The sequence below is a fragment of the Saccopteryx bilineata genome, chromosome 1 (assembly GCF_036850765.1).
Source record: "Saccopteryx bilineata isolate mSacBil1 chromosome 1, mSacBil1_pri_phased_curated, whole genome shotgun sequence".
NCBI classification, from domain to species: Eukaryota; Metazoa; Chordata; class Mammalia; order Chiroptera; family Emballonuridae; genus Saccopteryx; species Saccopteryx bilineata.
This window is the reverse complement of record NC_089490.1, coordinates 26441235-26585413: the sequence shown is the minus strand read 5'-3', so window position 1 is coordinate 26585413 and position 144179 is coordinate 26441235. Positions and strand designations below refer to the sequence as shown.

Below are 144179 nucleotides of genomic sequence, written 5' to 3'. Positions count from 1 at the left end.
GGAAAAAGGAGGTAGTAGTTTGAACTTCAAAGGGGGAGAGAGCAATTCACGTGGAGACAGAGAAGCAAATATTTGGTGAAAACAAATGTTTGCCGGGCCATTTTTAACAATAGGATACAGAAAGGATTCGACCAAAGGGGCTTTGCTGGGTTTCTCCCTCGCACACCTGGTTCATATTCCACTACAGTTGTGTATGATCCTAGTTTCCTTCCTGGAGCGGAGGCAATGCCTAAATTCTTCAGGTAGTTAAAGGGAAAGTTAAAGGTTTTTTCTGAGCCTTTCCTTTCTTAAACTGAGTCAACTAATATAATAAAAATTCCCCCAGAAAGCAAACTTTGAGGTAGCTAGCTGCTCCTTCTCACACCCGTGGAAGTTTCGCTCAGTGACACTAATAGTTACTCAGATGAGTGGGTCATTTCTGTATCTCTGCTGAGCGGCCAGAACAACTCACAACACTGCAGTCCTTCAAGAACACTTTGGAGATAACATTATTCATCCCTTTCTTCACCTAATTTGTACTCTGGCAGATTAAATGGTATTATTAAGAAATTTACAGTCTAGTAGGGAATACAATCATGCAAAAACATCAATGATCTGAGGTATTTTAAAAAAAAATAATAATAAAGCTGTCTTCAAGTTCTTAGAAAATCTGAAACAGATTTTCAAGATGACAAGAGTTGAAAAAGAGAGTGGAGAATGAGCGTTGATTCAATTTTCCTCACTGCAGATATTCCTCTCAAAGAAATACCAATTAAATGCAATGTGGAATGCCAGATAAAATTCCAGTAAAGGTAAAGGACATCAGAGGTGTTGGGCAAATAAGTTTACAAAATTTGTGTTATTTGATTTTGCTCACTTTTACTGTGAAAAATGGCCACTGCCCAGGTGAAACTGCTAATTACCTTCCTGCTTGGGAAGGGCCATTGTTATGCTAATTTTTGCTGGAGGAGGGGTTTTCACACCAAGAAAAGTTTGTGAAGAAGCAGGAGGAAAAAAGGAGGCCATATTTTTTTTGCAGAGAAGGCAGCAAAGATGGCAGGGTGCTGAAGGAGAAGCCAGTTTGTGCGGAGTTGGTGCAGAGAGAAGGAGATGGGGAAGCAGAGGGGACTGAGACTGGTGGAGGGCCTTTGATTCCAGGAAAAACTGGAAAAGACTCTCCTGGTTGTGGAACTGAAGAAGGTGTGAGTGGGTTTTGGAACCCTCTGTGTGTTTGTGTTTACTTGCCCTCTGGTCGCGAGGCTAGAATAAAGGTATGGCCCACCAGTTTTTGCCTTGGCAGTTTCTTTACCATCTGACCAAATCTAATGGGAACCTGCATGTGCCTGGCTGTGATGGTGGCGACTCCTGGCCTTACAAGAGGGAAAACTAGTGAAATTCAAATACGGTTGTTAAGAGTATGATATCATTGCTAATTTGCTAGTGCTATGATTACATAAGATTTAATATTGAGGGAAACTTGGTGAAGGATATATGAAAACTCTCTGCAGTATTTTTTGCTTTTTTACATAGTCTAAAATTATTTCAAAATAAAACATGATTTTAAAAAAGCTCCACATGGTCCTTTCGGTCTCTACCCAAAAGCTAGGGAAATGGCGGCGAAGGAGCACTCTTCCAGCCCAAGGAGGGAAAGCATATTGTCACTTGACCAAGCAGAGCAAAGAAGCTGTACTGTATTTCCATTTCCTACAAATTGTTACATGAGGGAGAATTTAAAAAAATGTACAAAGGGGAAAAGGAAAACAAAACAAAACAAATCACTTACAATTCAGTGATTCTCTTTTAAAACACGGACAACTTTTTCCTCCTCTGCCAGAGCAGCTAGAATAAGAGTTTTCTGAGAAGTTCTGGCAAACAAAAATGAGTGATTCTCCTCCATCCTCAAATGGTCTCAATAGAGTGACACTTGTGACAGCTGTTGTCTTTCGTGTCATGGGTGTCACTGTCTCTACATTCCTTCTTTGAGTATTGGAGTATCATAGAGTCCACAAAGCACACAGCAGCCATGGGCTCCTGTTGGCTCACGACAACCGCAAATGTGTTCCCCAGCAAAACGCTGCTAGGATAACTGCACTACCCACCCCCAGCCTTCCGCTACTACTTTTTTTATATCTTTATATTAGCCACCCCCGCCCAATAGTCTCACTATCTGATCGCTCATACACTACCAGAAACTCTGGCATGAAAGATATTGTATATCAACTGCTTGGAAGAAAAGCTCTCTGTGATTACAAATAACACTCTTTTAAAAAATAATTAGCAGTCTTTTCAACTGAAGAATGTGTCATAGTGTCCAAGAATCCTGGATCCTTTCAGTCCTTTGGAACTCTGCCTGTTCAGCTCATGTCACTCATGTTTCTGTGCCCCACCCAGGTTCACATTCAGAATGCAACCCTTGCTGGAGGGGTCGCCATGGGCACCTGTGCGGACACGGCAATCCCGCCGTACATTTCCTTGATCATTGGGAGCGTTGCCGGAATGGTCTCGGTACTTGGATACAAGTTCCTGACCGTAAGTACGAGAGATGCTGAGTCCACCTTTGAATCTGCACTATCATCTTCTCACATCCCCTGAGCAGGGAAAAGCTGTGAAAATTCCTTTCCTAAGCACCTCTCTTTGTTTGGGGTCATCTGCCCTGGCAATCGTACTATCCCATCGCAATGTGCGTGCAACGTTTCTGCTCTTTCCTGACTTCTTTTAAGAGCAGGAAAGATTCCAATATCAGTTATTTATAACGTAGTATGATTGAATGTTAAATTCTGTGTTCTTTGCAGCAAGGCATTTCCACTAAAGTTTTTGTTGTTGGTAATGTTTTTTGTTTCTCATCACTAAAAACTTTGTGCCCTTTTAAGGGGATTTAGGATAACATTAGTAGTTAAGAAGGAGTAGCATTTGAAATCACATATCTTCAAATACATCTTTGAAATACTGAAAGGAACAGTTTCACCACAATGCATTCAGATTCTTTGACTTCAGTGAGTTTTAGATGTGGATGGAGACGTGACTGCGGACGAACGGCTCCTGGTGTGCTCCTTTACTTCAATGATACAGTCTTGTATATCTAACAAAATAACAGACCTCCCACTTTTTTCAATTTTAGCCTCTTTTAGCTACTAAACTGAGGATCCAAGATACATGCGGCGTCCATAACCTGCATGGCTTACCTGGTGTGCTAGGAGGCCTCGCAGGCATTGGGGCAGTGGCCTTGAGAGCATCTGACAGGTGAGTAAACGAATGAGTTGTCCTGCCTCCCCTCCCCCCACCATCCAGTAATGCCTCCCCTCACTTGGTGAAATCCAGAGATGAGAGAGCTTTTTCTCTAGCAGTCCAGGCCAAAGCGTGTAAGTATTGTCCTTATTGAAGAGAATAGAATTGATTGAAAGATGTGTCTTAACTAGTATTACTGTCTTGTTTTTGAATAGTAACAGTGTGAGTTCATTTTCTCTACCATAGGCAACTGTCTCCTAGCAGATAAGGTAATTTGATAATCACAATTAGATTAGAGTAGGCTTACTCTTTTACTTGACCCTCACAAAATAAGGCATGTTGGGCAAATGCAATAAGCTGAGCGGTCACTTTCATCCAATTCACGCAAAGAAAAATGAGTTAGCATAACATGGAAAGCAGTTGGATCTGGAGAATCAGGGAGGCTGGCATATGGCTCCAACTTGCCTACTAACTAGTTAATACCAACTAGTTATGTGGCCTCTGACAAGTTACTCAGCCTCTTTGGTTCCGTTTCCTCTTCTGTAAGATGAGAGAAGTGTACCATTTTTTATTCCTTAAAATTACTCACAGAGTATATAATTTTTATATAGTAGAAAATAGTTAAACCCTTCAAATAAAGAGAAAAAAGAAATCTGACTTTAGTGCATCCTTTCCCTTGAATGATGAGACGGAAACATCATCACACTCATCTTCCGATTGTTTGCTTTCTTGTAATCACTCCTTCAATCTTTCCACACTGTTTATTAATTGCCTGTTAAGAGTGAGGCATTGTACAAGGGAGACTCCTACATTCCCAGTGCATTCATCACTCATGTAACACCCTTAGGCATTTCAATGGCTTATTGTTACATTCTTCCAATCCCAAAATTGAAGAATTCTTGACTCATTTAATTTTAAGGTAACTATTTCTATGATGACATATAGAGGTATACTTTACTATACGAAGTGAGTGACAATAAGTTGTCGCTACTAAATACTAAAATGAGCTTTTCTGTCATTATTAATTTTGTATTTCATTATAATTTTTCCTCTTGGGATGGGGTGAGGAGAGACAGAAGCCTGTTCTTGTCTTGTATATATTACTCTCTCCTGGGTGACTAGAAGAGAACCTAGCACCAGTTTGTGCTCAATACATGTTTGTTGAATGAATCAGATCGCAGATCAAAACTGCATTTTTAGAAACATACCAAATTTTTTAAGGAAAATCTTTTTTATAAATATGAAGAAAAGGATGGTTCAATTTTAAGTGCTTATAAGAATATTTTTTTACATTGTTCAAGAGTGTCAAAGAAAATGAATGTATGAAATATAAGAAAGTGTGACAAATGTGTTTGATGGTTTGTAATGCTGCACTCTGGCCTGTAGATGGCAGGCATCCATGCCCCGAGGAGAGATCACTCAGCTGGCGTCAGCAGCAAAAACAAGATTCTTTTCTCTTGTCTTCCTAGCTCCACCCCGGCAATGCAAGCAGCTGCTCTGGGTTCTTCCATCGGAACAGCAGTTGTTGGAGGACTGATTACAGGTCAGCATAACAGTCCCTCATATGCTCTCAGCACAACAGGTTATTAATAAGCGTATTGATTGGTAAACTTGAAAATGGGCTAAAAGTATGACACTAATCATGTATGCTCAAGGGGATGATTTTATAACAGTAATTACTTTAAAGTATTTTTATTTAATTACTCTACAAGTAAGTTTTTCTCTTCAGCATCATAACGTGACTTATTTTTCTCCCCACCTTCACAGGTTTAATTCTAAAGGTACCTTTCTTGGACCAGCCATCCGACGAGAACTGCTATGATGATTCTGTGTATTGGGAGGTACTGTGCTGTGTTTTAAATAAGGATGTGAATGGTGACTCCACTAGTGAAAGTGTTGCTCTCATCCAACCTAGATGTGTGTGTGTGTGTGTGTGTGTGCATCCGCATGATGAAATTGAATGAAATCCCTATTTATAGAGAGAAATAAAGACAATGTGTCCAGACAGATAAAATCAGAAGTTATGGTATATTTCCAAAACATATATTAGATGAAGAAAATAGTTGAAGTAAGTGCCCTTTCACTCCTCTGGGAGTAACTTTTAAAGAATCTAGTCATAAAAATAATAAGAATCCTAGGCATGAAGAAAAATAGGCAAAAGCTGGTGGAACATGGAGGTTGAAGAATCTCAATGAATACACAAGAGGCTCTGTGAATAACAGAACATCAGCCTCTGTCAACCCTCCAGGTTCTACCTCTTTAGTTCATTGACACTTTCTCCCAAGTTATTAAGAGGGAGAGATGCTTGGGTGTGATCAACAAGATCTTCAGGGAGAACAGGTTTGGGAGAAGGGAATGTAGCCAGTGTGGGTCCAGTAAGTATTTTTGTTCTTTTCTTTTTTCCTAAACTCAAACAATTTTTATATGAGTTCTTTCTAAGCGTGGATAATAATGAAGAAAATACCTTTGTTTCAGTACTAATTTCTGACAGGCCCAATGAAAGAAACTACTTAAAGTGACCGACCAAATCTTGTTTTCTTCCAAGGTTCCGAAGTGGAGAGAACATGACTATCATCTCTATGAACATGACATCCCCAACCAGTTGAAAGCAGAAATGTAAATACCATTCCTCTGCCTCAGTTTCCTTCCCCTTTTATCAAGAACCAAGCTTGAATAAATGAAAAGCATCCAATGAGAATATGGACCAGAATGGAAGATCCAGAGCCCCAAATGTTTCCGTGTAAAACGTCTTGACATAATCGAGTGTTGTGTCTTGATATTCACTCTTAGTTTAGATGAGGGAATATGACTCATAAAAACAGGTGGTCAAGACTACGTTTGACCGTTGAGTAGGTACAGGGTGAACATTCAATGTATGTATTTTCATTAATTTTTTTCCCCCATGGAGGTGGATTTGCATAGGATCAACACTTTCTAATCATATCAGTTTCTTAAATGTAGTTGTTATATTTTCATTCCCAATGATTATAAAACTAAATCAAATGACACAATAATGTATATAAGAAATATGTGGCCCTGGCCTGTTAGCTCAGTCAGTCAAGAACATCCTCCTGAAACAACGAAGTTGCAGGTTTGATCCCCACTCAGGGCACACATGGGAAGCTACCAAAAAATGCACAACTGAATGGAACAGCAAATGCTTTCCTTCCCCTCCCCTCTCTCTCTCTTTCTCTCTCCATCTTTCTGAAAATTGATAAAAATTAACTCCTGGCCAGCTAGCTCAGTTGGTTTGAATGTTGTCCTAGAGCCCAGAGGTTGCCAGTTCAATATCTGGGTCAGGGCACATACAGGAGCAGCTCACTGTTCCCGTCTCTCTCTCTCTCTCCCCCTGCCTCTCAAAAAAAAAAACAAAAACAAAAACCCCAAAAAACAAAAACACGTATTAAGAGCTTAACCTTAGTTGCCAATGTTTTTATCTCATCAAGAAACGGCAGGAAAAAATTACCTATTATCATGATTTCATCTTTTAAAATAGGATAAGCTGGATATCACATAAATGGGAAGAACATAGATTCAGAATAAAAGACAATCATTTAAATTAAATAAAAGTTAGCCTTCGTAAAAATAAAATAAAACTAATAATATATCAACACTTTTACTTAAAATAAAAGACTACTACTTTACTTTCTGAGTTGAGATTTACATACCTACCTAATTCTCTCTCAGGCCTTAGGCCTTTTCTTCCTCAAATCTTCAGAGAAACATGTCCATACACACAAACACATGCAAAGTATTGATTATTGTGCCTGTACGTAGTACAGGGTAAAATAAATATATGAAAAATGTATGTATGTAAAGCAGTAATATGATTGTTTTTGGTAATGTTTTCTTGATTTTAAAAATGGTCAAGTTAGTCATGTTATGTCTTTGATTAAGTATTCTTATAGTTAATTTCTTTTGTATGTTTACTATTTGCAAAAAGAGCTCAAATGCTGTCTGACCATATTCTGTTTTGTATAAAATTTCAATGAATTAAATATTATTACAAAGTAAAACATTAGTCTTTGGCTCTCCTTTCTTCGGTGGCTGAAATTCATTTTAATAACAACCACACATACACTCCTCACATTTAGTTCATACTTAATCAAAATAAATTGTTACATCATTATATATTCACTGTAAAAATTAAGTTAATGTTGCATAAGTTCTAAAGAACTGAGTTATAGAAAAGGTAACTGACATAGTCATATAAAACCATTTCTAGGGAAATCAAATAAATTTTTCTCCTTTCTGAAAGCTTTTAATATTATTCTTCTATTTCTGGCATCCTGAAATTGTCCCAGCATTTGCCTAAGTATCAATAAGGAAAACAGCCCTTCCATAATTAAAAGAACTTCAATTCCTGAATGCTAGAAATTCAAAAACTGCTATAGTGGATTACTAAATATTTTATTCCTCTGGACAAGTTATTTATAGATCTCAAATATTTTACTAGACAAATATATGACATTTTCAAGTGTATCTTTGTTTCTCTTTCCTATGGGTTTTTTAAAGTGTGCTCATACTAATAGGATGCCCACTGTTCCCTCCTTTGCTGAGCATCACAAAGGATCATCTTTGCTGCCAGGACATACCAAGACACTCTCCTTTTGTGCTAATGATAATGTAAACCTCAGAGGGTCTTGAGTTTATTCAGGTATTTTTTAAAAGCCTATGGATTGCCCTGGCCGGTTGGCTCAGCGGTACAGCGTCGGCCTGGCGTGCGGGGGACCCAGGTTCGATTCCCGGCCAGGGCACATAGGAGAAGCGCCCATTTGCTTCTCCACCCCCACCCCCTCCTTCCTCTCTGTCTCTCTCTTCCGCTCCCGCAGCCAAGGCTCCATTGGAGCAAAGATGGCCCGGGCGCTGGGGATGGCTCCTTGGCCTCTGCCCCAGGCGCTAGAGTGGCTCTGGTCAGGACAGAGCGACGCCCCGGAGGGGCAGAGCATCGCCCCTTGATGGGCAGAGCGTCGCCCCTGGTGGGCGTGCCGGGTGGATCCCGGTCGGGCGCATGCGGGAGTCTGTCTGACTGTCTCTCCCCGTTTCCAGCTTCAGAAAAATACAAAAAATAAAAATAAAATTAAAATTAAAAAAAATAAAAAGCCTATGGATTTTAATGTGCTAAGGAACTAGGTTGTGAGGATCATCAGCTCTGACTCGAGAACAGTCTTTCCAGCCTTTCTGCAAATGCAATTCTTATAAAAAATAAAGTTTTATTTTTTTAAACTCTGACTTAGTGGTCATAATAGTACACATCCTTTTTTTTATCTTTCTTGGCTGGAATTTAGTGAAGCATTTTGATCTGAAGATTCATGTGTTTCTGCACAGATAAACTTTCTTCTACTAGTTAATAACTTTCTCTTCTTCATCTCTTCACTTTTCTTCCTTTAGCACCCAAGTTACTCATATAGAAGGTCAACTGGATCTGTTATCCCAGTCTGTCATCTTTCCCATCTTTATTTCATTGGCTTTACCAGAGATTCTCTGTTCCTTCTATTCATTTATTGATATTTTCTTTTTCGAATTATGGTCCATGTTTATAGGCCCAGTAAAGCTTTATCCTTTTTTTTTTCCTTTCCGTCTGTGTATGTGCATGCACTCATGTGTGCTATGCTCGAATCTCCTTAATTGCTTTTTTGATTTTGAATATTGAGGAGCAGGGTCTTCTTCCTGTTCAAGATTAAAATCTAACCAAGCTCTGTCAACACTTAAATAATGTTATTTATACTTTATCTGTTCAAAAAGAATCATTTAAGGTGTCAAATAATACTCTTTATAGTAATTGGTTAATTTAAAAAATCTAATTAGAAGATCAATTTTAGGAAGTATTTGTTATTTTTTGTTCTATTTGAAATCTGTAAGATTGGCCTGTAATTATTAGAGCAATTTCATATGGTTTGGCAAAAGATGAGATATTTTCAGGCTCCCTTTGCTCTTGTTTCCGTAACTGTTTATTGAATAAGAGAGCTGCACTGTTCTGGAAAAAGACTTCACCAACAAATGTATCTTGTTTAAAGCCTTTTATTTTGTGTATTCTCTTGATTCTCTTCACTCTGGGTGCTGGAATCCCTTAGGTGGGTTGTCAACTTATTTATTTACTGGTGGTAGTGGTGGAGGGGCGCTAGGTTTCACATACTGTGGTGCCTGAGGAGGCAACGATCTTAAGAATGAAAGGAGGTAGAGCAGCCTCTGAATGAATGGATCAAATATTTGCCAGATGTCAAAATATTATTTTAGGCCCTGGCCGGATGGCTCAGCAGTAGAGCGTCGGCCTAGCGTGCGGAGGACCCGGGTTCAATTCCTGGCCAGGGCACACAGGAGAAGCGCCCATTTGCTTCTCCACCCCTCCGCCGCGCCTTCCTCTCTGTCTCTCTCTTCCCCTTCCGCAGCCAAGGCTCCATTGGAGCAAAGATGGCCCGGGCACTGGGGATGGCTCTGTGGCCTCTGCCTCAGGCGCTAGAGTGGCTCTGGTCGCAACATGGTGATGCCCAGGATGGGCAGAGCATCGCCCCCTGGTGGGCAGAGCGTGCTGGGTGGATCCCGGTCGGGCGCATGCGGGAGTCTGTCTGACTGTCTTTCCCTGTTTCCAGCTTCAGAAAAATGCAAAAAAAAAATATATATATATATGATTTTACTAGCTTGGTGCTTGAATGAAGTCTCTCTGTTCAGTCTTTATCTTTTTTATTTCTTTTTATTTTTGGTATTTTTTTGAAGTGAGAAACAGGGAGGCAGAGGGACAGACTCGCACATGCACCCGACCAGGAACCACCCAGCATGCCCACTAGGAGGTGATGCTCTGCCCATCTGGGCGTTGCTCCATTTGCAACAGGAGCCATTCTAACACCTGAGACAGAGGCCATGGAGCCATCCTCAGTGTCCGGGCCAATTTTGCTCCCATGGAGCCTTGGCTGCAGGAGGGGAAGAGAGAGATAGAGAGAAAGGAGCGGGGGAGGGATGGAGAAGCAGATGGGTGCTTTTCCTGTGTGCCCTGTCCAGGAATCAAACCCGGGACTTCCATTCACCAGGCCAACACTCTACCACTGAGCCAACCAGCCAGGGCTGTTCAATCTCTTAAGCAGGTAAAGCTTGGTGTTATTCTAGAATCAGGGAAAGGAAGAACTCAATGCATCTGCTCAGCACTTCTGATGTTCCTGAGGAGCAAGAGAGACCCATTGGCATTCCAGGAATACTCAACTGAGAAAATACGTCACCATTCCCTGGGAATTCAGAAATCTCTGTAAACCAGTAATACTCAGAGCCTTACCCTCTGGGTCTCTGCCAACTGGCTCCAAGCTTTCCCCAATACAGAGGAGGGAAGGTCTTTATCAGCTTTTTCCTCCACCCACAGCATTGAAAGGTCTTACATCCTTCAGGCCTGGTCACTGTTCAGCTCAGGACAGTTCTTATAGTTTGTTTAGAGTTGTGGGATGAAGTCAGATGAGACATATTTAAGTCCCATCTACCCCATTTAAATAAAGTATAAAGAGGTTATTCCTTGTACTTTACAACTTGATATGTTATCTTTTTCCTTCTGAAGATGAAAAAGTAAATTTCTTAAGAGCCGAGACTTCCCATTTTTCTTTGTAACTCTCCCATCTTGAATAAAGCACATACTTTAAGGATGTTTGTTCAGTGAGTGAATGGCTAACTAATGTCATGAATGAACAAACAAAAATCGTCAAAGAAGAAAATAAATTTTATTATTTATTTAATTATGTGTTGATTCAATAATGATTCATTGTGCATCTGATATCTGCTAGAGTCCGTAAATACAAAGCTGCATAAAACAAAGGTCTTGACCTCAAACATAGATGACAGTGTGAAGAGGGCTGGAGTGGTACATACACAGAGTGTTACAGGTAAGAGGAGAGGAGGACCTAAATAAAATTCAGCCATTCAAGGAAAACTTGCCAGAAAAGAAAGAAAAAATGACATAAAGAAAGCATACAACTAGACAGAGACTGAGTTAAGACTCAACTCTTGTGAAAATAAAGCCCAAACTCTTTCACCTAGAGACATGAAATGAAAGAGTGGAAGTCTGTTCAATCAACTCTTCTTCTTTATGAAGGAAAAGTTACTTATGTGTGATGGTTTCTACATCTGTAGGTGGTGGGATAGGTCAGTTAGGGACAGTAACAAGTGGAAGGGTTGGTTCACAAACCTACAGCTGTCTGATCTGTCCACTCTATACTTTGTTCCCTAAAATCATTCACCTCTACACATGTCCACCCCTAGACTTCGGTTCTGTCCTTTTGGTTTTGGGAAGTATAAAATTCAGGGTTTTTTCCAACGAATAACCCAATTTGTAATTCTGGCCTTATTTTGATGGGTGTTTCTTTGCAAATCTCTCAAAACAGTAGCTATCCCAGGTTTATCCAACCTAACTGACAGCAGCTAGGGTAGCTTCCAACCAGCACCCCTGGTCTTGGTCACCAGACATAGACACTTCCTAGACTGAATTTGACGCTAAGTAAGTGGACACCCCAAAGGTCTCCCTTTGGACAAAGGACCTCTTCCTTCTTTGGGTGCACATTGATGTACCAAGTCTTAAATGTAATTCCTGCTTAGGCTTTTACTATTTGTGTCTTTAAAGGAAATGCTTTATCTCTCCGAGTCTCTTTATTCACCCCTGAAAGGAGATAATACCTACTTTGTGGAGTTATTATTTTAGACACTTAGGGTCCCTTAAATGTTAGAAAACTATTAAATTCTCTTAAATTCAAAATTTTAAAGTATTTACATTAATTAGGATATTTCCATAAATTATCCAGTTTAATCGTTGCGGTGGCCTGTGAGTTAGATATTATCACCAAAGAAGCTGCGCTTCTGATGAAAGAAATTATACTAATTTAAAGGGTTATTGAATGACAGACGTAGAATTCAAACATAGAACTTTTTACTTCAAAATTTGTTTTATAATGAAAAACTCCGAATGTTTTTTTTCTAAAAATTAAGCCATAAAAGCACAGAAAAATAAATCTCTATGGGTATACTTTCAGGTATTTGTGAAAAGATAGTGAAAGAGAGACCTCAGGGCTACATCACCAGCAGCCTACTCCAGCCTCCAATGAATTTTTTCAGACTGAAGGGAGAGGTCTTAGACTTGGGCATTCTGTCACTACTGACTGAGTCACGAGTAGTGTGGGGATATTTTAATGAGTACATTATACAATTCAAACGTAATGTATGAGCTGTGTCACAGAGTTAATGGCTTTGTTTCGTTACAGCAATAAAATGACTAAGTGCAATGACTTGTCTTAATAAAATCATCTTTTATAAGTTGCTGCTATGAATAGTTTTAGCCAGAATATTTTACCCTTGCTTTTGCCTAACTTGCTTTCAGTAACTATTATGAAATGCAGTTCATGTTGTGGTATGCTAACATTCCAGGGTGGATGGGAAGAATATAAACATCAGAAACTCAGAACTCACTGACTTATTTACAGGTGCTGTAAAAAAGCATGCTTCTCCTTCAACAACAAAAATTTATAATAAAAAATGCAATTGTCACTATTGCCAGTCCTCTCAGTCTCCATGGTTATTTTTTATTAACTTTAGCATATGCTTATTGCAAAGTACATTGAAAATTGGTTTATATTACTATTGGTTTTCAAAATAAAAAGTGTAAATAGCAAGATGAAAGCAATAGTAGTTACTAAACGTTTGAAAGTCTGAACTTCTCATTTTGAACTGTGAGATAATACTTTCTACACCACAGGATGATTGGGGAGAATTTACAATGAATTATATAAAGTATCTATAGGGAGCTTGACATGGAATAGATTTTTTTTTAATGCAAGCTGACCTTTTTCTCTTCTCAAAAGCATTTTACAGTGATGTATATGACTAAAAGAAAGAAGGCCTAATACTTCCTTTCTCTGGGGGAGAAACCACTTTTATTTGTATTATATTCACAATGGAGCCACCTAGTGACTGGCAGAAGGGAGAGTATCTTCAAGACTGAGATTTTAAAGTTTTGAAACACAAAAAGCTATTCTCAGCATGGGAGCTCTCCACAGTTCTATTATTCTATCATCTGGAAAAAAAAAAAAGCTGATTTGAAAAAACAAACTTAATAAAGTATAAAGAGATAAAAGCAATCCATAAGGATTTGAAAACTGACTACACATCAGTCCTGAGCCCCAGCTACCCATCCATTGCTTGGTTCCTTAAGCATAAATACACTCATAACTTCTTGGATTTCTGAACTTAAAACTGAAGTCCCAGTAAATACAAAAACAAAACCAAACAAACAAAAATAAAAACAAAAAACAAGAGAGTCAGGAAGACATCAAGGTCTATGTACTCATTGAAAATATTCTACAGGCGCTGACTGTTTGGCTCAGTGGTAGAGCAGCACCCAGTGTGTGGAAGTCCTGGTTTTGATTCCCAGTCAGGGCACACAAGAGAATTGACCATCTGCTTCTTTACCCCTTCCTCTCCCTTCTCTTTCTCTCTCCCTCTTTTCATCTCCTGCAGCCATGGCTCCATTGATTTGAGGGAGTTGGCCCCAGTGTTGAGGATGGCTTCCTGGTGCCTCTCCCTCAGGTACCAAAAATAGCTCAGTTGTGGAGTAACAACCCTAGATGGGCAGAGCATGGCCAGTAAGGGGCTTGCTGGGTGGACCCTGGTGGAAGTGCATGTGGGAGTCTGTCTCTCTGTCTCCACTCCTCTCACTTAAAAAATAAAGAAAGAAAATAAATAGAATGTTCTACATACATGACTCCAATCCTTTTAGAAATCCAAGACCTGAATCACAGAAGAGGAGTAAGAGACCACTGTCATGCTCTTCAACATTGTTGTAATACAGTTCATGTCAGTGTGGGGGAAAAAAATTAAGTTCCACTGATTGAACAAGCTGGAAGGGGTGCTGCTGAGATACCATCGGGGGCACCCGTAGGTGGCACCTGTCTCCTCTTCTATTGCCAGCCTGTGCCAGAGTGCCTCTACCTGTGGTATTTGCTGCCAGTCACCTTTTGGAAGCACTTCATGTCCCTGAAGGTGCACTTCAGCATCTGGACAGAGCCCGTGTCCTACATACACTGTCAAGGCACCATGTGCATCTGGGTGGTCTTCCTGTCCCAAATCGTCATGAAAGAGAAGCAGACACCAAGTTGTACTTGTCACTCACAGGCCTCAGCAGCAGCTTCCTGCTGGCCACCACCTTTGGGCTGCAGTTTAATGTGTGGGGGCTCCTTAAACTCTGCAGCCATGCTGTGCTTCCTGCTTCAGAATATTTTCTCCATAAAGCTATTAGGAGAGTTGCGGATCTACCATCTCCCGCCACTGAACATCTTGGGCTGCCACGCCATCTTCTTTAGGATGGACCTCCCAGCTTTCCTGGTCAGCAGTGACCTGACCTATGTGTCCCGGGAGCCCCGGACAATCTTGCTTCTGGCTGGCAGCACCTCCTCCCCATCAGGACAGAGACATGAGCAGTAAGGAGCACCATCAGAGCCCCCTGGAAAAGCCTCCCACAGCATCCTCTTCCCTCAGCAGGGGGACTATCCAAATGGCCATAGCATCTTAACAGACCCCTTCTAGTATAGTCAGCAGAGCTCCCCAAACTCACACAATGTGAACCGCTCTGACTTCTGGAGCCTAGAGAATAAGGTAGGCCATCCAGAGACTCCTTCCCCTGCAGCAGGAGCAGAAACTTCTGACAACGAATGACTGTGAACCCAGTCTAGGAGGTCTAGGAGTCAGTGCGCAACCATCAGAGGGCCCTGGAGTTCCTTGCCCCAGGCAGCAGGAGGCGCCCCTGCAGTGAGCACACCCCCCAACCCCCATCCCTGCCCTGGAGCTCCTGTATTTCCTGTCCTTTCTTCCTGCGGTCTGTCATCTGAGGGCGGTGGCTCCGTGGAGAGCTTGGTCAGGTATTACCCTTCTGTGAGGACTTATTCCCCAAGTGTGTATATATTTTAGAGTTCTGGTTCTGCTTCCCAAATCTCGTTTCCAAATAAGTCTTTGGAAAGGCAGAATTACTAAGGTTACAGACCTTCGACTGGGCAAAACGGACTCAGTTTCCCCATCAGCCTCACGGCCATTTGCAGTTTCTGGCAAGTGCGCTCAGGTGGAGAGCTTTTGCATTCGTGGAGGCTGAACCCATGACTTGCAGTCCAGAGTCCTGTGTGTCAGGATCCGGTGGGCAGGGCAGAGTTGGCCATGCTCCCCTGTGGGCAGCGTGGAGGAGGCAGCTGCAGGGTGGGAGACGGATCATTCAGAAATCACGTTCAGTGTTTCAAGCTCTATTTCTGTCTTGGTTTAGCAGGATGATGGGGAGTTGTTGATTTTATGAGGACCTCTCATTTTTCTAGGGAATATGTTGGGGTTGGGTGTATTTATTTATTTATGCCTTGGTCCCCAGAAGGGGATGCATGAGGAATGGCTTATAGATTAAACTTCCTTTTGCTTTTACATGTTTCAAAACAAGAAAAGTTCTGATTGGCAATGCCTGTCCTGACACATTCAGGATTGGGTAGGAAGCAATGGGGGGCTGAGAAGCACCTCCTCAATGACCAGCATCGCTGAAAGCAGGGTGAGTCAGGGTATCCTCTCTATGGTTTGTGTGACAGACAGGGGCACAGTGCTTTGATCCCACGGCCTGTTCTTGTGGTGTTTATCCGCCTTGATGAAGAAGAGAAGGGAAAAGCACCAAGCTAGGATCTGGTCAGGATACGAAACCAGCAGGTACCCTTGCCTGCTGTGAGGTCCAGGTTAGGGTTTCCATCATTCCCACCACAGAGAGCTCTGTCCTCCCTCCCAGAGGAGGCCACTGGCTGGGCTGGAGGCGTCTATGGTGATGGTTGCCTTCTTCCTTTAGCACCGTCCTTAACAGATGGATGGAATCACCAGTTACCTCCTGGTGAGTGAGACATTACCTTGTCCAGAGAAAAAGTGACATCGCTTATACTTGGTTCCTAATTGGTTTGTTTTTGATCATTGAAGTCGTTCCGTTTTGTCCGTGCTCATGCATGTTCCGCCCCTGAGAGGTCTCAGATGCCCTCTGGCCAGTCAACTCATGAACCTTCAGCCTTGGGACTCCCATTGGTTCGGTGTCCGCTGTTCTTTTGCTTTATGATTACCGTATTTCCCCATATATAAGATGCACCTTAATTTGGGGGCCCAAAATTTGGAAAAAAAATGTATTACACAAAGTTATTGAATTCAAGTTTTATTCATCATAAAATTCATACAAGTCCTCATCACTGTCAAAATCCCCATCCATCAGCTTGTCCTCATCTGTCTGATGACGACTCACTGTCTTCAACAATGAGCTCAAAAATAAGCGCGAAAAAGCAGGAAATGCGAGTTTAAAAATCTGCAACCACTGTATAAGGTGCACCCAGTTTTTAGACCCCAAATTTTTCGAAAAAGGATGCGTCTTATACATGGGGAAATATGGTACTTTGGCCCCACCTTCCAACAGCTGCTGCACAAACCCTGAAAAGGCAATCCTGGAGGGCGGCCTTGGTGACAAGAGCACAGACAGCTGAGTTTTCAGTGAATTTTTTCCACAGATGAATAACAAACAGGAATAATGCTGTACTGCAAAAGATATTATGGCGGTTGTCTTTATGGTTAGAGTAGCTGACTCCTTGAACATATAATTGAACTTCAGAATGAATTATGCTTCCATTCGGCTTCAATGAAATTTGCAATGTGGCTGAAAGTTGTACATTAGTTTGCTTTCCTTTTCTAACGCAAGATCTGCAGGCGAGGAGAAATGACTGGTTAAAGTCACGGCTCTGCCCAGACCCACGCTCACCAAGGGGAAGGCCATGGTCAGTCCAGCGCCAACATCCTGAGGACCAAGGGCGAGAAGCCGGCTGAGTCGAGCCGGCATCTCCCAAGCTCTGAGCAAGTTCCCGACGAACTCGGACCGCAAGGCCCAGCCACGGGAGCTGAACATCATGACAGCCAAGGAAATTGAAGTTGGAGGCAGTCGGAAACTATTGTCATCTTTGTTCTGGTTCCTCAACTGAAATTTTTCCAGAAAATCCCGGTCTGGCGGAGACACGAGTGGGAGAAAAAGTTTGGTGTCTTTAGCACTTGGAGGAGAATTCTACTTAAACCAACTTGAAAAAGCTGTGCAAGAATAAGCAGAAGCGTCCCAGGGGTCGCACTCTGATGGCGGCGGTGCACGACCCAATCCGGGGACGGCTTGGTTTTTCCAAGTGAAACTGTGGGCAAGAGAATCGGCCTGAAAATGGATGGCGGGCGGCTCAGGAAGGTGCGTTCCCATACAGCCCAGCAGAACGCCTGGAGCACAGGGCTGCAACCTTTCCTGGCGCCTGTAAGAATTTCCAGAGTTTTAATTGTAAACAAATATGACTAAATTAAATGTCATTCTCGGTGTTCAAAGACATTAATAAATGTGATATTTAATTCTATAAAAAATAAAATCAAGATCTATGCGTTTAAGATTCTCTTGCTTAAGGTCATTTATTGTTGGAGGTAGTAAACAAATGCCTTTCCATCTGCGGCACTCTATACCACGTAGATATTGACTTGAGAGCTAGGGCGGGCTCTGTTGAATTTCGTATTTAGTGTGCTTACCAAAAAGGAAACGATACTGATCGCGAACGTTCCACAAAGAACATTTTGATATTCATAATATATCATGCCAGTTTGAACCTAAAGATAATCTTGACCTCTTAAGAAGTAGTAAACAATATTCTTCATTTGCACCCACACCTGAAACAAGACCAAATGTTAAACAGTCAATAACATAAAATCAATCAGTATGTATGTACAAGGCTTTTCCTAGTTATTAGGGATATTAATATTTTTTCATTTTGCAAAATTGTATTTTGACAGTTGCCAGTTGAATAGTTGATATGCATAATAATGAGGTTCTATTATGCAGAGATTTAGAAAATGAATAGAACTGATTGGCTCAAAAAGAGAAAGGTGATTCCACAGAAAGAGTATATGGAAAAAAGGAGAGAAAGCATAGCATATTCAGGAAATGGCTACAGGCACCTAGGAGGAGTTTTGAGAAACTAAGCAAAAAAGGTAGCTTGTTACAGTTGTTTTCAGTCCTGGTGGCATATTAGAATTGCCTGAGTGTCCAAAAATTATATTGATGCCCAGTCTTACTTCCGGGTAGGACTCAAGCGTAAATATTTATAAAGCCTTCCACATGATTCTAATCTGAAGACACAATTAAGCACCACTTGTGTGTTCATGAAAAACCTTTCAATGGTATGGGAAGGAGTATATATTTAACTATTCATTCATATGTTTCCTTGCTCCAGAAAGTATTTAAAGTACTGATAAGAGTTTCAGAATTTACACTCCAGAAATAGAGTGTATGCATATGTATTTCCTATGAATATGTATATGTCATATACAACACATCAACTTAATGTGCTTGAAAGTTTCCTATTGCAATTGTGGAAAAAATCCAGCTTACAGTATTTTCTTCTCGAAAGCAGACGTTCTTGATTACGTTAGCCTCAGCTTAGCCTTGCAGGTTTTGAGTGATCTGGCTTCTGTTGACTTTTCTGATATGTCTCATTCTTCTCTTCTCTTTTCTTGCTCCCTGTATGCAGTGCAGAACTCCACTATATCAGGTTCGTAGAATATCCGTCTTACCTGGCCAGATAGCTCAGTTGGTTGGGCATCATCCTGAAGCTCGGAGGATGCCAGTTTGATCCCTGGTTAAGGCACATACAGGAACAGATTGATGTTCCTCTCTCTCTTTTCTCTAAAATTGATAAAATAAACATTAAAAAATACCAATTTTTCTTCTTCATAGTCATATGCTATAGCATCCTTCCCCTGAATTCTATCTCTCTGGTACTCCTTTCAGAAACTTTTAATGGCTAATTCCTTTTCATTTTTTAGGTTTCAATTATAATATCCAGCTCCATGTCATCTCCTTGAATTAGTTTTTTAAAATTATGCTATCTAAATGTAGATATTGCACGTTACTGTATGTCACACACTAGTTTAGTTTTTGTGTTTTTCTCATGTGTGTATATATGAATCTTTCTTAACATTGGTTCTGTTGTCCCTGGCACAGTAGGTATATAATGTATATACTGCATGGGGATACTCCGTACAATATTTACTATGTAATGTAAACACTGATATGATGTGTTCAGATTTGATTTTCTGAAACTTTGTTCTCATGCTGTTTTGGTAGATGTAGTGGTGATGTGGATAAAAGAAATTCGGGATGTTTTAAGAGCAAGGAACACAGAGTCCTTCAAAGTGACCTAACCAATGGGGAAACAGTCTGACATGATTGCAAGGTGAGACACAGGAGTCACATAACTCCCTACAACCCCCTGCCCAATAATTTAATTTCAGACCTGGATTATATCTGTCTCTCCATTCTGCAATACTTGGTGTCTACTTTATCTTAACATTGCTTCCTCTTGTGGTAACAACATTGTTGACAGTGACGATCAGGGCCACTTGAATTTTTTGTCTGTTTGAATGAAAAAAGAGGAAAACCTGTCCACTACCATGGAATGTCAGTCTTTTTCAGTTTTTTTGACCAAATTTTGGCACATGTCAGCACCCAGACCTTGTAAAAAAAATGCTTTGAGTGGTTTCATGTAATCACATAAAAACAGGATAGATGTGAGTGACTCAAGTACATTATCTGTCAAGATATTGACACTTATTAGACTTCACTGTAAGGGAAGTGGTTTAGGTTCTGCATTCGCTCATCTTGTTGACTGATTGAAAACCAAAAGTGTGAGGATGAGGAAATGAGATGGGTGTGAAACAGACGCAGTTCCTGGGGGGAAATGTGCATGAGTTCAGCTTTTGACAGAAAATTTGATATGAATATAGGAAATAGAAGATGAACCTTTGCTAAGAGTCTGTATTAATCATTTATGTAAAAAGTACTATCTTGGAAGTCAGCTATTAAATTTATGGATATGGGTCAGGTTGTCCAAGAACATTGTCAAGAGTGAGAACGGGAAAGGAGCTTAGCATAGAGTCTTAGAATATGAATACTTAAGAAGATGGTCAATGAACTGGAACTCTTGCAGAAGACTTGTGGGGAGTGGGGGTGGGCATAGCATCAGGCAGAGAATGAGCAGAGAGTGGTGTCATAAAAGGAAGGCAATGAATATAAGTAAAAGTTGAAGCAAAAGATTCACTGGTCATGACAAATGAGGACCAAATCTATTGTTGAGAACAATTAGAAGGGATGTGTGAAATAGCTACAGATGCCCCCTGATTTCACTGGGAACAAAATTTTTGTTGCATCCACAAAAACACTTGTTCTTACTTAATTCAAGTGTGCTGATTTCAAATCTAATATTAGTTTTTCTCTGTAAGCTACAGGTTTTTTGCAACTCAAGAGTTTGGGTTTTCATCTTATTGTAAAATTTTCAACATTTAATTTAACATAATGAAGTAGAATGTCTTCTTGGGCATCAACTTTGTGAAAATATAATAATTTATATAATGCAGTAAATACACTAAAAGATATGATTGCATCAGAATTTGTCTACAATTTTAAAATAGAACATATTAAAACACTTATTTTAATCATAAAATTTGTGCAAAACTTATTTAAATTCTATTCAGGCAAAGATTTGCATTTGTAGCTCCTCTTGTGTTTGTGTACTTGTCGAGGACTATCTCGTTTGATGCTCCAGCAATAGTCTGATCATCATTAACAGCTCCAAGATTTTTGGGAAACTTATGAAGGTGATTGTTCAGAAAGTGAATCTTAATGCTAATGTTACATCCAATGTCGCGGAAAGCCAACAGCATCTTTTGTCCCAGAAGTTCATAGTTTTCTGCTTTTTTGTTGCCAAGGAATTTCTTTGTAACTGCTACAAAAGACTGCCATGCTGCTTTCTCCTCCTTATTCATCTTCCTAACAAATTCTTTGTCATGTATAAGGGTTTGAATTTGAGGTCCATCAAATACACCTGCTTTTATCTTCTCGAAAGACAAGGCAGGAAAAATAGAAATAATATGTTGAAAGCATTCACTTTCTCTATTCAAAGCCTGAACAAACTGCTTCATTAAGCCAAGTTTGATGGGAAGTGGGGGAAAAATGATCCTGTCTCAATTAACTACAGGTTTATTCACAATATTTTGCATCCCTACTTCCAGAGCTTCACGTTTTGACCACTCCTTCTGTGTCCAGTGTTTCTCCTGAGCTCAGCTGTCCCACAAACACAGAAAGCAAGGATACTTTGTGAAACCTCTCTGTTGTCCTAGCAGGAAATTTACCATTTTAAGATCCACACAAATGATCCAGTTATGCTCATCATACTTCAGAAAGTCGAGGAGAATTTTTATGTCATTCTTATTAAGTCATTCAATTTGGGTTGGCTAAACTGCTGAAGGGTTAATGACTGCTTGGCATCAAAAGAAGACCCTTCAGATTCTATTTCCTCATGCATCTTATCAAAATACACTTGATCACCATGTTCACTTTCTTCGTCCTTAGAAAAATAAAACCATTGAAAACTGGAACCGGGAGTGTCTCAGAGTGTGGGATAGGTCATATTGCTGAAGGAATATTAGGATATGCGATCATATGCCATTTTTTCTTGCTGATGCCCTTTGTATGAATCAGACAGAAATAACAGTCACTGCTATGGTCCTTAGGTTCATGCCAAACCATGGGAATACCAAAAGGCATTCCTTTGCATTTTCCTTTTGTCCAGTCACGAAGCATTTCCTCACAATTATGACACACAATATGAGGAGCCCAATTCTTGTCTTGATCGCCAAGGGGAACTTGAAAATAGGCAATATTTGCATGTGTCACAAATGATAAAATATTGCGCCTTTGACGTTGAAGTGTGTAACAGCCACATATATAACAAAAGGTGTCAGGACTATTCTTATATTTATGCCTACTCGAAGAAGCCATGATTCGATCTTAAAACAAAATAAGAGGGTGTTTTTATCAGATAATAATTTTTTACATTTAAAAACAACTACAATTATGTAAAAGTGATTATTGTAAAGCATTAATTGCCTTGTGGTTATGTTCAATCCAAGAGTCGTTGCCCTTTAACTCCAGTTTAAAAACCAATTCATGCCATTAACTGTAACCAAAATAAAATAAAGTTGCATAAAAACTAGAGCATGCACCAAAAAACGGATTTCAGATTTGGAATCAGTGATGCAGAAATATATAGAAACAGTTCTAAAACCTCATGCAACAGAAAATGAAAAAAAAGATTGTTCCCCAGTGTAATATATAAGAAAGAAGGAACCTAGAATGGGACATATTTTTAAACTTAGTTCTTTTTTTTATTCTTGTAAACTTTTATACTATCCCCGGGTTTCAAAATTTTTCATTGAAAAGGGAGTTTGACTAAATAATCTACAAAGTTCTTTTTAGTAATCTCAGAGTCTGTTTATATTTATCTTTGTGATATAATTGTACATGCAGGAAGATATTTTAAAATGTTTTTTTGTTTCCTTGTGTATATCTATTTGAAAACAAATGATTTTCCTGGATTTTCAGCCAAGACCTGAGAAGCAAAAAACCCTATTTAGCGTCCATAAAGAAAATGACCACTAGATGGCAGTCAAATAAAGCACAGCTTCTGTTGTGTGTTAGGTAAATCCCAGCTACATGAAGAAATTGCAAATAAAATCATAGAGGGTTTCAACTCATTAAATTCACTCAGAAGACGCAACTACTACACTGCCATAGCCAAGCCAGCCACCTCCCACCTAATGTCTGTATAGTAGAATGAAAGACCTGAGGCTTGGAACTCTGTTTTGGCTTTGAAAATTGTCTTTAATAATTAGTATTTTGAGAACTTGGCAAATCTCTCTTATCTTGTGAATTTATCTATAACAATATATATATATAGTAAAAATTATATTGCTACAATTAAAGGCCTTCCCTCTTCTCATATACTCAGCGCCGAGAGAGAAGAGAGGCCTGAGTGCTCCATATTTGTTTTTCCCCTGGGGGAACAGTTAGGTCACAACAGCAGCAATGAAATCAACTTGCTCTTTCCTGACCAGGAGGTAGTGCTGCGGATGGAGTGTCGAACTTGGGCGCAGAGGACCCATGTTTGAAACCCCAAATCGACAACTTGAGCGCAGGCTCATCTGGCTTGAACATGGGTTTACCCGCTTGAGTGAGAGGCTGCTAGCTTGACAGTGGGATCGTAGACATGACCCCATTATCGCTGGCTTCAGGTCTCTGGCTTGAAGCCCAAAGACCCTGGCTTGAGCTCAAGGTCACTGGTTTGAACAAGGGGTCACTCACTCTGCTTTAGCCCCCTCGGTCAAGGCACATATGAGAAAACAATGAACAACTAAGGTGCCACAATGAAGAATTGATGCTTCTATCTCCCTCCCTTCCTGTTTTTTCCTATCTGTCCCTCTCTCTATCTCTCTCTTTGTCTCTGTCACAGAATAAAGAAGAAGAAGAAGCCGACTTGTTCCTGTCTGTCATTCCTGTTGGAGGTTGATGCCATGAGGGCTCCTTTGACCCAGGTCCCTGGATCTTCTTCCCATCCTCACCCATGTGACTTGCCATTTCCTGTCCTTCCTCTGAGAACGGCTCCTGTTTCTCCATTGTCCTGCTTGTGTTTGTCCCTAGAACAACCAGGGCAAAGAGTCCCTCCGTGGTCATTTATGTGACAAGCTCACTATTTGGGGAATTCTTACAGAAATTCTGGTGGAACATGTCCCATTTTGCAACTTCTGTCTTCTCCCCAAGGGCCCAGGATGATTCACTGAGAGTTGAAGTCTGGCCCGACAGCCCAGAGGGGTGGTCAGTGGAGAGTCCATGGTGCCATGAACATGCCTGGAAAAGCAAAGCCATGTTCAGCTCAGATTCCAAGCTGACAATGATGTTTCTCTCCCAAAGGGAGTGGAAATGTTCATCTCATGGTGGTGACATGAATATAGGGTCAGAGAAGCCGAGAACAATTCTACCCGAGAAAGGACACAGTCATATGCATGATTTCAGACACGGCACAGGCAATGGAGGATGACAGAGGGAGACAGCAGCACACAGTTCTTTCCACTAACCAGTGAAATCCCAGCCAGCCACCTGCAGGGCCCTCTGGGCAGAAGGAGGTCCTCCCATGGATATCGGTTGGTAAGGTTTAGGGCTCAGACAGTCATTTTGAGCAAGTGATGAAACTAATGATTATCTGTGTCTCTTAATGGTGATAAAGGTCCTGGAGTATGAGAAAAACATCAGGGGACGCAGAAAAGTGTTTACATGTAAAAGGGACCATTTCCTTGCTTATCACCTGTCCCACAGGGAGAGGGAAGGAAATGGAGAATGAAATAATAATGTATATTCACCTTAGTCCACTGCTTATAAATGTAGTTGTACTGAAAAATGCTTTGTGCTTATTGATTTCATCTTGACTTAAAGCTCTTGTTCCCACTGATGGCAAGAATAAAAGACAAAATTTCTTATTTAAAATTTGGCAATAATCTCCTCTGGTGTAAATTATTATTACGTATACAGCAATTAACAAAACAAACTGCTCTCTAACTGTCTCCGCACTCAAACACCTTTGTTTTGCATGTGCACCTGTGGTGGGGAGTTGAATACATCCTCTCAGCAGGAAAAGGTGAGCATTCCTTCAGGTCTGCATGCTGTCCCTTCAGCCTTCACTGGCCCCAGGGCAGTATCTTCACTGATCAGCTCCTAGCCTCCTGTCCTGTGTCCACTGAGGTGCTCCTGGTCCTGAGTCGTTCTCCATGCCATCCCACTCAGAATTCACTTGGTTCCTCACAAAATATCCAATAAGGGGTCTCTGAATGCAGTGCCCCCTCATCCCATTCCAATTCTTCCTGCTGGTCTGAAAGATTCTCTAACTAAGGCATCAAGAGATGTGTGGTCCAGTTATGACTAGGCAGGATCAGAGAGATTGTGATTTAATCATTTTTAATTTCACTCTTTCTTTTACTTGGTCAACATTAAACAACATGTTGGCTCCTCATGAGTTCATTCCAAGAAGTGTAAAATCCCGCATGACCTGTCCCGGGAAATGGAGCATTAGCTTCTTGTTCTTAGATTTCCTCTGCCATGGATGTGTGTTTGTCAGCCCTTGTTCTCTCCACCTTTTCTCTCCCCTGGTGACCATCCACCTGAGAAGACACTTGTCTCTCTTCTCCTGTCCCGGCCTTGCTCTTGCTCTCTCTGCCAGCCCTCCTGTCCCAGAACCAGAAGGGCCCCATACTAGTTTGCTATTGCTGCTGTAATCACCACTCTCTGAGTGGCAGAAAACAATAGAAATGTATTATCTCACACGCTGGACACAGAAGTCTGCTATGGGTCTCACTGCATTAAATCAAGGAATTGGCAGGATGGGTTCCTTTCTGGAGGCTCCAGGAATGAATTTATTTTCTTTTTTTTTTTTCCAATTTCTAGAGGCTGCCCACATATCTTGGTTCAAGGCTCCCTTTCTCCAAATCAATAACACAATTTGGGCAAGTACTCTCTCTTCTGCCAATCACTGCTGGCTGGCCCGGAAGATAGAATCTGTAAGACAGTAGCAGCTCCATTGTGGATATAAAACACATAAAAGGGTGTCTCCCCCAAAGCAAGGAGGTACTAAACCTCCACTTTCTTAATCATATCCATCACTGTAACATGCTTTTGAGAGGAGGAAAAGAGCAAATTCCATCGTAGAAACTCTATTCCGTGCCAGGCACTCTACAAAGTACTTTATATAATTTCTAATTCTTTCAATAATCCTGTGATGTAAAAAATATCTCACAGTTCCAGATGAAAGAACAGACTCACAAATGTATAGTAATCATCACATAAGCCTAGAAGTTTTAATGTTTTCATTTCACCAATTTCATTGGTTCTTTTATTTAGAAAACTGATAGAAATAAAAAATAACTTTTTTCTTTTTGTGTATGTGTGGGTTTTTTTGCTGAAATTAGAAGTGGGGAGGCAGTCAGACAGGCTCCCGCATGTGCCAGACCGGGATCCACCCGGCATGCCCACCAGGGGGCGATGCTCTGCCCCTCTGGGGCATTGCTCTGTTGCAACCAGAGCCATTCTAGTGCCTGAGGCAGAGGCCATGAAGCCATCCTCAGCACCCAGACCAACTTTGCTCTAATGGAGCCTTGGCTGTGGGAGGGGAAGAGATAGAAAGGAAGGAGAGAGGGAAGGGTGGAGAAGCAGATGGACGCTTCTCCTGTGTGCTCTGACCGGGAACCGAACCCGAGACTTCCACACGCTAGGCTGAAGCTCTACCATTGAGCCAACAGGTCAGGGCCAAAATATAAAATAATTTTTATTGTACTCTGCAATAAGCATATACTAAAGTGAATAAATAAATAACCAATAGAGATTCACATTACTGGCAATAGTTTTGTTGTTGTTTTTTATTAAGTGAGAGGAGGGAAGGCAGAGAGACAGACTCCTGCATGTGGCCCAACAGGGATCAACCAGGCAAGCCCCCTATGGGGTGATGCTCTGTCTGGGGCTGCTGCTCCATTGCTCAGCAACAGAGCTACTTTAGCCCCTTCAGGAAGAGGCTGTGGAACCATCCTCAAAACCCGGGGCCAACTCACTCAAACCATTCAAGTCATGGCTGCGGGAGTGGAAGAGAGAGAGAGAGAGAGAAGGAGAAGAGGTGGAGAATCAGACGGTCACGCTGCTGTGTGCTCTGACCCGCTGACACTCTACCACTGAGCCAACCCTCCAGAGCCAATAGTATTCCTTATTATTAATTTTTCTTGTAGGAGAAACATGCTTTTTTATAGCACTTATAAATAAGTCCATGAGTTTTGAGTTTGAGTTGATATATATTGATATATACCTGTCCCCCCCACCCCCCAATGGCAAGTCAGGCAAAAACAAGACCGTGCCAGAGCGTAAGTAGCAGAAGCTGCAATCAGCCACCCAGCCAGGGAGCTGTGGACCCAACCTGGATACAATACATCCAGGAAGAACTGTTAAAAGTGCAACAAACACTATCTGATGCTGAAAATAAAATAATGAGACGGAGCAGCTTAAACCAAGATAACAAGCTCGTTCGCGACAATCGAAGTTCAGAGAGGGAATCAGCTCCAGTTCAGCTCAGCGCAGGGCAGCGCGGCCATGTCTGGGATGCTCTTTTAGGTCAGCGTGAGCTTATTTCCCAACAGCGCTGCGCCAGATCAATGGCCTCAGAATGCACAGTCTCTCTGAAGGCCATTAAATCTGACGAACTCAGCGAGTCTTCTAAATGGCTCCAAGAAAAACTCCGAGAGCTGAGAAAATCAATGCAGGAACAAGAAGCAACAATTAGAACCCTCGACTAAGATCACCAGATTGTCAGATTCAATTGCAGCCACCTCTGAACCAGAAAGAAAGCAACACGAACAAACTGATTCAGAAATTAAGCAGCTAGAGGAGAAACAGGATATTTTACAGAACATTCTTAAGAGAAAGAGCTCTCGGTCGAAGCAAAAAGTGTTGAATTTCTTTCTTTAAGTGAAAGTATCATTAATAAAGTGAGTGAAAATAAACTTTTGAACTAAGCAATAACCAAACTGAAGGAGAGACTTGAATTTTGAAGTCAACATGTGGAAAATCAAACAGGAAAATGGGGGGAAAATAAACACTTCTTGGAAAATGGAAATGAAAAATCAAGCACTGCAAGAGACAAATGTCTAACTTCCTGTGATCAGGAAAGAGAATTGGAATATGTTGCAGTGATAAAGAAGGCTCTTGCTTTGCAACAACTATTGAAAGAAAAAGAACCAGGCAAGATGGAGAATTAAATCAGCTTTAAAGGCAATTACATCGTTCCAAGAAACAGTTATGTTTCAACAGGAGAGAAATTAAGTCACGCTGGCACCGAAACAGACACAAATGGAACACTGCCTCAGAGAAGGAGGTTTGATATTTACGGGACAGAGAATTATGTTTATATCAGGAACTGGAGAGACCCCTTAACCACGCTTTAGGACCATAAGATGCTCCATTGCCAGAGCTTGGGCTGCAGAAGATAGAGCAACTACTCTAAGAAGGAAAGTCACAGCAATGGAGAGAAAGCTAGGTTTATCTTCTAATGTAACGAAAAAGGAAAGCCATGGAGCCAGTCTGCAGATAGAGTCATTGCAGAAGCAACTGAATGGTGTCATCAAAGAGAGAGCTCAAAGTACATGATAGCTGTCCGTCTCTCGGGAACAAGAAAACAGTCCACTCATGCACTAACTAACTTGAAACTGGTACTAACTGAATGGATGGAGAAGGCAGACTATCTACACGGAAAACTGGGTGTGTTCCAAGGGTGTCTGGATAAAGCAAATGCTGACTTGGAGCAGAAGGAAGAACAAATTAAAGAATTTAATAAATAAAATGAGGTCTAGCTGGAAGTTCTGGACAACATACAAAATAAATTAATGCTCTTACTATGTAACATAGAAGGAAAAGTCAACAGAGTCCAAAGGAGAAATCTCTTTAGAATATATTTTTGCCTGACCAGGTGGTGGTGCAGTGGATAGAGCATCAGCCTAGGACACTGTGGACCCAGATTCGAAACCCCGAAGTCACCACTGACTTGAGCGCGGGCTCATCTGGCTTGAGCGCAAGGTCACTGGCTTGAGCCTGGGATCATAGGCATGACTCTATGGTTGCTGGCTTGAGCGCAAAGGTCCCTGGCTGGAAGCCCAGGGTCGCTTGCTTGAGGCCAAAGTCACTGGTTTGAGCAAGGGTTCACTGGCTTGGCTGGAGCCCCCTGGTCAAGGCACTTATGAGAAAGCAATAAGGGAGCCGCAACAAAGAATTGATGCTTCTTATCTCTTTCCCTTCTTGTCTGTCTGTGCCCCCCACCCTGCTAAATGCGTGTGTGTGTGTGTGAATGTGTGTGTGTGTGTGTATTCCAAACACCAAAACATGAATGTCACACAGTAGTACAATCAATGAGAAGCTCTCTGGGTATCAAAAGTGAAGAAATGGAGCAATTGTTCAATGAAGATCAAGGTGGTGTTACCAGGTAGACAGCCAGGTAGATTGGATCAAAAGTGTCCTGAATTCAGCAGTCTGTGTATAGGAGTTCTTGTTCACTACCTTTATTAACTATCTAGAAGCAGAATCTGATTCATTTCTTCCAGCAGCAAACACTGCTTATGACATGAAGCCTCAGGATTCACCAGGAAAGACGAAACGAGCTCAAAACATGCCACCAAGTGTTCAAATTTCCCAAGAATCCACAGCCACATACAGATGTGAATCTCTGTTTCACAGCCGTGTCCCTTATGATCCCATCCATGCAGATGACACAGGGGTCGATGGTACAAGGCCAGCTCCAGAGGTTCCCGAGTGGCTGACTGCAGCTTCTGTAACTCACTCTTCAGCTCGGCCCGCCTTTCAGAAGTTTGACTTCTAAGTCTCTCTGCTGTAGTCCCTGTCGGAGGCGGCAGTGAGCTGCTCCTTTTTTTTTTTTAATTCATTTCAGAGAGGAGAGAGAGAGAGAGAGAGAGAGAGAGAGAGAGAGAGAGAGAGAGAGAGATGGGGAGAAGCAGGAAGCTTCAGCTCCCATATGTGCCTTAGACCAGACAAGTGCAGGGTTTTGAACTGGCGACCTCAGCATTTCAGGTCGATGCTTTATCCACGGCGCCTCCACAGGTCAGGCTCTGAGCTGCTCCTTTTGAGGCTCTGACGTTTGTTTCTACTGTTCTCGATCACTACAAAGGGTTTCCAGTCCCTCATTCTCCACTGTGAAAACTGCCTGAGGGGCTTCAGCCTGCTTCCTCTTCGAGTCCCGTGCCTCTTCCTCTTTTCCTATTCTTTCATCAACACCTCTTCCCTGAGGTCAGCTTGGAGTGCAGTGAAGGGAGCCACACTCCGCCCATAGCCCCAGAGACTAGCCTTGCCAGGGCCAAGGCCACCAGACCAGGAGGTGATCGCAGGGGCCATAGGACTGACCTGGTCCTCTCTGCCAACTGTCCAGGAATTGCTGCATGGGCGGGGCTAGTGATCCAACTGTCAGACAGTTGCTGGGCAACGCCTGAGTGAAGGGGTGACGGGGGGTGGGGGTGGGGGGATGCTTCTCGGTAGAGGCACCTGGGACGGAGGAGGTCTGGCCTGGGTGCACAAGGGGCCCTTCTCCAGTGACAGGTCCCTTCTAGGCCTCCTCTGTTTCCTCTGTCTTGGAAAATACACAGCACCTTTGACTTTCTTGTCTTGCAGTTCGTGTTGTCCTGAAGCTTGTGATTTCCACACCACCATTTATTTTACATTTGAGGTCGAATTCACCCAGTGGCACGCGTCCATCTTAAGAGCACAAGGCACACGTTTGGGCAGATGTCCACGCCTGTGCCTGACGCCCGCACTAGTAATCTTTCAACTGTCTCTTATAATGCCTACTGCTCCAGGGTTGTCATTAGTGAGAGTTGTCTCAGGGTCATCCTACGTGATGGCTTTGTGAAGCTTGCCTTGAACCCTGATCTGGGGATTGCTAAGGTAGGGAATACATTTGCTATGCTTGCAGGCGATGCCAGATTGGAAGATATAGTGGTTAGAATTGGGAGAAATTAAAGTGAATATCTTAAAAGTGAAACAGAACACACAGTGACAGGTCAGTTAGCATTATGTTAAGATTCTTAACTGACCATAGAAAATCATCTACTGTAGTTATAGGTATAGGTAATGCCATTTTCTAAATGTTTCCATCTAAGAGCAGCAGTAAGGTATCAAGACTTTCTTTTCTCTCTTATTGTAAGGAAGTTAAGTGATATTGTTTAAGAGTTTACTTTCAGGAGTGTTATATATATTTTCTAGATTTGAATCTGGGTTCTGCTCCTAAATTGCTATTATCCTGGGCAGGTATAGAACTGTTTTCTAATCTGTAAATGAGTAAATGATAGTGCCTACCTTATTCAGGCTGTTCTGCAGGCTAAGTTAAGAACGTCAAGTTCTTAGCTCAAGTATTGCTCCATAGTAAGTTTAAAATACTATTATTATTCATTTTATAGGTTCTAAAATGATAGTACAGTAATGCCTCGGTTTTCGTCCGTTTTGATTTCGCTGATTGTTTTCAAATGGATTATTGATGAAAACCGAGGTATCACAGTACTGTATCATGAGTATCAGAATATATTTTATTCTTTAATTGGAGAGTTTTACAAGTTGGAAGTTCTGAGCTATCATTTCAGTAGCTTTTGAGATCTTTCTCTTTTTCGTACCAGTCCTAACCTGGCTCTAAGGACCATTAGGGAAAGCTGGATAACTGTAAAAGGAAATTCCGTTTGATGGCATTATCTTTATTCTAACTTAAAATAGTTGACCTCATCCCTCTCTGTTCTAGCCCTTAATCATACAGTCACTGGGAGCCAGAGCTCAGAGCACAGAGATAGCAAAACAGACACTGAAGGTAAAATTAAAGGTAAGTGTTTGAATAAAAATTTTATACTAAGAATGTGACATGCTCAAATATATTAAATTTGTTGAAGACATTTGTCAACACTGTATTACTGGATCAAAGTATTAAATCCTGCCTGATATATGCGCTGTGAGGTCGAGCATTTATTACACTTTGTTCAGTGATGTTCTACATACACACACCCCAGTTAGAATTGTGCCTAAAGCATAATAGGAACTTAGTAAGTAGTTCAATGAATGATAATGAAATTGTTATTTAATTCCATATATACTATTGGCTGAAATTATTAATTCTTGAAAGTTTTGTTCATTTTTTTTTAATAATGAATATCCTTCCTGCCATCATGGTTTCAGCCGTGCATTTGCTTACTAATCCCAAAGAAAGGAAAACCACAAGATAAAAGTAATTTTTATAGAACATGGTGTTGAATGCTTTTTAGCTACTAGTTTGATGCGGCTTTTAAGCTTAATTAAAATTAAATAAGAGAGCGTTTTTGGCATTGGACAATGCCCCAAGCTGAGCTGAAATTGTGCTACTTTCTTCTTAAGTTTTTAACTCTGGAAAGTTCCTTTTTATTTTTTTAAACATGTTCTTTCTGCTGGATGTTTAAATTATATTTTTGTGACCGATTTAGCAGTTCTTCTAAACCTTCTGTTTTATCCTCAAGCTCCTGCTTGGTTAAATACAAATCATTAATAGTCAACACACTTTGAATTAACTTTGCTTTCTACATGTCTGACTCTCCAATGGTTCATATTTTATGATCTGCAAGTCGATGAACTCTCTTATTTTTCATCATCTAGAGCCTGTTTGAGTTTATTGATGATGCCATCTCCATTTTATTGTTTTGAGAGCTAACTTTCCTATAAAACCATGTGTTTTGCAGATTCTTGTTTCTGTTGGGCCACCTTTCTTAACTCAGCTACTTCTGATTGAGTTTTTGGTCCTTGGCTTCCAAGTCACCTCTTAAATGATTTCCTTCTGCTCTGCATGCATGTCTCTTATAGTTGTACTTTGCACTCATTCATGCCTATTGTTCAATTTTAAAAGTGAGAGTTGAAGTTCTTCCTTCTCTTGACTTAATAATAAATTTTATTTTTCTAAAACTTGAACACATTTTTCTTTATTTTTAAAATTTATTGATTAATTTTAGAAAGAGAGGAAGAAGGAAGAGAGAGAGAGAGAGAGAAAGAAACACTGATTTGTTGTTCCACTTACTTATGCACTCATTGGTTGATTCTTGTATGTGCCTTGTCAGAGGATTAAACCCAAAATCTTGGCATATTGGAACGATTCTCTAAACAATTGAGGTACCCTGCTATGGCTTGAACTCTTCCTTTTTTAATATATATATTTTAATTTTTTTTATTGATTTGAGAGAGAAAGGAAGGAGGAGGGAGAAAGAGAAAAAGAAGCATAAACTCGTTGTTTCACTTAGTTGTTCAATTTAGTTGTATACTCATTGATTGCTGCTTCTCATATGTGCCTTGACAGATGGAGGTTGGGTTGGGGGGGTTGAAACAAGACTTCTGCTGCTCCTGGGATGGCTCTTTATCCAATGAACCACCCTGCCAGGGAGAACTCATTCTTTAAGGTTTAGGTTGTCATCAATGAGATTGTTATTCTGGTTTAAGTTACTCCATCTCATTATTTCCTGTTCAGCATCAGACAGCACTTGCCGCCCTCCAAACACGTCTTCTATGAGTGTCCTTGTGGTGTAACTCTGTCCTTTCAACAGTTTCACTTGGATTTTTTTTTTTTAACATAGGCAGGAAGAGAGAAACAGGAACATCAAGCTGCTCTTGTATGTGCCCTGACTGGGGATAGAACTGCCGACCCTGCCACTTTGGGATGGTCCTCTCAACTGACTGAGCTAACTGGCCAGGACCTCATTTTGCTTTTTAATATAAGGCTTCAATTCTCATTTTTCAATTTTTTCTTGCTTTTTGTCATTTATTTGACCTTTTTTTTTCTTTTTAAACCTTTCGCATTTTCTGCAGGAGATAATTTTTTTTTAGGAGATAATTTTTTTATTAATGAATTTAATTCTAACCTCAAGTTCTTCGATCTTCTTGGTAGACCTTCTTTTTCAGTCTGTAAAACTTAAATCATTTTTTGTTTATCGTGGGTGTTTGAGCTCTCAGTTACTCAGATTCCTGGGCCACCTTGCTGTAAGAGAGTTTCCAGTTCTTTAATTCTTTCTTCATAGGCACTATTTTTTCTTGATACCTGTGACTTATTTCTGCCAGTTTCTGTTGATGGGCCATCTGCGATACTGCCATTATAAGTTGATAGTAATCTTTTTTATTATTATTATTTTGATTCTCTTGAAGTTTCTTCATGGTATCCTGCAGCTTTTAGATTTCTTGGTGATAAAAGCTGTTTGCTCCTCATGCTGTGGAAATCTGAGCAAAGTACCTTGATTCGGGGGGATATACCTCAGTTCTACTCACTATTGTACTACCCACCAGTGCAAATGTCATTATTAAAACTAAAAAATAACACCCTAGTATTATTATGAAAGAAATTTTGACCTCAAAGACCACATTTTCAAACGGTTGACCTAAAGTAACCTTGTATTGGCCCTAAGATAATGTAGACAACCAGTAAGTGATAAGTGGATGAAAAATCAATCAGTGAAATAAAAAGCTGTGGTATCCTTGTTCTGTACCCTTTGTCTGTTCCCTCTCCTGTTTTTCCTTTCTACTTCATTCAAAGATTTAAGATGAAATAGCTTTCAAGGCTAACCATTATTATGCCATTGTTATAAACCAGCCATGCCTCCAGGGAGTCTGCACTAGGGTTTTAAAATGGATTTAACACATTTGCTATACTGAGTTTTCAGTAGTGAGTGTAATTACCCTCTAAGGTTTATGGTAAACTTTATTTTACTCTAAAAATATGCACCACGTCAAATACTAACAGCTAATACTTGTATGGTGCCTACTATATACTAACTGTTGCAAGTAATCTCTATTTATCTAACTATCATTTATCTATCTATCTATTTACTAGTTATCTGAATTTTTTGTGACTGGTACTCTTTTCTTTCACATAGGAAGAAACAAGCTAAGAGTGTTTAAGCAACTTGGCTGGGGTCACCAAGCTAATAAGGGATACAGCTAATCTCAGACAAGCTGGTGTTGAAGCCTGTGTTCTTGAGCATATGTTGTCTCCTCGTAGATCATGTATAAGAGAGAAGAAACCTGAATGGGAAAGTTTTTAAAAACTTTGTTGTTTTATTCTTATAAATCTTTATATTATCTCTGGGTGCCATTTTTTTTTTCATTGGTAAAAAAGTTAAATAACTTGTGAAGTCCTTTTCCATGATCTCATAGTCTGTTTAGATTTTTCTGTGTAACATAATTGTACATACATCAAGATTTTAGAAAACATTCTTTGTTTCTTAGTGTATATCTATTTGCAAACAAATGATTTTCACCAAAGTCTATAAAACAAAAACCCTACTTAGCATCCATAAAGGAAATGACCACTAGGTGGCAGTCAAACAAAGCAGGACTCTGTGTGTCTTGGGTACACCCCAAATACACAGAGAAGCTGCAAATAAAATCCTAGAGGGCTCCAAATTACTAACTTCACCAGAACTGGGACACAGTGACTGCCCTCTCCTTGCCCAGCCACTTGCCTGCTGACCTCTGTATAGTAAAGTGAAAGACCTGAGGCCTTGCAATCTAATTGATTTGGTTTTGAAAACTGTCTCTAAAAATAGTAGCTGTGTAATAGGCAAATCACCCTAATCTTGTCACCGTAACTATAAGAGATCTAAAAAAACAAAAATGGTGCTACAGTTAAAAGTCTTTCCCTCTTGTGCCCTGGCCAGTTGGCTCAGCGGTAGAGCGTCGGCCTGGCGTGCGGGGGACCCGGGTTCGATTCCCGGCCAGGGCACATAGGAGAAGCGCCCATTTGTTCCCCCCCCCCTCCTTCCTCTCTGTCTCTCTCTTCCCCTCCCGCAACCAAGGCTCCATTGGAGCAAAGATGGCCCGGGCGCTGGGGATGGCTCCTTGGCCTCTGCCCCAGGCGCTAGAGTGGCTCTGGTCGCGGCAGAGTGACCCCCCGGAGGGGCAGAGCATCGCCCCCTGGTGGGCAGAGCGTCGCCCCTGGTGGGCGTGCCGGGTGGATCCTGGTCGGGCGCATGCGGGAGTCTGTCTGACTGTCTCTCCCCGTTTCCAGCTTCAGAAAACACACACACACACACACAAGTCTTTCCCTCTTCTCATCTACTCAGAGAGAAGGGAGGCCTGACTGCTTCATATTTGTTTTGCCCCTTTGGTAACATTAACGGTAGGTCACAACAGCAGCAGTAAAAGCAACTTGCTCCTGTCTGTCATTCCTGTTGGAAGTCGATGCCACGAAGGCTCCTTTGACCCAGGTCCCTGGATCTTCTACCCGTCCTCACCCATGTGACTTGCCATTTCCTGTCCTTCCCCTGGGAACGGCTCCTGTTTCTCCATTTGTCCTGCTTGTTTTCATTCCTAGAGCAACCAGGGCAAAAACCCCTCCATGGTCATTTATGGGACAAGCTCACTATTTGGGAAATTCTTACAGAAATTCTGGTGGAACATGTCCCATTTTGCAACTTCTGTCTTCTCCCCAAGGGCCCAGGATGATTCCCTGAGAGTTGAAGTCTGGCCCGACAGCCCAGAGGGGTGGTCAGTGGAGAGTCCATGGTGCCATGAACATGCCTGGAAAAGCAAAGCCATGTTCAGCTCAGATTCCAAGCTGACAATAACGTTTCTCTCCCAAAGGGAGTGGAAATGTTCATCTCATGGTGGTGACATGAATATAGGATCAGAGAAGCCGAGAACAATTCTACCCGAGAAAGGACACAGTCATATGCATGATTTCAGACACGGCACAGGCAATGGAGGATGACAGAGGGAGACAGCAGCACACAGCTCTTTCCACTAACCAGTGAAATCCCAGCCAGCCACCCGCAGGGCCCTCTGGGCAGAAGGAGGTCCTCCCATGGATATCAGTTGGTAAGGATCAGGGCTCAGACAGTCATTTTGAGCAAGTGATGAAACTAATAATTATCTGTGTCTCTTAATGGTGATAAAGGTCCTGGAGTATGAGAAAAACATCAGGGGATGCAGAAAAGTATTTAGATGTAAAAAGGACCATTTCCTTGCTTATCACCTGTCCCACAGGGAGAGGGAAGGAAATGGAAAATGAAATAATAATGTATATTCACTTTAGTCTATTGCTTATAATGTAGTTGTACTGAAAAATGCTTTGTGCTATTGATTTCATCTTGACCTAAAGCCCTTCTTCCCACTTCTGACAGAAAAAAAAGCAAAATTTCTTATTCAACATTTGGCAATCTTATCTCAAGTAAATTGTTATTAGGTATAAGTAATTATTAAAACAAATTGCTTCTCAGGCTATGTCTCTGCACTCAAACACCTTTGTTTTGCATGTGCACCTGTGGTGGGGAGTTGAATACATCCTCTCAGCAGGAAAAGGTGAGCATTCCTTCAGGTCTGCATGCTGTCCCTTCAGCCTTCACTGGCCCCAGGGCAGTATCTTCACTGATCAGCTCCCAGCCTCCTGTCCTGTGTCCACTGAGGTGCTCCCGGTCCTGAGTCGTCCTCCATGCCATCACGCTCAGAATACACTGGTTCCCCCTGCAACCCCCAGTGAAGGGTCTCTGAATGCAGTGCCTCTCCTCCCATCCCAATTCTTCCCACTGGTCCTGAAGTTTTCTCTAAGTCATCCAGGGATGTGAGGTCTGGTTATGCCCAGCCAGGATCAGAGAGATTGTGATTTAATGCATTTTTAATTTCACTCTTTCTTTTGCTTGGTTCAACATTAAACAACATGTTGGCTCCTCATGAGTTCATTCCAAGAAGTGTAAAATCCCGCATGACCTGTCCGGGGAAATGGAGCATTAGCCTCTTGTTCTTGGATTTCCTCTGCCATGGATGTGTGTTTGTGAGCCCTTGTTCTCTCCACCTTTTCTCTCCCCTTGTGACCATCCACCTGAGAAGACACTTGTCTCTCTTCTCTTGTCCCGGCCTTGCTCTTGCTCTCTCTGCCAGACCTCCTGTCCCAGAACCAGAAGGGCCCCATACTTGTTTGCTATTAATCACCACTTGCTGAGTGGCAGAAAACAACAGAAATGTATTATCTCACATGCTGGACACAGAAGTCTGCTATGGGTCTCACTGCATTAAATCAAGAAATTATCAGGATGGGTTCCCTTCTGGAGACTCCAGGAATGAATTTGTTTTCTTGCTTTTTCCAATTTCTGGAGGCTTCCCACAGTTCTTGGCTCAAGGCTCCCTTTCTCCGTCTTCAAACCAGCAATGGTGGTTTGAGTCCTTGTCACATTGCATCCTCCACTCTCTGACTCTGACATTTCTTCTGCCTCCTTATTCATTTTATGAGTTTTATGGAACATACAGGCCTGGAAAAATCCCTTGTAATCTTCATAACGCACAGGGGTGAAAAGAGAATAGAACAAAACAAAACCCTTTACATCGTGTTTCCTGTGCAGTAAATAGCTGGACTGTCCAGACGCAACCTTCCTAGAGATCCTTAGTAGTCCCCCAGTATGACGCTGAGACTGGGGCGCCCCAGATGGGGAGATATAGGCCAACAGAGACTTTCATAGATTATTATATCTGAAATTGCACTGTCTACGTAGCGTTACCACCACTGCAGCTGTGGGTAAATGGAGGGATGGACCACAGACATAGAGGTGACAGCAACGGTCAGGGACCTTGGGACACCTATCCACACCAGCTGGGCTGGGGCTGCTTCAAGAGAAACGATTGCTTCACAATGGTCCTTTGTCTCCCTCCACGGCAGCTGTGTCTTCTGAAACCCTTAGCTTTCCTCCCGCCCCTTTCCTCCCTGAGGTGTCCTGACCGTCAGCACGGCTTCCTGTCGGTTCCGTGATTTCTAGCGAGCTCCTGGCGGCCACCTGTGTGGAGCTGCAGGCTGAGATTTTTGGTAGCAATCTCCTGTTGCTCCCCAGCCCTTCCCACTGACGTGCAAGCCCTTAATCCCCCGGACTGAAACCCTTCCCACTAGGAATACAGAGTGACTTCTCCTTTCTGAACTGCATCCGACTGAGGAAGATTCTTATTTTGTTTTGCAGGGGTTTTTTTTTATTTAAAAAATAGATTCACTGTAAAAACTTGGAAACTTTCAGAGTATAAAAATTTCCAACAAGCCCAGTAACCAGAGATTACTGCTACAAATATTTTAATTTGCTTTTAAAATTTTTCCAAGTTACATGTATATATATTAGATATTTCATTACTTGACATTTTGTTATTTTTGTCATAAAGTTAAAAAAAATCCTCAAAACATAAATTTACATGCTGTCTAATATTCCATTGCATGGTTATACTATAATATATTGAACCAATTTTATTATTGTTTGCTTGTTGGCCACTTCCAAGAATTTCAGGTTTTTAATATTTTTGCATTCTTTCACATGAATATCTGGGTACATCTGCTATTCTTAAGATAAAGACGTAGAAGTGGCTGAGTTAAGGGCATAAAGATTTTTAATGCTTTTGAGACATTTGGCCTTGACAGAAGTTGTAGTGATCTGTTAACCTCTCACCTCTCCTAACCAGACTTAGGCCAGTCTGCACGGGCTGCTGTGCTGACCCTACATCCCAGGTGACTGAACAGTGGGTTTACCCTGGATGCTAAATTCTGTGGGAACTCTAGCTACAGATGGCACTGATTAAGAGCCATGGTTAGACAGGGAGGAGAAGGTGAGACAAAGGCCACTTTCCTAAGCTAATTCCCTCCTCTGCTCAAAAATTGCTTTGGACTCTGCTGCATTGCCTCTGATTAAAAGTGTCCATCTCCTCCAATTTTGTCCCATTAGGATCTGTCCTTCATGAGGCCCTGGGTTCCTAGAGATAATAGTCTGCCAGAAATCGTACCTCATTGGTCTTAAGACAGTTAGGATCACAAGCCACTACACAGCACTTTGATGCCTGATGTGTAAAGCACATCTCAGTGTAATCCATACCTACTTTTCCAGTTCTTTTTTTTTTTCATTCTCTCATCCCCATCCCCCACAAGGAACCCAAGCTCCTCACATGTCTACCTGTGCGTACACCCACTCCTTTAAAGGCAGTGGGGCCAGTACGCCTAGGCCTGCGCCTGAGACCAAGAGCTGCAGGGCCCAGGACAGAGCAGCAGCATCCACACTGACTAAAGAAGGGCGCTGGGCGGTGCCTCTGGGAGTCCAATCCAGTTGGAGTGGTCAGTAAATATTACACAACACAGGGAATCAGCTGAAAGGACAAGTCCTTTAGAAAAGAAATCAGGGAGGAGGCTTGAGGTGAATTGATGAATACCATAAAAAAAAAAAAAGCATCTCACTTCTGGTAATAACTCACCCTCACAGTCTCTTTGAACACTGGACCAATTTTGTGGTAGATAATATCACTCACTCTAAGAGGAAGATAATAAAATCCTCGGTGGATCCTGTTTGAGCCTAAAAGAGGTTATTGACTTCTTAAACAGTAGAATCAAGGAAACGTGAGCGTTGGGCAAAGAAGAGGGAATGGCAGTGAAAATTGTGAGGGTGAGCTATAGAACTTGACAAAGAAGTTTTCCCAGTGGCTGAGAATGAAACCCTGGTTAAACAGTATAGGAACTGAGTGTCCCTTTCTGTCCCAATGTGACATTAGACAAAAGCTACACAGCAGCAAGCTTGGGTACTCGCTCTCCAGGAAACACTGAGTCCTGGGAGATAAGCCCCGAACCATAGGAAGCAGCTCATTACCAAGAGTAACAGCTTGCTCATCAAGACTTCTGAAGGACTTTGTGGTGTTGTGGTCGCCTACCCAAGACATCATGCCAGAAACTCTGCCCAGTCCCAACCAGTTTTCCCATTTCTGAGGCCTGAAAACCCTATAAGCATCACCCACCCCTGCCTTGATTACCCTCCTCTGAAATTTACTAAGACTATCAAGGTGTAGGTCTAATATACCTGGCTTTGCTTGATCAATAGATTTCTCTGTTTTGTTTTCTGTTTTCTGGGGGTGGGGGGGCAGTTGACATGTCACGAGTGAAGTGTTGCTCTTACATATGAAACAAAAGCTTTATTGTATTTTGTCAGAAATGAGGTCACTGCATCTTATCAAACTGCCTTTACATTTTGAATATTGGATTAAATGTCAAGATTTCTTTGCCCCCTTTGAAGAATCTGGAATCTAGTAATCCCTGAAATTTTTTCACCCTTGGGATTGAAAAGCTTCTAAATACTTTGTTTCCCTCATGAGTCCTGCAGCATCCCTTACTCTCCTACATTTCCCCCTCCCACTCTCAGAAAGTAGAAGAAGGTAACCAAAAACTGATAGAATCTGAAGCCATGTTCTTTCCAGAACAGGTGAAGGAACTGTGGTTGTTAAATGCATTTAAACCCAAACATTCATTGTGTGTGTCCAGCTCTGGTGTTCCTGGCGCTGCAGGAATAAACAGAAAACCTCCCAATCTATAAATATGTAGATAAATATAAGTTGGAATAGATGAACTGAGAGAAACAAAGAAGGTGAGTAATCTAGAATTATGGGGTGGGTGGGGAGAACGATGGGGGAACAATTTAGAAACAGTGGACAAAAAACAGCTCCTGAGAGGGATGTTGGAGCTAAGAACCAAGACAGAAACCAAGCAGGACTAGGAGGAGCAGGAGGGAGCCCAGGACATAAAATTTAAAGGGATACTCATTCTCCGGGTCATGTAAGTGTTGGTTTGGGATTTTCTTTTTTCCTTGACTCTGACAGTAAGGGTCTCCTGAGTTTGCTTCCAGGTTCGTCTCTTTCCTTAGTCTTCTTGGCATGAAGATGAGAAAGAGACAGAGGAGAAGGCGGCATGGTGCAGTGATCCTATGTCGAAGAAACAGGATACCCAAGGCTCAGAGGTGGAAAAGAGCTTGGTATGTTTCCAGAGGCCTGCATCTGAGTGGACAGAGGACGAGAGGCCCAAAGTGAGGCTGAAGAATGGGAGACCCCTGGTCCTTAATGACACCACTAAATTACTGAACTCATCGTAAGAGCAATAACCGCTGGAACTTCAATTAAAAAAAATTAATGCTCTTAAGACTTGTGCCACTGGGCCTTCTAAGCCATATGAGGCATGTAGACCTTATTCTAAACGCAATGATAATAGGTTTTACTTTGGGAAATGATACAATGGAATATTTTATATGTTTGAGCTTTCTGAAAAACAGATTGGAAGGGCGGGCATGTGTGAAATCAGCAAGACAATAAGCAAATGTTTGTGTCAGGGCAGGCAAGAAACGATGACAATCTAGATTAGATAGATGGGCATAGAAAGAAAGGGGCAGGTCTGAGATAGGACTTGATGACTTGATGTGGAGCTTAGAGAAATGTGGCCTGGAGATCTAAGCCCTGCATGAGGATGAGCTATTCCTGGAAGAGAGAGGGGGAATGAGAAGACAGGACAGTGAAGCAGAGAGGTAAGGAGAGAGCCTGGGCAACTCCACACACAGCAGTCTACCAGAGAAGACACCAGGGAGGAAATCAGAGCTTGAGGAACACGTGCATTCAGAAAGGAAGCGGTTGAGACACGCCAATGTCCACTAACATGTGAATAGACAAGCGCGATATATACACACAAAGGAATATTATTCCGCGCTGAGAGGGAAGAAAATTCCATCATGCCACGTAACTCACAAGGAAATTTTGCTGAGTGAAATAAGCCAGTCACAAAAAGACAAATACTGTACGGTTCCAATTCTATGTGTTATCTAAAGAAATCAAACTTGTAGAAACAGAAAGTGGAATGGTTGATAGCAGTATTTGGTAGGGTTAATGGAGTATTATCAATGTTTGGGTAGAGAGTTCCAGTTTTGCCAGAAGAAAAAAACGGTAAAGATCTGGTGCAGAAAAATGTGAATATACTTAATAATATTGAATGTTAAAACTGTAAAAGTTACGTCTGTCATCACAAGTAAAAAAAAATAAAAATAATAATTAAAAAAAGTTATTTCTTAAAAGGAGAAGTGGCCAGCAACAACAAAAGTGAGTGCTGCTAAGGGACCAAGCAAGAAGACACAGAAAGTTAATATACAAATTTATTTTTTATTTTATTTATTTTTTAGGTGAACAGGAGGGGAGATAGACTCCCACATGTGCCCCAACCGGGATCCACTCAGCAGCCTCTTTCTTGGGCAAATGTTCAAATCTAATGAGCTATTTTTAGCACCTGAGGCCAATGCTTGGACCAGTTGAGCTATCCTCAGTGCCAAGAGAAATGCTTGAACCAATTGAGTCATTGGCTGTAGGAGGGAAAGAGGGAGTAAAGGAAAAGAGGGATGAGGGAGAGGCAGATGGTCACTTCTTCTGTGTGCCCTGACTGGTAATCGAACTCAGGACATCTATACGCTGGACCAATGCTCTATCCACTGAGTTATTGGGAGGGCCTATACAGATTTGTCATGATGGCAACCATCAGACCTTTACAAATTTAGTTACAATGATATGAAGAACACCAGACTGGGGCAGAACTAGAAGTTTAGGAGACAGCCTGTGTGGACAGTTCTCAGAAGATTAGCAAGGAAGAAGACTTGAGGCAGAGTCAGTAGGAACTCATGGGAGACTTTTTGGTGTGGTTTTGTTTGAGGAGGGATGCTATTGGAATATATTTGCATGTTAATGGAATGATGCATTGTAGAGGGAGAAACTGATGAGTCAGGCGATAGAACATCTTAAAACATCTGTCCTTGAAGAAGTCTGAGGAGAAGGGGAAGGAGCTCTTGGGAAGGACTAGTTTTGACAGAAAGACAGACACTTCCTCTAAGGTGACAGGAAGGAAGGAGCAGGTGAGAGTGCATGCAGGTGGGATTTTGGGGTTTGGGGGTGAGCAGTGGATAGAGCTCCCATCTGATGGTTTCTATTTTCTCTGCAAAACACCAGGTGACATTGATAGTGTGAAGGGCGGGGAGAAGTATTATCAGTGTTTGAAGAGAGAGAATGTATGTCCTTAGTCATCCACGTTCCTGGGAGAATAAACCTGCCAGTGAGTCACAGCAGGTCTGACAGCTGCATGGAGGGCTGTGGAATTCTGTATTCATTATTTTAGAGAGAAACTACCACGTTTTATATTGGTCCAATCTAGACACACCTCTGAAACTGGGATGCATTCTCCTATTGTTCCATAGTTTCCTAGCATTGTTTTATTTTTTTTCTTAGTGGTCCATAAAACAGTGGGCATTTTGTAATCAGTGGCATCTTAGAGTCAGTGAAGTGTGGTGGTTTTACCCCTGCCAGGTTCAGCGGCTTGTGCGATGACATGGAGAAGACATTTCTTTCAAAGGTCAGGTTTCAAAAATGAATAGAAAACAGCTTGACAATAGCTGTCAATCACAGAAGCTATTTGAGCCCACTTACATGCAAGTAATTCCAACCTTATTGTGAGCGCTGTCTCCTGATGTGATCAGCTCTGTATTACTGAAGATGTTTCCTCTGGAGGTTTGGTCTTGCAAGGCCCATATTTATGATCTTCTGCCAGTTTAAGATTCTATCATAAAATTTTCTTGCAAACTCAACTCTAATGAAACAACAGTTCAGTATTTCTCTGCCAAGGTGCTCAATGTTGGACACTCAGAAGTTGTGTCTTATGTAGAAAGGTGGTTATTGAAGAAAGAATCCAGAGAGCATGTATATCTATCCATCAAATATTAATACTTATTAATTATCTATACTAAGCAGTCTATTGGTTTGGGGGGAAAGAAAAAGAAATAAAATCTGGGTCTCTGACCTATTGGAGCTCACACAGACTAAAACACAGAGTTGTCACCAGAGGTATTCATTCCTCTAAGCACGTGTGTGGCACATATTTATTAAGCTCCTGTGAAGTGTCAGGCACCGTTTTAGGTCCTAGAAATACAAAAATAATAAAAGTGACAAGATTTCTGCCCCTCTAACCTTTGAGGAATAAAATTAACCAGTATTATTCCCAAGCATGATGAATTATATAGATAAAAATATAAGTGGACTAAAGGTGAGAATGATTGGGGTGCTGCCTTAGGCAGGGTGTCAGGAAAATCAATTAAATGACTTTGGTCACAAGTAATAGAAGACCCAACAGTGGCACAAGTCTTAAGAGCATTAATTTTTTTTAATTGAAGTTCCAGCGGTTATTGCTCTTACGATGAGTTCAGTAATTTAGTGGTGTCATTAAGGACCAGGGGTCTCCCATTCTTCTATTCCCATATCGTCAACAAATTATCATTTTCCTCAGGTTTGTTGCTTCATGGTTGCAAGATGGTTGCCACAGCTGCAGACATTGCACTCTCTTACAGGTTTGGAAGACAGAAAGGAGAAAGAGGTAGGGGAAGAGGGGCAAGATAACTTTTTTTTTCCCCAAATGTAGCTTCCTCATTTTATCAGGAAAAAAAATCCTGCCTAGAAGCTTTCTCCTCCCTCCAGCTGACTTCCCTAAAAGGTTATTGAACACGAATAGTCACCTGTCTACATCTAATTCAGAACTAGAAAAGAAAGGACTTATATTGGCACAGTTGGTTCAAAATCATTGTGAGTTACCTAATCTAGATTTTTGCAAGAAAGGAGATAGAATGGCCTTGAGTAGAAAAATGATGGCTGCCAACCCCGGGAACGCTTCACCCAGGAGCTGACATTTACACTGAAACCTAAACAATGAGGTGGCGCTAGTCTCATGTGCCATGTACAACGGTGGTACCGGGCCAGGTGGCTGATCATGGAAGGTGACACATTGGAGGAGACACTTGAGGACAAGGGTGAGTCAGCCAGGTGAAGCTCAGGGTAGAGATGGGTGGAGGCCTTTCAGGCTGCTGTAAGAGGCCAATGGAAGAGAAAAGGGATGCGAACCAATTTCACGTTAGACTAGAAAAAGATAAACAAGATAGGGTAGATCTCAGCCCTGGTGAAGGTGACTTCAGAGGGAAATATTCAGATTCTAACATTACAAAAGCAGCGACGGGGTAAATGCATGCAAAAGGAGGCATAGCTCAGTTTCACCGTAAGTTTTGGAGGAGACTTTCTCAAGAGATAGCTGAGTTGAATCACGATTGAGGACAAGAAGTTTGCCAGCAAACAGGTGCGAAGGATGTCATAGATACAGGGCACAGCATGCACAGAGGCCTGGAGGCTTGAAACAACACAGTGAAAACAGTAAAGAATTATCAATCTCGTGTTAGTCAGAAAGCCTCTGGTGACCACGCAGAAGCTATGCTCCAGAGCTCTGCTTTATTTATATAGTTGATGCCAGCACCTCCCTTTTAGAAGGTTGAGAGTCCCAGATGAGAAAAGCCAAGTTGATTTTCTGATTAATGCAATATGAGGTTAGGCTTGGGTGATCTCCAAGAACATTTCCACCTTTTGTATTTCTGGTCTCTAGTAGATACTCAATAAAAGTTTATTAAACATCTAAAGTAGGGACAATCTTTCTGGCTGCCAAACTTTACTCATCAATACGAATTGGATGTGACCTTCAAAGCCTGACTTACCTCTGCCAGCTCCAGGGAGTGGCCCTGGGCTATCAACCTCCATCACCCTTTCCCTGCCTCAGACTTACTGCTCCAGCTTTGAACAGAGAAGACCTTAGCATTTTTCACATCTGTATTTCTTCTCTTCCCAGTTATATTGTCACCTCTTAGTGCTTGTGGGTCCTATTTTATGTAAATCAATACAAACACAAATATGTATATGGCACATTAGGTATAGGAATTCAATGAAAATATTGAATTTTCACACCTGCTAGACAGACATGACTGGATTTCAGCCCCAAAGGTGATTCTCAAATCTCTGGTCCCTCCCTCAAAGATCCCGAGCAATCCATGAAGCAAAATGAAGATGAGGGAACACTGTGATTATAGATCGGGGTGCCTCTCCCTATGTTGCAAGAACATCTTAGTGAAGGGTTTGAAAAATGCCACACCTTTGATAAACCTAAGTGTGGTTTTTGAATTATGGGCTTGGGAGGGCTAGTAAGTACATGATTGCTTAAGAAAAAAAAAGAAGGAAAGAAAGAAAAACAATTTTTAGTGTTCAAAGTGAAAAAGGAACGTCACTGTCCACATTGCCTTCTGAGAACCTTTCTCTTTGTGTCAATAAGGCTAGGTTATGCTGAGGTAAAGAATAGCTCCCAAATTTCAGCCACAAAGAACAATAGAGTCGAAAGGGCTTATGCCCAACTCAGGTGAGCAGGACTTTTGGCTTCTCAGTCACTCAGTGACCCAGGCTGATGGAGTAGCTACCATTTTGAATTGCTGATTACCATGGCAGAACAACTCGCATGACCTCATTAAGCACAAGGAGGTTAGGAATTACAGTGCTACCTTGTGCCTGGAACCAGGGACAACCAGAAGTGATTCGAGAAAACACTACCATTATCCTAATGACCAGAAGACCAGACAAGGACAGAGCTCTGGGCATCAGCACTGCTCTTTTCCATTTTCAGTTGTAGGCGGATTCACCGGGACGTTTGTAGCCATGACCAAGTACCACGGATCCCGTGCTGCCTCCATAGTCCTGGATCCCTTCCCAAAAAGGGAAGCCTTTGCTCTTTGTAAGAGTCTGTGTGTCACCCAGCATCTGACTCACCTCTTCTCCCGCACGCTGCCCCGCCCATTGCTGGAGCTTGTCCCATGCAGGACTGGTCTGTCAGGCTGCAGGGCCCTCGCAGCTGGGGTTGGCTGCCTGTGCCAGGGCAGGACCCAGCCTGACTGCCTGGGCCTAGGAATCGGCCATTCGGGGCTAAGTTGACGGCTCAGTGATACAGGAACCCAGCCTGCTGATTTGTGGCAAGATATGTCAATGGAAAGCTACTGACGCCCTTGTCTCCAGCTGCCGGGGGTCGGGGCAAAGTTGCTGGTGACTTGTTGGCTAGCCACAGTGAGTAGTCCCATGTCCTCCTTCTCCTCCCAATGACTTTTTTTTTGGTGAGAAATTTTAGAAACGAGTTGCCAATTACGATTCTACAGGTACGAGGCTTTGTAGTTTGGGGTCTACTGAATAACATACAAAGTAAATACTAAAAAAGGAATTAAGTAACTTGGACTTATATAATTCAATAAGAGCATTAGTCTGGTATAAAAATATTTTTGTTTTTATTTATTAATCTCTACTCCTCTGACCTCATTCAAATATCAGTGCCCCAGAAATGGAAATCTTTGAAGAAATTTTCTTTTTCTAATAATCTAAAAGTGATGTGCAAATATACAGACTAATTATCTATTTTTTAAATAATTTCCTCTCTCACCCAACTTTGTAATATCTTATCTACAATTTGGACTTATTATCAAGGCACAACCAGATTTAAAATCTCCTTGTACACACAGGAATCTTTTTACACCTTCACAAGATAAATAAATAAAAAGATCCTGCATTTTCAGTTACTAACCTACAGCATTAAGAATTCTTGACCTTAGACATTATTTTTCACAAATCAGTATTTCTCAAGAGAAATGTAAACTTTGGGAAGATTTCTCTTGGTTTGTAAGCCGGTCTGTATGATGTCATTCTTTGTACTGGAGGAGGTGATGCCCAAGTATCTACATTTCCATTGATTTTCATTATCATTCCTTAAAACATGGTTATAACTGATACTTAATTCTGTTCCTTCCCTTTTCTGAAGATTTCTTTGTCAGTATTTGTTGAATGTGAATTTCAAAAGTTTAGTTTGCTTAGAAAATTTTTATCCTTTGAATTCTGACACATGGGTTTTCCCTCTAAAAGGAACTTACAGATAAAATAATGAGGCTTGAATTAATTTCACATTATTTTTAGTTTATTGAATTTCCTCCATTAAAGCTCATTCAGATTCTTATACTTTGGGGAAACCGACTTATTTGTAGCTCAGAGAAATTATTTCAAGTACATTTCTGGGCAAATGATTAGCCTTAAAAGAATACAAAACTTGTCTTTAGAGATTGGCTCTAGAGATCATACAGCCCCAAAACCCCTTTTTGACTGTATTTGCATAGTATAGGGTTACAGCATCATTGTGTTTTTGCCAAATGAATGGAAATTTGTAAACAGAAGCCATGACTCTTATTCAAAGACATGAGAACAGCAGACAGCTCCAAGCCCGGTGACAGCCTGGTCTTTCTAAAGCTGGACTTTGGAGCAGGAGAACAGGGGTTGAGGGGTAGAATTCTTTGGCCCTGGGCCCAGGCGATAATGGGGTACAGGGTCAATGGAGAATATTTCTAAATATGGCTGAAAAAATATCAGAAGCAACTAATCATCAGTCTGCCTCCTGTTATCAGCATGTACAGATTCTAAACCACATCACCAGGAAAATCGCTGCTTGCTGCTGGAGCAGACCCCAGCCAGGCCCCCTCCCTGTTCTCCTGGGGTACTGAGTCTGCCGTTGTAGAGGATTTGATTTAACCCACCGGTGGGAAAACGGCCTATTTTAGAACACCGTTTCTGTTTCCACAGAACCCATCGCTTAGCATGCTGTCTCGTTATCTTTAATCCTGTTATCTTGGGAACGCATGCATTTAAAAAAAAAAAAAAAGTGTATGTCTTTTAACATAATCTTCATCTCTCAAGCCAATACATCCCCTGATTTCAATTTTATTTAAGGGTTAGGCTGTAGAATCTTTATTGTTTCTGCATATCATTCCTGGATCATTTGATTTCAATGAACAAGTTTCTAAGTCACCGGGATTTTGTTATAATGATATCAGGGTATGAAACACAGGGTCCTGCGTGTCGCCAGGACTCTATGTTGGCCTTTGTCCTCGGCGGGTGACGTATCTGCTTCATTGGGCGCTAGCTGTCCTTTCTGTACTTGGGCTGTCCTCCCTGTCATATTGTTATCACCCGGGGCTGTTTGCAGTTCTGCATGGTAATATCACCACGGGAGATGTTTTAAGAGCCCATTCATCTCAAAATGTTAACAACGACTGCAGTCTGGGTGAAGGGGGTGTAGGTGTCTGCTGTGCTATTCTTTCAACTTCTCATAGTAATGATATTATTCCAAATATGAAGTTTTGGGAAAGAAATCTTGATGTTGAAGGCTTACCGCCCGAAAATCTGATTCAATGGGCCTGAGGAGGATCCAGACTGGTAATTTTATTTTTAAAAGCCCCTCTGGGAATCCTAATGTGTAATCAAAGCTGGAAATTGCTACTGCTCTAGAAGCGAATGGGTCCCTTTTCTTTCTTCCTGTCAAAGTACGAAAATTCCTGTGGTGAGGACCGGTGGGCCAGCTTGGCTCGGCTGCTGTCCCCTGACCCGGTCAGCAGTGTGAAGCACATCATTCAGAACAGCTGCATGCACAGTATACAAGGTAGATAACATAGGTGAGGCGAGGGAACAGCTAAGCAAAATAATTAATAATATGATGATAATGATAATAGGTGGCCAGTGTATTCCTCCATCAGAAATGCAAATTGAGTCCTGAACTGATAAACCGGAGAACATCTGGCTATTGAGAAGCCAAAGATATTTCATTATATCATTGTTTTGAAGAAAATGGAGTGATGGAGAATTATTCTTTGTCAGCTTAAATGTTTCGTATTGAAAAATAAAAATGAAATATCTGCTCACAAAACTTAGGGGACATTTTATCACTTCATATTCATTTTGAAACATCTCCTAATTTTTGTGAGCCACATATAATTAATAACAAAAATAGAAAACTTTGTCCCTATCAAAGTGGGCCTTACAAATTGCTATGTGTTAAATAACAATAGAAATACCATTAAAGAAGGTGATGTCTAGGCCTAATGTTCTAGTGAAAGCAGGTATACATTGTATTCCATGACTCGTTTGATCTTTAAAATTTCCCATGGCCATAAAGAAATTCTCCAGATCAGTAGGTTCCGAGTGACCCCACCCCTACCCTGTATGTCTTGCCGTAGATTCTGTTCATTTTCTCTTTGATGGGGCTGCCTTTTGCCAAGGGTCTGGCCAAATTCTGAGAGTCTTAAGCAGTGTCAAATTGTCTTGTTGCCCGAAGTGAGTGGCACTGTCACTTCTGTGTAAGTTTGGACATGGAGACCTTTTGTGATGGTCCTCAATGTCATGGACCTCATATTGTACCCCAGGTCACCCACAGAAGGTCCTGTCACCTCTCGGGGCATTGGGTCGCCAATGACCCTGGTGTCTCTGTGCTTTGGGAGGACTGGTATGCAGAAGATGCATAACAACGATGGAAATGGCTGAATGGTGACATGTCTCCAGCTTATTCTGAAAAGAGAAGTGGGCTCCCTGTATCAAGAACAGGACTTTAGGCATGATAGAGACTGTGATTTCTGAAGGAATCAGAGCAGGAAGAGATAGGAAGAAAAGACATGAAGATGGATGAGGAGTTTCACAGTCTCTGCTCAGACAGTCTCTGCTGATGAGAAAATGAAGAATTGGTGTGACCTCTGTGGACCCGGTTAGTGGAGGGGAGAGTGGAGAACAGATGTATCTGTGTGGGCGAAGCGGGCCCAGTACAGAGGCCCAAAGCCCAGCAATGATTGTGCATTTAGCAGAAGCTAGCACAGAGAAGGCTTATCTTTGCATGTCTCTCCTAATGCTGAAGTCAGAATGTCATCATTCTGGAGAAAAGAAAAAGGTAAAGAAAAGAAGAAATTCTGAATTGATCAGAAAAGACCTAATTTAACCTGACAGTCAATGAGCTCACCTTGCATGTAGGAAAAATTTTTTTATCATTGGCACAAATGAGGACTCGAGTGCAAATTTCATTTGATTATAGTGCAAAAAACAAAACAAAACAAAAAAAAAAAAAAACCAACCCTGCAAAACAAAACAATTACATCTTTTTCATGATTGCTACATGTGTACTGCTCCACATAGACTTTGTGTACTTGTTCTCACTGTAGACTTTAAGTATTGATTCTTCCTCCAGCTATTGATCCAAAAGGCTAGCTTTTCTCCAAAGTGCTGAATGTGTATGAGACTTTCCGGCCTTTCCCCAAACCCCGTGTGTCTTAGTACTCCCTGGACATTGCCCTCCATCTGGATCCCCTGTCCTGAAGTGTTTCAAAACTTACTTGTTGCAAAACTCTCTTCCCGCCCAAGAACCAGATTGTAAACAAGTTGCCCTTTGAATAGAAACATGGATGCCTTGGCCATTCTCTCCTTCATTGAACATGGAGAATGAGAGTAAATTAACAATATTTTTAGACATTCGAAGATTAAGAGAGTCTACCACCCAAAACTCATTAAAAGAAGCTTGAACTGATACAGTCTAGCAAGAAGTAAAATGAATATAGAAAAAAAGGAATGAAATACAAGAAAGAATATGAAGAGTAAGGGACCGAAGAAAGATGGAAGATTTCTTTTTCAATTAAACTAGATAGAAATATCCTTTCACGTTTAAGAGTCAGATGGTTCCTTGTTTTTATATTGTTTTTTGTTTTTGATGATCAACTTGGGGAGCATTTTCTCTTTCTACTTATAGTGGAAAATAGGTAGCCATGGCTTTTTCACATATATATTAGTTGTGAATATTTTCATATATATATATAATTATATATATAATATAAATAAGAGAGAATATCAAATGTCAAATGAGACAAAGTTCACAAAAATATCATAAAACTATTTCAAAAGTGATCTAAAACTCCAATTTATGATATAATTAAAAGTATCTCTGGTTGAATACATACACATATTTCAGTGTGATCACCATGGTGTTGAGTCAGGAAGTCCACGTTTTTAATCCTTTTACTGCCATGCTGATCAAAGGAAGAATGCCACTTAAAATTTCTCACTTTAATATTCTCATTTTGTGACAAGGAAATAAAATGATTACTAATCATTGAGCATACTTGCAAGGATTTATATATATAAATATTCAAATTTAATGATTTTATGAACATCCACGGATCAGAAATCATTATGTGATAAGCTGTCATATATTTCTATCTTACAACAGTTACCTTATAACTATTTTATACATACATATATATGTGTGTGTGTGTGTGTGTGTGTGTGTGTGTGTGTGTATTATGCTGGGCTCTTTCACTTCTGGGTCTTTACTCTGGTGAACAATACAGTTCTGGGATGCTTTTGCAGCCTGTTATGTTTCACAGTTATCAGCAATGGATAACAAGATGGCTTTAATAGTTTTAAAAAATTGCTTAATTCTATTGAAATGTGAACAATGGTAGAAGTGCTTGGGGAAAAATGCTTGGGAGAAAATTTGTGTTAATGGAAATTCATTATTCTTGAAATAAATTTTTCTGCCTAAAAGCAACTTACATATCAGCTCGACTATCTCATTTATCTTCAAGACTTACTTCTCCTTCTCTATATTTTCTCATGATTAATGTTATCCAACTTCACCCAGCTGCTTAGCCTAGAGACATTAACATCATCTTTTTCTGTGCTACCTTTCCACATATGCTTTTCTTACTAACTTCTGCTTAGTTTTCTAAACACAAATTTTTAATAGTATTCGCCTCTTCGCTCCTTTCTCTACTCCTTTAGTCATGAGATCACCTGAATCCATCCCACCGCTACTGTGGTTCCAGCCCTCATTGTTCTTCTCCCGGACTGAGGAACGGCCTCTTCGCCGGCCTCCTGGATCTTGTGTCTGCCTTCTAACCTCCCTTGGCACTGTCGGCAGAATGATCTTTCCAAAATAAAACCTTGCCTGACCTGTGGTGGCACAGTGGATAAAGCGTCGACCTGGAAATGCTGAGGTTGCCGGTTCGAAACCCTGGGCTTGCCTGGTCAAGGCACATATGGGAGTTGATGCTTCCAGCTCCTCCCCCCTTCTCTCTCTCTGTCTCTCTCTCTCTGCCTCTCTCTCTCCTCTCTAAAAATGAATAAATAAAAAAAAAATAAAATAAAAAAAAATAAATAAAAAAAAACAAATAAAACCTTATGCTGGCATCTGATGGGTATTTATCTTCCAGGGAAGAACCCCACTGCTTTACCGCGGCACGGAACTGCCTCATGCTGGCATCAGCATACAGTTAGCTGATGAGTTCACCTGTGACTCCCTTTCCCTTCACATCCTTGATGCTCCACCTTTCTGACCTTCTCAGTCATCACTGGTTAGAACCTGCTATTTCTCCGCCTAGAATATTGTTCTTCCTTCACCCCTGGCAAGGTCCACACTAATGCCACCCCGTTTGTGACATTTCCCCGATCTCCATTAGGGAGAGTTTATCACTTTTTTGCCATAGGTTTTCAAAGTATATTTTGTATACTTCAAAGAGGGTACTTATGGCATTAATTTATACCATTTATGTTATCTGTTTTCCTCAATTAGACTGTAGATTCCTAAAGAGCCAGACCACATTTTGTTTGTGTTCATGACCATTTCTGAAGCCAGAATTTGAATAGCAGAAACAGGTTCAAAGTATGTCGATGATTTTTGAATGAATGAATAAAGAACTTAAGTATCTTGCCAAATGTCATTGAAAGGATAATGACAGAATTGAGGAAAAAACATAGATCTTATCACATGGAGACACCCAATCTCAGAAATTTTTATTTTTTCCAATTGTAAGTCTAGTTATTTGTAGAAAAAAAAAAGATATATAGAGAGAAACATTTGAAAAAATATATTTTTTGTAATTGATAATATTTTGATATCTTTCCAGTGGTTTTTGTTTGTTTGTTTCTTTTTAAAAATAACATTTAGAAATTAGGAAAACCTCAAGTATAAATATGACACAAATAAATTATAGATATTTCCACCTCAAGAATTAGCTGCTGTTAACATATTTGGTTCCAGTCTATTCTTATTCACTCCTTCTTTTTTAAACCACTCTTTTATTTAGAAATAATATGTGTTTATTATTTTAAAAATTTAAAGAAAACAGAAAAGTTAAAAAATAAAAGTAAAAGAAATCATTCTTAATTTTGTTTCTTAGAAATAACCACTGTTAAAGACTAAATATTATTTCAGATATTTTCCTGTGTATGTGTGTTTATATATATATATAAAGGACATGATAGATTGATTACTAGGTATAAAGAAAAGCAGGAGGCAATACAATTCTAAAGAGCTGATTATATGTATTTGTTATTTTAAATAAGTTAATAAGTTTACATTTATTTTAATTAAGAAACAAGTGGAACTTAAAAGATATTTAAACTTCTGAGATTTTTTTCTCCTTCACAATAATCTCTTGATCTATTTACTAGAAGATATTTCTTATGCTTAAGAAAAAGATTATGGAATATATTGAGATTAGGGGCAGTAATTTTTTAAAACTCTCTGTTGATTTTCGGCAGTGTGGATTTATTTCCCACAAGAAAAATGAGCTTTTAGCACCCTCATATTATTTTTCACCTCTTAATTTTTAACAGTGACATTTCAACTTATATTTATCATTTCTCTCTTCTAAATTTCAGGAAATGCTCTTGTACTATATTTAAAAGTAATTTTTCTTTTTTATTTTGATTACACTTACTGTGTGCTCTTTTTCAGGAATTGCCATTATCCTTGCTTTGGATTATCATCCTCCGTCTTCCATTAATACAACTTTCTCTCTATCTGCATTCTGTTTTTCATTCTTACCAGCATTTCTGCTTGATCAGCTCAAGTCTTTCCTTTATATTGACTTGCCTTGTTGCCTCTTCTTTTGCTTGAAGTTTCCAATTTATGAATTCCATATTATTTTGACCTTTGAGGTTTTTCCTCAATCTGTTATTTTTATCATTTCTTCTTGAAGCTCATATGTAATAAAATATTATTCTATATTAATATTTTCTATGGCTTCAGCTAACTGTATGTGCATATATGGGTGTGTATGTTAGTGCGCATTCTCCATAATACGTTTGCAATGGTTAAATGCATTTCTGGTAGTCTTGCTCATGTTACGATTGCTCTGATATATAGTGGGTGACTTCTTGCCCTTTCTTTCCCCATATGTGACACTATATTACTTTTTGCCATGCTATGGTTTGGTCTGAGGTCTAGGTATCTTTGTGCTCTGTTCAGGTTTCTGCAGGAGGAAGAAAAGCTCAGCAGTAGCCCTATTCTTAATGTACCAGGTGAGCTCTCAGCTAGGAATAGCTAGCACTCACAAAAAGATTGACTTAAAAAGGTCTTACCTGAAAAGAATAAACTGAAGAGAAGTTAATGAAGAGATTCTTCACAAAGGTGCAGGCAGGCTAAGTGAACCAACAGGAAATAATGGGGAGCCAGGGGACTAGCAGGAGTCTATTCCCAGACCTCAAGAGGCAGTAGGAGGGAATCACTGGATCCTGGTGCACACTGTAGCCTGGAAGAGAGAATGCCCAACAGGAACCATAGCCAGAAGAGAGCAGTCCCTATGGGTGGTGACCACAGAAGGAGGGAAAAGAGGAAATACATACCCGCCATGTTCTCCTTCTCCCTGCCGTCCCTAATCTGCTCATGACAGAAGCAAGACATGTCCAGAAATCGGCTCTGTAGAGGTGAGCTCAGCTCTGCTACTGAGATTTTGTTAAGTGCCCTGTAACCAGAATGCATTGTTCTGGGGCATTCTACAATAGTAGCGGAATTCTTCGTCTCTGGATTGTTTTTCTGACCACAATAGTTCTGTAGTCTTTTTTCCATCAGAGAGTCAGTCTCTATTCCTTCCCCCATTTACACTGTGTCTCCAACACCCAAGAAAAAAATTCTTTAGTTAGAAGAAGAAAAACAAAAGGACTCTCACATTTTGCTTCTCTTTAGATTTCTAGGTGTTAATAAGGTTTCTGAAAATATTTTTCTACTCTATTATCTGGATTAAAAAAAAAGGAAAATAAAGTTTAAGAGCTGTGCTCTCTTTCTACATCCCAATCCACTTCAAACATGTCTACTTCTTTCCTTAAATAGTTTTGAAGTTATTCTCTTAAGTCCTGCTTCTTTTCTCATTTTGTGGTAATAATTGAAGTTTTTGCTATTTCAATGTTTTTTTTAGTGCTGGGCAAAATATTCTATGATTCGTTGCCAGCCAAGTGTCTTTTTTAAAATTGAGTTTATTGGGCTAACCCTCATGCACTGTTGTTGGGAATGCTGATTGGTGTAGCCACTGTGGAAAGCCGTATGGAGTTACCTCAAAAATTAAAAACAGAACTGCCTTATGACCCAGCAGTTCCACTTCTGGGAATATATCCAAAGAAAACTGAATCACTAATTCAAAATATTATATGTATTCATATATTCATTGCAGCATTGTTTACAATAGGCAAGATTTGAAAGCAGCCCAAGTGCCTTTCAGTAGATGGGTGCATTTAACAAAGGAATACTACACACCCTCAAAAAAGTAAGAAATCTTACCCTTTGTGACAACATGAATGGTCCAACCAAGCATCTTAACTGAGAAATCCTGCCAATGTTCTTCTGTGGAAGTATATATTTTAGAGCACCTTAATGACTATTTTTCCCATTAATATTATAAAATTGTAATATAATATACTACTACCTCATACAGATATGTTATCAAAGCTCTTCATAGATGTTGTCTTAATGTTTGTGCAATTTTTAATGTAGATTTATCATACCTCACTACCCATTTTGTTATTGTTTGGCATCTACTTTGTTACTGTAGTCATAGCTTTGCTACTTTATAGGCAACTGCCATCAGAAACTTGCGTGCCATGCTCTTCTCTGCACTTTAAGATTTCCTATGAGATAGAGTCCCCAAAGTGCTGTGGTGCAGCAACAGCGTGGGCTTATCTGCCTACTTAGAGTTCGTTTCCAAATACCGTATACTATTACCTTCATCTTCATTTCTCCTGGCAGCCTCTGACTGTCAGATCAGATTCCCTCTTGGTGACTCACGAGGTCGGTGATTCTTGGGCACACCTTCGGCATCTTGTGCCTGACATAGATGTCAACTGCACATGCTCATTCCTGTTTACTACTGACCTCCCCGCTGTGAGGAATCACCAGCACTCAGCGCTGCCTGAGACCTGCATGCAAAGGAGGAAAGTATCCAATTCGAAAGAGGCTTAGAGAAACTGGCCCAGGCTCAGGGAAACCAATACAAACGATTTCAAGTTCTAAAAGAGTGGGCTTCTGGGGAAAGTGAGCATTTACTTAAATATATGGGCAGATAGCTTTGTGAGTACAGTTTGGGGCATGGAAAATCATCTTTGTTCCCATGAATTCAGCCTATTGACATAGGTCAGCATCTAACTTTGGAGAGGTTACCCCTAGAAAATACCTGTTAAAATGTACACCTACCTGGGTTGACTAAAATTTTAAAAAAGAAAATTAGTATTTGTTTTCACGTGATGGATAGCTTATTTGATTAGTTAACTACTCCTTCTTGAGACTCAGAGGAGTTATAAAAGAGCCAAGAAAAAAAGTTCTTGTTATGGGAAAGGTTGCTTTAAAAGGGCTTTGTTCAAGGAGAGAGATTCTAGATTGGACCTAAAGGTGAGGCCCTGAGCCTCTGGACACAGCAGGCAGATGACTCGGGATAGAAACGAGACAATTCTATTAACTTTGTAAATTTCTTTAAGGTCATTTAAGCCTAGATTTCTCTCTCTCTCTCTCTCTCTCTCTCTCTCTCCATATATGTGTGTGTCTAGATTTCTCTCTCTCTCTCTCTCCACACACACACACCGTATTTTCCACTCCAGAAGACGCACATGACCATAAGACACACCTAGGGTTTTAAGGAAGAAAATAAGAAAATAAATATTCTCTTTTTTTTCTTCTCTTTTTTTTTAACAGAGGCAGAGAGAGAGTCAGAGAGAAGGAATGACAGACAGGAATGGAGAGAGATGAGAAGCATAAATCATCAGTTTTTTGTTGCGACACCTTAGTTGTTCACTGATTGCTTTCTCATATGAGCCTTGACCACGGGCCTTCAGCAGACCTAGTAACCCCTTGCTCAAGCCAGCGACCTTGGGTCCAAGCTGGTGAGCTTTTGCTCAAACCAGATGAGCCCGTGCTCAAGCTGGCGACCTCGGGGTCTCAAACCTGGGTCCTCGCATCCCAATCTGACACTCTATCCACTGTGCCACTGCCTGGTCAGGCAAAAGAAATATTCTGAACCAAATGGTGTGTTAAAATATTTAATAAGCCCTGGCCGGTTGGCTCAGTGGTAGAGAGTCGGCCTAGTGTGCAGAAGTCCCGGTTCGATTCCTGGCCAGGGCACATAGGAGAAGCGCCCATCTGCTTCTCCACCCCTCCCCCTCTCCTTCCTCTCTGTCTCTTTCTTCCCCTCAGGCAGCGAGGCTCCATTGGAGCAAAAATGGCCTGGGCACTGGGGATGGCTCCTTGGCCTCTGCCCCAGGCGCTAGAATGGCTCTGGTCGCAACAGAGTGACACCCCAGAGGGGCAGAGCATCGCCCGTGGTGGGCTTGCCGGGTGGATCCCGGTCGGGCGCATGCGGGAGTCTGTCTGACTGTCTCTCCCCGTTTCCAGCTTCAGAAAAAAATATATATATATATTTAATAAAATATCTTATTTTTTGCTCCATAAGATGTATGAGCATTTTCCCCTCCACTTTTTTGGGGGAAAAAGTGTGTCTTATGGAGCGAAAAACACAGTAAATATGTTTTTTTCTTTATATTTTTTCTTTTTTTGCTAGAGATAGTGGTCTGTCCTTTTGTATTTCCAGTGACAGGAACAGAATGATGTAGTTTTAAAAACCCTGAATCAGAAGCGAGTCAGGTTCTTCCAATGATGTGGGGTCTGGACTTGGCAAAGCCACTGTCTATGGACGATTGAAATAACTTCTCTGCCAACCTCATACATTTTTGCAATGTCAAGGTAAAAACCACTTGTGAAAATATCCTGAAAGATTTAGCATACAAAAATCAGCTGACATGATGAAAAAGTTTTGATTGCAAATATGTTATTTAGTACCTGGGAGGTTGGGCAGGGTCAACTTATTATTTTAGAAAATTGTGGAAGTGACTTCATTTGCACAGAATTACTTGATAGAGTTAAAAGAGCTAATGTAGACACCATGCCAGACACACAGTAAACAAATAATAGCTGTTTGTTTTACTCTCCTCTTTCCTTCTTTAATATCTGCATTCGAGCAGGAGGGACAGGACTGGTCATTGACTAGAGGAGGAACAGTGGGATGGTTAAATGACAGACCTTATGCAATCTTGCCCCACTGAGATCATCTGGAGGGCATTTCCACAGAACGTCTGAGAACTCTGATAGCATTTTGTGGATCTCACTTGGAACCTCAGGAATTCATTACCAAACCTAATTATGCACTGGTGGCCTCAGACTGTCAGCTGACCAAGCTGGTGATTGAAATCCTCCTGGGTGGCTGATAAAGTTTTGTCTGGAGCTTTGTTTACCTTTGCTGTGGTTGCTATTACAATCATTTCTTTTCTAATCAAGACTGAAGAGTCCAAGTTGTAGAAGGTTTTGTTTTGTTTTTTTGTTTGTTTGTTTTGTGGTCCCCCCCCCCAAAAAAAAAAAATCATCCTATACAATCGCTCTAGTCTATCTCACTTGTGTGGATAAATGTAATTTTAAACTAAGCAACAGTTTGTTCTGACGGGACATCGACAGAACACGTCCCAGCATGCAGCTCACGTTTGCTTTCTGCCCGTTTTGCCTTTCACTGGTGAGCTGTGCCGGTTGCCGATCAACCAAATGGCTTCGGGGTGGAGGAAATCAGTATAGAGACAGGAAGGAATACTTTGAAATTAAATTGTATACAGAGATGAGAATCGTTTTTGTGGAACCCAGAACTTTGGAATACTTCCTGTCGTGTCTATTCCACTCGCTTTGGCTCTTGGGGTCTGCAGGTCGCTAAGCACTATCCAAGTTCCCAGTCCCTTGATGGTGGTGCTTCCGAATACCACTGGGACTTCCCAGAGGCAGTAAAGGGACAGGAAGAAGTCACCTTTATTTAATTTCTAGCTCTTAGGACATTGCTTGGAAGTGAGGGGCTCCTTTTCTCTTTGTTCAATAAAGACATATGAACACCGGAAGCGTCTTTTTCAGATTTGGAAAGCAGACAACAGAGACTAGGAGAACATAGTCTAGGTGGGGTGGTTGGAGCTCTCTCTCGGAATCTGGTCCTTGTGCGCTTTGCTGTTCTTTTTATCTTTTATAAGGAAGGAATAAAGTGGTTTCTTAATTTTAAAAATAATGCCAGCACTGTATTTTGTACATATTACTTTGTGAAAAAATCAGTGCTGATGTAACTGCTTTATTTTATTTATTTACTTACTTACTTACTTCGGTGTGAATTACCTGAGATGACTGTTTCTTCAGGTTGTATGTTTGTGAGAAATTAGCCTTTTCTGAAGTGAATGTTTTGGCTTAGGTTACGTGAAACCAACGTTTTCAAACACTCGCTGGAGAGGGAAGAAGGACCTTGCAGTTAGCCCTGTGTTTCAGAACAGTGTGGGCTGGCCCCGGGGAAGGAGGTCTGAGCCATGGGAGACCTAGGGATCTCCACAACAGAGTGGGGACCAAAGCGGAAAGTGAGTGGTCAAAAGAGCAGATTGCTGCTACTATATATTATATTATATTTTACTTCCCATTTGCTTCACCGAAACTCTCTGCTTTCACGGAACTGAAAAAAGAATGCATGTGAAAAAGGCTTCCTGTGAATAAATCTGAAGAAAAAGAAATGTTCTATTTAATTTCAGATTAAAACATGCCCCTTTATTTAAAGAGCAATTAGTTTTATATGCAGAATCCAAAGAGTCAACTTAGAAAATGTTCCTTCTGCCTGGCCTGTGGTTGCGCAGTGGTTAGAACGTCGACCTGGGCTGCTGAGGTCCCTGGTTTGAAACCCTGGGCTCGCTGGGTCAGGGCACATATGACAAGCAACCAAAGAATAACTAAAGTGAAGCAACTATGAGTTGATATTCTTGCTCCCCACCCTTCCTCTTTCTGTAAAATCAGTAAATACAACCTTTAAAAGAAAAAAAGAAAAGAAATATTCTCTCTGGTTAAAAGAATTGAAAACGTTAAAATTGCACTAAAAATAAGAGTCACACTGTTGCTGAACTTTGGGGAAAGATAGTGTTCTAGAATTGTGGTCCCAGTTCTTTTAAGAAAAGGTAGACCTGAATTATAAAAAAAAGATATTGGAAAACTCTGGACTGTAGACAGCAGCATAACTATCAAAGCAGTCCATTTTACAAAGTCTAGCGAAGGTCATTACCACATAAAACACAAAATGCTTATTTTGTCATATAGAAACATAATTTTAGTAAAAATCAAAAAGCACTTTGAAAAAATTAAAACTTCACTATAGTTGCAATTTAAAACAAAATGATAATACGATAAAGAATTTTTTCGATACAGCATTTTAAACATTTTAAGGAAACAGAATGGTTTTCACTTTGATTTGTCAATCTTAAATAATCATTCACTTCCTCTTCCTTTTTTATTTTATTATTATTATTATTATTTTTTTGTATTTTTCCGAAGTTGGAAACAGGGAAGCAGTCAGACAGACTCCCTCATGCAGCCGACCGGGATCCACCCGGCATGGCCACGGGGGGGGGGGGTGTGCTTTGCCCATCCGGGGTGTCACTCTGATGCAACCAGAGCCATTCTAGCCCCTGAGGCAGAGGCCACAGAGCCATCCTCAGCACCCGGGGCCAACTTTGCTCCAATGATGCCTTGGCTACAGGAGGGGAAGAGAGAGACAGAGAGGAAGGAGAGGGGGAGGGGTGGAGAAGCAGATGGGTGCTTCACCTGTGTGCCCTGGCCAGGAATCAAACCCAGGACTCCTGCACGCCCGGCCGACGCTTTACCACTGAGCTAATCGGCCAGGGCCTCTTCCTTAAGAAAAAAAAAAAAAAAAAAAAAAAAAAAAAAAAAAAAAAAAAAAAAAAAATATATATATATATATATATATATATATATATATATATATATATTTGACTATTGGACTGAATAGTGCTAACTCTATGAGAGCTTGTTGTCTTGAATGATTTCCTAAATGACTTTTTAACATTTTTCTCTAGTTAAAAAGAACATTTTTTATGATGAGAATTTTAATATAAAGTTAATGCAATTCAAAAGGACATGGACTCATGCTCTGATTTTCTAAGAATCGTGTCAAGAAATATTTACATTGGTTTTAATTTTTTCCATTTTAGATGATTTCATCCAAAGCAGCAACTGCTTCGGTGATAAGTCTGCTAAGTCACATTCATGATTTGCACCCTGGGATTTCTATCCATTGAATGATTTAGGTGGGAATAAAGGATACAAACGGGACTGAAATTTACTTACAACTGTGTAGTTGTGCTCGCTTCGGCAGCACATATTCTAAAATTGTGTGGCCGTCTGGGTTGCAACTAAATTCTTTAAAAGTGGTGATCAACAAAGTAATCCTTTTTCTTAAAGAACTATAGACTTTCAGAAACTTGTATTAACAATAAGTTGAAATAGATAATACAAAATATTTTTAAAAATGATTAGAAGTCAGTGGAATTTCAGCTAGGCAAATATTTCAAAGCAAGAAACATAATTTTTATTTAAAAAAAAACTTTAGCCTGACCAGGCGGTGGTGCAGTGGATAGAGCGTCGGACTAGGATGTAGATGACCCAGGTTTGAGATCCCGAGGTCACCAGCTTGAGCGCTGGCTCATCTAGTTTGAGCAAAGCTCATCAGCTTGAGCCCAAGGTCGCTGGCTCGAGCAAGGAGTCACTCAGTCTGCTGAAGGCCCCCGGACAAGTCACATATGAGAAAGCAATCAATGAACAACTAAGGAGCCACAACGAAGAATTGATATTTCTCATCTCTTTCTCTTCCTGTCTGTCTGTCCCTATCTGTCCCTCTCTCTGACTCTCTCTCTCTCTCTGTCTCTGCCACAAAACAAAACAAACAAACAAAAAAAACTTTAGCTACTTTTTAAAATAATGGTGTTTGCTATATAATTTTGCATGGTTGGGATAAAGACTATTCCCTTTTATCTATAAATGGTCAGATATCAAACGTCAATCATTATAAGGCCCCTGATCTTTATTGAGGACATCCAGGTCTTCTGAACCCTTCCATTTTAAAGCAAAAAAACATAAAATGCTTTTTAAAGAGGATGTCACTCAGTTTGAAAATATTAAAATGATTAAAACTTAAAATTGGCCTGACCAGGCAATGGTGCAGTGGATAGAGCGTCACACTGGGACACGGAGGACCCAGGTTTGAAACTCTGAGGTCACCAGCTTGAGCGAGGGCTCATCTGGTTTGAGCAAAGCTCACCAGCTTGAACCCAAGGTCGCTGGCTTGAGCAAGGGGTTACTCGGTCTGCTGTAGCCCCACGGTCAAGGCACATATGAGAAAGCAATCAATGAACAACTAAGGTGCCACACCAAAGAATTGATGCTTCTATCTCTCTCCCTTCCTGTCTATCCATCACTATCTGTCCCTCTTTGTCTCTGACACACACACCAAAAAAAAATAAAATAAAAAAGCTTAGAATTGAAATTTTCAACTTACATCAGTCCTTTATAGAGCATAAGGCTGATGCACGCTGTCTGCTCTCCCTAGCCGCCTTTCCTCTCTCTCCTTCCCTTTACTGGGTGTATCATGTGCCCCCGTCCCATGTGTCCAGCACTGTTCTAAGTGGCAAAGAATCATTTTGATATTGATTTTGGCAGAAATAAATTGCTACCTACCTATGAAAATGCAGCTCTCGGGTTAGGTGAGAATGGGGATAACAGGCCAAGCCCAGTGCATACTCTCTTTCAAAATATATTTCTAAGGCTGAGTCTCCATGTAGGAATTCCAGCTCATGCTCCACCGTAGCCACCCACTCATTTCTCAGCCCTGCCTAAACCAGAGAGTGAACCATCATTTCTGTTTCCCGAACACGGGCTGTTATTTATTACACCTAGGTAGGTAGCTTCCTTTGCAGGGAATCCTACATGAGGCATCACATGCAAGCCGACAGCAGAAGCTGGTTATCTCAGGAGTTGCTTGTGCCTCCCAGTGCCAGCTGGGCTGACACATGCAGCCTTCTGGTGAAGTCAATGGATAGGAGACCACAAGAGGGGCCACCTCTGGGGCAAGGACTTCTGAGTAAACAGAGCTCAGGACAGAACCCAGTCTCTGGCTGACTGGGTCTGCAGTGGCATGGAATTCTGGAACCTTCAGATTAAAAGGGAACCTATTGCCTTCTCGTTTATTTTTATAGAAGCAAGAAAGGCAGCCGTGTCGAAGACAATGACTCATACGTTTTTGCTGTGCTGGTTAGTGATTCTTATGCCCACAGAGTCCTGCAGGACGTTATGCCAGGTAAGAGAAAGAAAGTGGGGGAATGAAACGGTGGGCAGAGCAAATGAAAACTAAAACCCAACCCTCTGTTATCGGAGCTAAAGTGTAGGGAGAATATGGTGGTAGAATGATTCAGCTAGAAGAATCTGCAACCACGTGGAACCAAAACCCATTTAGCCAAGAGCTGAGGATTAGTTTCTCATCAACGTTTTCTCTTAAGTTCCTGAGATGCAATAAAGCTCAAATGATTTAGAAAGTGATAAACTCTTTATTCTCTTGGCTTTGATGATGAAGCTTTCATTGGCTTGTAACTAGGGTGGTGCCACTTCCTCAGGGGCCCTTGAAAATTTGAGGGTGGTGAGGGTGTCACACAGACTGAGATATTTAATGGTATTTAGTGTGGGCAGGACCTAAGAATGGTATGACACAATGAAGCATTGTCCCACCCCAAATGGCATTTCCTTTGAGAAACTTGACAGTGGCTGCCATAAATGAGCTGGAAGGAGCAAAGGGCAACTCAGATAGTCCCTGACTAACAAGGTCTATGTGGGATGCAGTGTAACGTTTTGTGGGGCATTAAGCCCTATGGCTCTCTCTGGAATATTTTTTTCTCATTACAATAAACCATTTTAATTTCCCTTTTAGTTACTTATTTAAAATAGGGTATGGAGAATCTTTAAGAGAGAGAGAATGAGGAGATAAAAATACTTTGAACTTCTTGAGTAGATACTATTATTATTGGACCACAGCTCCACTCCCTCATTTTATTAATAGGGAAACTGTGGAATGTGACTTGCTTGAGCTCACACCTACTTAGCTCAAAGGCCGAGCTCAGGACCCCTGTCTGCAGGATCTCATTTTCTTGGTCTTCCCATTTTAGTATATGCCTTCTTATGAGGAGCCACCTTAAGAAAGAACAACTTTGGAAATTCTTTCTTAACGTGTCCAAGTGATATTTACTTGACTCTCTAAGGAGTTTGTCCATGGGTGGGAATTTTCTCCACGACTCCCCTTCCCCTCAATGCCGTTGTGCCCAGTTTCGGGGAGAGATTACAGCTCCCTCCAGAAAGAACTTTTCTAGGAGGCATCCCAACCCCACTCACAGTACTGTATCCTCCCTTTGTTTTCTCATGCACATTTTCCCATAGACAGAACTTAAAGGGTATTCAGAGCATCGGAGGTTAGCTTCGCTTTCTTGATTATTGAGGATCACCTTCCTGACAATATTCTGGACCTTTTATCTGACTAAGCAAGTGGCTGGGTACTGAGCTTCTGGGTGCCACCCTCTCCTGACCCACTCTCCTCACTCAGGCAGCTCCACAGTGTAGCGGGTGGCAGGATATGAAGTTGTTTTTTCTTCTTCTTTTTCCAGTAGCAGGTTGAAGACTGTTGATATCTAACGCTAACATAGTTTGCATCAGATGCTACCCTAGAAATGAAATGACCAGGAGTTGTATGTGGGCAGATTAACCTGAAAGAAGTGAATCAGGTACTTCACTTAAGAAGGCAGAGTTCCCAGAATGCCTTGTAAACAGCATACCATGGCCTTGTGCCCACACAGATGATGAATATAAAGTGACTTCACTGTGGTCTGCTTAATGAGCCAAGTGTTATCCAGAGCTGTCCACTTTCCTGTGCTTTATGGTGGTGTGTCAAAGACCCGTGACCTCTCAAGATGGGCTTAGGGCATCGTGAGGCACTTGTACTTCCCTGCACCCTCCTTTGCCCTCTCCACTGGGATGTGGGTTGACTTGGTAGAGAGAACAGCACTATAGGGGTTGGGAGAGCTGAGTTCTAGACCCAGATCAAAGAGGAGCACCCTGCATGGCCTGGGGCAAGTCACTTCATCTATCCAAGCCTCACTTTCCTTATCTGTAAACTAAGGGGGTTAGACTGATCTGTAAAATCTTTCAGAACTCTGAAAATATAATTTTAGTCTTCTTGTTTTAGTGGAGGGCCTTTGACTCTTTCACGTATATAATAAGGCTTGATTCTCTCAATTGATAAATGAGAAGCCATCTTTACATTCGTATTTTTTTTTTTGTACTTTTCTGAAGCTGGAAACGGGGAGACAGTCAGACAGACACCAGCACGCACCCAACCGGGATCCACCAGGCACGCCCACCAGGGGGCGATGCTCTGCCCATCCGGGGCGGCGCTCTGTCGCAACTAGAGCCATTCTAGTGCCTGAGGCAGAGGCCATGGAGCCATCCCCAGCGCCCAGGCCATCTTTGCTCCAGTGGAGCCTTGGCTGCGGGATGAGAAGAGAGAGACAGAGAGGAAGGAGAGGGGGATGGGTGGAGAAGCAGATGGGTGCTTCTCCTGTGTGCCCTGGCCGGGAATCGAACCCAGGACTTCTGCATGCCAGGCCGACGCTCTACCACTGAGCCAACCGGCCAGGGCTACATTTGTATTTTGAGGGGTGTTGTATTCCATGAATCAGGGACACCTTCTTTACTTTGAACAGACCCCAAGTGCTCAATTTAGATTCCCCATAAATTCTCCTTTGGTAGAGAAAATGGAAGATTCAGCTTTATTTCTTGGCAACATAGAGAGAAACAATATTGTGAAGAGGGAAGAGATATAAATTTCAAATGTTAGTCAGACAGCTGAGTCATGAATTCCTTGTTCCTTCCTCAAAGGCTGAGATCTAGGAATGCAAGTTGGAGTAATATTACCAAAGCTCATTCCAGCCAGTAGAGCAGGGGTAGCCAACCTTTTTATACCTACCACCCACTTTTATATCTCTGTCAGTAGTACAATTTTCTAACCACCCACTGGTTCCACAGTAATGGTGATTTATAAAGTAGGGAAGTAACTTTACTTTATAAAATTTATAAAGCAGACTTACAGCAAGTTAAAGCATATAATAATGATTACTTACCACATACTTTATGTCAGATTTCGCTGAATTTGGCAGAATAAATCTTTACTAAACAACTTACCATAGTTAAATCTATCTTTTTATTTATACTTTGGTTGCTCTGCTACCACCCACCTTGAAAACTGGAATGCCCACTAGTGGGTGGTAGGAACCAGGCACTAGAGGGAAAACTTATGGTGCAAAAACAGGAAGATTTAGACTCACGCTCCACATACATACATATATGCACATACATACATGTACATACAGGGAGTCTTTGGGTTACGACACAGTTCTGTTCCTACAACAGTGACATAACCCGAATTTTGGTGCAAGTCGAAACCCATCCTAGCCTAAATCACTAACCTAGCCTGACACAGTTGTAAAATCATAATCTAGGACATAAAAACACAACTAAACCACGGAAAAAAAGAAAAGGACATAAATATACTGTACTGTATACACTGTACTATAGTAACAGAAAAAATGACAAAAAATGAGTGTAAAAAAAATCCTTACCTTTATTCCTGTGGTTGGCTTGCACACTGGAAGGAGCATTGCAAGGTGGGAGAGAGTGACCTGTTGTGAGGAATAAGCTGGGAAGGCAGGAGAACCTGCAGAAGGTGCTGGAAATACTGGGTCAGGTGAATCAAGATTGTATGAATAACATGCAGGAGACGCTGGAGATGATTCTACCTGTACTAAGTTTTTATGGGAATGAGCACCATAAACTCAAAATGGCATGTCGAGAGTGTTGTAACCGGAGGACCCTCTGTATATGCTAGTATGTTCATATATGTACTAATAAAGCTACATAGGGGGATATAAAAAAAGCACAATACACAATTCATGTTCTTAAGAAACTTATCATTTAATTGAGAAAATAATATGCATATATAAAATGATTAGATAGTAAGATAGCAGATCAGGTGAGTATGTGCCAAACATTGAATGAGTGGTATGATGGTATGGATATAAATATTACTGGAGCCAGAGAGGGAAAAAATGTATCATCTAGAACTGGATCAGGTACAACTTGTTGGAGGAAGCAAACTTAATTTGTATGTAATAGACATTCAGTAAGTCCATATTCAGGAAATAATAATGATAGCTAAATCTTAAATACTACTTACAGGCTAATTTTGAAGTGCTGATCTAATTTGAATAAATCTAATCTCTTTTATTATTTATAAAAGTCATCTGAGGCAAGACCATGGAATTGTAGTACTACAGTTCCTACCCTGCTTTATGGATGAGGAAACTGAGGCTCAGGGAGGTGAACTTTCTCAGGATCTCCAGTGGCAGTGTTGGGGTTTAGCCCCAGATGTTCTCTTCGCAGAGCCACCCCTTGACCCCAGTGTGACACTCTTCTTATTCAAATGGGTGGCAAAGAAAGGGACTTCTAATTAGGAGAGGTGGGAATGCCCATGATAGAGGAAAGCAAGGTTTGGGGAGATCCCTCTTAGGAAAAAAATATACAACATTACAAATATAAAATTTAGGGGAAAATGAATATTTAGTTAGAATAAGAAAAATGACTCAAAACAAACTTCAAATTTATAACTGATGAAGAATATTATATTCAATAATTACTCAGCATTATTCAGTAATAAGTTCAATAAAATAAATAACAATATTTTTATTAATAAACTGCCTACATTTTTGTTGCTAGATTTGGGGTTCATACTTGCACATCAATAATTTTATAATACTTTTTTCTATAGAGAGCATATAAAGAGTATTCAGTCTTTCTTCTAGCATTGCTGGTTAACTTTATTATTCTAGTTTAGAAAAATAGCTTTAGCTTCAGAATTCATTATAAGTAATGCCATGGAAATTTGTTGGCCTGTGCCAAATTTGGAAAAAAAACCTTTAGCAAGTTTCTTTCCTATATGAGCTACAAGGTTTCAGGGTACTTAGAACTTTCTTGTTCTGTGACTAATTGCAAATACTCCTAGAATTAATACTACTTATGTCTTCACTGTAATGTAGAAATGACTACAAACTATATAAGTACTGTTAAATCCAAGCTAAATGGATCCCCAACTTGGCTTCTACTTGTCCAGATTCTATATATAGCTACAGACCCTCTAATAACTATCCAAACGAGGGTGTGTGTGAAGGAGGGGGAGTTGGAGTGGCAAAAAAATAATGGTCTGAACAGATGGTGGTTAGACAGTTTTGCTTTGGAAAATTTAATAAAACACACGATCATGTGAACCCATTGCTAGATCCTCTCTCTGCTTCAAAGGGGCCCATACAAGCAATGGATTCTGAAGTTTAACCTTCATTAACTTCCCAGAAACCCACCTCTGCTCCTGATGTATTTCCTCTATAATATGAAGTTCATTTTCACTGGGTGGAAGGAGGGCGCCTTCTGAAGAGCTGTGGGAGAAATGGCGGTTCAGGCTAAAGGACAAATAGAGTCATGAGACACACTTCATGGCCATAAGTTAGATGGTATCCCAGCATCGTAGCTGTGACTCAAGTGAATCATTAGGCTGGCATATCACCAATTGATTTTGATGTGAATTCTGATTTTTCCTTTCTAGGCTGCCAGCAAAAATAAGGAAAAGGTGTCTGCCAGGCGACACGGTATGTTGGGAGCGGTTATTAATCCAATGAAACTTGTGCTGTCCATCTGTTGAAGGCTGTTCTTGGCCTGTCTTATGGCATGGGGGGGGCAGGACTCCTTGATGGTTTGCCCTGTCTTTTTTAATTTTTGTCTTCTTAAATTGTACCTTTGACCCCTGCTTCCCTCTTCTGCCAGCACCCTCCACTCCGTTCTGGTCTGGGAGTTCTCCGCTAGTAATCCTTTGGATTGAGCCAGTCAGGCTGGGGTAGTGGCTAACGCAAGTCTGTGAGAACCCGTTGATGTCATAATTCATTCTAAGGTTCCAGAGCTGGGAGGTTTCTTAGAGAACATCAGGTACAGTGGCTTCCAAACTGTCCCCTCTTCTAGGGGACTGAGTAGGTGCTCGGGGGGTTCCTGTGTGGTTTGACAAGGACCTAGTGGACAGGACGGTGGGCTCTTCCCTATCACTTCAACTGGGCCAGTTATACTTATCCACTTTCTACATTTGAATTCAGGATAAGATTATGTTGCAAACCGTAGTGTTTTTCCACTGAAAATATGACGATCACTAATCTATTTCAATCTTCCTCTACTTTACAAAAAAAAAAAAAAAGACACCTGATGTCCACAGGATTCATGTGCCTTCATGTGGTGACACTTTGGTGATTGGCCCATGGAACCCAGAGTTGAGACCTCTCCATTTAATGCTGATGCCTTTTATCTTCGCAGATGTATGCGATGGTGTCTGTGTGGACAATTCCCACTGCGGTCAACCTTGCCCTCCAGATGCTCAGGGCAATATGGAGTTTTTATGTAAGCAGAAAAAATGGCGGAAGATCACTGATACCTGCCAAACTCTTAATGCCATTAACATCTTTGAGGTAATAATATACTTTCTCTCACATGCAAAGTGGAGCCCAAATTAGCAATGTATATTGCACTCAGTAAGAGAGTGACAGCTTCAGGCAGGGTGGTAGGTAGGGATGTTTGTAGCTGAATACGTAAGCACCTACCTGTCCTCTCTCTCTCTACACAGAAAGGCATTCTTAACATTGGGCATCTACAAGTTTGTGCTCCATTGCCCACACCTTTCATGACACAAAGGAATCAGATCATTTAGGTCAGAGCTAGAAGAGCTGTCTGGAATTATCCCAGCTGACTTCTCCGTTTTCACTGATAGACCTTTAATCTCCTGAAGTTTGGCTGCTCAAGGTGTTCTTCACTGATCAGCAGCGCAAGGCAACTCTGAGAACTTTTAGACCTGGGGAATCTGGGCTCCACCCAGACCTGGTGACTCCGAATCTGCACTTTACCAAGATCTGCAGGTGACCTCGGTGCTCAGTGAAGCACGAGAAGAAAGCTGATGTAGAGGGAAAAACTTCATTGTCAAACAAAGGAAGGAATTTCCCATTATACTTAAGTAGTTACGCATTTTTAAAAAACCGAATTCTAACAAATAAAATCAGATCAAGTGTTATTTCTTTTCTTTTTCTCCTCTTCTAGCAGGAGCTTGGTCTTTCTGAAGTTCAGCCCCTGATTCATTTGGGGGAGTCCATGCTTTGCATTTGTTATGTTCTACCAACATCCGCTGTTTGGGGATATGGCCAAGGGAAGGCAGTCGATGTTGTCCCGGAAGGAAGTTCCCCTACCAGCATCCAGAAGGCTACTCACCCCTAATTTGAAGGGCCTGAGCAAAGATATACATGGAGACCCACATACCATCTGTCTTAATACCATATCTCCCCATGTATAAGACACAACCTTTTCTGAAAAATTTGGGGTCTAAGAACTGGGTGTGTCTTATACAGTGGTCGTGACATTTCAAATGCCATAGATGGAACTGAGGGTGAGGCAATCTATGAAGACAGTGATTTCATCATCAGACACAGATGAGGACAAGCTAATGGATGGGAGTTTTGACAGTGATGTGGAGTTGTATGCATTTTATGATGAATAAAACTTGAGTTCAGTAACTTTATGTCACACATTTTCTTTTCAAATTTCGGGCCCCCAAATTAAGGTGCGTCTTATACACAAGAACATCTTATACATGGGGCAATGTGGCATTTAAATGCTTTATATCAAGCCTATAAACTGCTAAATAAAATAGGTTCTGTCAGCCTCCCATTGCAGATAGCATCCTGCCTGCTGAGGGAAGTAGAAGGCCAAGGCTTCACACCCTCCTGCTTGAACACAGGTGTCCCTCTGACAGCTCTGAGGCCTCAGGGGGACCTCACTGATAGCAGGTCCGTGCTTGGCAGCACAGACATGGGGAAGGCCCGGAAACGGGTTTGGGGTGACTGAGTAGAAAACCCAGGTGTCTAAAAGCAGGGGCATGTGTTGTGAGTAGGCATTTCCTCTAGGTCATGAACTTCTTGTCTTCTGGGAAGGGGCAGGCTGGAGAAGCCCCAGGAAGGGGTCTGCTAAAACCAGGATTGGCAACTTTTTTCTGTAAAGGGCCAGGTAGTAAATACATTAGGTGTCGTGGGTATTTGGGTTTCTGTTGCAACTACTCAACTCTGCCATTGTAGCATGAAAGCACCGTAGACAATACTTAGAATGAATGAGCAAGATGAGTCCCAATAAAACTTTATTTACAAAATCCAGGTGGCCAAGCTGGGCCCATAGTTTACCAGCCCTGCTTTGCACTGTGGGGCCCAGAGCCTGATTCTGTGGAGAATACTGTCCATCACTACCTTAGCCCTTCTTCTCTCTTGCTGTTTCAGATGACTCATCCAACTCCAGTTCAGAACTTCTAGCTTTAAAATATGTACGTTATGTCTCATGCCTTGCCCCTTGGGAAGAGTGAGAAAAACGCTTAAATGGCACTAGAAATTTACCTAGATGCAAAGAGGGGTGTGAAGTGGTATTTGCTAAACATAACACTTGCTCTTGGAATGGAGGGGGTTCAGGAACAGGCAGCTGGCAGCCCGGGACTTCCATTTTCTATTCAAACCCCTTGGTATCGGGCAGGTTGTCCCACAGCAGATGTGACTTTGAAAATGTAAAATAAGAAATCATTATGCAATTTACAGTTGTGTAATAGGGCTGCCCTACATTTTACTAAAGGGACTTTTACATTTAGAACAAAAGTAACGTGACAAAAATCAACAAACTTTCTTTTTGCTATTCCTTGAGGATTTAAGTTTGGCGTCACCATTCGGAGGAAAGATAAAAATAGATGACTATGCCATGAAGCCAGATGAGACCATTGCAGAGATGTTGCTGCAGAAGTGTCCGAAGGATTTGTCCTGTGTTATTAGCAACATAAAGCATTCACCCCGGATACCTGGCAACATTGCTGTCATTGTGCAGCTCCTACACAACATATCCACAATGCTACAGACAGATGTGGATGAGGCACAGATGCAGGTGAGTGGCCTGGAGTGTTTGGGAGGTCATTCGTGTTTTTTAGGAGGGTGGAAAAGGAATGGAGGTCAGTTGGAGCTCTGTGGTCTGAGGAGACCATGTCTTTCTCCTCAGTATCTCTAATACCTGGTAAGTGTTTAAAATATATCTTCATTGAGGAAAAAAACTATATAAACGAATGGAAAAGTAAACACATTCAATCAATAAACCTTTAGAGAGAGCACTTACTGGGCGCTGGATTGGACATTGAAGCAGGCATTTCTGATGATGCAAACCATTTGGCTGATGCAAACCATCCAAGGTCCTGCAGAGAGAAAGACTTATTTGTGAGTCAGAACAGGTGCCTAAAGTGGGAAATAACTGGATGCCAGGGAAACAGCCAGATATGTCTGCTGCAAAAAAATGTGACATGGAACTGGACTTATTTCCTTTGCTTTTGCTTTTCAAAGTAGAGGATAGTAAAAAGGAGGCTCCGCTTCTGGGGTCGGTTTCCAATTTGGCATATTTCTGCACATTGTCCAGCACACAGTTGGGATGTCATAGATGTTAATTACATCGTGGGAGCTCTGGTCAGGGCTAGCAAATAGCTAGTTTCACCCCCCAAGTGTGAAGTGGAACTGATGATGGAAATGCACATGGTGAAGGTGGCCCACTCGCCTGCCTCATTGGAAGGCACTGCATAAGTGGGAGGAGGGCCACTCCCCGGCATCTGTCCTCCAGCTCAACCTTGAGCGATATGAGAGTCACCTGGGGATCTCATTAAGATGCTGGTTCTGATTCATAGGTGTGGGGTGGGGCCCTGGATTCTGTTTCTATAAGAGACTCTCGGGGATGCCTATGTTGCTGGCTGAAAGACCACACTTCATAAACAAAGTGAAGCTTGAATGTCCTGGCCGATGCTGACAGTGACTCAGCACTAATACCTGTTCTTCATTGGCAGAGTTACAGCATCATGGCCAACCACATTCTTGACAACAAGTGCGTCTCCAACTGGACCTTCATCCCTGAAAAAAACATCAGCTGTGTGCTGCTACACTCAGTAAATACCTTTGCAAGAAAGCTACTTAAAAATAAAAATGCCGTGGACATATCAGATGTCTTCATTCACACTATGGGCACCATCATATCTGGAGGTAGCAATGGGGCGAATTTAACTTTCTCAATGAGAGTGGATGACATGCGCAGTGATGTCACTGGGAGGGTATTGATCAGTAAAGATGAGCTTCAGCCGATGCTTTCCCCTTTTCCTGTCATCAGCATTGCATTTCCAACTCTGGGAGCCATCTTAGAAGCCAGTCTTTTGGAAAAGGCCACTGTTAATGGACTTGTCCTGTCTGTCATTCTGCCCAAGGAACTTAAACAAATCTCACTGGTTTTTGAAAAGATCAGGAATTCAGAGAAGAGCACACAGTGTGTTGGCTGGCACTCCTTAGAGAACAGATGGGACCAGAACGCCTGTCAAATAATTCAAGAAAACCCCCAGCAAGCTGTCTGCAAATGTAGGCCAAGCAAATTGTTTACCTCGTTCTCCATTCTTATGTCGCCCCACACCCTGGAGAGTCCCGTCCTGACTTACATCACGTACATAGGCCTGGGCATTTCTATCTGCAGCTTGATCCTTTGCTTGTCCATTGAGGCCTTGGTCTGGAGCCGAGTGACCAAGACAGAGATCTCGTATCTACGCCACCTGTGTATTGCTAATGTCGCAGCCACCTTGCTGGTTGCCGATGTGTGGTTCATCGTGGCTTCCTTTCTTAGTGGTCCAACCACACACCACGATGGATGTGTGGCAGCAACATTTTTCGTTCATTTCTTTTACCTTTCTGTGTTCTTCTGGATGCTTGCTAAGGCACTTCTCATCCTCTACGGAATCCTGATTGTTTTCCATACGCTGCCCAAGTCAGTCCTGGTGGCATCTCTCTTTTCAGTGGGCTACGGGTGCCCTTTGGTCGTTGCTGTTGTCACAGTGGCTGCCACTGAGCCCAGAAAAGGCTACCTACGTCCTGAGGCCTGCTGGCTTAATTGGGACATGACCAAGGCCCTCCTGGCCTTTGTGGTCCCAGCTCTGACCATCGTGGTAGTAAACCTGATCACAGTGACCATCGTGATTGTCAAGACCCAGCGAGCCACCATCGGCAGCTCCATGTTCCAGGAGGTGAGGGCCATTGTGAGGATCAGTAAGAACATCGCCATCCTCACACCACTGCTGGGCCTGACCTGGGGATTCGGACTAGCCACCGTCATCAACGATCGCTCCCTGGTCTTCCACGTTCTCTTCTCCTTGCTCAATGCGTTCCAGGTAAGTCCAGATGTGTCTGACCAAGTCCAAAGTGAGAGAATGCCGGAGCTTTGTGATCAGAAGGTTGTGCCATCGTATTTATTTGTAAGGACAATGGATTTTAGAACAGCCTCTTTGGTCAGGAAATAAGCTTTTTTTCCAGAAGGGCCTGGATTCCAATCTTGACTCTCATTTAGTAATGTGCAACAAACCCCTGGAATATTTGTTTAACTTTGCCAAGTCATACTTTTTCTCACTTGTAAAGTGGTTATAATCTGTCCACTTTATAGGAGTGTTTTGAAAATAAGATAAAATAGTGAATGGGAAAGCACCAAGTATTAAAATGACATACAGATCATAAATGTAGCCTAACGGTAGTCTGAGTTTTAACTCTTTAACTTTTTTAGAACATAAACAAAATTTAAGTATGCAACTAGAAGTATTTTCATATGTACATTTATATTTTATTCTATAGGAGGTCCTTGGGTTACGACACAGTTCTGTTCCTACAACAGTGATGTAACCCAAATTTTGGTGTAAGTCAAAACACACCATAGTCTAAGTTACTTACCTATCCTAACACAGGTGTAAAATCATAATCTAAAACATAAAAACACAACTAAACCAGAGAAAAAGGAAAAGGACATAAATATACTGTACTGTACACTGTACTGTAATAACAGAAGAAATGACAAAAAATAATTTTAAAAAATTCCTTCCCTTTATGCCTGTGGTTGGCTTGCACACTGGAAGGGGCATTGCAAGGTGGGAGAGAGTGACCTATTGGGAGGAGGAAGCTGGAGAGGCAGGAGAACCTGCAGAAGGTGCTGGAGATACTGGGTCAGGTGAATCAGGGTTGTCTAAAGAACATGCAGGAGACGCTGGAGTTGATTCTACCTGGACTACAGGTGTTCCGTCTCCAAAAGCAGTAAATGTGGAGAGTACAAGATCTTTTGCAGGCCTCTCTACCTTCTCAAAGAATTGTTCCAGGCTAGTCAAAAACTAGTTTGCCCACGTAGTCCGTAAGTATAATACTAAAGCATCAGCTGAAACACTCACGTCTCAATTTTTTTTAAAGTTTTTATGGGAGTGAACATCATAAACTCAAAATGTTTTATGCTGAGACTGCCATAATCTGAGGACCCCCTGTATTTAGAATTTTTAATTATCATCTGAAACCATTTTATTTTAATGAAGCAAGCCCTACAGAGTGATAATAAAATTATTTTCCCTATCCTTTCCTCTCTCTCTCTCTCTCTCTCTTTTTTTTTTTTTTTTTTTTTTTGCATTTTTTCTGAAGTGAGAAGCAGGGAGGCAGAGAGACAGATTCCTGCATGCACCCGACCAGGATCCACCCAGCAAACCACTAGGGGGTAATGCTCTACCCATCTGGGGTGTTGCTCTGTTGCAGCAGGAGCCATTCTAGCACCTGAGGCAGAGTCCATGAAGCCATCCTCAGCGCCCCAGCCAACTTTGCTCCAGTGGAGCCTTGGCTGCAAAAGGGGAAGAGACAGATAGAGAGGAAGAAGAGGGGGGAGGGGGGAGAAGCAGAGGTGTGCTTCTCCTGTGTGCCCTGACTGGGAATTGAACCCTAGACTTCTACACACCAGGCTGACTCTCTACCGCTGAGCCAACTGGCCACGGCCCTCTCCTCTCCTAGCTCTGTGAATTACAAAAATGTTCATAGCGTTTATGTATATCTTTGACAAATGTTCTATGGTTATATACAGATATATTTTCACATAATGTAGTGGTTAAAAACAATGTATATAGTATTTTGCAACTTATTTTTTCTCTTAAAAACACATCCTAGCATTTTACCAGATTACTATGAATATATATATATATATATCTTTAATGGCTGTATAGTATTCACTATTCAACAATTCCTTTCCTGATTAAAATTCTCTTTTAATTTGTTTTCAGTTACAGTGTTCCAATGCATCAAAGTGTATTATATTGAATGTTAAATATAAAAATAGCAACTAATTTAAACAAAAGCATTTATTTTTTTAAAGACCTCTAAAATATTTCGTTTTTTGAATACATGTTTATTTGAAAATAAGCTTATTTTCCAATAAATATTTTACCTAATGAATAATTGAGATTTTAAGTCAAATATTTTTTTCAAAATTTAAGTATAAGTGAGTTTATTTACAATAAACATTTTGATGTTTTAGAGAACAATGGTAACCATAATAGGGTGCCTAATCTTTTGAATCTCTTGCTATTGTTTTTCTGCATTTTATAGAGCACATTAATTATACCCTGCATTTTTTTTGTATAGCTCTTAATGATTATCAATCTATTCCCTTCCCCATGTTTATGCAGCTGTCACTGACAGGACTGGACCTACTAACCTAGTGTGCCTACATTTCTGTTAATATCCCATGGCAACTTGTCTTGAACTTAATGAGTTCTTGTCTTAGTCCTCAGCATTTTCCTTTCCTTGCGTCCCTTGGAGCCATCTCAGCTGTGGCTTTTGTTTTAGATTAGGCTGAGAGCACTTGTATTTTGGTATCATGAGCCCTTTTGCCTGTCATAACAGGATCAACTTGTAATTTAAATTCAGTTTCTGCTTGGACACCAGGCAAGGAGGGTGGGGCCTAAGCATTAGCGCCAATGGGATAATGAGAAGCTGAGAGCAGGGTTTGGGTGAAGGCCAGACCCCTGGGGCAGGTGTCAGGCAATGGTGTGCAGGAGCTGGCTTGTATGGGCTCAAGGGAACTGACTGCTATGTTTTCAGGAATTTTGTAGACTTACAATCAAATAAATTAGGTGGAAGACAAAAGCCAAACATGTTCAAAATGCGTTACTCCCTAGTTATTTTTTTTCCACATTTGACAATGGTTCTGATTTCATTTGAATCTACTGTATGTATATGGTGGAAACGCGATGTAATAATGTGCCTGTCTCTTCCTACCTCTGTGGTCAGTGGTGTCTCGTGGCTAGATTTAAATCAACTGTGGTGATGGTATTTAACCATGGAGATCGGCAAGTGCTACAAATCAGCAGAATTGAGTACCAGCATATCAGCAAATCAAGATCTCTTTGGGAGGAGAGAAGGGAGAGCCAGAGATCTAGTGAGGTGGGAGATGGAAACAACAAAGCAGGAGGAAGCGGGGTGAACAGATCTTAGGATGAGTGAATTTGAGAGGCCGCTGAGGCTGATGGAGCAGACGGAGAAGAAAGACCCCGGAACATACTGGGAAATCCAGAACTGATAAGAAGAGGCCCTTTGAAAGATTTCCTAGCACTAGGCCTGTGGGAGCACCTCCACTGGTTTTAAAGCTCAGTCACACTTTTAAGAGAAATTTTGTCTAATCAATGTTGCTATCTATCACATCTCAAAAGTTGCATCTCTGAGCTTTGTTTTTCATATCTGCAAAACAAGATGAATACTGTTTCTTCTTCAAGAGTGCTTTTGTGCTACTACATATTTTAAAAAAAAAGGAAGGGAGGAAGGAAGGAAGGGAGGAAGGGAGGAAGGAAGGGAGGGAGGGAGGAAAGAAGGGAGGAAGGAAAGAAGGAAGGAAGGAAGGAAGGAAGGAAGGGAGGGAGGGAGGGAGGGAGGGAGGGAGGGAGGGAGGGAGGGAGGGAGGGAGGGAGGGAGGGAGGGAGATTGGAAACTCAAATACCGTAATGATGGAGGAACATCCTCTTTGAGACTTTCCTGGGATCTAGTTTTGAATGACGAGATATGAGAGCGAATTAATTCCCTCTACATAATGTTTGGAGCACTTACTTCTGAGGACCCAATATATGCTTAAAAACTAAATCTGTTTGGGGTCTTAGTTTTTCTGATTATCCATGTACTTGATTTTTCTTTAAAAATGTTATAGTAGTTTTGGGATGTAAATGGAAGAAGGAGGTAGAAGGTACTAAATAAAACTGAGCATGACTGCTTTTCCTTTTTCCTGTAAAAATTTCTTTCATTACTGATTAGAGACTGTAGGTTTGCCATCCATTGCCTAACATTTCTTCTGTTACTTGCACCATTATATTCTGGTGAGATGCACAGCTCCTCACAAATGCAAAATATTTCTTTTTGCCAAAATAGAAATATACTTCTATGAATCAGGCATCTTAGTCTGTTTGGTTTACTGGTGTACCGTAAGTGCCTAGAACAGTGACTGGCATATGGAAGATGCTCTAACAATGTTTGTTGAATGGATAAATCTAGGTATTGTGACATTAAAATGAGAATGTCAAAGATTGACTTAAATGGTCTTCATTTTAGTTGTCTTTTTATTATTTTTATCAGTTTCAGAATAAAAACTGATAAGAAATGATATTATTACCAATATTATTTTATTAATGTCTCTTCTCTCTTCTGTGTTTCTTAGGGCTTCTTCATCTTGGTATTTGGAACAATGCTGGATCCGAAGGTACTATAAATTCTTCTTGTTTTTTTTTTTTTTGCTGCATTAACCATACTTGGCTCTGAAATGCTATTTTGTAAAGTCCACCTATTGAAGGTCTTTCACATCAGTCATTTGTGCAGACACTTGAATAGGACATCACTGTTCTTTATGATACAAGTAATATCAGCCATCTTTCAAGCTCTTATGGGGCTAAGCATTTTGTGTACATTAGCTCTAATATATTTATTTATTTATTTATTTATTTATTTGTTTATTTATTTGAGAGAGAAGAAGGGAGAGAATGAGAGAAGCAAAAATGGCAATATGTTCCTGTATGTGCCTGACCAGGGATTGAACCCACAACCTTTGCATAAGATGGTGATGTTCTGACCAATTGAGCTATCTGGCCAGGGCAAACATTTGTTCTAGTTCTTAAAACAATCTTTGGTATTCTTATTTTCCATTTTAAGGATGAAGAAACAGACTCAGTGTGATTAAGTAACTTGCACATAATCTCTACAGAAACCCACTCTAACTAGTTGAAGCAGAAAGGGAATTTATTAAATTTCATGATATTATTTTTGAGAAGATCTCTTTTTGGCTTGGAGGCATGGAAGCTATACACCAAAATAGTCCCCAAATCACAGCACAGAACTGCTCCACATGTGATAACTTCCCTGCTTTGCTGGCCACGGAAGCACAGCTTACCAAGACAATGTCAAACAGTGGGTGCTAAGCTAGAGTTGCTGCTATGCTGCCTCCAAGATTACCTTCAGCTTGCCTATAGGGGCCCACTGGCATCTGCTTTTTGAGTTGTCATATCTGATTGGCTAAGTCCAGGTTCATGGCTGCATCTTAGTTGCAAGGGAGGCTGGAAAAGTGAGTTCCCGGCTTTTAGCTTGAAGAGCAATAGACTTAAAGAATGGAATTCTCATACAGAGAGTAGGTATCAATAGTAGGTGGTGAAAACAAAATCTAAACAAGTGAACCAATCACTGAATGTTTACTTGGCTTCAAAAATCACTCTCATTGTACTATAGTATCTCTTTGAATGAGAAAAGCAAATAATCATCTCAGAGAACACCTTCACTGCAGAATTCAATTAACTAGTTAATTAATTAATTTGACTATCAATGCTATTCTAATTATTTAATATACAAAGTATGTAAAAAAAAGACATTTCACAATCGCCTTTTTATTTTCTTATGAGGATACCATAACCTGATAAAAATTATTCAGAGGTGAAAGTTAGAGTCTTTTAGTCTTGGAATTTCTATGTACTAGCTTCACGCCACTGGGGAGTTTCTGAACTTTCATGAACCTCAAATCCCTTAAGTGGAATGCTGAGATAATGAAGCTTTTCCTGCCTTTTCTGCTAGATTATGGTAAAAAATGTAAGCAAGTTTGCAAGTGAAAACACATAGGAAGCATTTAAGTTATTATGTAGTTGTATATCATATTATTGTGGTGTGTTTTTTGTGTTTGTTTGTTTGTTTTTTCATTTTTCCGAAGCTGGAAACGGGGAGGCAGTCAGACAGACTCCCGCATGCACCCGACCAGGATCCACCCGGCATGCCCACCAGGTGGCGATGCTCTGTCCCTCTGGGGTGTCGCTCTGTTGCATCCAGAGCCATTCTAGCACCTGAGGCAGAGGCCACAGAGCCATCCCCAGCGCCCGGGCCATCCTTGCTCCAATGGAGCCTCGCTGCAGGAGGGGAAAAGAGACAGAGAGGAAGGAGAGGGGGAGGGGTGGAGAAGCAGATGGGCGCTTCTCCTGTGTGCCCCAGCCGAGAATCGAACCCGGGACTCCTGCATGCCAGGCCGACACTCTACCGCTGAGCCAACCAGCCAGGGCTTATTATTGTGTTTTTATTAATCTAATACCACAGCTAGTATTTGTAGCCTGAGCATCATGAGCAACATTACTATTTATTAATGTACCAGTGTTAGGTGTTGTAAGATGTGCAAAAATTCTAAGACATGGAAACTTCCATCAAGATCAAAATCTCTTACCTTAAAAATTATAATACAAAAGGTAAATACTGAAAGGTGTTATGATTAAATGACAAAAAGTTGTACAGGAGTCCCCCCACATCCATGGGGAACACTTTCCAAGACACTCAATGGATACCCGAAACCATGTAGAATATCGAACCTTATTTACACTCTATTTTTTTTCTACATATAATTTTTATGGCAATATTTTATTTATAAATTAAAAACAGTAAGAGATTAATAATAAAAATCAATAATAAAATAGGACAATTATAACAATATACCTCAATAAAAGTTATGTCAATGTGGTTTCTCTCTCAAAATACCTATTGTACTGTCCTTATCTTTTCACCTAAAGAAAGCACTTCACAGCTTCTCTTTTGCATAAGCAGACTGCCAGCATCACTACTCTTGCCTCCCGGGGCCATTATGAAGTAATATAAGGGCTACTTGAACACAAGCACTGTGATACTGTGACAGACAATCTGATAACTGACATGATTATTAAGTGACTAATGGGTGAGTAGTGGATAGAGCATAGAGACACTGGAAAAAGGGATGATTCACATCCTAGGTGGACAAAACTGAACGGTGGAAGATTTCATTACAATACTACTCAGAACAGGACACAACTGAAAACTTAGACATTGTTTATTTCTGCAACTTGAATATTTTCAGACCCTGGTTGACTGTGGATAACTGAAAATATAAAATACAGAACGATGGATAAGAGGTACCACCATATGTAACAGTAGTTTTTAAACTTTTGAGGTCAATAAAAACCAGTGAGCACATATCCCCAGATGTGTGTATTATTAATTTCCAAAGTATATATTGTACGCATTATGAAAGATAGAGTTTAAAAAAAGATGAGAGGAAATATATGTAAATAGAGGCTCCAGTATGTCTTTACATATTGCAATGGACCTTGAGTGCACAGACCCCCACACCAGCAAGTGCTCCTTTCTCTTTGCATCCTGTCTGTGACAAAGAACACTGCATTTCAGGCAAGGGTGAAGTCACTCTGTGCTAGAGGACTTAGGCAGACACTAACTGTGAAGACAAGACTTTTATAAGCCCTTGGAAGGTCAATAACATTTTATATAACAGAAGGAAGGAAGGAGTAGAAATAAGAAAAGAGTGCTCGTATCACCTCCCCTGCCACAGTATTAGCCAGACCTGAGCATGTGCGACGTTCTTATAAGCATTTAATTCTTAATTTTTTTTTGTTAACTATCCAGATAAGAGAAGCCTTAAAGAATCGAGTAACCTCTACAAAATGGATCTCCAGAGTATCAGAGGTAAAGACTTTATATTTATGTTTGCACCTAAAAACTTGACGAGGTAACAATGCTGGTGTTTCTGGTTTACAGAGTGCTGCTAAAACTAACCCTTCACACTTTGTGGTATGGAGTTTTCACAAGTGCTTCTTTGAGCTGTTCAAATCTTTCTGATGCACAGCCAGAGAGATGAAAATCAACCTAAATGCGTTCAGGGAACAACAAAGTGGCAGGCAGGACCTGGAGGGGCGAATCTCAACCCATGCTGCAGGAGAGCAAGGGGTGACACAGAAAAATGAGAGAAGAGAAGAAGTTTCCAGTTCCCATGGCAGCCCACTTGTTCTTTATGACTCCAACTAGTTGAACCAAAGTGTGAAAATTCCGGAGAGACAAATTCTTATTCTACATGACACACTCAACAGTTCAAATGCTGTAGAAATATTGACCTGAAACCTATGTACTCTTATTGATCAATGTCACCCTATGAAATTTAATTTTATACATAAAATTAAGGGGGAGGAGAACTATCTTAGATAGTTCTCAGAGTGTGCGCCAGGGCACACTGGTGCACCCTAGAAGATTTCCAGGTGCGCCCTATGGTATTCCAGAGAAATATGTGCCTGTTGGGGACCAAAAAACCAACAGGGTTTTTGGAGTTTAGATTTTTGGGGGACAGAGGTGTGGGGAATTGGCTGTAAGCTGACAGTCTGCCCAACCCCCCACCTCACTTGCCTGATTAGGTTGCAAAAGGCTGTTAAGCTGTGGTGCTGGATTGTTTACACTACCCTCCATGTTCCCCAGAAAGACTGGAGGCAAGTTTCTTCTATCCTTTGTTTGGTGTCAAATTAAGATGATATGTATGGTGGGGGTTTTCTGCACTCAACACAATTAAGAGTAAAAAGAGAGGAATTCTTCAATGTATTGATGAGAAAATGAGGTTTGCCTTTCAAATATATGCCCAAACATTGAAGAAATCACTAGGACACATCAGGCTCATGTTTCTCATAAACACAAGGATGAAAAAACTTAACACATTTGCGCTGGGACCTGCCAAATCTACTAAATCTTACTAAGAATGTATCTACATATATAAAAAGATAACTCTTTTGTCGTTTTTAAATTTTTTAACCCCTTTTTTATGAATTCTAAAAAGTATAACTCAAAAAATGTAACACAAAAACATTTTTAATGTCAGAATAAATTTAATTTTGTCGTATTTATTTCATTTAATTACCATAAAAGCATGCTTGAACTTTATATTTTTTTCTTTGATATTTGACTTAATTATTATAACATATTTCTCAGAAATTTGTATATAGTGCACCTACAATTATTTGTAGGATTTTAAATGCATCCCGACTTAAAAATGTTTGAGAACCACTGATCTAATAGCTTGATTTTCAAGAGAGGCCACCAACCATAGTTACTGGAGCTGTAAAAGAAGGTTAGGGGGCCTGACCTGTGGTGGCGCAGTGGATAAAGCGTCGACCTGGAAATGCTGAGGTCGCCGGTTCGAAACCCTGGGCTTGCCTGGTCAAGGCACATATGGGAGTTGATGCTTCCAGCTCCTCCCCCCTGTCTCTCTCTCCTCTCTCTCTGTCTCTCTCTCCTCTCTAAAATAAAAAAAATAAAAAAAATAAAAAAAGAAGGTTAGGGGCCTGTCCAGTCATTGGATAATATGCATGCCCTTTTGTTTATCCTCAATTCCTATAATTTAGGAACCATATAGTAATGTTATGCAAGGTGTGACTCATCAGCTGGTCCAAGTGAGGAGAAAACAAAACAAAAAAAATTTTAATGGTGGTAAAAGGGGATTTGGGGTCTGCCCAGGGAACATACCCAGAAACAAGAGAAGAGACCATCTAGAGCAGGGGTCCCCAAACTACGGCCCGCGGGCCGCATGCGGCCCCCTGAGGCCATTTATCCGGCCCCCGCCGCACTTCTGGAAGGGGCACCTCTTTCATTGGTGGTCAGTGAGAGGAGCATAGTTCCCATTGAAATACTGGTCAGTTTGTTGATTTAAATTTACTTGTTCTTTATTTTAAATATTGTATTTGTTCTCATTTTGATTTTTTACTTTAAAATAAGATATGTGCAGTGTGCATAGGGATTTGTTCATAGTTTTTTTTATAGTCTGGCCCTCCAATGGTCTGAGGGACAGTGAACTGGCCCCCTGCGTAAAAAGTTTGGGGACCCCTGATCTAGAGTCTCCCATGCCACAGCTGGTGGGATCCACGTGGGCCAGCATGCACTGGTGTCGCAGGAGGGTTGCACGGAAAAGGGGAGAGTCATTGAGGAACTGGGCACCCTCTGGCCTGGGTAACAGCATTGCTCTCTCTCTAGAATCTTTGCCATTCCCTTCCCTCTCTGTGCTTTCCTTCACCCTCGTCTTCTCTTCTTCGGCTTCCCCTTTTCCTCACTCTCACCAAAGCTTTGTTCTCACTCCCAGTCCCTGGTCTTCATACCTGGGAGATTGCTGACACCTCAACATCTTTTACTCATGAAAAATAAACAAAAACAAAAACAAGAAAGAACAACACCCCCACCCACCCACCCCTGCCAACCTCACCATCTTTTTCTGAGAAGAAAGCAGTGGTTCTAAAGCAATGGTACATAACCCTGGCTAAACATCAAAACCAATCAGAAAGCTTCAAACAATGTTGCCTGCGCCCCACCCTGGAGGTCTAACTGAGTTGGTCTGCAGTGCAGCTAGGGGTTTGGGTGATTCTAATGTAGTCAAGATTGAGAGCCACTCATCTAAGCCTTCCGTAAGTGCTTAGCATTGTAAACACATGTTGTTTTTTTCAAAGTAGCCTACCTGGTGTAAATATTCCCCACTACATCCCTCTGGTCTGCCACTGTGCTCTCAGGGAAGAGGGACAACTCTTCCAGTAAGTCTCCTTTCCTCATATGTTTTCGGTATTGATCCATTCAGCCTCCACAGGGAAATTCTGTTCTTCAGTGCTTTGGAAAAATAGTCATTTTTTTTAAAGGTATGTCAAAATCATACCCAGAACTTCACTATCAATTTTTGACTGTCTGACTTGGTGGTTTCAGTGTTGGCCACACCTTAGAAACACCTAGAGAGCTTTTTTGAAACACCAGTATCCTGGCCTCACCCAAGAATTATTTAACCAGAATGTCTTGTGGGGAGGGCTAGTCATTTTTTTAAGCTCCCCTGCAATTCTAAGTGCTAAGCAAATTTATCCTAACTTCTTGTAACCCTTCCTTCACTCTGTCCACTAGTTTCCAGTCACTGCATGTCACTTTTTTTTATTTTTTTATTTTACTAGGGTGACATCAATAAATCAGGGTACATATGCTCAAAGAAAACATGACCAGGTTATCTTGTCGATCAATTATGTTGCATACCCATCACCCAAAGTCAGATTGTCCTCTGTCACCTTCTATCTAGTTTTCTTTGTGCCCCTCCCCCTCCCCCTTCCCACCCCCCCCCCCCCAACCACCTTTATCAGACCTACTCAGAACAGGCGGGCTTCCTTTGTTTCCTCCTCTCCTGCTTTGCAGGCCTCTGGCCCCTAGGTGGCAGTCCTCTCCAGTCCACATGGAACTCTTCCCCCTGGTGACACCTGCCTGGAGAGAGTCCATCCGCCCCAGGCTCCCAAACCCGGGATGATCATTGTGCTTGTCTGTGTTCGTTTATATTCAATATGATGGGATCCTTTATGCTCATGTGGTAATAACTCTACCAGTGAATTAATGAACCATTACCCGTCTTAGGCCACACACACCCCAGACACAGGGGACTTTCCGCTCAGGTTCATCACAGGGGGATGACTATGGCATTGAGGATTTCAGCAGGCCAGCTGAGAAGGAGAGATTTGTGGGAGAGGAGACATTTTAGAGTTTATTTCTCAATCCACTCCACTCAACTGCCAACTTTCACTCCCCCCCCCCCCCAAACCAGAGGCTTCTCTCTGAGAGGGAGCCAGGCTGGTCCAGGGAGGGGCATCTCTTCTGCCAGCCTGTCCCTCTGTCGTCAGGGATTCTAACAACAACAGAGAAGAGGGAGAAAGTGAAATGATAAAGTAGATTCCTGTAGGTCAGAGTTCTCCGCGTGGTTTGTCTAACTGTGATCATTGAAAACAGAATAATAACAAGTGAATTTACACTTTTGTCTTCAACAGAACCTTTCTTCTGAATACTCTTGTCACCCCACCAAAGGGCCAAGCTAATAAAACCAGGCTACACTCCTATCATGGGAGGTGAGTGCTTAGCCAGGGGGTCCTCAAATATACACCATATGTCTGACATTTATTTATTTTTTTTAAAAAATCATAATTTGATGAATTCTGATTAGAAATTATTTGGTCTTGATCAAAAAGAAATCCATTCTCATCTAGCTAAGGTCAGAGATATGCTCACACTTCTCATTCTTGCATGGCTGAGATTTGGCTTGTTCCTGTGAAACGATCAGGCCTGTCTGAGAATGCCCACAGAATAGTGTGGGCGTATCTAAGAGGAGTGTAAGCAGAGGTGCCAGCTCCATGCACCTGCTTCCTCCCCACCCCCTCGCTGTTTCCCCAGACCTCGGACATTCTCTATTATAGCAGCAATATCCCCAGACTTCTCACTGTGGGAAATCTTTCCCCTCCTGTCAAAGGATCAAGGAATTACGATAAACACTATCTCTGTGAGGCTTCGGGGATAATACACAAGTGAACTTACATTTGAAGATAGTGATTGAGAGATAGGAAGAGACAGAGAGACACACAGTTAGAGAAGGGAGCCACAGGGAAAACAGAAATAGAGATACTTACCAAGTGAGAGGCACCACTCATTGCTGAAAGAGAGCCATCCAGATACAAGACAGGTGCAAAGGGTCTCCCAACCTCTGTCCCTGTGTTTTTCTAGCTCTTGAGTGAGATGACCAGACAGAAAGACAGAGACACCCACATTCACAGTCAGAGAGATGCAAAGAGAAGCCAAGGTTGCAGAGAGAGACCCAGAGAAATACAGAAGGAAACAGAGAGACCATCATGCAGACTGAGATTCACACAAGGACACATAGAGAAAGACAGAGATGTAGAGAGAGGCGCTCAGATGTGCAGAGAGAGCCCACCAGTCCCACCCCAATGCGCCCGGGTTCCAGCAGCCTCTGCGGCTGAGACCTTCTGCAGCATCCCAGAACCTTGCACCCAAAAAAAAGTATTTCCCAAGAGGAAAAGAAGTAGTCCAGCACTTGTAGGCTATGACAACACTATTCCATGGATTCTGGAAGGATTTAAAGGGAGACTCTCCATTTGCCAAGGAGGCTCTGCCCAAAGGGACTTACTGTCCCAGAAAGAGTGAACCTATAATGCAGTTGTTGTAAGGCTTTTGGGTCTTGCTGCCTGTACATTAAAAGTGTGATTTTCTGTTCTTGACAAGGTCATCCATTCCGGGAATGGCAGAACCCCCAGGAGAAGTGTGTGTGTTCCTGTCTTCTTGCCTCTGGGGAGTCCAAAGGAAGCCTCCCCGGGCTGTGGTGCTGATGGAGGAGGGCGTGACCTGCAGAGAAGATGGAAGGTCCTCTGCCTACTTCTGTGCTGCTGACCACTTCTCCCTCATTAACTGTCAACATATGTGTGCCATCCTAGGCATCCACCAAGGAGCAGAGGGACAAATGGGCCCGAGCAGGACCTTAGTCTCGTTGGGGCCTCCAGCTCTAGGTGGTGGGCCAAGTTCATCTTCAGGAACAGCACTCTGGCTCGTCTTGGCAAAGGTGGCCTGGGATGTCACCTGGCTGGATTCTGTGGCTTGCTAAGGGAGGGGCCCTCATGAATAGTCACCATCAGTTGGGCAGATTCTAAGTAGGTCATTGCTGGCTCTTTGTACAAAAGGAGTCCTGTTGTTAGCATATTTCACCCCTCCAAATTGAAATTGATTTACATGGTCAACCTGCCTTGGGCTTCGATGCAATGTTTTTGGCTATGAACCAAAAAATGAAATGGGTAGAGCTTCTGAATCAGGAAGATGCTCATTTTAAGTTATATAGAGTAAAGCCTGGCATGATGGGTCACAGCTGATCAAGGCTTGAGCCAGATGCAGAAACCCAAGTCCGCAGACTCCCAGTCCTGGAGTTTCTCCAAAGATAAGGAGCCACTGAGAGAGTCTGTCTACCCTGTCAATGTATAATGAACCCTCACCAACAAGATGTTTGTTTGAAACCTGGGATGAGGATGGAGAAATATCATGTCTCAAGTAGAAAGCTGTTCCTTTTCTTAATCTCATATGTAAACAAATTCAAAGCAGGAGATATGTAATGAGAGCTCAGTACTACAAATAGAAGTCCTTTTAGAGAAAAAGAAAAGCTTCTTTATAAAGCAAGCATACAGGTGGATGCTTCAGAAGAAAATCAGTGAATAAAGGAAAAGAGGACAATTAGTAGCCCCCAATTATCCTACCAAGATGCCTGCGTAAGTGTTGTTACATTACAAATGGAAACATGGGTATCAATTTGTGAATGAGTGGGGTCTCTCTCTCTCTCTCTCTCTCTCACACACACACACACATACAAATACACAATTAAAACTTTTCTCTAAGTAGAAACATTAGGGAAAACAAAAATATAATAAAGAGGTCAATCAGGAGGTAGAAAAAACACACCAACATGGAGAATGAGTCATCTTTCAAGTGGCATTGCTGATGTTGGGACAATTACCCCTTTCTCAAATGAAGTCAGATAGTGGTTTGAACTTGACATTTCCCGGTATGTCTGTAGGGTCTCTTCAAGGGAAGGGTGTGGGACAGGTACGGTGCTCGTTTCTCAATGCAGAGGTTTCAGTAGAAAGAAATGCAAAGAGAAAGAAAAGTCAAGTACCCAGATTCAATACATTAAAGTGAGGAGAGAATCTTATGAAGACAAACAGTTTCATGAGTATACATCTGGAGCTTTAGAAAAGACTGGGCTTGACTTTCATTTTACTCTGAGCATGAGAGAAAGAGAGGATGGGGAGGGGAGAGAGAAATGGAGAGAGAGAGAGAGAGAGACAGAGTGCTTTTATCTGCACTGTGCATTAAGCAGTTACATCTAGCATGAAAATACACTGTACTCCAGTGTACTCACACCATGCAATAAAATGACAGGAAAAACACTCTACCTAGGGATTCTTACTACCCAAGAGAGGCCCAAGGATGCTAAGAGAGAAATTCCAGAATTTTCTGGAAATCCACCGAACAAGCTTTGTCCTCTCTCTGCAGCCCACAACCCAGCCTTCCCCATCCTAAAAGATGTCAGTAAACCTGGATTACGTTGACTGCGGAGACCCTATGGAAACACAACTCAGTGTCCTGTTCACACCTCACCACGGAAATGACTTGGTCAGGTGGATCAAGGAAAATCACTGCTAATCGTATCTAAGGCAGATGTGTGCTTAGAACACTTAATACATGATCATCTTTGGCAGTTATCTAAATTCCTTAGACTTAAATTTTCTCATCTATAAATTGAGGAAACAAGAGTGTAGTTCATACAGTTGTTATAAAGCAGTGGTCTCCAACCTTTTTTTGGGCCACGGACTGGTTTAATGTCAGAAAATATTTTCACAGACCGGCATTTAGGGTGGGATGGATAAATGTATCATGTGACCAAGACAAGCATCAAGAGTGAGTCTTAGATGGAGGGAATCTGGTCATTTTTTTAAAAATAAAATATTGTTCAGACTTAAATATAAATAAAACGGAAATAATGTAAGTTATTTATTCTTTCTCTGCGGACTGGTACCAAATGGCCCACAGACCGGTACTGGTCCGCGGCCCGGGGGTTGAGGACCACTGTTATAAAGGATTAAATGAATAGTTGTAGGTAAACAGTAGAATAGTACTTGGCAAATAATAATTGGCTATTAAAACATTAGCTGTTTTCATTAGAGTACCTGTGAATACACACACACACACACACACACACACACACAGCTATTACCATGGATGTAAACACTTTCATGAGAGTTAGTCCAATGATTTCTAAATAAGAGAGTTGAGCATTTGATTGGGTTTGTTCAGCATCATGGGTATCAGCCTGCAAAATCTGTGGAGCTTGCCCTTGGACGATCCTTTCATTCAATGTCACCCTGCTTGTAATTCATAGTTCCTTGCCTAAAAGGAGTGCACATCATGGGTTTTACTCAGGGCTCTGTGTCTGAGCTCTGCTTCACTCTTTGCCTGATCAGTTCAACCAGAAGTGCTGGTTCTCCCCACCCAATTTCCTGTAATATTTACAATCTGTGCCATTTACTTCATATTTAGTATTTATTGTTACATTGTTTAATTTGAGTCTTTTTGTGTGCATATGTTCCCTAGATAAGACTGTAAACCTTTTGGGACAGGATTTCTCATGTTTATTGCTATGTTACTTTTGTATGCCCAAATGTGCCTTGCACATAGAATATGTTCAATAAAGTCCTTTGATTACACAACCAAAGGTTTGATGATACTGGTTCTTCCAATTCCCAAGTGATCTGGTACTCAACCTGCAACCTCAATGGAGCTGACCTATTTCCACAAACACCACCTCCTTGATCTTCCTTACTGTTAAAGATGTAACAAACTGCCTTTCAGTTATTCCTCTTTGTTGTCAACATTTCCCCTGGTAATATTTTAAAGGAGGTGTGCATTACATAGGGGCCACAAAGATACTTAAATAGAAGACTAGGACAAAAATGAGCAGGACTGTTTGGCGGTGAGAAGGACAATTCAAACTGTCTGCTGTGGCTGAAGTCAGGTCACGTGACATTTCCTGCAAGTGGAGACTGCCTTCTGGTCTGAATTCCCCATGGCCTTGGCCCCAGGTAGAAGCTCAGTAAGAACTCCTTGGCCCAGTCACTGAAAATTAAAATAAAATTCTCTTTGGTGCTAAGGTAGGGATTAGATTAAGATTTACTGATTAATTTCCTAGCCATTTCCTCCAAGTTTAACATCAGTCTGAGCAAAAACATAATAGCCTTTAGAATTCATTAGCAACAGAGGCACAACCTTGCATTTTATTCCCCCTGGTTCTAATTATACCAGTGCAGTAGGTGCAACACAGCGAGTTGTGATCGTAGGAGATAAAGGTGAGAAATTAAAGGACAAACGGGTGACTCACTTTAATGGACATGCTTCAGACAAGAGAAACCTGTAATTTCTCTTAGGCGAGTTTGACGGACCCATCGTGGAGTGAATCACAGACTTACACAAGCCTTGGAACCCCAGGCAGTGTTACAGTCTCAGGTTGGCCTCTCACAATACACAGCTGGGTTTCACGGGGCCTCCTGGATTTTCCCTTCAAAACACGAAGAAGGACCACAGCCGCTGAAGGGGGACTGTGGGAGGTGCCAGGACGGGCACACGTGATGGTGGGGCACGGTGGATGGAACAGCGTGGATCTTCCTGCTGGGCTGCTAGATCTCTTGGATGCCGTGAGTACACACACCATGCCAACACCTCTTCCTACTGAAGACAGGATTGTTTTAGCTCCTATTCTGGAACGGGGAAAATGTGCGATTTAGGGTGGTATTTGCTGAAATGCTTGATTATGTAGGAACCTTTCCTAACGCTATTTAGAAATTGATTAGCTCAAGGTTGGGGTATTTCCTGCCTCCTTTACATGTGTTTGTCTCTAAAAAGTCATTTGTCTGGCTCTGACTCTTCACTCCTAAGAGAGAAAATGCAAAATACCTTGTCAGACAATTAGACCGGCTGTTCTTCGATTGTCCCCTTGCTTGACAAATTGGATGCACGAACTTGCTTTCAGTTCTCTTCCTTCGGGCTGAATGTAAAGCTAGATTTTTAAAAAATAAAGCATTCTTCAATAGTGTCTTCTGCTCGTGAGGCTGACAAAGCTGTTCTTATATCAACTTACAAGGAAACATTTCCCCCCAGTTAAAAGATGCTGAGGCCTTTTGGCAAAGGCATCTCTTTCATTTTGAGAGGTCATTAGCACGGAACTTGATAGTTTTTGTTTCTTATACTCTGGGGAGAGTTGTGAGAGAGCAGAATCGTTGCATCACAAGGTGCGATTTTGTGTGTGTGTGTCAGCACCCCAGGGAGCTTCCTTCAAGAAGCACAGCAATAATCCAGTATGTCAATTTCTTTAAAATCATCACAGTATCAACATAGTTGATAAGATGCTGAATGCCCCCCAGCTCGGAAATGATGTAACTCTTCAAACTTGGCAGAATTTGAATCGACACAGCCATTCTCTGAAAAGATACTGAGCTGCACAGAGATCGGCTGGAAGCCATCTGCAATAGCCGAGGATAAAATGGGTTTGATTCTAATAGGTCTTTTATCTCTCTCTTTCCCCCAAGGCTCTTTAGGAAACAGCTCATTCCTGGGCAGGGAGAAGTGGTAAGAGTGACTGCTTTCATTCTGTTATTGAGGCAGAGAAACGCAGCAACAGCTCGTTTAGCCATCTGACCATATAACCAGAGCTGTAATTATGCTAGTGGAGTAGACGGGGCACAAGGTTATGAAAGGTTATGAAATTAGGCTGCAGGGAACAAACACACACACACACACACACACACACACACACACACACACACACACACACCGCAAAATGTGGGTCACCTAACTCTTAGGTTCCTCATTCTCCGCTGAACCTTTCGGAAATGGTCCACCCATCAATGGGACTGGCCGAGGGGTATGAGGCGCGTTGCCACTTTAGAAGGTTAGCAAGCAACTGAGAATACGCCCTCCCTGTCATCTTAAGGGAGGTTCAATGGAGAGAAACACTTTGGGGAAGTGTCCACTTGGTTCACAGGAAATCCCAGCCGGCTCACTTAAGGGTGATTTGCATGAAGAGTTTTGAGAGCTCACACCTTCCCAGGTGTTCCTCCCTCCCTGGCTATAGTTATGGTTCCTAGGCTGTACCTTTTTTAAAATTTCTTTTGACAGCCCTGATGCCAGCTCTCACTCAGCGTGTCCAGACAGTCAGGGTGCCTCAGGCTGCGTGAGTCACCTCTACAACTCCATGTGAAATAAGCTCCAGGACCCAAGCTGACTAATTGTATTTTTGAATTTTGGCTCATTCAGAAACTCAGCTCGAAGTATACAAGAAAGATGGGACCAATAAAAGCTGCTTGCCCTGCCAAGCCCAGGGCAAACACCTCGCTTCTGGCATGACATTGCTTCTTTTTTTTTTTTTTCTGAAGTTGGAAACGGGGAGGCAGTCAGACAAACTCCCACATGCGCCCGACCGGGATCCACCCGGCATGCCCACCAGGGGGCGATGCTCTGCCCATCTGGGGGCATTGCTCTGCCGCAACCAGAGCCATTCTAGCACCTGAGGCAAAGGCCACAGAGCCATTCCCAGCGCCCAGGCCAACTTTGCTCCAATGAAGCCTTGGCTGCAGGAGGGGAAGAGAGAGACAGAGAGGAAGGAGAGGAGGAGAGGTGGAGAAGCAGATGGGCACTTCTCCTGTGTGCCCTGGCCAGGAATCGAACCCGGGACTCCTGCACGCCAGGCCGACGCTCTACCACTGAGCCAACTGGCCAGGGCCGACATTGCTTCTTGCTGAACTAGATGGGTTCTTACAATCCTTTCCAACATGAGGCTCCAGGTCCAACAAAAATGAGGTCCATAGGAGGCTGGGAGCATTCCTACTTCAAATATCACATTCCAAAATTAGCGAGAGTTGCAAGTATGCTCCAGTGCCCGTTTGAGATAGAAACGTTGCTTCGTGACAAAATCTTGAGAAGCTGGCATCCTTGTCTGCAGGGGCCATTCATTCATTCATTGTTCCATTTGTCCACAAACGTATACAGAGTGTTTATGTACCTTATTCTCTGTTGGGCGCTAGGGACCCAGAAACTTCTCTCCGTGTCCACATCCTGACCAATGGTAACAGGATTTATTTGTGTTGTTGTTTCTGTTCCACTAGGTGCAGCCCAATTTCTCTTAGGCTTGGGGGCTAAAGTACTAAGTGTGGTGCTCTGTTAAGCTCCTGTCATTATAGCTGAGTCACAGCAGTGGTGTGAAAGCCACCCAATTGCTGGATTCCTGGGCAGGTATAGCCTAAGACATGTTTCTTCTGGGATCATTGTATCTAGTTCTAGTTCCTTTTAAGCCTCTGAGGCCAACAAATACTATTTTCTCTCTGTCTTCCATTCAGCAGCCGAGAATGCTGTCTATTATCAAGTGGGAACAGGAGTGGACAGTGGTGGGTAATCACCCTTTCATAAGGACGCGCAGAGAGAGGCGGGACATGGGAAGGAGGAATCTGGGACATTACTTTCATAGGTCCTAAGAAGCTGTCGTTCCAGGTTGCGTGTGGCTTTTATTTCTGAGATGTCATCTTTCAGACACTTTGGGAAGAAGATGTGGAGCTGTCCTGATTGGGTGACTAGTATAGAAACTGGTAGGAACTTCTTTATAAAGGTCTGATAACTCTACATAGGAAATTACCGCAGATAGTCCCAGGCAGGAATTCTTTGGTATCTTGTTTTCTCTTCCTCTTTTTTATTTTTCATTTCTGCATCTGTCTTCCCTTCCCCGGTGATCATTCCAAACTTCTAATCGCTGTGCTACCAGTGTTACCTCCCCTCCCCTCCCTGAGTGGCGAGTTTCAGAATAATTCTGACTCGTTTCACAAATTAAAGACGACCTGTCCACTGCCTCTTTCTTTTAGGATTGGATAAAGACAGGACCACTACTCTCTGATACACGACTTTGGGTCCGGTGTGAGTAACTTAAAGGAGCTCCTAGGAAAGTATCAGCACAGGGACTCAGTGTGGTAGGTGCCCGGTTCACGCATATGGAGGCTGAGTCCGGCTTGGCCCACACTTTGCACTCCTAGATGACATGGGTCCTGGAACAGCAACCTCAAGTTACTGCAAAGCACTTTAGATGATTAAGTACATTTGATAAAACCTGGGTCAAACACAGGTGTTGTGCATGTGTGTGGGAGCGGTGGGGGAGGTGGTAATGATAAGGTTGGTACAGATTGTTTTCCAAACTGATCTGACCTTGTTTTCCAAACTGATCTGACCTTGTTTTCCAAATTGACTGGACTTTGGGACCCCTTGAGACCAGAGTTCCACAGAAACCCTCCTCAGGACCCAATATGTTGGGCAAATATTTATACAATAGACACAAACTCTGTATTGTCTTCCTACTGAGTGAAGCAGGCAGACTGACTGAAGTCATAGAACACTGAAGTCACTGTGTATCAATGTTCTCAGTGCTAAATTTTTCTTCTATTTTTTATTTATTTAAGTTTGGTGCCTGCTTCAAACTGTTGGCAACCCAATGGTGGGTCTCAGGCGTAAACATGCATATCTCAGCACTGTTCTATCGGGATTGCTGCTTACTATTCTTATTTGCCCCTGCTGAGTACAAGGATATTGATTGACTGATTTTTAATATGCAAAATGTATTTTACTAATGTACATTGGGAGGGGGGTGTCTGTAAAAATATGAGACCCTAGGATTGTGATTTAAATAGCCAGTGACAATTGTGAACAGTGCTTTTCTGCCACCAAGCCTGAGGGATTTATGGAAATAAAGATTTCATGAAGACACACAATTTTTTTTGATCCCCTCTCCTTTCTCCCTGTCTCTGTCTTCCCCTTCCGCAGCTAAGGCTCCACTGGAGCAAAGTTGGCCCGGGCACTGAGGACGGCTCCCTGGCCTCCTAGAACAGCTCCAGCCACAACAGAGTGATGCCCCAGATGGGTTGATGATCACCCCCTGGTGGGCATGCCGGGCGGATCCCACTCAGGCACATGGGAGAGTCTATCTATCTGCCTCCCACATCTCACTTCAGAAAAACACACACACAAAAAAAAGACACACAATTTTTTGATAAATTGTAGAAGCACAAGTAACTAAATGGTAAAGAGGTAATTTGAACATAATGTACATAGAACAACTGTGGATTCTCCATATAGGAAAGGACTCGACCGTGACCTCAGCCAGTCCCCACTCAGCCTCAGAGCTGGCCTCTGATGGCCAGCTGTGTCCTGCTGATATTCTTTGGAACAAGCTGCATTTTTCTCGTCACATGTAACTTAATGTTTTCAGCTTTTGTGCCCCTGTTTTTTTCTTTTCCTCACTATCTCAAGACATAAGTTACCATGTGCAGGCACTGGGTTAAGTATTGGAGAGGTACTTTATTTGTATTTGCAGACATTTTTCAGTCTGGACTTACGCAAAACTCAACGCTCTCTTGAATTGCTAAGTCTTTGTCAATGATGAATCTAAGAAAATATGTTTCCTCCATTCTGTTCTATAAACTACCCATCTCTGAGGCTGAATTATGCTGGCAATACTTCTTAAAAAAAATGCCATTCTGAGTCCTTAAGCTCTGCTCATTGTCTGCTCCACAGAGCACTCTGGCTTTTGGCCTCAGCCAGTGTCTGAGTCTGAGGGGAGCACTTCCATTAAGTTCTTCTGGGTAGAAAGAGAAACCCCAATTGGGGCTAACTTGGAAATATCTATCCATCTGGCCCAAGCTTGCCAATTAACCTGGGCAAAAATAAGAATGTTATAGCTCCTCCTGGGTAACATCATAAACATTCTCTACCTCCCCCCACACATGTTTACAATAACTGAAGGAAATTTACTGTACAATTATCGTACAAATAGTATGTGGGTTACATACAGCAGACTATAATAATATAAATGATCAAGTAGAAAATTAATTAACTGAAACTCTCTAAAAGCCAAATGTGCCCAGTTCAAAGTTTGTGTTTGTTATGGTCATGCTTATGATTTTTATTGCATATATATTTCTGCTAGTAATTTTTTTAGTTTATATGAATACATGAAATGTATTATTATTTCATAATGCTCTACAAAGAACATAATGATCTCCATAAAATGCCATGATTACTAGACACTTTACTTGAATACCTTTAGGAGCTGTGCACTTAGAGGCCCCAGTGCTGGTTGGGGAAACATTTTTAGGCTCCATAATTTCACACTGCCTTCATCACATCACTGTGTCAACTGTCTGACTTTCTTCCAGTAAGATTGGTTTAAGCAAAGTTTCTTTCTATATTGGAAACTTACAGAGTAAAAGTGGCCCTTTTCTACAACACCTTAGATAGCAGGTTTTATTACTTATAAATGCCTGTCTTTGGCTCACCTGTATCCATTTACCTGAGCATTTAAAACCATCTTCCCCAGGTAGGAGAGAATTGCATTTACCCTCAGTCATCAGTCCTATTATTTGGTCCAGACTGTAGGTATCTTTTCTTCCTGATATATGTATCTGGGAAAGGAGATTTCAGCAGACTTGTAAAGAATAGCAAAGAAGCCTGAGTGGTGGTGGTGCAATGGATAGAGCATTGACCTGGTATGCTGAGGTCCCAAGTTCAAAACTCCGAGGTCATGGGCTTGAGAGCAGGCTCGCCAGCAGGAGCACAGGGTAGTTGGCTTGAGAACGGGATCATCGACATTACCCCATGGTCGCTGGCTTGAGCCCAGGGTCACTGGCTTCAATAAGTGGGTCACTGGTTCAGCTGGAGTCCCTGGTTAAGGCACATTTGAGAAGCAATCAATGAACAACTAAAGTCACACAACTCTGAGTTGATGCTTCTCATCACTCTCCCTACCTCTCTCTCTCTCTCTCTTGCTAAAAAAAAAAAAAAATAGCAAGGAAAAGGTTATAAATGACCACTTTCCTGAAAAAAATGAGCAGTATTCAACCTGATAATAAAATGAATCTTGTAGTCCAAATTTGTGTTTTTTAAAATACGATCCATTGGAGAATTGTGAATTCAATTTAATTTTGTGAATTATATTTAGTGTGTGACAATTAATTTTTAAGAGTATGAGATAGAACAGAGTAAAATACAAATAAAGATCATTAACATGTCAGAGTGTCCATGATTACTTGTAGGTAGGAAGAATCAGTACTTATAAAAAGTTTTTTTAAATGCACAAATTGGATGTTTTTCAATTTATATATGGGTACCTATATACATATATTTTTCAGTATACACTGAGTCACCCTATAAGATATGTTTCTTATTGTGTCATAATAGAAAATATTTGAAAAACATAGGTAATACAGATGAGACACGTGGATACGTTTAAGACAACCTATACTGGTTCTTCTGGTACTTCTTTATGTGATTATCAATTAAAAAGTTATCTGAACAATCTTAACACTGCAAATCACTTAGGGTGCCCATCCACCAATTTGCTGCATCCATGAGAACTTCTTTCCACCCACTCTGTAAGATCATGAATTCTGCACACATATTCCAACACCTATGCAAATGTATTACCACACTTTTCCTGTTATTCCGCCATGTTCACTTTCCCCTGCTCAGACTTGCTCTACAAGATGGTGGTATAAACCAAACCACTTTCCCCCTGTGCAATGGTTAAGAACACAGAGATGATTTGGAAACCTCCCTATAAGTGCCTGTGTCTCGCCATCTCAGCTGAAGGCTCACTGGAGTCATGAAAACCCATCTAAGGTTTGACTCAACCCTGGAAATGTTTGAGCCCAGTTCAGTGGGTTTTGTCTGCTCCTGGTCCACACATTGTCTTGTGAGCTTAACTAGATCATAGTAAATTCACGTTCATTTGACCATAAGGGAATTTCTGTTTGCTGAAGGCTGGGTGTCTCCCAGGCCTGTTCATGAGCTACATATGCCAATGGTCTCTCTTCTCACTATTAGTTTGACTTTTCTGTTTCCCGCTGGATGCCCATTACAGAAAGGACAGCAGCTTCTAGTTCTGTCGCCCCAGCAACTGATGGATATGTTCCTGGCCAACACAAGGCACTTGATAAACATTGGTTGGTAAAAGGAATGATCATCCTACATTTTATGAAATAGATGAGAAAATAGGCTCGGTAAGGGGCAAATAATTCATCCATGGCAGAGAAAACATTGCAACTTAGCTCTTGCTGATTCTAAAAGTCATGATACTTTCGTTTTGCTGCATCTGCACCACCAGAAAATTCACTCTAAGGAAATTTCTTCCCCGTAAGGGATCTTAATTGCCACTATCTTAAAAAAACATGTGTGATGACAAAGATTATAATGATGTTGATAAATTTCAACTGTTGTAAAGATACTTTCTTGGAAATTTGGTTTTGAAAGGTGGAAATTAAAAGAAAAAGGTGGCCCTGGCTGGTTGGTTCAGTGGTAGAGTGTTGGCCTGGCGTGCAGGAGTCCCGGGTTTGATTCCTGGCCAGGGCACACAGGAGAAGTGCCTATTTGCTTCTCCACCCCTCCCCCTCTCCTTCCTCTCTGTCTCTCTCTTTCCCTCCTGCAGCCAAGGCTCCATTGGAGCAAAGTTGGCCCGGGCACTGAGGATGGCTCTATGGCCTCTGCCTCAGGCACTAGAATGGCTCTGTTTGCATCAGAGCAATGCCCCAGACGGGCAGAGCATCATCCCCTGATGGGCATGCCGGGTGGATCGCAGTCGGGTGCATGCGGGAGTCTGTCTGACTGCCTCCCCGTTTACAGCTTCAGAAAAATGCAAAAAAAGAAAGAAAGAAAGAAAGAAAGAAAGAAAGAAAGAAAGAAAGAAAGAAAGAAAGAAAGAAAGAAAGAAAGAAAGAAAGAAAGAAAGAAAAAGGCAAGAAACAGAGCTGTGGTGAAAGAATAGAGAGTTATCTTCCAGTGCCTCCACTTGTTCTGTATCGTAGTGCATCCACCTAATAAGAGGGAGTCTTAATGCTTGTCTAGTAACAAACAATAGTGATATTTATTTCATTATAAGTTACTTGATTCCATATGCCTAAAGAGATAGTATACTGCCAAATAGTGAGTCTCACCTTGGGACAATTTTTCCCCCTAGGGTGCAGTTGGCAATGTCTGGAGAGATTTTTGGCTATTACAACTAGAGAGGGGGATGCTCCTGGCAACAAGTAGGTAGATGCCAGGGATATTATTGTAAATATCCTATTATTTACAGGACATCCCCCAACAACAAAGAATTATCTAACCTCGAATGTCAGTAGTGCCATCACTGAGAGATCCTGCTTTAGAAATTAAGAATTCCTCTCCATTCAAACCATCTGGGTTGAACTTTTAGCTCTACCATTTTTTATTTGAGTGATCTTGGCTCATAGTTGCTCAAGTCTTTGGACCTTAGTTTCTCCATTGGTAAAATAAAGACAGTAATGGTGCTGATATTACATGATTAAATTACTTTGATTCTCAAAAAGTATTTAGAACAATTACTGGCAATTTCTTGATAAATGTTACTTGCTATTAAAGAAACTTGTGAATTCAATAAGAATTGATGCTTTGTTAAACAGACATTTTTCCTGGTACTTCCATTATTATTGTGTGCTGTTTGTAGACAGGTACACAGTTAACAGACAGTCTGCTTTTTTTTTTTTTTTTTACATTTTTAGTGGTTTGAATAGAGATGTTGGTGTCCTTTTCTGGGGTAGGTTGTTGGTATAAACATCTCAGAGTACCCAGTGGAGTCACTGAGTGGTAGGTTAGTCTGTTAAGCAGTACGTTAGTTGTGTGGCATTGTGACCTTCAGCTAGGTCCTCCTTGATTCTCTATTGCAGGTGAAGATCCTAATGTGTGAAAATGAAGTCCCAGCCATTCGTGATTTGCTGCTTAATGTTATTTCTGTCCACAGAATGTTCTCGTTATAGAACCAAGATCCACAGAAAAGTAAGTACAGTAGAATGCTCTCACTATAGATCCAAGAGCTACATAAAAGTAAGTTAGATCCATTCTAATGTGTTCCCATGAGAAAACTAGCAGTTCTCCTAGATGACTTGATTTATGACAAATAATAAGTCATGTTAAAGATATTTTTAAATGACTGCTACTTTACTTTTGCTCATAGTTGTTTTCCAAAGTCAAGAACAAAGAAAGTTGAGTGGTGGCCAGGACTTGTAACAGTATAGATGCAAGGTGCAACAGGGCACAACATCATAGTAGAAAAGTCACTGCAAACCCAAACCGCAGTGAACACACTGAGAGGAAGAAGTATAGTCATGAGCCTCAGAATGCCTCGGATACATTCTGAGAAATGCAATGTTAGGTGATTATGTCATGTGTGAACCTCACAGAGTGTACTTATACAACCTAGACGGTATGGCCTACTACACTCCTAGGCTCTATGGTATATAACTGTCACATACATGGTCCATCACTGACCGAAACATCGTTAGGTAGCACTTGACTGTCCTAGCCTGGCAGATGAGCAGTTTAGGTTCAGACCTGAACTTTGAATCTTGTTTGTTACACAAGTTGCTTTATTTTTATGTTTTAATTTTCTAATCTACGACATTAAGGGTGTTTATTTTTTCTTTTAGATAATCTTTATAATCCTTTATAGCTACAAAAGAGTTTGTGATTCTATTATTGCAACCTAATACTCATTTCTAGTATCAGTTTATTTCTTCTTTTCTAAGGATATATAGTATCTGGTGCACTATACAGGGTAGCTTTACAGTTGTTCATATAAAAAATAATACAGTAATTAATAAACAATGATAGAAGAATAAACTATTTCCCATGCTCACAACTGTAAACCATCTTTTGCCTCACCCTGTATTAGGTACATTGTACAGTTACAGTTATGATAGGCAGAGAACAGCTTAGAGCCATAATTATCATCTCTGTGATCTCTCTGGATACTTAAACTTTCCAAAGAGGTACCCAAGCCACTGACCTGACCTTCAGTGATTGCCATCCAGCTTGTAGCCCTCCTGGGAGGGCAGTACAATACACAGTCTGTGCTCACATCCCTGCTTCCTTCAACAAGTTTCTGCTATATCGACACATGGACCTGCTGCATTTCTCTTCCCAGTCCTGCACTTATTTTCTCTTCCTATCCACGTGGAGCCTCTACATTGAGGTGAGAGAGGAGAGTTCCATAGTAAAGAGGACCTTTGGGAATTTATGTTTTACAGGATGGAGATAAATTTCAGCATCCTGAAGAGAAACCCACGACTGGAAAGATACAAGGTATGTGGCTTCAGGACAGTCTTCTTCCATTTGGACACATGGCAAGCATGTCCCCAGAACACAATTTTTTTTCAGTCAAATAAAAGTCACTAGTAAGGTCTCAGTGTTTACCAGTGTTAATGGATTCTCTTGCAATTATACCATCACTCATGGCACAGTCAATAAAGCAAGTGAACAAACATTTACATGTTCTAAAGTACTAGATGAGTGTTCATTTTAAAACCCACAAGGGAAATCTATTTGAACTAATGAGCTAATGAGAGGCAGAAGGGAAAAGATGACAGAATTCATTCATTGCTTCATTCAGAGGCATTTTGGGGTTGCTCAAATGTATGTAATGTTTTGGTACTGAAAGGTAGGTTGAAATGATGTCAGATAAATGTTGTGCTGGTAAGATCGGTCACACTTAAGAAGTGAGAGACAAACCGTGTCAGTAATCATTCATTGTAAGGTAGTGAAATCATGTGATTCTCACCCACATAGTAGAATAACTGGATTCTGCACATACATGGCCAAGTATATTTTTGGCGGAAGATAAATCTCTTCTTAGATATGGAATTGAGAAAGGAAAGAAAAAAGAAGGAAGATAACTTTATTGAGCATTTATGGTCAAAGTGCTGCACAAGATGCTGTCTCATTTAATGTTTGTAACAATGCCACGGTATCATCTTAAAATTATATGGATGAAGAAATTGAGAAACGCTCAGCATAAATAACTTGTCAAATTGACCTACTGGGTAAGTGGCAAACAAAGATGAAAACTCACTCTTTTTCTGTGAATGAAATCTCTATAGAGCTATCCAAGCCATAAATATGGATACATCCCTTAACTCATAGGCAAATAAATGGTCACCATATCATATTGATGTCAACACCATAATAGTTCTTAGCATATTTACTTCTTTCTGTTCCTCTGCCACTATCCAGGGCAATTTTTCCTGGAGCTACTTCAACAGCTTCATTCCTGGGCTTCTTGCCTCAGGTCAATTCACTCTACCCATGGGCCAAAGTAAGCCTGCCACCAGATTTTTTAAATAAAGCTTTATTGAAACACAATCATGCCCATTTATTTGTATATTGTCTTTGATGCATTTTCATGTTACAAAGATAGAGTTAAGTTACTACAAAATAGTTACCACAGAGACTGTATGTCCCACAGTTTCAAAAAGATTTGCTCTCTGGCAGCCCTGGCTGGTTGGCTCAGTGGTAGAGTGTCTGCCCTGTGTGTGGAAGTTCCAGGTTCAATTCCTAGTCAGGACACACAGAAGAAGTGCCCATCTGCTTCTCCACCCCTCCCCTTCTCACTTCTCTCTGTCTCTGTCTCTTTCTCTCTCTCTTTCCCCTTCCCACAGCCACAGCTCATTTGAGTAAGTTGGCCCCACACTCTGAGAATGGCTCCATGGCCTCGTCACAGACACTAAAATAGCTCAGTTGGTTACTAAGCAAGGGAGCACCGGCCCCAGATAGGCAGAGCATCGCCCCATAGGGGGCTTACCAGAAGGATCCAGTCAGGGTGCATGCAGGAGTCTGCCTGTCTGCCTCCCTGCCTCTCACTTAATAATAATAATAATAATAATAATAATAATAATAATAAAAGATTTACTCTCTGGCTAGCATAGTCATATTTAACAAATAAAAATATAAGATATCTGGTTAAATTTAAATTTCAGAAAAATAATGAATAATAATGCATGGGCCATGCATACCCTAAAACACTATTCATTGAGCATTTTGGTAGCTCCTCATTATTTGTGGATTCTGCCTTTGTAAATTCTCCTACTCTTTGAAATCTGTTTGCAATCTCCAAATCAACACTCACAGTACTTTCAGGATCATTCACAGACATTCACAGAACAGAAAAACAAACAAACAAACAAACAAACAAAAAAACGAGCTGGCCGAAGTATAAGTTCCCAGCTGAGGCTGATGAAAGTGGTGCTCTGCCTTCCTGTTCCAGCTCTCTTGCTACACACAGTGTTCTTCTTTTCATGGCCTATTAGGTGCCACATGTTTTGCTCTTTGTTGGTGATCTTGCTGTTGAATACGGTCCCCAAGTGTAGAGCTGAAGTGTTGTCTAGTGTTGCTAACAGAGCAGTGATGTACCTTATGGAGAAAATACCTGTACTATATAAGCTTTGTTTATATGCTGTCATGAGTTATGACTCTACTGGCCATGAGTTCAATGTCAGTAAACCAACAATATATATTGCATAAACTGACTTTCAATAGCAATACTCGTAAAGCAAACATCCACTGATACTGATGTGTTGATGAAAATGTAAACCTAACCTTTCATTTCACTGAGGAGCAGTGGTTCAGTATCTGCTGATTCAGTGTTTGTGGTGGTGACTTCATAGAACATAACTACTGGAAATAATGAGAATTGCTGTATCTGAAAACAAAATTAATATTTAACTGAGCTTCTTGTATTTTATTTGACATTTATTTGGTCAATTACAGAAAAGTTTACAGACTCCTGATCTATACTACTGTTAGTGATTTTTCAAAAACTCGGAGCATATTACTCTAAGTGAAATAAGCCAGTCAGAGAAAGACAAGTACCATATGATTTCACTCATACATGGAATCTAATGAACAAAATAAACTAACAAACAATAGAAACAGACTCATAGATATGGAGAACAGACTGACAGCTGTCAGAGGAGTTGGGGGTTGAGGCTGAATGCAAAAACTAAATAGATTAAACAAAGAAAAAAGTTATAGACACACAAGACAATAGTGTGGGGATTGCAAGAAGGCAAAGGTGTAGAGCAGGGATCGGGAACCTATGGCTCGTGAGCCAGGTGTGGCTCTTTTGATAGCTGCATCTGGCTCGCAGACAGATCTTTAATAGAAATAATAATAACGTTAAAAATATAAAACATTCTCATGTATTACAATCCATTCATTTCCTACCGCTCATGTTCATGGTTGCAGGTGGCTGGAGCCAATCACAGCTGTCCTCCGGGACAACACCAAATTTTTGTTAGATAACATGTAATATACATGGGTCATTGTATGGCTCTCATGGAATTACATTTTAAAATATGTGGCGTTCATGGCTCTCTCAGCCAAAAACATTTCCCGATCCCTGGGGTAGAGGGAGGTATATGTGGGCTAAGGGGGTATAGTTTGTGATGCAAGGAGACTTAAGTTGAGGTGTTGGACACACAATTTAGTATACTAATAAAAGGGTGGACAAAAGTAGGTTTCCAGTTGTGAGTATGTGAAACACAGTTTATTCTTATGGTATTATTTATTAATTATTATAGTATTTTCCATATGAGCAACTATAAACCTCCTTTTGCCCAACCCTGGAGAACTATATACTTAAAAGCTATATAATTTATTAATCAGTGTCATCCAATAAATTCAATTAAACAATGTTACTCTTATTTCTGATCACTCCAAATTAGCACAGCACTCAAATCCCATCAGGACCTGACCACTGTGCCTTCCCCTCCTCTTCTCTGTCCACTCTCTCTTCAGATGCTCTGAACCAGCCTTTCTAAACGACCTGTGACCCCTCTTTCCACGTGCTGTTCACTGCCTGGACATTAGTTTCACAATCTGCCTGGAAGGTCTCTCTTGTCGTTGAGAACCCAGGTCAATGTCACCACCTCTGGAAGCCACCTCAAATCCCCAGGATGCATTTGATGCCCAACTCAAAGTGTGGAGCTGCTAATTAGACTTCTCTCTCTCTGTTTTCCATTTCAGAGAAATGCCAGGGGCCTTGTGTCACTTCATCCAACTGCAGCCAGCCTTGTGCTCAGCAGTTTCGTGGAGAAATAGGGTTTACATGTCATCAAAACCAGTGGCAGAAATCAACCGAGACATGTACAAGCCTCTCTGTGGAGATACTCTTTAAGGTGTTGCATTTGAATATTATTGGCTGTGGGAGCCAATCCCTCAGGTGGTGGGAGAGGCATTTTTAATGTGTTCTCTTCAATATGCCTGTAAGTCTCCGATCTGGACCCTGGAAAATCTACAGAGGAGTTGAATTTATTTCTTCTCCTTCCCTCCTTCCCCAGACTCAGGTGTCCCTCTTCTCCTCACTCTCTCTTCCCCCATTCAGAGTATTTCCTCAAAAACAGATCTGAAATTTATTTTATGATGGTAAATGCTTGGAAGTTAAAGTTTTAGCTATAAAGATGAATTTGAATGCCTCTTGTGCTAACCAATTAATCAACTAAATGTGCCTATGATCAAATTTATTTTGAATTCTTTTCTAATACTTTCAATCACTTGAACAAATGAAAGAAGAAACGTGTCACCTATGGGAATAGAAACCCAATGAATATTTTTTTAAAAATCTAAGTTTAAATTGAAATACCCTGTCTTCTGTTCTTTCACTTAAGCACCATGTCCACCTACTTCTCTCCAGTCCTGTGAGAGCACAGGATCTTGGTGTGATTTTGGAAAGGCACAGCCATGGTGTCTCTGTCACTTAGCATAGGTAGAAGTCCTTGCAACGCCAGTGGCATTCAAAAGCAAATTAAAGGAAGCAAATTATTGCTTTATCTCATCCAAAGTCATATTCCAGGAGACTCAAGGTAAACGTATAAGAAAATGAGCAAATAATTTATTCTAATTAGTGAATTCCATTTTTTTAAATTTTAATTCCTTTGTGTTCCATGTTTGACCAGTGAACCTCCACCATCACCAACCCCCTTGACCGTCCACATGACTCCTCTTAAATAATAATAATAATAATAATAATAATAATTAGACAAATGTTGTTTCTAAAATTCCTCCACATCTCCGAAAAAAAAAAAAAAAAACTGTCTTGTTATAATACTTGAGCTAAAGTCACAGTCCTGAAAGCAAATTCCAATAAGAAAAGTCAGACCCCAATCTCTGCGGGAATTTTGATAGAATCTCCTGCCTGTGTGCGACCCCATCTGACCCTCTCTGCCCTTCTCAGCATCTAAACTGCTTTTGGGGGCCATTCGCTTCTCTGTCTGTTGTCTCCATGCAGATCCTTTGTGCCCTTAACTCATTTAGTCTGATTCATGTTAGGTGCGTAATCATTTTTGAATAAAAGATTTTTTTTATATATATAAAAAAAACAACACAGGACTTGAACAGCGCGTCCCGCCTGTCCATCGCGGGGCCCTCGCTACCTCTGCACATCCTGGACTTCCGCGCTCCGGAGCCCACGCAGAGCGTAGTGCAAGGACTCCGCAAGAACTGTCCCCTGGACTACGCCTGCATAATTGATGTTGTGAAATCCTCAGAAGCCACATCAGGAAACATTGCATTTATTGTGGAGTTATTAAAAAATATTTCTACTGACTTGTCTGATAACGTTACCCAAGAGAAAATGAAGGTAGGTGTTCTTTGTTAATGCCATTAAAAAAACCAAAAACCTAACCATTATCCCCTGCTCCCAAATCTTGTACTTCAGCAGTTGCAAATATTATTCCTTTCAGGGTAGAAACTACAACCACCGCATAGTAAGCATAACAACAATAACAGCAATTCACTTCATTGTTTCACTTTGATTCATTCTGGTTCATGGAAGTTGTCAGGAAGTTAAAACATTTTTTTTACATCTGAAAAATATCACATATTAATGGCTGTGATCAAGTTCATACTCTAGTGTTTCTAAAATTTTACTTTAGAGCATAATTGTCCTGAAAAAATGTAAATGGCATTTCAATTTTTCAAAGGGAGATTCATAGCACAGCAGAGATTGGGACTCTTAGATTGAGATCAGCAGGCTTCCTCTGGCAGGACGTTGTAGAGCTTTTAATGTGTTCATGAACTTTGGCACTCTTATAAGAGTGGGGGAAATAGGGATACGGTATTTCTCAGACTTCAGTTATTAGAGAATCTGCCCCCAACCCCCTTCATTAAACAGTCATTAACATCTCACAGGGAACTTGGGTTATGCAGGCTGCCGTTTGGAAATGCTGCCCTGGGCATGTAATAAAGCAGAAAAGCTTTATCTGTGATGCATTTTCTTTCACTTTTAGCATCCTTTTACTTTTCTTCCCTGCAGGCTTACTAGTATGAGATTCAATAAACAGAAAATTTGAAGAGAAATATGTCAAATAAGATCAGACCATTGGGTTCAGAAATTTTGGAGTTTAGATATGGACTTTGTAAGATACTGTGTAGGTCAGGTCCCTAGGATAACACCTGCTTTTCTCCACTGCAGAGCTATAGCAAAGTGGCCAACCACATTCTTGATACAGGAACCATTTCAAATTGGGCTTTCATTCCTGACAAAAACGCCAGCTCGGACTTGCTGCAGTCAGTGAATTTGTTTGCTCGGAACCTGCACAACAACAACGCGTCTGAGGACATCGTGGATGAGCCCTTCATTCAGATGAAGGGGTTTCACATCAACCGCAGAACCTCCGAGACGAGTTTCCGGTTCTCCGGGATCGTGAACAATACAACAGAGAGTATCTTAGGAATGATTGAGATTCCCGAGCGCGAGCTGTGGAAGCTGCCACCAAACGCGTCCCAGGCCGTCAGCGTAGCTTTCCCCACCTTGGGGGCTGTTCTCGAAGAAGCCCACTTGCGAAATGTGAGTCTTCCCAGGCCAGTGAATGGTCTGGTCCTTTCGGTGATTTTACCAGAAAACTTACAGCAAGTCTTACTCACATTTGAGAAGATCAATAAATCCCGGAGTGCCAGGGCTCAGTGTGTGGGCTGGCACGCCAGGAGAAGGAGATGGGACAAGAACGCGTGTGAAACGACGCTGGATGTCACGAACAAAGTGAAATGCCGCTGTAACTACACCAACGCAGTCATGTCATTTTCCATTCTGATGTCTCCCAAATCTATAGATAACAAAATCCTGGACTACATCACATGCATTGGGCTCAGCATCTCCATCCTTAGCCTGGTGCTTTGCCTGCTCATTGAAGCCATGGTGTGGTCCCAGGTGGTTGTGACAGAGATCTCATACATGCGTCACGTGTGCATCGTGAACATAGCTGTGTCGCTCCTGGCCGCCAACGTGTGGTTCATCATCTCCTCTAACTTTAGCAAAAAGGCCCAGGACCACAACTGGTGTGTTGCGATGACATTTTTTAGCCACTTTTTCTACCTCTCTTTGTTTTTCTGGATGCTCTTCAAAGCACTGCTCATCATCTATGGGATATTGGTCGTTTTTCATAGGATGATGAAGTCTTGCATGATGGCCATAGGCTTTGCCGTTGGCTATGGATCCCCGTTGATCATTGCTGTCATCACTGTTGCTATCACCCTGCCAAAGAAAGGCTATGTGAGACATGATGCCTGTTGGCTTAACTGGGACAATACCAAAGCCCTTTTGGCATTCGCCATCCCCGCCTTGGTCATTGTGGCTGTGAATCTTATTGTAGTTTTCGTTGTTGCTATCAGCACTCAGAGGCCCTTGATTGGCAGTTCCAAGTCTCAAGATGTGACCATAATTAGGAGGATCAGTAAAAATGTTGCCATCCTCACCCCACTGCTGGGACTGACCTGGGGTTTTGGAATAGCCACCCTCATCGAAGGCACCTCCTTGATATTCCACATAATCTTTGCCCTGCTCAATGCTTTCCAAGTAAGTTCCAAGAGGGAGACTTATTTCATTATTTAATATTGTTACTTTATATTTCATGTATAAAATAGTATTATTTTATAATTTGTTATTCTGGTTCTCCAACCAACAAAAAAAAAAATGGCTATGGTTTTAAAACATAGAACACAAAATATTTCTTCCATTTCCCTCCATATCTTAAAGACCTTCAAATCAATAGGCATCTCTCACCTATTCATTATCAAGTTACATTTAACTGATCAGGCTGGCTGGGTGGAATTTCCTTCCTTATCTCCTCACTGATCTACCTAGATCCCTCCTAAAGTTTCAATGTGAGAAGAATTTAACCTGTACTTACAGAAGACTAGTCTTTGGTCAAGAATGGGTGAGGTTATATTCACATATCATACCTCAAAACAAGCACAATTTTTATCTTTTCTCAAAATGTTTGAGAACTCAGTGAAATGAGTTATTTTCCATGGTGTGCCACTCTCTTTGGGTGCTGACCGGTCAAAAGTTGTCATGCCTCTATTCCCTGTGACGGAACTGTAGAAATAGAAATAAACCTTGCCACGTTACCTGATCCTAAGTAAGTCATTTTCCTCTGGGCCTCAACCTTCTCATCCACAAGATAAGAAAGTAAATCTAATATGATCTCTTACTCTGTTTTCTTAACATACTAAATTGGCACAATTATCTCTTTAAGAGCTATTTTACTCCATCTTGGCTACTAAGCTTGCACACTTAGGAAACTGCCATTAGCCAGATTGCTTTTCATACCTATGGGTAACAGAAAATTTGACAAGTTTATATTCTTAATTATGTTTTTAATCAGGAGTTGCAAACTCTGGCCTGTTGCCCATTTTTGTAAATAGTTTTATTGGAATACAGCCATATTCATTCATTTACATCGTGCCTATGGCTGTTTGAGCTACAGTGGCAAAGCTGAGGTAGTTGTAACAGAGACTGTGTAGCCCACAAAGCCTAAAATATTTGTTCCCAGTATCTGCTTCTTTGATGCAAAAAGAAAATAACTTGACTAGTATTTAAATAAAATAAATATAATTGCATAATAAAGCAGCAAAGTATTCTTTTTAACACATCATTGCTACTTTATTTAAAAATCTGGTATAAAACATAAAGCAAGCTTTAAAGAAAAACCAACTCAGATGAATTATATATCTTATTCATAATTCTTTAGTACCCATGAAGAACATTTATTTCACTCTTTCCCTTGCAGTACTTTAAAGAGAAATGTTTGACTTAAGTGTTTGGTTTTGTTTGTTTTGTTTTAAATCAAAAGCTCTTGGACTCACATAAATGAGCTCTTCTCACACAACTCTTGAGAAGAGAAGAAAGATTTCCACCAATTACTCTGGTGACAAATCATCTCACCTTATTTTTACTTTGCAACTTAATTAAACCATAGAAAGTTTGGTGGTTTTGTTTAGATCATTTATTTTGCTCATTTCTTTTATTTTTTCTCATTTCTTGATAAAAAGAAAATACTAAAACTCTTGTGATTCACACTTTAAAATGTCATTCTTCTCTATCCACTGTGCCACCGCCTGGTCAGGTTCAAATGTCATCCTTCTCCTCAGCGTCTCTTCCCCATGAAACTGTCTAGAAAAACCCAGGCTTCCCTTTCCTCTCAGGGCAGGACACAGATTGTTCTTGGACCTCAACCTCTGCCATTGAAAAAGACTGCCTTCCAATTCCTGTGACTTTACAGGTGACCAAATATTCAAACTTGCAGAAACTTTGCCCTTCTGGGTTTCAGTAGTTTCTCTTTTACACAGAAACTTTGTCCACCAGCCCAAAGAACCTGGTGTGAAAGTCATCTAGAAACATTTCATTTTCTCAGGATAACTTCCATAGTTGATTCCATGATTTGAGTTACAAGATCCCATGACATGTCTTACTGTCGTCATGAGTAAGAAAAGTTACCTTAATACTTGGGAAGAAGTAAACAGATTTGATAAGGTGGAAAACTCTATCCTAGATCTGTCACCGTTTTATAAATATCAATAGCTCTCATGAAGACATGAAGCTGATCCTCTTCCTTTGAGGTACACTCAAGAAAATACACAGCAATATTGTTGTTGTTTTTATCTGAATCAATAGAGAGTGAAGTTTGTAATGTCTGAAAATGATCCTAGAATGTGTCTAAAAGAGTGGTATTAATATAACAGCTGTGGTATTGCCTACAAAACTGTGCCTCATACTTCTGTTGAATTTTAACACAGGGGTTTTTCATCTTGCTATTTGGAACCATTATGGACCACAAGGTAATTTGCATTTGTTCTAGTCATTATAGATGATTCCCAAGCGGCTGAGGGAAGCAGGGGGATGAAGCAGGTTTGATCAGAGAGCATGGTCCAGGGAAGTTGACTTTTGGGGGTGGTTCAGGGCATCAGCTATAAGGGGGGAAAGGAAAGAACTCTATTTTCTCATTTTCTGCACTTTATCAAGTCAACAGGAGACTCTATGTGAATACAGCTGGTGAAAAGAATTCAAACCATAACCGTAATTGTAATTTTAATCGTAAATCTCATGACAATTGCACCTTGACATTGAGTTTAGCGTTACCGTTTGCCAGCACGGTGCTAAGTCATCTGGTGCTACTTTTGCCAGTGTTTCTGAGTTTTAGGACATGGGTCTGGGCATTGGGGATATCGTCATTTCCTCACCAGCATTGCTTTTACAGATCAGAGAGGCTTTGAGGATGAGGATGTCTCCACTGAAGGGGCGATCAAGAGCAGCAGAGGTGAGCCTCTCCCTCCACGTCTCAATACTGGAGGGTCAGTGTCCTCATCAGAGTCATGCAGACAAATATTATAGCTCCGTATTCAGGATGTGTTAGCAAAGAGAATCATTAAAACAGCCTCATTCAGTCATTTCTTCATAAAACAAATACTGGAGTATCCTGCTAAAGCTTGGTGAGCAGAATATACCTCCCAAGAAAATTGTCCACATTGAAATTATTCCAACCTGGCATTTGGACCACTGAGATGGGACAACTTGGATCCAGGATCACAGAGTCATAAAATGCTAGTGGATAAAAGTGAGAGATGAGTTTTAAATGAGATTCTAGTTTATCTTACTCACTTCACAGTCAAGGAAACCAAGGCCCAGAGTACTAGAGATTTGCCCAAAGCCACCCAGCTCACCATGAGAATTAACATACTGCTTGTTCAGGACACTTTCAGTAAGCCATCTTCCCTTGGTTTGAAGCATCTGTGTATTTACAGATCTTGACAATGACTTTGTCCAAGCTGTTTGTCTTTTAAGATACCAACAAAAATTGCTAGCATTGCTATTTTAATTAGAAAGAAGTAATTTACTCAAATGACAGTTTCTCTGTAAGAACTACTTCCTTTAAAAAAAACAAATAAAAAACTTTCTTGACACATTAAGAATCAGCATTAATGGTTGGCTAGGAGTGAGTGTAACTTTCAACACTGGTCACCAATTTTATGATAGGCATTTTCTTCACCTTTTAACATTTCTGAAATTGAAATGTATGTTACAATCAATGGCATCTCACAGTTTCAATGGCAAGATTTTTTTTTCTTGGTGAAACATAAAAATAATGATGTAGCTTCCAGTGTTAGAGCCAGTGAAATATGATCCTTTAATTCTGTGTAGCTGTGTCAGTCAATGTAGGTCCTTCTCTTTCTGTCTTCCTTTTTACATGCTTTTCTCTAGACAGACACATACAAAAATATGAATATATCAATATGTGCATTGTTGTCAATGGAATTTCTCATTGACGTCACTGTTATTTTTGTTCCCATTTAGAATGCATCTTTAAGCCCAACTAATGGATCTAAATTAATGCACCGTTAAGGATGAGATGTGAGTATTAAAAACTCAAGGAGAAGTGTCACTTGCAAGTTGTGACAAACCACTCAGTGCACCTGTGAGCACGCTTTTCCCTACTCTGGGATCCTGGTGTGAGGTGGGAAGGGTACAGGTGGACATACCTTTTAGAGAGCAGACACTTTCTTATTGCCCAGCACATATGTGAAAATATGCTTCACATCTTATTCAAAAGCTATGTCATCTCAGTTTACAGGACCAACTCTTAAGCACACTTCTCTCCTGTCCTCAGTGAGAAGATGCTGTCATCACACCTGCAACAGTGTGATGACAGGATACATCCTTGCCGTCCACAGTGCTCACACACCTATTTCCACCTGGGCAGTGAGTGGTAACACTTATAATGGCCCAATTCTTGAGAAGGAAGACTTAATTGATTGAAATCCCAAAGCAACAAGACTGTCTCTCCCTAATGAAGTTGGGGCCCAGAATTAATCCTAAGGGGGTGTGGGTGGAGTTGCAGCGAATTAGCTGTCTACGCACTGCCAACCCTTGAGGCATTTCTACACAAGGGAATTTCTACATCAAGGGAAAGCAGATGTGAGGCAGCCATGAAGAGGCAAACGAGCCACAAAATGGCAGCCAGAAGCGGGAGCGGTAATAGAGGACTCTGGGCAGGAACGATCAATCTTGGCATGGTTTTGTCTTGAAGAGTTTCCCAGCCTTTCTGCATGAATATTGATGGGTCACAGATTTTGTTTCTGAGCACCACCTGGCAGCAGGCACATCCTCTTTTACATTCCTTTCTTTTGTGAGTCATGGCCCATATATTCAGCAATGCGGTAAAACAAAGGCAAATCTTATGGAACTAAAACACCCAAAAAGGACTTCTTGTGTTACAAATCCTGCAAGCCTGATGTACTGGTGTCCCAGAGAGAGGCAAGGAGAGTATCACTGTACCATTCCTTAATTAGTCATTAACTGAGAGGTAGTTCAGATGACCTGTTAAAGTCAGCCTCTCCTTTAAGGTCCCAGCGTGAGCTGTTAGGGAGTTTATTAGACTCTCTCAGCCAGACGCCCTTCCTCCCAGGGATCGTATCTCCAGCCACTGCAGAGAAGAGAGGCATGGTTGCAGTCTTACGCCCCGCTAGTGGCCATAGTAAAAGTTGGAGGAGAGCAGTAGAAGCCAAGATCAGGGACTACACTACTTAGTAGAACTGGGCGGGTGGACAAGGCTTAGACCCACGAGGAGGAAGTGTAGAAAGGAGGTAGGAATTGCAATCACGGCTCTCCCCAAAGAAATCCATGGAATTTTTCCATTTCTGTGTTTGAACCTATGAGCTGGGGGATGAAGTGAGGATTGCATTGTTTCAGCATGTCCTCTTCCTGTGGCATGAGGACTGCAGAATTATCTCAGTACTTGGGGCTGTGCTTTCCACATCTGGATACACGTGGTGTCAGAGCAGTGCGAGTACAACAGCTGGCACTGAGGTAGAGCATGCTGGGACCCAACAAGTGTTAGAGGACAGGGACAGGAAGTTCACGCTCAGTGCTACGGGAATGGAGAGCTGGCGGCATAAAGGAGACCTTTCAGCACAGATCGGAAATGTTTAGAGCAGAATTACAGCTCAGCAACCCCGGGTGTATGGTTAGCACAAGGCAGGGGTGCGGTCCAGGGCAGGGATACCCCACAGGGAAAAGGTCATATATTGGGCCTTCAATCAGAATACAAAATCAAAGACTGACGGGGTCTCAGGAGGTGGGCAAAATTCCTGTGGCGAGAAACAGGGGTGGGGTCAGAACTGGACTTGCAAAAAATTGAGACCCCTGAATGAGATTGGAAGCTTCTCATATCCCAGAGAGCTCAGGTTGGACTGCTCATAGAAACACCATTGTGACAGGCTTGTCAGGAGGTCCCAGTGTCGGGGGAGGGCTGGAGAGGTGTGGAAACCAAACAGTTTGCTTCAGGTGTGGATTCTAATTGGGTGACCCATCTTGGGAGCTGGGGGTGGGGGTGGGGGCAACATTTTTTATGATGAGGCCACAGCTACATGGCACCCTCTGCTGTTCATATGATGGGTGGACCTCTAACATAACCCAGAGTTGGTTTCACCCAGAGTGATTTCAAGGTCATAGCTCAGTTTTCTAAAATCTCTACTACGTGTTTGTGAATGCCTGACATTCACCTAAAAGATCAGAGCTCTTCATCCCACCATGAAAAATAATAAGGGCACTTGAACAAATACCCAGAGAGAAGAAACACTGTTTTCTATGTGAAGTCATCAATTCAGAGCTGCAGGGGCGTTGCAGAGACCAGGCTTAGGTAGTGAAGGAGGGAGAGCAGGCTCTGAGCCCTGAGTCTGGGGTTGAGGAGCAGCAGCGTGGAGGAGGCATAGAGCACAGACCAATAGTGCTGGGAGAATAACCTTCCTCCTGTGTGACCTTGAAGAAGTTGCACAATGCCCCTGTGCCTCCATTCCCTCATCTGTAAAATAGGGCTAATCATAGTACACACCTCCCTGGATGGTTTCAGGATTCAATGAGCTAATACTGTACGTTGAAAACTTGCAGCGTAGTGCCTGGTTCTGATTACGTTATCAGTAAACACCAGCCATTATTTTTTCCATTAACCAGTGCTTCCACCGGTTTGCCTGGGCTTCCCCATTTCTCCTGGATGTTCCGTGGCCTGGCCTGACTTACACCCCGGGGCCAGTAGGGCTGGAAGGAGAAGAGACAGTTAGGCATCCTTGAGAGTGTTTATTTTCTTGCCTGGAGCAGCAACACCTAAGCTCTCAGTGTGGACATGTTTGCTGAAGGAAAGTTGAGGTTACAGATGGTGACTAGACTTGAAGGAAGTGGATATACTGACACTTTGACCTGCCCTTGACCTTCAAGAGCCTGGCGTCTTGGTCAACGTTGGCAAGATTAAGACTCAACCAGCAAGCTGATTTATGACCTCTCGAAAAGCCTGGGGCAGTTGAGCCTTGCCAGACTTAACCAGCTTTCACTCCCGAGGCGGGCTCTGTGCCTCGGTAGGCTCAGTCGTCCATCACTCTGCGTGGATCCTGGAGGTGCTGACAGATGGGGGTTAGATCGGTTTCAGGGTTCAGGCTGCAGGTGGGATTGGGAGGTGCGGTGGCAGGAGAAACACTGAGTCTACTTCAGAGTTAAGTAATTGCAGGTTTCCTAAAGAGAGGGATCAGAAGAGAAATGAGAGGACTTTTTTAAATGTGTTTATTATTTTAGTCTATTTTAGACCTTGAGTGAAATTAATTTTGCTCCTTGGACATTATTTTTCCCATTTGTGAAACAGGAAAAAAAATTTTGTAGGTGTTATTGTTATTATTATGTGTATATGTCTGTATAACTATTGTATATATAAGAATAATTCTGACTGTTGTTTTAAAAATAAAATGAAAATATTTACTTTCACAACTTGCTCATGTGTGCATTCATTCAAAATGGACATCACCATTGGTACCATGACATTCTTGGGTGTCAACACTGTTATCAATGTACCTGAACCCATTGACCAGACCCCCTTGAGGCCCAGGAATACAGTCCTATTGTGTACTGCTAAGGTGAGTACCTGGAAATACTTGAGAAAACCTACTGTCTTTCAGAGATGCTCAACAAAATTTCTACCACCAGTTTGGATTTATACAGAAAGCCAGTCAGTAGGGCTAAGGATGACTGTATGGGTGTGGGTACAGCAATTTGATCAAAGCAGAAATCATAAAAGCCATTTAGGCCTGACTAGGTGGTAGCACAATTGATAGAGTATCAACCTGAGATGCTGACGACTCAGGTTCAAAGTCCCGAGGTTGCTGGCTTGAGCACAGGCTCATCATCTTGAGCGCAGGGTCACTGGCTTGAGTGTGGGATCATAGGCATGATCCCATGGTCACTGGCTTGAGCCCAAAGGTCGCTGGCTTGTGCAAGGGGTCACCGGCTCGCCTGGAATCCCCTGGTCAAGGAACATACAAGAGTTGGTGCTTCTCATCTCTCTCCCTTCCTATCTATTTCAGTCTCTCTCTCCTGGAAAAAAACAAGCAAACAAAAAAGCCAGTTAGTTACCTCTTTTTATGAAACACACAAACAAACTATTGTGTTCTTCTCTGCACGGCTGCTTTCAAAGCCATGAATACTGATAGTTTAGAAACAAGAGATGGATTAGTTTCAAACCATATAGTAATTATCCAAGTGATAAAAATTTCCAGTCAATTGGAAATTATGCTTTTCTCTTAAAATTAAATTAAATTGTCATAATGAGAGACATGAATCTAACTTCAAGATTTATAACATTTCCTAAGCATTAATTTATCAACCCACATCCCCTTCCTGACTCCTGACTCAAAAAAACCCAACTTTTATTCCTCTCAATGCAAGGTCTAGAAATTCCAGAGCATCGTGCATTTCCAAGGCAAATAATTGCCTCTAGTTTAGTATATTTCTTTGGTACTGTAAAAAGTTTAAATTAACAATTTACTAATATTGATAGCATTTAATCTTCTTTCTTTTCCATATTTTTCTAAGTACTTTATTGTTTCACTGCATATTAAAAGGAATATGGTGCTGAGTTAAGTCAGTCCTGCTGTAATGGGACATACGCATTGTAAAGTCAGTGGCCACGGCCACCATCACAGCCGCCTGATCCATGCAGGTTCGTATTGGATTCGGACAGTTGGTAATGGAGTCAAAAACTGGTGGGCCATCATTTTTAATCCTAGCTTGCACCTGGCGAGCAAGTACAACACACACTGGGCTCCAAAACCCACTCATTCAGTGCTCACAAAGCTACTGACTTATCCAAGTTTCCTAGAATCAAAGGTTTCTAGCTCTCCAGACTTATTCACCTCTGTTCCCCATCTCCTTCTCTCTGCACAAACTCTGCACTAACTGGCTTTTCCTTCAGCACTCTGCCATCTTGGCTGCTTCTCCAGGCCTCTTCCATATGGCCTTTCTCTGCTCTGCTCTCTAATGCTAATTTCAGGAACCGAAAGAACAAGCTCCTGGTCTGCCCTCATTTTATAGTGTAGAAATCAAAACCTTTTAATCCAATATACAAAATAGGGAAGTCTCTAATACAAAGTCACTTATCTGAGGCATGATGGGATTGTACCACCCCACATCAAAAAGAGTGGGAAAGGCTTAGTCCTAAAACCAAGCCCCAGGCTACAAGGATCCTGCCTGCCCACAGCCCGCCCCCAACACACATTGACATCACCTGGGCAACGGCTTCCATGTGGGTAGCGCCATCTTTAACAAAGTGAGCATAATATATTTTATCTGCCCAACATTGTAAAGCCAGAAGGCACGGCCACGGCCACTATCACAGCAGCCCAGCCCATGCAGGTTCGCATTGGATTCGGACAGTCGGTAAAGAAACAACGGAGCCACAAACTGGTGGGCCATAGTCTTTAATTCTAGCTTGCACCCGGCAGGCAAGTAAAAATACACACTGGGCTCCAAAACCCAGTCACATCCAGTGCTCACAAAGCTACTGACTTATCTGAGTTTCCTAGAATCAAAGGTTTCTAGCTCACCAGACTTATTCACCTCTGTTCCCCATCTCCTTCCTTATCCCAGATACAAACTCTACACAAACTGGCATCTCACTCAGCACTCCGCCATCTTGGCTGCTTCTCCTGGCCTCCTCCACGTGGCCTCCTTCCGCTGCTGGCTCTACTCTCTCATGCTAATCATCCCAGGAACCAAGAGGCCAAACTCTCATTCCGTCCCCATTTTATAGTGTAGAAATCCAAACCCTTAATCCAATATACAAAACAGGGAAGTCTCTAATACAAAGTCACCCTCTGAGGCATGATAGGATTGTACCGCCCTACATCAAAAAGGGTAGAAAAGGCTTAATCCCAAAACCAAGCCCCAGGCTAAAGGATTCTGCCTGCCTTTAGCCCACACCAACACACATTAATATCACCTGGGTGACGGCCTCCTCCTGTTATCTTTAACAAACTGAGCATAATACATTTTATCTGCCCAACTAACATGTATTTCCAAAAATTAACATGTGGTGCAAAATAGGCAATAAAAACCATAGCATGTATGGAAGACATTGGATTAAGGCTATAACATGCCAGGCATGAACCGTAAGCAGAAATGTCTTAGCCCTGGAGCAACTCAGCTTGAAGACAAATTTTCTCTTAGAAATTTTTCTTTCCTGGTAATTCTCATCTTGGATACAACTCCGTGACTCAATGGTTGTTCTCCCACTGGGAAATCCATTTTTCACCTGCATTACGTGGTCAGGTGATATTTTATCATCTCTTTCCACCCTCCCACATCCAATTCATTCCATTAAGAGGTGTGGCTGAAAGTTTGCATTACAAATAGCAGGGGTGGCTTGTAATTGGTATTTGTTTCCCAGCGCTACTCTCCAAGAGGTAATAATCTGCTCAGGGAGTGAAGAATTGGTTTCCAGAGATACAGGACCTTAGGAAACCAGTCAATCAAGAAGTGACACCACTTAAAGAGACAAACAGAAGAAAGCGTATGTCCTGCCCCTTCCCCACAACTTCCTCTGGGAGGGAGCCCGATTTAAGATTTAAAACCATTTGGTGCAGGATATGAGGAGCCAGTGAAAGGAAAAATTTTAGCTGATAAAGTGAATAATTTTGAAACTCATTAAATAGGAAAAAAACAAGTAATAAAAGATGTTGGTAAGACAGCGAACAGAACCTTTTTTTTTGCAGGCACACAAATAGGCTATGAAAGTCAGGAAGTGCAAAGAGTGAACGTCTCAGCCTTAGGGCCGGAAGGATCTAAGATAAGATAGGTACGGATTGAGGCTTGGCTCTGGGATGCCCCTCATTCATAAGCAGTGTGGGACAGTAGAAAGAAGACAGATTTTGGAGGGAGGCAGTTGTGCGTCTCAATTCTCTCATGGTTGAGTTGGATAAGTTGTTTAGTCCCTAGGAGTCTCCTACTTTGCACATCCATAAAAATGGTAATATTAACCACACTTTATGGTGCTGCGGTAAGTGAAGGAGACGATATCTGTGAAAGCATCTGCCGCAGTTTCTAACACAGGGTAGATGCTGCAGAAATGTGAGTTCCCTTCCCCCATCCCTCTGTTTGTCTAAGGATGGCAGTGTGCGTACATCGCCTTTTTTTTTTAAGGTGTTTTTGGTTCTGTGCTGCAAGAGGGCTGGTGGCATCACAACAAGACACATGGAATCAAGGAGTGACGTATTACGACTCCCATTAGGCTCATGAGCAAGACTTAGAAGTGGCCTTAAAATGTCCTAAAAAAAAAAAATGTCCTTCCCATAGGTTGTCCTGGTCATGGGGTTGACAAGGACACAGGATTTCAGAGCAAGAGATCTGCTTCAGAAATAAAAAATAAAACCAAATCTGGATCAGGGTGCAAGAAGAGAGCAAACAATTCTACGTGAGGTAGCAATGATTTCAGCGTAACAAATCATGGACGAGATAAATTCCATTCTCCAGTGACTTTAGTCACTTAATTTCACAATCCAAAACAAGTTTCATGCAAGATTAGTGACATCTAATCTTCCATGTATGCTAAACTCGGTAAAATTGTACAAAGAGTTCTAAGGGGAGTGATATTCTTACACTGATATTACAGTTAGGATAAACCGTTGAGATAGGTAACATGAGCTGTATATTGAGTCATTCAATATTTCTAACTCGGTTTTGTATCAATAAAATGGAAATAAAAGCATGAGTCCTTCTCACAGGTTGTTATAGGGCTGAGTTATGTTCCCTAAAATTCATATGTTGATGTCTTTTCATATGTTGTTGTCTTATCCACTGTATCTGCCTATGTATGTGACTGTAGTTAAATAAAAGGCCTTTTTAATTCTAATAAAGTTAACCTGAGGTCCTGAGAGTGGGTGTAATCCAATATGACTGGTGTCCTTGTAAGAAGAGGACATTATGACACATACTATCCAAATGAAAGATCAAGTGAAGACATAGGGAGAAGATGACTATCTATAAACCAAGGAGAGGGGCCTCAAAAGGAACAACCCATGACACCTTGACCTCAGACCTCCAGACTTCAGAGTAGTGAGAAAATGAATTTCTGTTGCTTAAGCCCCCAAGCCTGTGACATGAGAACATTATAAAATTCATAGCAAAATTGAGAGGAAAGTACAGGCATTTCTCACATACACTCTGCCTGCACACATGCATCACCTTCCTTATTATCAACATCCCCACAAGTGTGGGACTTTTTTTGCAACTGATGAAGCTACACTGACACATCATTATCACCCGAAGTCCACAGTTTACATTAGGGTTCACTCTTGGTGTTGTACATTCTATGGGTTTGGACAAATGTACAATGACATATATCCATCATTGTAGTATCATGCAGAATATGACCTAATACTATAACAATATACCAATAATAAGAAAGATTTCATTTAAGTCAAATCTAACGTAAATATTTATTGAATCTGACTCTTTGCAAAGAACACCAGAACAGTTAGCAGAGTAGAGGTAGACAAATAAGATGTGATAGCATACTGCAAAGAGTATGCTGTGAAAATGGGTCACCAATTTATATTTTCAAGGCAACCATCTTCAAGAAGCCATTGTAGTAGATGTTGTAATACACTGTTGAGACTCTCCCTTCAGGACCAGGACACTCATTTCTCCAGCCACTAGCAGGGTTGCTGGCTGATGGCTCACAGCTAATTACTCCCTAAGAATTGCCCTCCAAGGACTAAAGGGAGTCGCCTCTCCCCAGGTTATGCTAGAGTCAGCTTTTGTCTAAAGATGGCATGACGCTGTACATTTAGACCCAGCACCCCTGCCTACACTTAGAACATTTCTGAAGGACCACCCCAGCTCCAGAGTTTCTCTTGCAAATGCATCACCGTTCAATCCTCTGCCCTTTCCTGCTTGTCTTGGTCCCTCACAGTGTGCCTAGGAGTACTCCCCCAATAAACTTTATGCAAGCAAATCTCCATCTCACAGTCTGTTTCCCAGCTCCTGTGACCATTGATATCGTTCACTGTCTGCTATTTTTAGTGATACACCAATGCTGTTCTTTGTTCAGAGTAAGTGGAAGAAATTGACAGTCTGAGTGTTCTACATGAAGGGAACTTTGATGAAAACTTTCTAACATCTAATGATGTATTGTGCCCTACAGAAGTATCATTTAAAGATAGATAGATAGATAGATAGATAGATAGATAGATATAGATATAGATATATAGCCACATAGCAGCCAAAGCAATAGTATCTAAATATTTCAAGTTACTCAAGTATTATTAGAGAACTGCCAATGAGTTACCTTTCAGGTTGCTAGGACCTTGTAAGGAGAAAGCACAGCCCCTGACCTTGATTAGTTGCCACACAAGATGATTACACTTTGAGGAGTAATTTTTACCTGAGGGGTGAGCAACCAGTTTCTGAGGGAACTCAGAGATCAGCAGGCCAGCATTCTTGCTGTTTATAGTGACTACATAGTAAAGAAAAACAAGAAAAAGTCCAGGCTCAGGGAGCGGCTTTGAACTCGAAGAGCACCTGAGTGCTACTAGCCATGTGACCTGAGGGAAGTCATAGCCATTGCATCCACCCATTTCCTCCCTTGACAACTGTGGACCAAGAGGAAAGAAGGTTGGCTGCAATCACGAGCCTCTAATTCTTTGACCTATGGTTGTTAGAAGCTCACAGAGTAGAACAGTGAAAGGATGCTCCACCCACTTCTCTTTCTCATGATCTGTTCTATGTGCAAACGTACTCCCAGGGGGAAGCCAGAATTGGTAAACTGGGCAGGACCACAAACCTGAGATCTGCAAGGACAGACAGCTTTTGTCCTTATGGACTAAACCCACATGTCCTGCTTGATTTGTTTCCTCTCTAATCTTGACTCTCAATATCCAAAGAGAAATCAAAGAACTGTTCTTCAAATATAAGCAATATTTCTCTGTAGATCTTAGGGCAGTGGCTCAACCTACAGGCTCCCGGTTTCCTACTTAAGTGATGATTATGGTCAGTGGAGTCACCTCTCACTCAGGCTCCGTGTCAGCCCTCGCCATCCAGTCTCTGTGCTATGATACCAAAGCCATTTACTTATCAGCTCAGCTCTGCCCACCTCTGAGCTAATTCCAACCATTTTGAAAAGTACGATCAGAGCTTCATATGCTCCCAAGATTAGGACATGGGATTTGTAGCCATCAATGGGTTAGGGGTGGTGAAGATGAGACCTGAGTCCTGGGTGTTTTTAGCCTGTTACTATTTCCTTTACCTCAAGTGCCAGGTTTACCAAACGTCTGTTGTGATGTAACTAGTATCTTGTTCTGACGTCCACCGTGTAGGAGCAGAGTCCAGACTCCCTCTCTGTACCATGTCATTCTCAGGAGCTGTTCCATGTCCTGGCTAGGGCCCTGTTCCATTGGTTAGCTCCTTGGGAAGGACTGTCACTGCTTATGCATGTTTGCCTGCTGCACCCTGTGCCATATGTTCACTCGCTGCTTAGACAGTGCTCGCTTGTGACCTAGGTCAAGTACTCGTTATCCAGCCCAGACTTGCTTCCTCTCCTTCCCCATGAACTTCTTCTCCTGAAAGCTCAGAATACATCAGGAAGAGCCTCTTCCATCAGTTCTGCGTCATTAATAAGTATTGTTTCTAATACTTCTTTTATTTATTTTTCTCTTGCCCTACTGTTATTATACTATATCATTATCTGATATGATATAAGATAATCCACATCCTACTGCTAGTACCCAGCACTTCCACTGATGGGAGTGCACTAGAGAAGTTCCCCAAAGTAACAAGTTCTCCCCAGTAGGGTTTTGTTAAACAGAAACAGGAATATTTATGATTTTATCTCCTTAACAGTGTACATAGCAGGGGTCACCAATATGTACATAATGGACCTATTTAGACCTCAGTGTTTTTTCCCAGCTGAAGTCATGTAAAGCCAGGAGGCACGGCCAGGGCCACCATCACAGCAGCCGCCTGGCCCATGCAGGTTCGCATTGGATTCGGACAGTCGGTAAAGAAACCATGGAGCCAAAAACTGGTGGGCCATAGCCTTTAATCCTACCTTGCACCCAGCGGGCAAGTAAAAATACACACTGAGCTCCAAAACCCAGTCACACTCAGTGCTCACAAAGCCACTGACTTATCCGAGTTTCCTAGAATCAAAGGTTTCTAGCTCACCAGACTTATTCTCCTCAGTTCCCCATCTCTCCTTCCTTATCCCAAATACAAACTCTACACAAACTGGCATCTCACTCAGCACTCCACCATCTTGGCTGCTTCTCCTGGCCTCCTCCACGTGGCCTTTCTCTGCTCTCCTCTGCTCTCTCTTCTAATACTAGTCTCAGGAACCAAGCATCCAAGCTCCCACTTCGTCCCCATTTTATAGTGTAGCAATCCAAACTCTTAATCCAATATACAAAACAGGGAAGTCTCTAATACAAAGTCACTTCTCTGAGGCATGATTGGATTGTACCGCCCTACATCAAAAAGGGTGGGAAAGGCTTAATCCCAAAACCAAGCCCCAGGCTACAAGGATTTTCAACACACATTAATATCACCTGGGCTACCGCCTCACGTGGGCAGCGTAATCTTTAACAAAGTGAGCATAATACATTTTATCTGCCCAACAAGTCACTTGATCTTAAATTTTAGGATTCCCTGCCTTACAGAGCAGGACTGATTCTGAACTTAATCGACAGGAAATATAAAGCTTCTGTATTTGGTGTGAGCTTGATGATTCAATAGCTCAGTAAACTTTTCATTTTTTTATTTATTTATTTTTATTTTTATTTTTTGATCAAGTGCCTCAGCTGTTGCTACTGGCTTCTGCTTTTCTCCGGGAGCCTCCTACTTTCCATTTGACACCAGCACTGGTAATATCCCTGTGCCCTGCGTTGATAAACTTCTCTGATTTTAGGTCCACATAAGCCTGGGTGTAAAGCCAGGAGCCACCATCGTGGCCATTCACATGCAGGTTCGCATTGGATTCAGACAGTCGGTAAAGAAACAACGGAGCCAAAAACTGATGGGCTTTAATTCTAGCTTGCACCCGGTGGGCAAGTAAAAATACACACTGGGCTCCAAAACCCACTCACATTCAGTGCTCACAAAGCCACTGACTTATCCGAGTTTCCTAGAATCAAAGGTTTCTAGCTCACCAGCCTTATCCTCCTCAGTTCCCCATCCCCTTCCTTATTCCAGATACAAACACTACACAAATTGGCATCTCACTCAGCACTCCGCCATCTTGGCTGCTTTTCCTGGCCTCCTCCACGTGGCCTCCTTCCGCTGCTGGCTCTACTCTCTCTGCTCTCTCATGCTAATCTCAGGAACCAAGAGAGCAAACTCTCATTCTGCCCCCATTTTATATTGTAGCTTCACAACCTCTAATCCAATATACAAAATAGGGAAGTCTCTAATACAAAGTCACTTCTCTGAGGCATAATTGGATTGTACCACCCCACATCAAAAAGGGTGGGAAAGGCTTAATCCCAAAACCAAGCCCCAGGCTACAAGGATTCTCAACACACATCAATATCACCTGGGCGACGGCCTCACGTGGGCAGCGCCATTTTTAACAAAGTGAGCATAATACATTTTATCTGCCCAACACTGGGTATCCACCTCGCTCCAGTCTTTCTCTTTTCTTTTGGGATTGATTCTCAGACACTCCCTGATTTTAGTCCATGTTTTCTCTCAGACACCTGAGACCATGTTCTGCCCACTTACTCAGAAATACCTCTCACCTTCTGGAACTCCCTCGTGCCCAATATTTGCTTAAACAGCCATCTCTTTCCTGGTTCAGTATTTCTAAATACATTTATTGATTTAACATTTGTTGAGCATCTACACTAAAGGCTTATAATTCTTAACAAAACCCAGTTCCTGTCTTCAAGGAGCTTATAGTTTACCCAAGGAGAGAGATGATTAAACAGGAAATGGTAGTAGGAGAAAACTGTGAACAGTGTTATCTAAGTAGGCCCATCTTATCTTCACAGGAACCTATGAGGGAGATATTATTATTTCCATTTTATAGATGTGAAGAGTGAGATTAAGGCAGTAGGTAGCTTGGCCCTGATCACACAGACAAAAAGGAGCAGTTTTGGTTTAGAATACAGTTTAGCTTGACTTCGTTGTATAATTCATCTTCACCTTCTGCTATGATGAGTCTATGTACACTGTCCATTGATACACAAAAATAACCTGCTGAATTTTGGTTGGAATTACTTTAACTTTACAGATAATTAATAACTTTGCAAGATTGTATCTTCTAAGTCATTAGCATAGTTTATCCTTCCCTGTTAATTTTTTGATCCACGATTTGTTACATTCTCTACATGATTTGTAGTTTTCTAGGCAGGCATTTTTCCATTATTTTCATTATATTTATCCTCAGGTATTTTTTTTAATAAAGTATTTTTGATATTATTTTAAAAATATAAATTTCTAATTGTTTATTGATGTTATGGAGAAATAAAAAATAATCTTTGTGTATTATACGTATATCCAGCAATCTTGCTACATTTATTTATATTTCAAACAGCTCATCTGTAGATATTTTCCTATGTATACAATCTAGTTACATGTAAATAAAGACAGCACCTTTTTTAATGTTTAAATCTTTTATTTATTTATTTTCTTATATCATATCATTATTTGAATAAATGAAGGATAATAAAGGTGTCATAATATACACTTTTCTCTGACTAATTTCACAAGTTTCTGTTGTCTCTACTATACTGAAGCTTGCTCAGCAGTGGCCCTTACGTAGCAAGTTAGAAGTGGGTGGCACTCAGAGCTGTTAAGAGCTGGATCTATAAAGCTGCGTGAGAGCTACTCTCTATGACTCATTTATTAGTAAGGGTTTCATCCTATTCTCCCTAGCTCATAGTTAGCACTGTTTTGTATTTGTGCCTTTTTTTTTTTTTTAGTAAGAGACAGACAGACAGACAGACACAGCAGGAAGGGAGAGCGATGAGAGAACCATTGATTCTTTGTTGCAATACCTTAGTCATTCATTGATTGCTTTCTCATATGTGCCTTGACCAGGGATCTCAGCAGAGCTAGAGACCTCTTGTTCCAGCCAGTGACCTTTGGTTCAAGTCAGTGACCTTTGGGCTCAAACCAGCAACCATCATAGACATGACCCCACACTTAAGCCAGTGATCTCAGGGTTTCGAACCAGGCTGGAGAACTGAGTCATGGTTGACTTTGGGTAGATCTAATGCTTATCTTATTCCTCTCCCAATTCAGAGAGCTGCACTGTCATTAATCTTAATAAAGATGGTAGTCCTTTTATCTGTGGGTTTGCTTTCTATGGTTTCAGTTACCTATGATAAACCATGGCTTGAAAATATTAAATGGAAAATTTTAGAAATCATCAATTTGTAAAGTTTAAATTGCTGCTGTTCTGAGTAGCAATGACATTTCATGCTTTCCCTCTGGTATATGAATCATCCTTCTGTCCACCCTGTCCACACTATACATGCTCCCCACCTGTTAGTGTCTCAGTAGCCATCTCTGTTATTATATTGACTGTCATGGCACCTCAATGTTGGTGTTCAAGTCATTCTTATTTTACTTAATAATGCCACCAAAGTGCAATAGTGCTGATGCTTGTGATTTGGGCATGACAAAGAGAATCTGAAAAGTGCTTCCTTTAAGTGAAAAGGTGAGTATGTATAGGAAAAGTCATAATATGTGTAGGGTTTGGTACAATCTGAGGTTTCAGGGATCCACTGGAGGTGCTGAAAGTATCCTCTGCAGATAACGGGGGACCACTGCTCTTTTCTTGAGCTTATCTTTGACTGGGCATCAAATGCTGATACTTCATCCTAAATGGTAATTCTAATACTCACATTTCAGTTTTTACTTATTCCTTAGTATTACTGGGGTAATCATGGAATGCATAGAATTAAGACTCTCATATATAAGGATCTTTACTTCCGATTTTTAATTTTGTGGGCATTAGACAGGTACCAACCAAAGAAAGTTTGACCTCATGGCTGATATTTATTTGCAGTAGAAATATATAAAAAAATGCACATAAACATTAACATCTCTTTCCATGAAGAAGAGAGTAAACTTTATAGAAAAAAATTGGGGGCTAATTGGTGACTCAAAAATCAGGTTTTTAACTAGAACAAAGTTTTCTTCTGCACTTTTCACTTAGCATGCCAATGTGATTGCTTAGTTTTGAATAAAATATGGTGATTATGTATGATTTGATAGTTCTATTTATATAGATGTCTATTAAATATCTACATCTCATAGAAATATTGTTTCATCATATAGTCAAGTGTATAAAAAAGTTTTTTAAAACATTTCAACTTAATTTTTTTGCTTTGCCTTAAGCAAAAAATTATTATTTATTATATAAATAATATACAATTATGGTACTTTTATGTACTACATAAATAATATAAAATATATAATAAATTTGTTATAGTTTATATATAATATGTATATAATATATATTATATACATATTATATATATATATTTATATACATATAATATAGATGTAAAGTCCATTCAAAGTAAACTCATACTTTCTAGGTCAATTTCTGTTCAGAATATATCCCCCTTATTCCATTGACACTCTAATCTTTCCACAATTATATTTAAATTTTAAGAACTTCCACAAGATTCATGTTTTGACAGAACAGAGACCTTGACTCCCTGGGCATGCCTATCATCTATTGACATCTATTGTGTACCATCTAGCGCCTGGGCACAGTTATCACTTCATGTTGGCATCTGCTGAGATTACTCTGAGTATATTTATTTGGTTGTTGGCCATATGGCTTGTCCCACTTTCTTTCTCCTAACTTCCCCACCCTTTTCTCAGGCCTGTGAAAAGGATTTAGCTGCCATCCCATGGCTCTTTGAAGTCAGACAGAACATAGCAAGGCTGCCTTATTCCTCTCTTCTGATAACCTCATAGCCACTTTCACTCTACGTTGCTTGCCAGCATTGCATAGAGAATGTTTGTGAATCTTCCACTTTCCAAAATTCTAGGTAGGAGGGCAGACAAATTTTTCTTTTCTTGGACGCCAAACTTATCATCTGTTTTCTCTTTACCCTCTCTGCCTAATGAAGACAGAGGACCTGTCTCAGGCACCCTCAATAAGAAATGAGCTTCCTGCTTCTTCTGTTCTCTCTGCATAGCCCTTAAGAGACTCTTTATCTCTTCTGCGAATGGCAAAACCCATTTTGAAATTTGGAAAAAATTCTTAAAGTACTATTTTAAGTCTTTTTGTCTTATATTCACAGACTAAGTTTTTCAAAATTAAGGAGCTATGAATTTGATATTTGATTTCATAGTAATGATTCTAGCTCTCAGTGATGTCCATTTCAAGTCTATAAACCCAAATGGTATGAGGAAAAAAAGTTATAAAGTTAAAAGGGGTTTGAGGGGTTTGTGTGTGAAAAATATTGATTAATGATTCACTTATCTAAATATCTATTCACCCCTTTATCCACTGATTGTCTGAATACTCCAGAAAAAAATGTTGAAGATTGTAAAGCCAGTAGGCAGGGCTGCCATCACAGCTGCCCGGCCCATACAGGTTCGCATTGGATTCGGACAGTCAGTAAAGAAACAACGGAGTCAAAAACTGATGGGCCATCATCTTTAATCTTAGCTTGCACCCAGCGGGCAAGTAAAAACACACACTGGGCTCCAAAACCCACTCACATTCAGTGCTCACAAAGCTACTGACTTATCCAAGTTTCCTAGAATCAAAGGTTTCTAGCTCACCAGACTTATTCACCTCTGTTTCCCATCTCCTTCCTTCTCCCTGCACAAACTCTGCACAAACTGGCTTCTCACTCAACACTCCACCATCTTGGCTGCTTCTCCTGGCCTCCTCCATGTGGCCTTTCTCTGCTCTCCTCTCTGCTCTCTCCTCTAATGCTAATCTCAAGAACCAAGAGAGCAATCCCATTCTGCCCCCATTTTATGGTGTAGAAATCCAGACCTTTAATCCAATATACAAAATAGGGAAGTCTCTAATACAAAGTCACTTTCTGAGGCATGATTGGATTGTACCACCCCACATCAAAAAGGGTGGGAAAGGCTTAATCCCAAAACCAAGCCCCAGGCTACAAGGATTCTGCCTGCCCATAGCACACAGAGACACACATTAATATCACCTGGGCAATGGCCTCCACGTGGGCAGCGCCATCTTTAACAAAGTGAGCATAATACATTTTATCTGCCCAACAAAGATACTATTTGACTTGGGCATGACAGGGCAAAATATTAAAAATCAAGCCATTTTAGAAGTTTAAGAACATATGGTGTTGGGCAGATAAAATGTATTATGCTCACTTTGTTAAAGAGGCCATTGCCCAGGTGATATTAATGTGTGTTGGGGTGGGCTAAAGGCAGGCAGAATCCTTGTAGCCTGGGGCTTGGTTTTGGGATTAAGCCTTTCCTACCCTTTTTGATGTAGGGCGGTACAATCCAATCATGCCTCAGAGAAGTGACTTTGTATTAGAGACTTCCCTGTTTTGTATATTGGATTAAGAGTTTGGATTGCTACACTATAAAATGGGGACGAAGTGGGAGCTTGGGTTCTTGGTTCCTGAAACTAGTATTAGAAGTGAGAGCAGAGGAGAGCAGAGAAAGGCCACGTGGAGGAGGCCAGGAGAAGCAGCCAAGATGGTGGAGTGCTGAGTGAGATGCCAGTTTGTGTAGAGTTTGTATCTGGGATAAGGAAAGGAGATGGGGAACAGAGGTGAATAAGTCTGGTGAGCTAGAAACCTTTGATTCTAGGAAACTCGGATAAGTCAGTAGCTTTGTGAGCACTGAATGTGACTGGGTTTTGGAGCCCAGTGTGTATTTTTACTTGCCTGCCGGGTGCAAAGCTAGAATTAAAGACTATGGCCCACCAGTTTTTGGCTCCGCTGTTTCTTTGCCGACTGTCCGAATCCAATGCGAACCTGCATGGGCCGGAAGGCTGCTCTGATGGTGGCTCTGGCCCTGGCTTCTGGCTTTACATATGGTCACTTTGTTAGGCAGAATAAGAACCCTGAGCCATATATGTCCTATTTCCTGTCCCTGAGATTGCAACGGAGCCAAAAACTGATGGGCTGTCATCTTTAATCCTAGCTTGCACCGGCGGGCAAGTAAAAACACACACTGGGCTCCAAAACCCACTCACATTCAGTGCTCACAAAGCCACTGACTTATCCGAGTTTCCTAGAATCAAAGGTTTCTAGCTCACCAGCCTTATCCTCCTCAGTTCCCCATCTCCTTCCTTATCCCAGATACAAACTCTGCAAAAACTGGCATCTCACTCAGCACTCTGCCATCTTGGCTGCTTTTCCTGGCCTCCTCCACGTGGCCTCCTTCCACTGCTGGCTCTACTCTCTCTGTTCTCTCATGCTAATCTCAGGAACCAAGAGCACAAGCTCCCGTTTTGTCCCCATTTTATAGTGTAGAAATCCAAAACTCTAATCCAATATACGAAATAGGGAAGTCTCTAATACAAAGTCACTTCTCTGAGGCATGATTGGATTGTAACACCCCACATAAAAAAGGGTGGGAAAGGCTTAAACCCAAAACCAAACCCCAGGCTACAAGGATTCTCAACACACATTAATATCACCTGGGCGACGGCCTCCCCCGTCTTTAACAAAGTGAGCATAATACATTTTATCTGCCCAACAGTTACCTAGCAAGGGGGAATTAAAGTTGCAGATAAATTTAAATTTGTTAATCAGCTGAGCTGAGATAGGAAGATTATCTTGTATTATCCAGGTGGGGTAATGCAATCACAAGTGTTCCCATAGGTAGAAAAGAGAAGTAAGATTCAGAAATTTAAAGATGTTACACTGCTGTAGAGCCAGAAGCCACGGACACTATCACAGCAGCCCGGCCCATGCAGGTTCGCATTGGATTCGGACAGTCGGTAAAGAACCAATGGAGCCAAAAACAGATAGGCCATTTTCTTTAATTCTAGCTTGTACCCGGCGGGCAAGTAAAAATACACACTGGGCTCCAAAACCCACTCACATTCAGTGCTCACAAAGCCATTGACTTATCTGAGTTTCCTAGAATCAAAGGTTTCTAGCTCACAAGCCTTATTCTCCTCAGTTCCCCATCTCCTTCCTTCTCCCTGCATAAACTGCACACAAACTATCATCTCACTCAACACTCCACCATCTTGGCTGCTTCTCCTGGCCACATGGCCTCTTTCCGCTGCTCTCTGCTCTGCTCTCTCATGCTAATCATCCCAGGAACCAAAAGAGCAAACTCCTGTTCTGCCCCCATTTTATAGTGTAGATTCAAAACCTTTAATCCAATATACAAAATAGGGAAGTCTCTAATACAAAGTCACTTCTGAGGCATGATTGGATTGTACCGCCCCACATTAAAAAGGGTGGGAAAGGCTTAATCCCAAAACCAAGCCCCAGGCTACAAGGATTCTGCCTGCCTTTAGCCTACCCCAACACACATTAATATCACCTGGGCGATGACCTCCACGTGGGCAGCGTCATCTTTAACAAAGTGAGCATAATATATTTTATCTGCCCAACAACTGCTGACTTTGAAGATGAAAGGAGGGGCTACAAGCAAAGGAATACAGTCTCTAAGAGCTGGAAAAACCAAGGGATCTTATTCTTCATTAGAGCCACTAGAAAAAATGTAGCCCTGCTGATAACTTGATTTTAATGCAGTGAGACCCACTTTAAACTTCTGACCTGCAGATCTATAAGATAATACATTGTATTGTTTTAAGACAATAAATTAGTAGTGATTTGTAATAGCAGTGATAAAAACTAATATTGTAGCTACAACCATACAGTCAGAAATAATTCACTGGCAAATTAGTTTAAAAATTAGCAAACTAATAATGCAGACAATTGGTAAATTATACACTTAGATGCCACCTAGTGGCTGAAATCTTACAGTAATTGACTTGTAATGATATCAGTTTATAGCTACCCCACAAAAGAATAGAAGTACTATACTCTAAGCATGGCCCCATACTTACTGTTTATGATCAAATTGTTTTTATTAAATATTAAAGTGATTAATTTAGATTAACATACAATACATTGGAAAACAAACTCAATTTGTAAACATTCAGGAATAAAGCATTTTACTGCAAAGACAGGTGACAGAAAGTAGGCAGCTAGTGAGACCTGCCTATAAGGTAAAAATAGACATGAATTAGGCCCTGACTGGGTAGCTCAGTTGGTTAGAGCATTGTACCCATATGCCAAGATTGTGGGTTTGATCCCTATCAGGGCACATATAAGAATCAACCAGTGAATGCATAAATAAGTGGAACAAATCAACGTTTGTTTGTTATTATTTTCAATTTATCTCCTTTCTCTCTTCCTCTCTCTCTCTAAAATCAATCAACAAATAAAAATTTTTTTAAAGTACAAGAATGAATATTGTTCAGTAAAATATATAACAAAGGGCAGTGTTTGTATATAGTGTGGAGACTTTTGTGTAAGAAAGAAATAAAAGTTAGAGTTAATACATGCATTTGTTTATTAAAAAGTATACATCCACAGGAAGGATAAAGCTGAGAGTGGGAAATATGGTTTCTGATCGCAGCAGGGCAGGTTGGGGGGTGAGGGAAGGATTGGACTTGATAGGCATGTTTATTAGTTTTATATGGCTGCTGCAACAAATTACAAATTTAGTGGTTTAAAACAACACTGGTTTATTATTTGACAATTCTGGGTTCACAGTTCTCTAATGGATCTTACTGAGCTCAAATCAAGATGCAGTCAGGGCTGGGTTCTTTCCTGGGGGCTCTAGAATATAATAGAATTCCTTGCCTTTTCCAACTTCTTAAGCCTGCCCATGTTCCCACACACTCTTCTTCCATTGTCAAAGCCGGCACAATGGGTTGTGTTCTCTTCCTATGGGGTCACTTTGACCTGTTTTTCTGCAGCCAAATCTCCCTCTTTCACTCGTTTAACTCCCTCTTCTACCTTTAAGGAAACTTATGGTTGTATTGAGCCCAACAAAATAGTGCAAGATAATCTCTCCACATTAAAATCCTCAATCACATCTGCAAAGTCTCTGTTTGCATGTGTAAAGCCAGTAGACGCGGTAACCATCACAGCTGCCTGGCCCATGCAGGGTCGCATTGGATTCGGATTGATGGTAATGAAACAATGGAGCCAAGAACTGATGGGCCATTAGCTTTAATCCTAGCTTGCACCTGGCGGGCAAGAAATACACACAGTGGGAAAACACTTCCTTTTCCATTCAGGGCTCTCAAAGTCTCTGACTTATGCAAGTTTCCTAGAATCAAAGGTTCCTAGCTCACCAGCCTTATTCACCTCTGTTCCCCATCTCCTTCTCTCTGCACAAACTGACTTCTCCTTTATCACTCAGTCATTTTGGCATCTTCTCCTCTCCTCCATGTGGTCTTTCTTTACTCTCCTCTAGCATGGGTTCCTCTGCTCTATTTTATAGTGTAGAAATCAAAAAACCTTTAATCCAATATACAAACAAGGAAGTCTCTGATACAAAGTCACTTATCTGAGTCATAATGGGATTCCTCATGAGAGTGCATGACCCCACATCATGCAATGGTCAAGGGTGTGGAAAAAAGCTTAGTCTTAAAACTAAGCCTTAGGCTATAATGACACTGCCTGCTTACAGCCTGTCCCCCACACCCAATGCAAACTATAAGTGAGAAGACATATATATCATATTTACAAACTTATTTGACCAACAGCATGAAAGGCAGTATATTCGCAGGTTGTGAGGACTATGATATGAACATCTTTTGGTGTATGTGCAGGAAGTGGGGGGAGTACTTTTATGCCTCCCACAGTATGGACATTATATTATAATGCTTTAACATCTTTTTTAAGATGGCCATAGAGTAGGCAGACACTCCAACTCCCACTTCCCAGAACCAAGGTGGATTACAACTTAAATATGAGAACACTTATCATGAAAGACAAACTTTGGACTAAACTAAGAGGATTCTATAGCCAAGGACCACCAAAAAACCCATACTGAGACTGGTAGGAAAGGCGGAGACATGGAAAGGGCTGTCCCGCTCCCAGAAGTGAGCAGCAGCTGAAAGGGACTTCACGATGGGAGGGCTGTCCAGCAAGTTGGAGGTTCTTATCCTCAAAACCGGAATCCCAGCCTAGAGCCCTGGAGCCCTGAAGGGGCTTATGGACTATATTTGGCTGAGAAAAAAACCTACACACAGTTTGAGAGAAGGAGGCAGGACCCTCAGACCCAGGCTATGTATTAAAGAAACTACATGGAGATCCTCACTCACAGCCACTTTCCTGGAGCTCCAGAAGCAGAGAGCACTGGGAGGACTGGAGTTGCCAGGGGAGAGAGTGGTCTTGGAAGCACAGGGGAAACACTTTGAGAGAAGGATATCCTAACACCTGGGCTGAGTCACTTCCCAAATCTAAAGTGAACATTTTTCCTGGCAACAGCATCACCAGCAAAGGAAAAAAAGTGCCCCGTCCACTGGAGGCTCCCTTACCCTAGCTAGAACAAAGGTACTTAGAGCCAGGTGCCATGTTAGAGACACAAATAGGGAGTCAGAAGTCTAAGTAACACCACTACCCGCACTGCTGAGTGCTCGCCTGGGGCAGGCAGGCTGGAGACAACAGGGCAAAGCTGTGGAAGTTCCAGTGAGCACGTGCAAGTCAGCCCATGGAGCCCGGAACTGCTGCTGCCTCTGCAGTGGTACAGGCTTACACACAGTCTTGCTCGCTGAGTGGGCCCACCTTTGGTGGGGGTGGAGACATGAGTGTCGGCGGAGAGGATATGCGCAGACACACGTGAGCCCATCAGTGAGGGCAGAAGTCAGGGTGGCAGCTGAGGGGTCTGGGCCTGTGTGCAAAACTACCTGGGGTGTGGGCATGCCCTCAGGGGCAACAAAACCTGGGGAAGCCCCAGAAGTGGTCTGAGTGGGTGTGCACGGCTCCACCTGCTGGCATGAAAGCCGGGGCAGACGCCCAAGCCCATGAGCAAAAGTTCCCGTAGCACAGACTGGCCCTCAGAGCCAGCAAAGGCTGGGGTGGCCACGGAAGCAGTCCAAATGGGTGCGCATGGGCATGCGCGGGCATGCGCGGGCATGCGCAAGCCCAACCAGGGAAGAAGCAGCTGCAAAGATGGACTGGCACCAGCAACACCTGAGCCCAAATACCCCAGGCAGTGGCGGTGGTCTGGTAGACAGACCACTCAACAGGAGCACAGGAGCCACACCCCTTGTACCCCTGTGAATACACCCTACTGAGTGCTGAAAAAGAAGAATAAAACAAAATAAAATAAAATAAGTAATAAAAATATCTGGATAGAATGACACCTGAGGCTAAGGAGTAGGCCACATATAATACCATACCTAATCACTGAATTACAGTACTGAGCCCAATAAGTAGCCAACAATAAGAAGCAACAGAAAGTGGATTTTAGGGTAACTTGAGTTTTTAAAAGGAACTTCTCCCAGGCCAAGAGTAGATAAAAGCAAGCCTAAGAGTGCAGCTGATATTTACAATGGCACCTGGACCCAGCAGAGGCAGTGATAAGATCTGGATATCCTATAGCTCCCAAAAGGTGGATAAGAACCAGTCATAGGCAGTGACCCCCATTGATCTGCGCCAGGCCCCAGCCAGGGAGGTCCAGGGCAACACAGACAAAATGGAAAGAAAGAGAAGAGCAACTCAAATTAATCAACAAGAGAAACACCCAGAAAATGAACTGAGTGAGATGGAAGTAAGTAAACTACCAGATGCAGAGTTTAAAATAATGGTTATTAGAATGCTGAAAGCTCTTAGAACAACAATGGATGGACACTGAGCACATAAATAAAGACATAACAAGCATCAAAAAGGACAATTAAATAATAAAGACGAAACAGTCAGAAATGATAAAAACAATATCAGAAATGAAGACTACACTAGAATCAATTAAAAGTAGGCTGGATGAAGCTGAGAATTGAATCAGCAATTTAGAAGACAAGATAAATGAAAACATGGAAGCGGAGTAGCAAAAAAAATAAGAGGCTGAAAAAAGTCTGAGGAAACTCTAAGAAAGCTCTGTGACAACATATAAAGAAATAACATCTGCATCATAGGTGTTCCTGAAGAAGAGTAAGAACAAGGGATAGAGACTTTGTTCAATGAAATCATAGCTGAAAACTGTCCTAAATTGATGCAGAAAAAAGTCACACAAGTTCAAGAAGCACAGAGAATTCCATTAAAGAGAAAAACCAAAGAAATCTACACCATGCCCTGGTCAGTTGGCTGAGCGGTAGAGTGTCGGCCCGGCGTGCAGGAGTCCCGGGTTCGATTCCCAGCCAAGGCACACAGGAGAGGTGCCCATTTGCTTCTCCACCCCTACCCCTCTCCTTCCTCTCTGCCTCTCTCTTCCCCTCCCGCAGCGAGGCTCCATTGGAGCAAAGATGGCCTGGGCGCTGGGGATGGCTCTGTGGCCTCTGCCTCAGGTGTTACAATGGCTCTGGATGCAACAGAGCGACGTCCCAGAGGGGCAAAGCATCACCCCCTGGTGGGCATGCCGGGTGGATCCTGGTCGGGCGCATGCGGGAGTCTGTCTGACTGCCTCCCCATTTCCAGCTTCGGAAAAATGAAAAAAAAAAAAAGAAATCTACACCAAGACATATAATTAAAATACCAAAGCTAAGAGATAAAGAGAAAATATTAAAAGCAACTAGAAAAAAAGGCTATCACCTACAAAGGATCCCCCAAAAGAATGACATCCAACTTCTCAACAGAAACACTTGAGGCCAGAAGAGAATGGCAAGAAACATTCAATGTAATGCAGAACAAGAGCCTACAACCAAGACTACTTTATCCAGCAAGGATATCATTTAAAATTGAAGGAGAAATAAAAAGCTTTCCAGATAAAAAGAAAAAAAACCTCAAGGAATTCACTACAACCAAACCAATGCTACAGGAAATGCTAAGGGATCTGTTGTAAACACATCAAAGGGGAAAAAGAATATAGCAAAAGAGGAATATAGTTTTAAAGAATAAAATGGCAATAAACAACTACATATCAATAATAACTTTAAATGTAAATAGATTAAATGATTTGATCAAAAGACATAGGGTAGCTGTGTGGATAAGAAAACAGGACCCATACATATGCTGTCTACAAGAGACACACCTTAAAACAAAAGATGCACATAGGTTGAAGGTAAAAGGATGGAAAAAAACATTTCATGCAAATGGAAATAAAAAGAAGCTGGGGTAGCAATACTTATATCAGACAAAATGGACTTTAAAACAAAGAACATAGTAAGAGATAAAGAAGGCCACTAAATAATGATAAAGGGAGCAATCCAAAAGGAAGATATAACCGTTATAAATATCTATGCACCTAATATAGGAGCACCTAAATATTTATATATAAATCAGACTTTGATAGATATAAAGGGCAAGATAAACAGCAATATTATAATAGTATGGGATTTCAATACCTCACTAACATCACTAGAGAGATCCTCAAGAAAGAAAATTAGCAAAGAAACAGCAGACTTAAAGGACACACTAGATCAATTCGATTTAATAGATATCTTCAGAACCTTTCACCCTAAAGCAGCAGAATATACATTCTTTTCAAGTGCTCATGGTACATTCTCTAGGATAGACCACATGTTAGGACACAAAAGCAGTCTCAACAAATTTAAAAAAGATTGAAATCATATCAAGCATTTTCTCTGATCAAAATGGCATGAAACTAGAAATCAACCATAAGAGAAAAGCTGAAAAATACTCAACCACTGGAAACTAAATAGCATGTTATTAAATAATGAATAGTTTAACAATGAGATCAAAGAAAAAATAAAAAATTCCTAGAAATGAATGATAATGAGCATACAACAACTCAGAGTTTATGGGACAAGGCAAAAGCAGTACTGAGAAGGAAGTTTATAGCACTACAAGCATACATTAAGAAGCTAGAAAAAGTTCACATAAACAACTTAACTCTGCATCTCAAAGAAGTAGAAAAAGAATAGCAAGTAAAGCCCAGAGGTAGTAGAAGGAAGGAAATAATAAAGATGGGAGCAGAAATAAATGACATAGAGGCTAAAGAAACAATACTGAGGATCAATAAAACCAAGATTTTGTTCTTTGAAAGGGTAAACAAGATTCATGAACCTTTAACCAGACTCACCAAGAAAAAAAGAGAGAGGACTCAAATAAAAAATATTAGAAATGAGAGTGGAGAAATAACAACTGACACAACAGAAATACAAAATATTGTAAGAAAATATGATGAGGAACTGTATGCCAAAAAATTAAACAACCCAGGTGAAATGGACAAATTTCTTTAAACATATACTCTTTCAAAAATCAATCTGGAAGAATCAGAAAACCTAAACAGGCCGATTACAACAAATGAGATCAAAACAGTTATTAAAGAACTCCCAACAAACAAAAGCCCTGGGCCAGATGGCTTCACATGTGAATTCTACCAAATATTCAAAGAAGAACTAACTCCTATCTTTCTCAAGCTATTTCAAAATATTCAAGAGGAAGGAAAATTTCTAAACTCCTTTTATGAGACGAGCATAATTCTGATTCCAAAACCAAGCTAAGACAACACAAAGAAAGAAAATTATACGCCAATATCCCTGATGAATTTAGATGCTAAAATCCTCAACAAAATATTAGCAAACCAGATCCAGCAATACGTGAAAAAATCATACATCATGATCAAGTGGGGTTTATTCTGGAGAGGCAAGGATGGTACAATATTCATAAATCAATTAATGTGGTTCATTACATAAACAAAAGGAAGGAGAAAAACCACATGATAATTTCAATAGATGCAGAAAAAGTATTTGATAAAATCCAGCATTCATTTATGATCAAAACTCTCAGCAAAGTGGGAATACAGAAAACATACCTCAACACGATAAAGGTCATCTATGACAAACCCACAGCGAACATCATAATCAATGGGAAAAAATTAAAAACAATCTCCTTAAGATCAGAAACAAGGCAGGGGTGCCCCCTTTCACCACCCTTATTTAACACAGTACTGAAAGTTCTAGCCACAGCAATCAGACAAGAAGAAGAAATAAAAGGCATCCAAGTTGAAAAAGAAGAAGTAAAACTATCATTATTTGCAGTTGATATAATACTGTATATAGAAAACCCTAAAGTCTCAGTCATAAAACTACTGGACCTGATAAATCAATGCAGCAATGTGGCAGGATATAAAATTAATACACAGAAATCAGATGCATTTTTATAGACCAACAATGAAGTGTCAGAAATAGAGAAATTAAGAAAACAATCCATTTTACTATTGCAACAACACCAAAAAAATAAAGTTCCTAGGAGTAAATTTAACCAAGGAGATTAAAGACTTGTACTAGGAAAATTATAAAACATTGATAAATCAAGGAAGATACAAACAAGTGGAAGCATATACCATGTTCATGGATAGAAAGAATAAACATCATCAAAATGTCTATACTACCCAAAGCAATTTATAAATTCAATGCAATACCAATTAAAATACCAATGACATACTTCACAGATATAGAACACATGTTCCAAAAATTTATATGGAACCCAAAAAGTACACGAATAGCCTCAGCAATCTTGAAAAAGAAAAGTAAAGTGGGAGATATGACACTTCCTAATATCAAGTTTTACTACAAGGCCATTGTATTCAAAACAGCTTGGTAGTGGTATAAGAACAGGCATATAGATCAATGGAACAGAATAGAGAACCCAGAAATAAACCCACACCTTTATTGACAATTGATATTTAACAACGAAGGTAAGAGCATACAATGAAGTAAAGACAGTCTCTTTAACAAATGGTGTTAGGAAAATTGGACAGCTACCTGCAAAAAAATGAAACTAGACCACCAACTTACACCAGTCACAAAAGGAAACTCAAAATGGATAAAAGACTTAAATGTAAGTAGTGAAACCATAAGCATCTTAGAAGAACACATAGGCAGTAAGCTCTCTGACATCTCTCGCAGGAATATATTTTTATATGCCGATTTATCTCCATGGATAAACAAATAAAAAACAGGATAAACAAATGAGACTATATCAAACTAAAAAGCTTTTGTACAGCTAATGACAATATGAACAGAATAAAAAGACAAACCACACAATGGGAGAACATATTCAACAATACGTGTGATAAGGGGTTAATAACCAAAATTTATAAAGAACTTGTAAAACTCAACACCAGAAAGATAAATAATCCAATCAAAAAATGGGCAAAGGAAATGAATAGACATTTCTCCAGAGAGGACATACAGATGGCCAATAGACAGATGAAAAAATGTTCAACATCACTAATCATTAGAGAAATGCAAATTAAAACCACAATAAGATATCACCTCACACCAGTCAGAATGGCGCTCATCAACAAAACAACACAGAATAAGTGCTGGAGAGGATGTGGAGAAAAGGGGACCCTCCTGCACTGCTAGTGGGAATGCAGACTGGTGCAGCCACTGTGGAAAACAGTATGGAGATTTCTCAAAAAATTAAAAATGGAACTGCCTTTAGACCCAGCCATCCTACTTTTAGGAATATATCCCAAGAACCCATATCACTGATTCAAAAAAAGAAATGCACCCCCATGTTTATGGCAGCATTGTTCACAGTAGCAAAGATCTGGAAACAGCCCAAGTGTCCATCAGTGGACGAGTGGATTAAAAAGCAATGGTACATAGATACAATGAAATACTATGGGGTAATGAAAAATAAGAAAATCTTACCTTTTGCAATAACATGGATGGACCTGGAAACTATTATGTTAAGTGAAATAAGCCAGGCAAAGAAAGAAAAATATCATATGATCTCACTCATTTGAGGAATTCAAGAAATAATGTGAACTGAGGAATGAAATTGAGATAGAGGAGGGATCAAAGGGGCCAGAGGAAAAGAGGACAGAGGGAAAGGGGATGATAGGATGGGAAAAATCTGAAGGGAAGTGGGGAGGGCAATTTTGGGATGAGGGTTAGGGAGATGTTGAGGGAAATACAGGGGAGGGGGGATGCATTTGGGGCAAAACTAGAATCTATGTAAACACAATAAATTAAATTTTAAAAAATAATTATTTAAAAATTAAAAAATGTTTTAACTTTTAAATATATAAATGTTTTATGTATAAAAAATAACAAATAAAAATACAGAAAAGAAGGCAAGTATGAAAAGAATATATGGAAGTCCCATTTTACCTGATTAAATGTACCTAATCTTTATTAAAATGTAGGAGGTGGTGCTGTTATGCACAGGAAACTGAATAACTTTGCTGTTAATAATTTAATTATAAAGCCAGTTGATGGCAGAATTATAATTCAGAGTCAATCTTTTATGACTCTAGAATATTTCTCAAGGTTGTTTAATTCAACTAGCATTTAGAACCCAAATATACAATCTTTCCCTTATTTCAGTGCTGTCCACGGTCAGTTGTAATCCTCACACAAATCTTTCTTCTCTTCAATCTGTTTGCTATATTAACAAATTAGTGAAATCTTTTGTACTGACAAATTGTTCTGAAATGTCTTTTTCATATTGTTTTAGCAGCTTCTCACAGTTGGGAAACATTAGTGCGAGTTGCACATGTAAAACTTCTCAGAATTGT

General features: G+C 41.2%; 3 protein-coding genes across 5 annotated transcripts in view; all 3 read left to right on the top strand.

Annotated features, from left to right (window-relative positions):
* The window catches only part of RHAG (Rh associated glycoprotein), a 19938-nt gene extending 12894 nt beyond the window's left edge, over positions 1–7044 (top strand). Inside the window, exons 6-10 of the mRNA XM_066252964.1 lie at positions 2371–2508; positions 3098–3219; positions 4674–4747; positions 4972–5045; positions 5750–7044. Of these exons, the coding sequence (XP_066109061.1) occupies positions 2371–2508; positions 3098–3219; positions 4674–4747; positions 4972–5045; positions 5750–5824 (483 nt within the window). The 3' untranslated portion in view covers positions 5825–7044. The remainder of the gene's footprint in view (positions 1–2370; positions 2509–3097; positions 3220–4673; positions 4748–4971; positions 5046–5749) is intronic.
* Positions 7045–47271: 40227 nt separating this feature from the next.
* Positions 47272–91377, top strand: LOC136319086 (putative adhesion G protein-coupled receptor F2P). 2 transcript variants are annotated; one of them, XR_010728179.1, is made up of 11 exons: positions 47272–47410; positions 64559–64659; positions 70054–70096; positions 70806–70957; positions 73215–73448; positions 74386–75744; positions 80070–80111; positions 83324–83383; positions 87511–87588; positions 88754–89781; positions 90566–91377. XR_010728179.1 is itself a non-coding variant. In XM_066252415.1 (10 exons), the coding sequence occupies exons 2-9, from the start codon at positions 64588–64590 to the stop codon at positions 87556–87558; spliced, it is 2010 nt and encodes a 669-aa protein (XP_066108512.1). In that variant the 5' UTR covers positions 47272–47410; positions 64559–64587; the 3' UTR covers positions 87559–87588; positions 88754–91377. The 2 variants fall into 2 exon arrangements, 1 of the variants encoding a protein (XP_066108512.1); XM_066252415.1 differs by having other exon boundaries at positions 88754–91377.
* A 1207-nt stretch (positions 91378–92584) lies between these two features.
* ADGRF4 (adhesion G protein-coupled receptor F4) lies at positions 92585–117976 on the top strand. Of its 2 annotated transcripts, none has more exons than XM_066252392.1 (10): positions 92585–92760; positions 101836–101944; positions 103195–103249; positions 106967–107118; positions 108327–108578; positions 109413–110792; positions 113015–113056; positions 113476–113535; positions 114570–114626; positions 117225–117976. In XM_066252392.1, exons 2-9 carry the CDS (start codon positions 101858–101860, stop codon positions 114615–114617), a joined length of 2076 nt encoding a protein of 691 aa, XP_066108489.1. In that variant the 5' UTR covers positions 92585–92760; positions 101836–101857; the 3' UTR covers positions 114618–114626; positions 117225–117976. The 2 variants fall into 2 exon arrangements, with proteins under 2 accessions (XP_066108489.1, XP_066108499.1); XM_066252402.1 differs by lacking the exon at positions 117225–117976 and adding an exon at positions 114883–116570.
* Positions 117977–144179: the final 26203 nt, after the last annotated feature.

Bases quoted from the DNA above. Each gene is read 5' to 3' on its own strand.
- LOC136319086 (XM_066252415.1), top strand. From the start codon at position 64,588: ATGACTCATACGTTTTTGCTGTGCTGGTTAGTGATTCTTATGCCCACA. The intron at 70,958-73,214 runs GTAATAATATAC...CTATTCCTTGAG, and splicing joins ATGCCATTAACATCTTTGAG to GATTTAAGTTTGGCGTCACC. The intron at 75,745-80,069 runs GTAAGTCCAGAT...TGTGTTTCTTAG, and splicing joins CCTTGCTCAATGCGTTCCAG to GGCTTCTTCATCTTGGTATT.
- ADGRF4 (XM_066252392.1), top strand. From the start codon at position 101,858: ATGAAGTCCCAGCCATTCGTGATTTGCTGCTTAATGTTATTTCTGTCC. The intron at 108,579-109,412 runs GTAGGTGTTCTT...TCTCCACTGCAG, and splicing joins TTACCCAAGAGAAAATGAAG to AGCTATAGCAAAGTGGCCAA. The intron at 110,793-113,014 runs GTAAGTTCCAAG...ATTTTAACACAG, and splicing joins CCCTGCTCAATGCTTTCCAA to GGGTTTTTCATCTTGCTATT.